Source organism: Equus przewalskii, chromosome 22 (genome assembly GCF_037783145.1).
Source record: "Equus przewalskii isolate Varuska chromosome 22, EquPr2, whole genome shotgun sequence".
Taxonomy (NCBI): Eukaryota; Metazoa; Chordata; class Mammalia; order Perissodactyla; family Equidae; genus Equus; species Equus przewalskii.
This window is the reverse complement of record NC_091852.1, coordinates 24,969,104-25,092,836: the sequence shown is the minus strand read 5'-3', so window position 1 is coordinate 25,092,836 and position 123,733 is coordinate 24,969,104. Positions and strand designations below refer to the sequence as shown.

The following is a 123,733-nucleotide window of genomic DNA, read 5'->3' as shown; positions in this document are numbered from 1 at the left end:
TATGGTCAAATGATTTTTGACAAGCTTGCCAAGACCATTCAATGAGTAAAGGACAGTTTTTTCAACAAAGAGTGCAGGGAATACTGGATATCCACATGCAAAAGAATGAATTTGGACCCTTACCTAACACTATATACAAAAATGAACTCAAAATGGATCAAAGACCTAAATGTAAGAGATAAAACTGTAAAACTGTCAGAAGAAAACATAGGGTAAAAGCTTCACAACTTTGGATTTGGCAGTAATTTCTTGGATATGACACCAAAAGCACAGACAAAAAAAGAAAATATAAACAAATTGGACTTCATGACAATTTAAAAATTTTGTGCATCAAAAGACAATGTCGGGGCCATCCCCATGGCCGAGTGGTTAAGTTCGTGTGCTCTGCTTCAGTGGCCCAGGGTTTCGCTGGTTCACATCCTAGGTGCGGACATGGCACCACTCATTAAGCCATGCTGAGGCAGCATCCCACATGCCACACTAAAAGGACCCACAATTTAAAAACATATATATATATATATATATACAATTATGTGCCGGGGAGTTTTGGGGAGAAAAAGGAAAAATAAAATCTTTTTTTTAAAAAAAAGACAATGCCAACATAGTAAGAAGGCAACCCACAGAATAGGAGAAAATATTTGCAAGTCATATATTCGATAAGGGATTAATATCCAGAACTCCTAAAACTCAACAACAACAAAAACAACCTGACTTAAAAATTGGGCAAAGGACATGAATACACATTTCTCCAAAGAAAATATACAAACGGTCAATAAGCACATGAATAGAGGCTCAGTATCACTAATTGTTGGGAAAATGCAAATCAAAACCACAATGAGATACTATTCATGCCCGTTAGAATGGCTACTATCGAAAAAATAGAAAATAAGTATTGGTGAGGATGTACAGAAACTGAAATCCTTGTGCCTTGTTGGTGGGAATATAAATGGGACAGCTTCTATGGAAAACAATGTAGCAATTTCTCAAAAAATTAAAAATAGAATTACCATATGATCCGGCACTTCTACCTTTGGGTATACACCCAGAAAATAATTGAAAACAGGGTCTCAAAGAGATATTTATACACGCATACTCATAGCAGCATTATTCACAACAGCTACAATTTGGAAGAAACATAAGTGTCCACTGACAGATGAATAGATAAGCAAAATGTGGTATATACATTCAATGCAATATTATTCAACCTTAAAAAGGAAGCAAATTCTGACATGTGCTAAAACATGGATGAACCTTGAGGGCATTATACTCGGTGAAATAAGCCCGTCAAAAAAAGACAAATACTGTATGATTCCATGTATATGAAATATTTAGAGTAGTTAAAATCATAGAGACAGGAAGTAGAATGGTGGTTACTAGGGGCCAGGGGAGATGGGGTCTAGGAATTATTATTTAATGGGTATAGAGTTTTAGTTTGCAAGATGAAAAGAGTTATGGAGATGGATGGTAGTGATGGTTGCACAATTTTATGAATATATTTAATACCACTGAACTGTACACTTAAAAACTGTTAAGATGGCAAGTGTTATGTTATATATATTTTACCACGATAAAAATAAGCAATAGTGTCATGAAAAAAAAAAAGAGATTTCGTGAGTAGGGGGTGTACCCGCAGGTGAGAGTGGGAAGAGCTTGAACTGACGAGTTGGCAAGATATTATCTGCACAGTGGAGAAATAAACCCATTTATTTGTCTTAGTCTAGCAAATTCATGTATTACAGCTTTGAAAAGATTAGAAATACAGCCCTAGAGGATCTTTTGATATTTGAATCATTCTAATGATCTAATTGAACTAATAAATTTACAAAACAGTTTTGCTGCCATAGTAACTTTTGATGATGAGTCAGATATGGAACCCAGACCCTGCCCAATACCCTGCATATAGGTATTGCCCCTACTCCATTACCTGGTCATCTTTGTGGCTTGAATAGGGTGTTGCTTATACCAGTTTAAGGCCCAGTAAGGGGGTTCTTTTTTTTTTCCTTTTCTGCTTTTTCTCCCCAAATCCCCCCAGTACATAGTTGTATATCTTAGTTGTGGGTCCTTCTAGTTATCGCATGTGGGACGCCACCTCAACGTGGCCTGATAAGCAGTGCCATGTCTGTGCCCAGGATCCAAACCAGCGAAACCTTGGGCTGCCAAAGTGGAGGGTGCGAACTTAACCACTTGGACACGGGGCTCACCCCAGTAAGGGGGTTCTTATAAGGCGGAAATTGTTAAACTGCATCCTATGGGCTAAATCTGGTCTACTGCTTGCTTTCGTAAATAAAGTTTTATTGGAACACAGCCACACTCATTTGTTTACATATAAACAAACGTATGGCTGCTTTTGCACTATAATGGTGGAGTTGAGTAGTTGCAACAGAGACCACAGGGCCTACAAAGCCTGAAATATTTACTGTCAGACCCTTTTCAGAAAAAAATTACCCACCTTTGTTATAAGGGATTAGAGAGAGGGAAGGATAAAGGGATAGGTTGGAGGTTCATTGTGGGGATCTTGAATGGGGAGGCCAAGGTGTTCGAACTTTATCCTTCACTCAGAGGGAAAGCCCCATAGCACCAAGTGCTATGATGATAGAAGTATGTTTAAGGAGTATTGTACTGTCTTCATTATAAATGTTGAGAAAATGGGGGCTAAAAACAAGAGGCAGACAGCATGTTTAGGAGGTGGCTGCAATTATTCAAACTGAGGCAGTTAAGGTCTGGAGCAGACACCGTCGGCTATCTACCAACATTCAAACCCGCATCACCCATGGTGACAAGGCCCTGATTTTGTTCACGTATCTTTTCTCCTGTGACCTACAGAAAGATGGTCTCATCCCTGGCTCCCGGTTATATCCTTGCTAACAAATGGTTTGAGGGGTGGGCATGTGACCTGGTTCTGGCCAATGAGACATGAAGTGTGGTCTGCTGGATGTGGAACCTGAAACTACCACAGCTATCTTGCCACAAGCTTGGGTACAGAGTCAACCCTCCAGCAGGGTGGGGCCATGGGGATTTTGGAGAAGCAGACAGAGCCATTCTACCTGTATATTTCTTGTTATATGAGATAATGATCTTCCTTAATATTTCTGCCAATATGAACATCTTGATACAAAGGCTGAGAGAGGACAGTAACAGCAAATTCACAAAAGAAGTAATTGGAACAAGAGATTCTGTGAAAGGGCGTTAGGTCCATACTAAAGCTGAGCCGTGGGGAACAGGGAGGAGTAAAAGATGGTCCTGAAGTTTTAGCTCTGGTTACTGGGAACTTACTAAGCCATTAATAGAAATGGGGAAATGATGGGTACGGCTCACAGTCTCTGTTTTAGTCAAATTATTACCCTGTAAGTGAGCCAGTGTGGCTAAGGGACATCTCAACAGGGATCTGTTTTTCATATTGCTACATGACTCCACTCCAAACATGAATTTGAGATAAAGTTTATTTGATCCTGCAATATTGTAGCTATCGGCAAACATTCTAGGAAGGCACAGTTATACACAATATTCACTTTTTATTATAGATGTTTAAACTATAATAGAAAAGACATATTGTTTTATAGTGGTTGTTAGATTGGAATAAAATCACTTCCTTGTAGAATTCAGATACCCATGTCGTTTTAGGGTGAGAGCAGAAAATCTTTTTCTAAAATCAAAAACCACTGGGGCTGGCCTGGTGGCGCAGCGGTTAAGTGCACACGTTCCGCTTCGGTGGCCCAGGGTTCGCAGGTTCGGATCCGGGAAGGGACATGGCACCACTCAGCAAGCCATGCTGTGGTAGATGTCCCACATATAAAGTAGAGGCGGATAGGCACGGATGTGAGCTCAGGGTCAGTCTTCCTCAACAAAAAAGAGGAGGATTGGCAGCAGATGTTAGCTCAGGGATAATCTTCCTCAAAAAAAAAAAAAAAACACCACTGAATTTATAGGAGAAAAAAAATTCATTGAAAGCCACATAAATAAGTGTAATTTAATTTCTTATTTTCAAAAATATATTAAGTCCTATATTCATCTACTTTTAAAATAATGCACAAGGAAGAGAAAATATCCAAAAAATAAAATAAATGATGAGAGTATGCTTTTATACTTACGCAGAGGCAAACACATTCAGAGAGAAATACAGAGACTGAATAAAGACTTGGGGTGGGGGCTGGCCCTGTGGCCAAGTGGTTAAGTTCACGTGCTCTGTTTTGGGGGCCCAGGGTTTCACCGGTTTGGATCCTTGGCGCAAACATGGCACCTCTCGTCAGGCCATGCTGAGGTGGCGTCCCACATGCCACAACTAGAAGGACCCACAACCAGAATATACGACTATGTACTGGGGGGACTTGGGGAGAAAAAGCAGAAAAAAAAAAAAAAGAAGATTGGCAAAAAAAAAAAAGACGGGGTGAAAGTGGGGAGGAAAAACAGTGGGAGAACAAGATGGGGGTATCTTTTGCATTGCATAAGTACCCACAGGATGGAAGCCTTGGTGGGTACCATGGCATGGCTAGAGCTGCAGATGAAAAATCACAACCATAAGTGTTGTCATAGCCCCAAGAGGCAAATTTCAAACTCATTAATACTGCTTTAACAAAGTTTTCTTGACATAAAAACAAATGAGCTGATCAGTGTAATAGAAACAGTCTATAAATAGACACAGATACAGTCACCTGATTTGTGATAAAGGCCACACTGCAGTACGGTGAAGAAAGGATAGTCTTTTCAGTAAATGGCGTAGGAAGAATTGGTTATCCATGCTAAAAAAATGTACTCTGGGGGCCGGCCCGGTGGCTGGGTGGTTAAGTTTGTGCCCTCTGCATTGGCTGCCCAGGGTTTCGCCAGGTCACATCTTGGGCGCAGACCTAGCGCCGCTTATCAAACCGTATTGGGGTGGAGTCCCACATGCCATAACTAGAAGGACCCACGCCTAAAATATATAGCTATGTACTGGGGAGTTTTGGGGGAGAAGAACAATTAAAAAAACAAAAGTACTTTGACCCCTACCTCACACAATATGCAAAAGAATTAATTCCAGAAGGATTGCAGATCTAAATGTGAAAGATAAAACCACAGAAATTTTAGAAGAAAACATGGAAGAGGTCTTCACGACCTTGAGCAAAGTTTGCTTACAGGGGACACAAAAAAGTACGAGCCATAAAGGAAAAAAATTGGTAAATTGGACTATGTAAAATCAAGGACTTTTGTTCATCAAAAAACCCCATTAAGAGAGGAAATAGACAACCAACAGAGTAGGAGAAGATATTTTCAATTCAGGCATCTGACAAAGGACTTATATCCAGAATCTGTTCAGAATTCCTAAAATCAGTATGATAGACAGAGGCAAATGAACAGAACCCTTGAAAAGACTACTTCATGAAAGTTTATTGCCAAATGGTTGAAAAATATATGAAAAGGTGCTCAACTCCATTAATCATCAGAGCAATGTAAATCAAAATCATAATGTGATACCTCTACAGATCCACTGGAATGCCTAAAATAAAAGAAACAAAATACCAAATGTTGGTGAGAATGTGGAACAACTGGAATTGTCACACACTGATGCTGGGAATGCAAATTGGTACATTTTCCAGCAACTCTATACTATACCCCAGAAACTGCACTCTTATGTATATATCAATGATTCAGCAATTGAACTACCAGGTGTATATTGACTAGAAATGAGTTCAAAGATTCATCAGAGACTCATGCTAGAATATCAATAGCACTGCTAGTCAGATTAGCCCCCACTGCCTGGAAAACCAAAAATATATGGGCAAACAAACATTGGACTGCTTCTGGGGTTGTCCTAACCAGGCAGGTATCAGTATACCATACTGCGCCAATAGTATTGAACTTTGAAAGCTCTTAGTTAACATGGCAATCAATTATTCAGGTGTACTACAGCATAGAATTTAAGAGCATGGGCTCTGAAGCCAAACTATGTTTGCATCCTGAGGCCGTAGCTTACTAGACACGTGACTGTGGTAAAGTTACCTAGGTTTTCTGTCCCTCCATTTCCTCAACTGTCAAGAAGAGATGATAACAGTACTTTCCTTATAGAGTTTTTAGGAACACTAAATTTAATACTAAAGCATTCAGAACATTGCCTAGCACATAGTAAATACTGAAAAAAATCTTAATTAATACTATTCATTAAATCTTTTCCATTTATACTAGTTCTGTGATATGGCATTAGAACAGCTGGAACTACAGAAATACCACATTTGGATTAGAATGAATGAGGCACCAAAATACATGAACTAACTCACAAAGTTTTGATAAAATATGATTCAAGCAGTAGCGAGTGTACAGGTTGAGTTTAAACTGCTTTAATTATTTTCTGGTGATTCAATGGTTTATGTCTGTATTTCTGACAAATACTGTTAATTTTGTCTTTTGTTTTGGGAGGAGGAGGAGCTATGCCCATAATCAATGATAGTATGTTTCAATCTTCGTGAGTTGTTTTTTTTTTAATGTGGGACACTGCCACAGTATGGCTTGATGAGTGGCACTGGGTCTGCTCCTGGAATCCAAATCCGTGAATGTGGGCCACTGAAGTGGAGCATGGGAACTTAACCACTACACCACCAGGCCAGCCCCTCAATCTTCATGTTTTTAGGGGAAGCGTGGATGTCTCTGTATTCTCCATAATGCCTAGTGGATACAGGAGGAGCTTAACAAATGTTTGTTCAATCAAAGAGGATAAGTTCTCATTTATGTTGTGCTCATTTCTGTATAGTTAGAAACCAGCTGGGTCATTGTTTGTTATGTTTTGTTTTCAATTTGACTGAAGAGTAGATAGAAATACTTAACTTGAGGTGTGAAAAGAGGAATTGATTTCCACTAGAAAGTTGTTTGTTCTGAAATTAGCAAAGAAGGAACCATCTTTCTTTAAAAACAAAACAAAAAATGGTTTATCCAAATAAACATTTACTAAATTACCCCTAAAAAAAAAGTATGCTGTCCTATGTAAGTAACTTCTGCTTTACAGAATCTCAACATTTACTCACATGAGGGACACTGATGAATCAAAAAGGAATTGATGTCAGAATTTTAAATGTGCAAATTGAAAAAGAAAAGAAATTCTAGTTAGTTTGAACACTACGAAAAATTCTAAAATTAAGGCTATCAACTCAGCACAACTTTAATTCACAGTTGTTTTAACTCTAAAGATAGAAAAATTAAACACTTTAAATTTTTTTTAATTTTTAAAAACAAATACAAGATTAATTTTAATTAAAAAAATAGTTTCTAAGTCTTTCATGACAATAACAGTTGCATTCTGACACTCCTGTCTTTGTTGCCCTGAAAGGAGGAAAGAAGGCTCCCATGTGAAAGGTGTTCTCACTGCATCCTCATCACCAGAACTAGGAATCCAGGGCTGAGAAGCAGCATAAAGGAGTGTTGCTAATTTACTACCTCAAGCCTAAACTTTGCTTAAATTTCTCACTCTTTACATACCTCAAACCTAAGTTTCTTTGTCCTGTCTGATGTGGATCAAGGCTGCCCCAGGCAGAGAAGCCCAAGGCATCCTGCCCTCCATACTGATCTATGTCACCCTCCAGGAAGTATAATCAGGTCCTGACCTGATTCGTATCCAAAGCTATACGACCACCTGACAACTAGACCCCATCTGCACTGATACCATTTCAATGACTTTTTTACATGATCTTTCATTTATCTTGTAAAGAAATAACTCACGTACCTATGCTTTATAAATTTTGCCCTACCCTCAACCCATTGCAACTCTTCACTGCCCATGGGTCCTGTCCCCATGCTACTCCATGCTATTCTCTGAATAAAGGAGCACTAGTAACAGACCTTGAGAGTCCAAGAAATCTTTCTTTCAATTCCTCAGCTCACTGAGCCCGTATCACTGTCAATTCTTCACAAATTTATTGTTTCTTTGTGTAAAAGATATTTATACTACCTGCTTTGTTCACTCTCCGAGGATCATTTCTTATTTATTTATTTATTTGTGTGGAAGATTAGACCTGAGCTAACATCTGTGCCAATCTTCCTCTTTTTTTTTTTTTTTTTTTTGCTTGAGGAAGATTAGCCCTGAGCTAACATCCATGCCAGTCTTCCTCCACTTTACATGTGAGTTGCCACCACAGCATGGCTTACGAGTAGTGTAGGTCCATGCCTGGGATCCAAACCCATGAACCTTGGTCGCTGAAGTGGAGTGTGCCAAACTTAACCACTACACCATGGGGCTGGCCCTGGATCATTTCTTTATGATCTCCAATACATACATATTATACTAGGTTTTTCTCCTGTTAATCTGGTCTTGTGTCAATTTTATTATTAGTCCAGCCATAAGGACACAAGAAGGGAAGAAAGGGGATTTTCCCCGACTCTGACAAAAGCAATCTCCCACTCTTCCCAAATATGTGTACATTTCTCAATACAGCTAGATTTTTTTTCTTTTCATAGTTACCAGGAAGGAAGCAAATTTTGGAGCAGTAGTACAGATGAAACAGGTGTTTCTTGTTTTCGTCTTTCATGTTGTTTTTGAAGTTTTCTCCTAGATTCCTGAAACATTTTAATCAAGTTTTAAAGTCCCCAAACACCTACAGTGTCCTAGAAAGAGACCATTTTACTTGATCTCATATATATTAGCATTCACAACTGACTCCAAACTTGCTGAGTCATCTCTGCCCAGAAAGGAAGAGAGGTTGTTGACAGATGAAGTCTGCTCTCAGTCACTTGCTGTTGCTGATAATAGGTTTTTTTCATTATTCAGCCTCGATGTGGCATTTCTTTAATTCTCACAACAAAAAAAGGTCTTCTAATCAGTTTCAGTTATGTAAATTTTGTTATCTATTGAGTAACTTCTCCATCATCTTTCTCTTTTCATTGTTCACCACTGCAGAGCATTGAGGTAAAAACAACTTTTTGTGTCTTGTTGAAGGCTAGATGCTTGATCTCAGGGCAGGCATCCAAAGTTTCCCATGGAGAAGCCAAAATGCTGAAAGGGGAAGCCCAGGTTTGGGGGATTTTGATAGTCACAAAGAGCCCCCAAAATGCTGACCCAAAGCTTCACGTCGCTGTCATGCAAAAACTTCAATTGTGTTAAACTTAGTTCTCAGACTGGATAAATGTAAGTTGGGATCATTCTCGTAAGCATCTACATATGGAAGCATATGTCATGTCTATGGTAACATAAACAAGTTTGGGCTATTCATTCATTTATAATAGTATCATGTATCTTCATGCAGATCCAAACTTATAGCTGCTTAATCAGAGGCCATAAATAAACTGGTCATGCTTCCACATACTGGAGGCTGTGCTGGGAGTGAGAACAGTGATAAATAGTGAAAAATTAAATGAAAGAATAATTTGATTTAGTTGGATTCAAGTTCAGACTCAAATCCAGCAGTGGCTGAATTTGGTTGTTCAAACTCCCTTACCTCTGAGGTCTGTATTTGACCTTAAACGTTAATAAGAGTTATCGTTTCCTCCAAAGTACATGGAAGTCCCTGGAAGGCAAATAATTGAGCTCAGACTTTTAAAAATTATGATTTATTTATTTAGAATAGGTAACATGTTCACATGATTCAAAAGTCAAGAGGTTATACTAGTAAATTTCTCCCACTAGGATCCCAATATACCACCCGAAAGGCAACCTGTTTCACCAGTTTCTTACGCATCCCTTCTGATATATATTTTTTGCATATATAAGCAAATATGCATCTACATTTTTTTCCCTTTCAAAAAGTGCAAAATGTATATCTGAAAGAATACATAGTATAAATAATATACAAATTAAGTGTACATAGTTTACACACTAAGTACGTAGTATGCAAAGTAAGCGTTCATGGTATATGATAAGGATCAACCTGATCCGATCTGATTCTTTTCCAAAGTTATAGGACCACCCAATAACCAGACCCCACCTACACTGATACCATTTTAACAACTTTTTTACGTAATCTTTCCTTTGTCTTGTAAAGAAAGAACTCACAAACCTATGCCTTCTAAATTTATCCCTACTCTCAACCCATTGCAGCTCTTCACTGCCCGTGGGTCCTGTCCCCGTGCTACTCCATGCTATTCTCTGAATAAAGGAGCACTACTACCAGACCTTGAGAGTCCGAGGAATCTTTCTTTCCACTCCTCGCCTCACGAATCCCACATCAGTATACATGCTGTATACATAATTAATATAGTGTACAAAGCGTAGCATACTGTACTCTGTTCTATACCTTCCTTTTTCATTTAATATAAATACATCTTGGAAATCTGTTTCATATCAGTACAGAAAGAGCTTCCTTATTTATGTGGCTATCTAACATAGCATTCTATTGTTTTGATGTGCCACCACATTTCTTTAACCAGTTCCCTATTGATGGACATTTGGGTTGTTTCCAGTGTTTTGCTATTATAAATAAAGCTGCAGTGAATATTCTTATACATATCTCATTTTGCATGTATGAGAATAATGTAGGGTATATTTCTATAAGTGGAATTGCTGTGTCATTTTTAATTTTGATAGATATTGCTAAACTATCCTTATCAGAGATTGTACCAACTTACATTTCCACTAGAAATGTAGGGATTACAGATTTTCTTCAATCGTTAAATTTATCCTCTGTGAAAAGAAAAGAAGCTGCTTTCCATACTGCTATGGTCTGAAAGTTTGTCACTATCTCCCACCTTAACAAATTCACATGTTGAAATCCTAACCCCCCAAAATAATGGTATTAGGATGACAGGGTGTTTTGGGAGGTGCTAAGGTCATGAAGGTGGAGTTCTCATGAATGGGTTTAGTCTTCTTATGAAAGAGACCCCACAGAGATCTCTTGCCTCTGCCACCGTGTAAGGACACGATGAGAAGGTGCTGTGAACCAGGAAGAGAGTACTGACCAGAACACAATCATGCTGGCTCCTTGATCTTGGATTTCCCAATCTCCAGAAATGTGAGAAATAAATTTCTGTAATTTGTAAGCCACCTAGTCTGTGGTATTTTGTAATAGCAGCCCAAATGGACTAAGACACACACCATCAAAGGTAGGCATCTTCTCCATTCTCCAGGGTCCAAGTCAAATCTGGCCTCCTTAGGGAGGGCTTCCTGGCGCCTAGGATTTCCTCCATCCTCTACTTCACAACATTTGCCATCCTCTCTTTTCACTGTCTTGAGACACTTTCTTGAAATTTCATATTCTCTAGCACTTGGATTATTACTTAATTCTTCATAAATTTATGTATTGTCTCCTCAAACTATAAGCTCCATGAGAACGTGAACCACATTTAATATTTCTTTAACTCCCCCACAAAGCCCTGTAAATGCTTGGCCTGTAGAAGATGCCCAGTGAACAACTGCGACCCATTCAGATGTTTGTAATGGAATTATGGGAAATGTGAGTGGAATTTCAGGTATTAAAGTGGTGCTTTCTATGTCTCAGCTTTGGCATGCACTGGGGGAGGAAAATTGACTCTCAGGCTACAAAGACGGAGAGCAGAGGTGGAGGGAAATACAAAGAGAAAAATCAGATTAATGTGTTGAGATTTGCCACAATCCCACCACAAAGCTTTCTTTTGGTAGACCCATTTACTTCTTAACTTGATAATTTTCCTCTGCAAAAATGTAGGCACTGGAACACTGCACTGACTCAGTTTCACCACCATTGTAGTCATCCCCAGGGGTCTCAAAGAATGGAATGTGAGAGTGCGTGATCCTTTGGCTGGTCTCCAGCCTAGAGATTATGCAAATTTAGAGACTGGGTGGACCTTCGCCTCCTATTCAACCAGGATGCTGCTGCTTATGTTCTCAGGCTTGTCCTTGCAGTGAGGGTCCCTTCTGCAGGGCCTAGGTCTTAACATTTCTGACTTCCCCTCCCCATCCGGGTCATCTCCTGGTTTGTCACATGGCCTGATTTTGATGAGGGATTAAATCCTGGGATCGTGGGTGAGATTTCACTCTGTACTCCAGGCTGCAGCCCATCTCCCCAGCCTGACTCTCCTGGGTGAGACAGGACTAGCCACTCTCATTTTCTGCAGGAAGAGATCTCCTAGAGAGGTCACACTGACTGGAAGGAGGAGATCAGGAGTCTGTGTTTACAGATAGTGTTTCCTTGAATGGAAATGGATATTCTGAACTTCCTGTCCACCCAATTGCCTTTTTCTACCATAGAATCTGCAATCAGATCAGAAACTGGTAAAAAAATGGAGCTAAAACATAATAGCTTCGCAACAGTTAAGAAACTGAGAAATGCATATTTCAGCCGATATTTGGATACTTACACTCCATTCAAAATTTTTGGGTTTTTTTGAGGAAGATTAGCCCTGAGCTAACTGCTGCCAATCCTCCTCTTTTCACTGAGGAAGACTGGCCCTGAGCTAACATCCGTGCCCATCTTCCTCCACTTTGTATGTGGGACGCCTACCACAGCATGGCTTGCCAAGCAGTGCCATGTCCACACCCAGGATCCCAACCGGTGAACCCTGGGCTGCCGAAGCAGAACATGCACACTTAACCACTGTGCCACCGGGCCAGCCCCTCCATTCAAAATTAATATCATAGTCTTACATACATTATTTTTAAATGGCCATTTTATGTTTTTCTGTTGAGGGCAAAGATGTAAGTAAATAACCAGCAAGAATTGCAACAAGAACTCCTTTTTTAAAGCTTCCTGGTAATATCACTGTAAGTACGCCGTCTTATTTATTTTTGCCTTTTTAATGCTCCAATTGTCCTTAACTTTCCTGATTTGGCAGCCATCCAGGTAAACATGATGCCCTTGTTTGGTCACCTCATTGCCAGCCGATGGCATTAAATGTGATAGTGTATGCAAATCCCAGAGCCTGGCATAGAGTACATGCTCAATGAATGTTAATTATCATGATTATTAATGATAAATCCCAACCACTAACAAATGCTTCAGTTTGGTCAAACTTTAACTTCTTTTAAAATATAAATAATTCTGGAACTATTTAAATTATAATAGGGGTAAGTTGGTTTATTATATTAATTTCCTTGAAACTTTGGGAGCATGGGGTAGGAAAGATTATAAAGATGAAATTTATCTGTCTTCACAAATTTAGCCAGGGATAGTAATAGCGCAAAAGTTAATTTTGAATTCTAAGTTTTAAAATAGTAATAATCTATATATTTTCTAAAATTTTAGATAAAAATATATTTGGTCCACTTGTGACAGATGGTCATATGCTTGTAAAATGGACCGGGGTAAAAGTTTAATGAAAGCTTATGGTTCATTTTCAGGGTAACTTTCCTCTAACACAGACCCCTCCAATGTCACAAAATTCCATCCAGAATCATAACCACCAAAGCCAGCCAGGAAGACTGGTCAGAAAGGTGAGATATACTGATGTCCAGCACTCATTTTTATGGCTTTGATTGCCCAGCAGCTGGCATAAATCTTATATCATCATCATCTCTACAAAGATACTGAAACTGTTCCTTTAAAAAACACCTAGAATCTGCCATATATTCTTAGAAACAGTCATCATCATCTCTTGAGTGTCTGACTCAGAGATGATCAAAAGTCTCCTTAAAGTGAGCTTGATGACTATGTAATTAAGATAAATGACACATTAAAAGTTCTACACTTGGTTGAATGATGTGTTGTCATATTTGTTTTAAAACCACAAATCTTATGGTCCCACCCTTTACTAGGCCTTAATCCTCAAACTGTCTCATTCCAGGTCTCTCACTTCCTTTTCAGAACCTGAAGATTGAAATACATCCAGCGTCACATGCCCTGGCTTGCATATCCATGTTTACTGATCTGAGAAGAGGACTCTCCTAAAGGAAAGTCCCTTTGTTTCCATATATTTCTCTTGAGGACCACTCCTCCTTTCCCACTCTCCTACCTCAGATCTTCAATTTGGATGACACAATTTTTACTCTTTTCTTGGTGTTGTCCTAAAAGACGCTATCGAATGAGAGAGAATTAAAATTTCCAATCCACTCCTTTAAAAAAATAATCCTTTTGATATTTTTCATCACATAGGATTCAAGAGTGTGCTGTGTAAACATAGAAGCTATGAAAAAAGAACTGGGAAAGTGGCTGCAGATATTCCAAGTAAATGTCTCCACTGGGATGTTAAACTGGGAGTGATTTTATAAAACATGTAGAAAACAAGAAAATGGACATGCTGATGCACTGAGGAACAAAATAAATAAGAATATTTTATTAAATTAATGCAGGCATAAACAGTGACAATCAAATGCAGAATTAGATATCTCTGCCTATGTCATTTACAACGAAACACAAGACAAAGGAATAAAGTGCTTTACAAATCCAACGCCACGAGAAGGCATTAAGACTTAGGAATAGAGTAAATAGACTGTATGTCTCACTCAGCCAGAATCCTCATGTGTACTTCATACAAATAAAGGATATTATCACACACACACAGAAACAAGGGATATTGCACAAATGAACATGTACAAAAAGATAACAGAAGGAGTTCTGTTGAAGATTCTGTTTCTTCAGCCTTGACATAGTAAAGCAAAGATTTTCCTTGTTATGGATTCAGGTAAACGGCCAAGAGGGAGGGAATACTTGGGGACCTCCTGAGAGGGCATCTAAATCTCAAAGGCTTTGGAAAGCAACATCTTAGGAGGCATTTGTAGTGATGAGAGCTGGCAGGACTTAAGGGTTCAGGCACAGCTCACGGGCCTTTTCTGGTACAGGTACATAGCGTCTAGGTACTCTACTCAAATTTCCAAAAAGAACATGTGATTTTGTAAGTGCAAATTCAAAGTCAAATTTATACTCAAGAGAAAACAGAAAAAAACACAAGTTCCAGACATGATTCTGTCACAGTTAGTAATAAGGTTGACTCAGTGAACCCCAGAGAACCCATGGGTCTCGCTTTGAGAAACACAAAATAAGTCAAATCCAAACTCACTTATAGAGAAAGTACTCAACAAATGCTGGTTGCCTAAATGGACATGTAGTATGTATTTAGTATGTGTGAAGTCTTATGAAAGATACCACGAGGCTATGGAAAAGATGATCTAGAAACAAACAAGACATCTGGGACCTCTGGGAAATTCAAATTTGTTCCAACTGCTACAGAAGAAATAATACATTAAATTAAAAAAGCAAAGTGCACAGCAGGCACATGACATGTTACCTCTCTGTGAAAAAGAGGAAAAAATAAATATATACTTTCACGTATATTTCCATATACATTCATAAAATATCTGTAGAAGAATACATAAACAAAAGGCAAGAGTGGGTGCTTCTGGAAAGGGAAACTAGGAGGATGGAATAGAGACTTTTTAATGTCTCCTATTGGACCTTTTGAATTCTGAATTATGGAAAGGTATGAATTCAAAATTAAATTGTATTTAAGTAAAAAAGAAAGAACTGCTAAACAATACTAGATATAATATAAGTGAGCATCAGATGACACGGCAAAGGCAAATAAATCAGGGGTAAACAAAATGATAGAAAAAGAATTCAAGAGTTATTTTCCATAGTTTTTAAAAATACTGACTTCTAAACTAAAATAAACTAAAATTGATTTGGTTATTAAAGTGTTTAAGTATTTTCAACTGTCCCGGAACACATTGACTGGCTACCCAGCACGTCCCCTCCTTTTGGCAGCATTTCTAGACTTTCTTCCTCACACCATCATTCTCCTCCAACACCTTATGCTATGACACTGCACTAAATTATAATAATAAATTTTTTTTATCGCTCACCCCATGATACTATGAGCTCCTTGAGGGGCGGTACTTTATTTTGCTCACATGTGTAGACTCACTGCCTGATACAGTGACTGACAGGCACGGGCACTTTCTAAATGTCTGCTGAATGAATGAATTTCTTAAATTAAAACACAGCTGTAAATTGTCTTCTAAGAGGACAGTGAGTCACAGTTGTGGAAATCTGAGGTTCACTATTCACCGGCTTGGGCAATTTAGTTTATCCCTGTGCTCCCTCAGCTGTGAAATAGCTATAATAATAGTGCTTACCACAACACAGTTGTTACAGGGATTAAATGAGATTATGTGTGTAGGAGTCCACACAATTGTAAAGCTATTTAAATGAAACAGATACTGTTTCATGATATTTTATCTTGAGGTCTGAGAATAAGATTATTCAAGTCAACCTAAGTATCAATGGGTTAAACAAGATAATATCCTATACAAACCAATGGTTTGCTCTCTATGCTTCCTATGTACTAACGGTTATGGAGGATACCAAGCACCTTACAGATACTACACGTTTTACTGGACACACAAAAGCCATTAAGCAGTAAGTTTAGTTTGGTGACAAAATTTTAACTTCTACTAAAACATATCTTCAAAAGAAATCATTCACAACCACACTCACATGACAAGACCCTACAGGCTCAAAATAAATAGAAATAACCTACTTAAATATTGTTGTAACACTGGGTCTTTCGACCACACAGAAGACAAATTGAGACACTGAGTGAAGGCAAAGGGCACTTCTGCAGGAACTGACCATTAAATCAGGGAATCTCAACTTGTTTTCCTAGGATGAGCAATGGACAATTGGCATGGAGGCTCATCATTCAGAAGTGTCCTTTCTCCCTTTCATCTGCGTCGATGAGTCGCCAGTCATTTTGAAGTACCAAAGCTTCCTTTCAGGCTACCCTTTCTACTGCATCCTTCTTTGTTCTCCTCCTCTTCTTTCCCAGCTTTCATTTTCAGTGCTTGGGCCTTTTAAGTCCTACATCACCTGCAGCCTGCTGGCCCACTGCATTCTTCTGGTCATACTTAGCTCTGACGAACTCAGACCACAGGCTGAGAATCCCTGCTTTAAGATCAGAAGTTTCAGCGCTGGATTACGTCTCTTCAAATTGTGTATCTGGAGAGTGATAATGAGAAACATAACTTATATTTGCTAGATGATAAAATAAGTTTGCAATAAGAGAAAGAGGCCGATTATATTTATGCCCAATCACCCGTATATGTTAAGGGTGACCAACCATCCTGGTTTGCCAGGACTGTCCTGCTTTTAAAACTGATATTTCCATGTCCTGAGAAATCCCTTAGTCCTAGGCAAATTGGGCCAGTTGGTCACCCGAGGATGGTCCAAACACCATTCACTAATTAGCTCTACAACATATTTGAGTGCTACGGACACATAACGAAACCTGCCTGAGCTGGTCTAAGCTAATTAGACTACTCTAAACTTGGATTCATTGTGAGGTTTGGTTTCTAATCACATTAAATAAAGTTATATAAAAGCCTTTATATAACTTTCTTCTTAGTTCAATCAGCGGGATGAGGTCTTTCTGACCTTTTATAAATGCAGCCACTTTTGGCAAAATGGAATTAAGCAGATAAATTAAGAGTAAGTTTCTACAGTCAAACTAGTAGGCCTTAAAACCTGATTTTTGTCACTTACCAACTATGTGTTCTTGGGCAAGTTACATTATCTTCCTGACCCTTTGTTTTCCCTACTATAAAGTGGAGATAATACCAGTATTTATCTCTATGATTTGGGGGAGGATTAAATGAGGTACTGTACATTAAGCAGTTAACACAGTGCCTGACACACAACTATCTACCTATCCATCTATCTATCTATCTATCTATCCATCCATCCATCCATCCATCCATCCGTCTATCTATCCATCTATCCATCTATCCATCTATCTATCTACCACCCATCCACATAAGTCAGCTTGGTCCCCTGTTGCAGGGAGATGTCAGGATGCAGAGCAATAGAAATCTAGCAGAGAGCAGCTTCCTCCCCCGCCCACACAAAGCTGCTCACACTCTTTACTCTCCAGGGCCACCCTAAATCTCCTCAGACTATGGAGGAGTTCTTACATTAGAGCTGGGAGGCAAAGAGGAGCCAGCAGTTCCAACAGCAAGCATTCTTTAAAAGGAGGCGAGGTTATGGCTGACAGCTTTCTTCCTGTTATGATTTTAACCTTCTGTTTCCTTTTTCTTTAACTTCCCGATCCTGGCTAATATTCTTACCATTTTGTTTCTTTGAGTTCGTATCTCGGGTGATACATTTTTCCACATCCATCATTCTCACTTGAAAGAAAAAAATCACTTTTATTCCCAGATAACACAACTCTATATCCCACACAGTGACTCAAGTTTAAATTCCTACGAAACATTTTTAATTCCCTAGGAAATCTGTAGACTTCCTTATTCCATGGGTCCCAACCCCCGAGGTTGATTCATCAGTTTAGGACACGTGCTTTTTGCTCCTATATTTTCCTTAGGAGCATAGACTTTTATTTTCCATCCTTCCCTCAGAGATGGACCATATTCTGAGGTACTTTATTATTTATTGGTTTTCTAGTCATTCCTAATGCCAACTAACTATTTTTCACAGGGAAATATTCAAAATCCAAGTTGGCAACAGTCACTTTCTTGGACAAACTAACTCCATCTCAGAATCTTCCTGTCATTGAAACTTGATCCTTATATTCTGGCTGTCTCAGTTCTAAGTACTCATTCTCTAGAAACAGCTGACCTCTACTCCCTCAATTACATCACTTTCCCAGATCTGCCCACCCTCTTAAAGGGTTGTGGGGAATTTCTCAGCGACTGCTGGAATTCCCTTCCATTTTCCACTTCCTTATTTGACAGCAGATAACTCTACAGGCAGGTCATCACTGGATCCCTTTGTATACTTCTCAAAGTACTGGGGAAATGTTTAGTCTAAATCATCTTTAAATGGGAGGAAATTATTTGCATAGACTCATTTTCCTGCATTTTAATTGTTCCCATGGGTAAATAGAGAGATAAACATGCAAATTATTTAGAAAACTATCTCACGCTCTCAGTCAGAAATTTTGTAAAACACTCTATGGTAAAAGTTTTACAGCTCTACAGAAGGAACTATTTTTATTACTTAGGTGCCACAAACCAGCTCAATATAACAGCTCAACAAATGCAAGATTCAAATTCATCCAAAAACAACAGGAATTTTAGCTTTTTCTCTCATGTAGTCTATGGTGATTTGCATGATAGGAAGAAAGCGTATGATGCATGGTCTTCTGCCTCCTTCAGACACACCCATTCCCCCACCCTCACACCTGTACACGTGATCTTCACCCAGCAATCCTGCTCAGCTTCACTATAATTGCTGCTAGTGAACAGTGGACTCTCTTTGTGCCATCTTGCAAGGTCAAGTCAGGTTTCCCTGCAGCCATGATCCAACTCTCACCCTCCCGGAAATACAACTACAGTGTTCAGTGCCCCCCTCCAAGACAAGAGATGCCGCAGAACAGCGAAATGAGCAGGACTGAGGAAGAGGTGACGCACAGTTTCACACCGAAGCATAACTAAAACCTACTTTGCATAATTGAAAGTTGGCCCTGGAAGGGGAGGCTAATAGGAAGGCAGCATTTTGCAAATCAGTGTTTCCCTGTAGGGGCACGCTAGCATTTTGGGCAGGACAGTTTCCTGTTATGTGGGACTGTTCTGCACATTACAGGAGATGCAGCATTCCTGATTCTGCCTCCTAAGTGCCATTGTGACAACAGCTCCCCCCACACTTCCCCACATCCCCATTGGAGACCATTGCAATAAAGGAAATACCATGTCTTTTTAGACAGATGATGATTGTCAGGGCTACAAGTAACAACGGGATGACTCCCAGAATTGCCAAGTGAGTTCTCTTATTTGCCGGAACTATAAGTGGTTCTGAAAAACAAAACAAAACAAAAAGAAACTGACTAAGGATAAAATTTTGATGGGAAAGGGTCAGAAAATAACCACCTTTGCAGTTTAATTTAGGTTAGCTTTAGATTAGTTTTCTTAAATACCAAAAGTTTCTGGCCAGCGAGTGGCTGGAATGGTGAGATACCTCTAATACGAATATGGGAACAGCATGGAAAAGTGGAAGAAGCCCAGGCTTTGGACAGATGGACCTAGGGTTAAATTCCGCTGCCACTCACTAGCTTTTGATCTCTGGCAAGTCCTTTAACAAGACTATAAAATGAAAATTATAATAAGTTTTGTGAGGCTAATGTCTGTAAAGTGCCTAACATAGTACCACAGGGAATGGCTCCTCAATACTAAATGGCAGCCTTGATTATTTCACTTCCTCTTGCATTTTTATAGAAGCTAGCAGCCTAGTGAACACGGCAAAGATGGAACATGAAGGCCAACTGGAACTGCCAATGAGCTCCTTCCTCCCCACATCTGTGGTCATGATCAGGGATCAATGTTTGCTTTCTTTTCTTTCTCCACAGTTTGAACATCTTGGGACATCTAGTCACTGGTATCTCTCACTAATCTCTCTGTCTGTGGTCCCACGCAGGAAGAAAAGGGGTCGCAGGCACATGATGCTCAGAGATTGCTAGCATTAGTCATGATCCCTGACAAGCTTTAAAGCCACAACAGCAGCGAGCCTTTGTCTGGTAGCTTACCATTTACAACTCCTGTTCATATGTATTTTATTTGAGCCTCGAGAACTTTGTAAGTCAGGAGTGCCAGGTATGAAAAAAATCCCCAGGTTGCAGAAAAGGAAACAGACTCCAAGAAGTTAGGTGAGTTGCCCTAGGTCTTCCCACAAATAAATTGTCATAAAACAGCTTTTAAATGGCCGGAACCCACTAACGCAGCTCCTACCAAAGTGCCTTATACCCCAGTAAGAGCATCTCCAGAATTTTCTAACTTTTTTTGCTCTTTTTATTCATAGGACCATCCTGGATTGTCTTTTCCTATTGTTTGACTTTTCTACTCTATTTTTCAGTTTTAGTTACTCTGAAGTCCCTGAAGCTTTACTAGCAACATCTAGTGGGGGAGGGGGAGGTAGGAAGGGCTTCTCCGAACACCTCTGGGTTTATGTTAAACATCACGCTCGCCCACCTCACTTTCTTTAAAGGTCTGAGCTTCTAGTCAGACTCTGTATCCTGCCTTACCCACTTCTGCAGGGCAGTGAGACAAAAAATAGTTGATGGAGTGCAGGTAAGAGTCTCAAATCATTTTCATACACCGTAGCTCATTTATCCCTATGATAACCTTGCTCGATAGGTTATAACCATATAGGGAAAGTGGAACATGCAGAAGTGGAGTGGCTTGCTCAGGGACACACGGCCTTATGTCCTGTGCCCCGAGCAGACTGCCTTGAGTTGAAAGGTCACAGACTACCCTGGGGGAGGCAGATGGGGAGGAAGGATCTCTCCCATTTGTAATAAGATAGAACAGTACATTCCACTTGCTTCCTGTCACAGAAACCCCGGAAAGAAAGGAGCAGCTCTGGTGTGCTTGGATTTCGATTCCTGAAACACGGCCTGGGTTGAGGCTTCCTCTCGGGTGCTCCACCAGATCCCCCAGCCATAAGAGCATTTCCTACATAGAACAAGATTGTCTGTCTTCTTGTCTGTTTCCTGGAGAGTGTGAATGGTGTCTTATTCTTCTGTGAGCCCCCAATGCCTGGCACATAGAGCATATTCAATAAATATTTGCTGAATGTTTATTAAATAGCAATATGACTTGGATGAATGGAGGTGAGTAAGCAAGATGCATTTTGTAAATATAGTGTTATTCATTCATTCATTTATTCACTAAACAATGCGTGCCTGTGATGATTAGGCATCACGTTAGGTGCCATGAGACAACACTAGGCATATTTGAATAAGGCATTCAGAATATTACCTGGGATGACCAGCTCAGCTGTACTGTTTTCCTCAAGACCTGATCTCCGAAAAGTGCAGTAGAAAATCTCGTTAGCTGTTGCGTTGATTCTCAGTGTGCTGGTGACATTGAAAAGCTTCTCCTCCCTCTCAGAATTGGTGATGGTGGTTTTGCCACTGTGGACTCGGTGGTCACTGCTTGTCCAGATGACTTCAGCCTCGGGGTAACCCTCAGCCTGACATGTTAGTTCATGTTCAGAGGTGACCGGATCCACAGAAATTCTCTGGTTGATTTTGCGGTATGGGGCTAGGTTACGAGCAAAAAGAAAAATCAGGGCTTTCACTTAGCACGGAACAAGACATGTGGCTTGGTGTTATCCACATTAGAAAGGATATCAGTCCAGGCTGGTTCTCAGAAATAAGCTTAATGTTCAGATGTCCTAGCAGTGGAGAACGCTTGTTAGCTCTGCCTCAATTCTTCTATTCACCTTTGGGCCAAGTTTGGGCTCAAAGGAACAACTATCTTGCTATAAAAATCATATTGCCATTTTCTTTGGGCTCAGAGTAAATATATAGATGAATTTAAAGAGAATTGTCATCTTTAAGCCAGTAGTCTTTCTATCCAAATATACAATATGTCTATCCATTTATTTAAGTATGTACCTTTCTCAGTTAAGTCTTATAGTCACATCAAGACCACGAAAAGTTCACGGTAGTTTTGAAGTCAATATACAATTCAATACACACTCCAGAGGTACAAATACAGGCAGTAAAACCTGGTTGTTAAGGGCAGACTTCAGAGCCGGATTGCTTGAGTTTAGAACCTGGCTTAACAGCTGAGCGAACTTGAGTAAATCACTTAATTCTTTAGATCTCAGTCTTTTCCTCCATACAATGGGAATAACGCCACATTTCATTGAATCTAAGATGCCACCTAGTTAAAGACACACTCAGATTTCAGAGATAGTAAAATGAGAAAAACATGCACCTTGGATATGATAAAGTCCCTACTACATAGAGTCAATTGAGGCTTAAATGAGTTAATACAGGCAAAGCGCTTAGGACAGGTCCTGGCACATAATGATGAGTGTTCATGACTACTACTATTACACTAGAGCTGCTCCTCCTCCTCTTACTCCTACCACTTACGTGCACTCATGTGGTATTCTTTAGAAAGTACTGACAGTTCCTGATGAACTGTCTTGGAAATAAATTTTCACATATCCAAACCTGTTCATGTTTCAAAAGTTTTAGGCTTATCCTATTTGAGGAAATATTTCATGCACTCATTCACTCATTCAACAAATATTTTTGTTTGCTCTTGTTACATTACTACTCTCATATGCCAAGCCCTAGGGATACAGCAATGAATAAAACAGACCAAAATTCCTACCTTTGTGGACTATATATTCTAGAAGGAGGAGAGATACTATAAACAAAATAGATAAGTACATTTATATGATATGTTACATGATATATCAGATGGTGATAAATGCTACAGAGAAAACTTAAACAGGGCTGGCTGGGGGAGAGATGGGGTTGGTGGGGAAAGATAGCATTTAATCCTTGGTTCCCACGAATGAATTAGATTTATCAAGATAACTATGCAACACTTTGTTCTTTTAGTTGCCTAATCCCATTTAAGATCTTGAAAGTATAAATGCGCACTTCATTTTCCCTGCTATTGGGTTCAACGATTAAGGGAAAACAATATTTTTAATGGAAAGTTAGATGTTTGAGAGTCTAATATTTAAACTAACAAACAAGAAAGGTGCAATAACACTCAAAGTGATAATAATAATTGAGTTAACCCAAAACCAACTCTTTCTAATTTCAGTTTTGAAATGCTTCACCTTTAAAATCCCATGGTGAGTAAATTCCCTATGGGGAAGCTGTGTTACCACAAGACTGCAGTGATGGGAAGAGAAGCCTGACAGCATTACTGTAAAATCATTTTCATATGGAGGTGACTCAGGAGTTCTACTTCCCTGAGTTGTAAAGCTCATGTAAGCAGGCCAACAAACTTGTGCTGGTGACACTGCCTTAAGGCAATTGAAGCTTCGTGGCTGGCTTGCTCTCAGTGCAGCTCAACTCAACCTCCAAGATCACTACATGCAAATGACAACAAGATGGATTGGGACTAGGATGCCAATTTAGTAATTTATAATACAAAATGGAATGGTCAAACAAATCAGATCCTCGATCTCACTGGTCATCTGTTTTGCTCCATCAGAGACCCCTCCCTGGAAAAATCATCAGTACCAGAAGGTTTCCTATTGTGTTGAACCAAGCAAAGGAAATAGCAGATCCACAAGGAACATTACAGAGCCCAGATGAACTGGAAGGACACCCTTCCTCACTACAGGGACAGCTGTCCCACTGTCTGCATACTCCTTATAGGCTGATGAGAAACCTTTTCTAGAAGCAAAAACTTATACACTCTATCCTTCCTTCTACCTGTCAGACTTACGCTCTTTCTCCCCACCCCAGATCTGGCAATGTTGGCTGTTGATAGGGCTAAGTCTTGACAATTTGTTTAATCCTTGAAACATAGTAGGTGTTTCATATTTGCTGACGGACTGAAGAAAAGTTGAAAATCCCAACTTGGGATCCCACCAGCTTACTTTCATGAATATCATTGTTCTAAAGAAATATATGGTAAAATAAAATTAAAATTAAATCTACTTCACAAGTGACATTTTCTTGACAACAGTAGCATTAATTGAGCCAGAATCAGAGACCCAATAATGTACCATAAAATAGATGTATTTCTCCTAATTCCTATATAATTTTGATTTTATAGTGATCAGTTATCCATTTCGGATAAATGTTAACTTTTTCTACTTATATTAATTGACCTTCAGATAGATGGTAGTTAGGCCAGGAATGGAAAAACCAAGCGATGATAATTTAATTCTAATCATATAGTAAAAGGTTATTATGCAAACAAAAGAAGCAGGCAGATAATCCGAAAACTATGACTAGAGAACGCAGATTTCAGCTCAATATCAGAAAGTAATTTCAACAGACTATGGAAGACAGGTTCAAATGAGAGGAGTGTCATTGCAGCAAATATGTGAGCAGAAGATCCTTTGGGGGGATTTCTGTTCTTTGGGCATTTGAATTAGCTGCTCTTGCCTGGGATCCTTACAGCTCTCAATTCTATGAATCTTAACAGTGAAAGCAGAGGTGGTCAGCTGAGGTGTTTTCCTTTACGTAGCTGGTGACAACCCAAAACTTTGAACGAAGTGACCTGATGACACATTTGTGGGTCAGTACCCGGGAATCTGACACTCATAGTTCCTCTTCAACACTCCAAGGTAAGATTGGTATAGATTTTTCAAATTGAATGTATGCCCAGTGAGCATAGTTTACGCTGTCTCTGAGGAAGAATAATTACCTGTATACTTGACATGATTATTTTTCGCCTTCAAAGATTGACTTCAAGTCTTTTTGTATGTGAACCTTACAATGGGGTTTGTTTTTAATACATTTATTTGGGTTTGACATAGAGAGGTTCAAAGGAAGGAAAACGCTAGTAGACCTAATAAAATTAAAAAATGATGAATAAAAAAATTCCTATAGGGACACACAAATAGTGGTTACTATCTTTGCATGCCATGGAAGATGGTGGTGAAGGGAGGGGGACACTTTTGTAATTCATTTTACTCCCTTCCATAGTGTCTGAATTATTTGCGAGTACACGTATTACTTTTATAACAAAAAGGTAAAGACTAGGAACTTATTTTTAGGAAAACTGAACATGCTGTGGAACTTGGCTCTGTCAGGTTTGGCTCTGGCTATCCAAGGACGGTCAAATAGGATATGCTCATTGGATGAGTGTGTGAATGAATGAATGAACAGACAGCTGCTGTGGAAAGTAAGCTGGGCTTCCAAGAATGAAAAGTTGTCAACATTGGGATATGGTTTTAATAACGTTTGGGCCTCTTTATCTATAATAATTCTTACCATTGACTTTCAAAGTAATCCGCTTGTAGTCAGCACCACCATAGCTGATCAAGCAGCAGTAAACCCCTGCATCCTGCAATTTCACATCTGTGATCTGAAGTGCGGCCTTTCCCAAGAAGAGCTGGTCCTTCAACAGCCGGGCCCTCTGGCTGTAGCTACTGTGCTGAACCTTCGGGTCTTCCTCCCCATTCACAAATTGAATAATTTTCTTATTCTCCATTTCCCAGTAGACAATTAATGCAGCCAGGTTTAATGGTTCTTCTACTGGGAATTTGCATTCTATTGTCACATTGCTGCCATAGTCTACCACATACAGGTCCTTGGTAACTGTGATAGTAAATGCTGAAAAGAAAGATGACCAATCTTCAGAAGGTGGAAAATTCTTCAAAAAATCTACAGATTAGTGCAGGGACTACAAACAATTTATCTGATCACTCGTGATAATTATGTTTAAGTACTTCTCTAAAATACATATTTTATCCAGTGGGCTTAAAATATGTTTTGGGATACTGTATCTCATCCCTGAATTAGAATAACAAAATTAGCTAAACAAGTCATTGTCCCAAAATTCATAAACATACATTACTGTAGAAATATTATATGGCAATGGGGTACTTATAACCAGGGAAATTTTGTTTCATGTGGACATCCCCAGAATGTCCTTTGACTGGACATCTATTTGCCTTCTACATAGTCTGAATGGTAGATTTCAATAGTCCTCCCTTCTTACTGGCCTAAACTCCTGATCAGTTGTCTGCCCAGCGGTACATGGGTATGGAGATTTAGGAATGGTCTCAGGATGATGCCAGTACTGTGTTACCCTGACACTTTCCATGTACACTGTATTTCTTCCTTAGCATATACTCATTGGGAAAAGCAGGTCACAGAGCAACACCTTCACTCAGAATGATCCTGCCCTTATTTAAAACAAACTAATAAAATTTTCATACAGGCCATTTCCCCAGATAGTTTCAGTAATTATCCCTGGGAAATGGGTAATGGGTAATGGATAAATGGATAATGGGTTACTTTTGTCTCTTTCAGTTTGTCTATATTCCCTATATCTTCGTCCAATGACATGGGTTTATGAAATAAAGAAGGAAAAATAGAATGTCCTCTCTATAAAAAGTTACACCCATTTTTATCACATCCATTTTAACTTATGGTTAAAATATTTAAAATATAGAACCTAATGAAAGGATTTGGTGTCTTACCTTTCAGCAAATGACAGTAGGCCATGAATGTAAAGACACTAACTATCCTCATCTTTCTGGAATGACCTAATTATGGAAAACACAAAAAGAAAACTTCTTTACTCAATAATTGAATACCCAGAGATTACGGGACTTGGTAGTTCTAATTGAAATAGTCTTCTGATAACCAGATAATGACTGATCTGTAAGTGTGGAAATGCAATAGGGAATTTAGGATACTAAGTAATAAGGATTACTAAGTAATACTGTCACTTAATATCCCAGAGCCATATAAAGCCAAATGAAAAAAAGCTACTATGATGAGAATTTTTAAATTTAATTACAAGCCCTGAAAAAATCTTATAGTCTAGACTCAAAAGAAGCCAAGAAGAAAATATTGCACCAAAATGCTCTCAACTACTTTGTGTCTTTTCTGCAGTGTAACATATCTAGAAATCCAAACCTGTCCTGTGCTAAATGTCAAAGCAAAGAGAATATGACTTCCACATCTCCCACCCCTTAATGCTTCTTTTTTCCCCCCAGGAGCTGAATACTTTCATCTTACCCTTTAACTATTCAGGTCTTCCACATCACTACCCCAACCATGCCAGTTCTCCCCCAGGTGCCATCCTTGAAAAATCTACTCTCTGTCCTTCACTTATTCTAAATTATAAATCCTGTTCCCTCAATAAACTGATTCCACTAACAGCAGGGGGAGTGAGAAGGAGAAACAGCTGGATTTGACCAATTCATACTCAGATGTGAATGACTCACAGCCACTCTTTCAGGGGTGTCTGCCTAGATTCTATTCTTCATTTTGTCATCCTGCTTGAAATTCTACCAGTTCTTTCACTCAGCAAACATTGATTGAGCATCTCCTCTGCACCAGGCACTATTTTAGGCGCTGGGGATACAGCAGTGAAGAGGAAAGAAAAATCATTCTCCTCTTGGAGCTTATATTCGAGCAGGGGAGTAAATAAAGAAGGTTCGTACAGTTATTTCAGCCTTTCTGTTTACTTAACAACATTTTCTCTCTTGTGTTATACATACATTTATGTCCTTTGAGAATAAAGTCAATTTTCTCTCTTAGAGTCTCTTTGAGCTCTGTATACATACAAAAACTCACAATTGACCAACTAATCAATGCGACACCTATATAAAGCAGAAGATTAATGCTCCTAATATATAAATAGCTCCCAAAAATCAATAAATCAACAAGGAAACTACACACAACCCAAAAGGAAAACGAGTATAAAGATTCCAACATACAGTTCAGAGAATAAGAAATACAAATGACTTCTAAATATAGGAAAGGATGCTCAATCTCACCGATAAAAAAAGTATAAATTTAAGACAGGAGATACCATTTTTCACCTATTAGCTTGACCAAAATTATAAAGATTCCTAATATTTAGTGTTTTTGAGGATATGAACAAATGGGTTTTCTCATCCACTCATGATAGGAATGTGAAGTTGTATAAACTTTTTGGAGCACAATTTGGTAACCTCTATTAAAAATTTAAATGTGTATGTCATATGAGCTTTCACTTCCTCTCCTAGAAGTATATCCTCCAAAACCAAAAATATATAACACAGTATATGTAGAGGGATGGCATTGGTAATACTAGCCTCAAACTGGGACTACCTAGACAGCTTAAGTAATTAAATAAATTTTGGTATATTCATACAATGTAATACCATTAAGGACAGAATTAAGTACATGTAGATGTATTGATTTTGCCCAGATGTAGAAAGTAAGCTGCAGAACAGCATATGTAGCTGTTTTTAACAAAAGAAATCCACTTTTGCTAAAAACAAACAAAAAAAACCTCAGTGTGTATGTGTGTGTGTTTAAATGTAGAAAATGTCTAGAAAAATCCATACCAAGATGCTGACAGTGATTAACTCTAGCAGTAAAATTAGAGGGAGGATAGGCAGGTATTCACCTCTTTAAAGTTTTTAAAAGGAAGAAAGGAGGGGAGAAAAGGGAAAAAAAGGGAGACGAGATTGTGAATGATTTCTTTGGTGTTTTTCTGTGTCCAAATTTTCAAGTGAATGAATATGTCTTACTTTTATTATTAGAAAAAATAAAAACAAAATTAATGCACCATTTCACCTTGCCAAGCTGCACAGTGTTTGGCAGATAGAGCAGCATAATGGAAAGAACCCCAGAACCTTCTAACTGAGGTAGAATAATGACATTTGTTTATTTTTAACTTTTTCTTCATTATTAGAGTAATATAACCATACTACAGAAAATGAGAAGAGAAGGGGAAAATTGCCCACTATTCTACCACTTTAACCCAGGTAACTCCTGGAAACATTTTTGGTTGTCAAAACGGGCTGAGGGGGAGGAGTGTAAAGGTCGTAAAGGTCAGGGTAGCTGCTAAATATCCTGTGATAGACAGGAAAACCCCACAGCAAAGCCATGTCTGGCCCAAAACATCAAAAGTGCCACGGCTGAGAAACCTTGCAATCACTGTGAGCATTTTAGCATATATTTTTCTTCCAGTCTTTTCCCCTATGAATCTTTGAAAAAGTAATTATAACTTTATCATACATTCAACACTCATTTTTTCATTTAATATAATGACATAGATATTTTCCATATTACTGCATGACATTCATAACTATCTTATTTAGTGGTGCCGTCATGTTCAATTCCTCTATTGTTAAGTATAAGATTGCTTCCAATTTTAAAAATATCAGAAGTATTTGTGCATTCAGCAAATATTTGTTAAGCGTCTACTGTGTGCCAGGCCCCACGCTAGGCCCTAAGGATAGATTCCCAAGTGGAATTATTGATCAAGGAGAAATAACATTTTCCTTATTCTTGACACATGTGGATAATTGGTACCAGTTACATTGTATCTTCACCCAGCACTGGGTGCTGTTTTAAAACTATTCTAATTTGGTTATTGAAAAGTACAACTTGAATTTTTCTCAGGTTTGTTGATTGTTTTAGTTCTTTTGTGAATTATCTGATCAGTTTTCGCCCTATTTATCTTACTGGTTTCTTATCAACCTGTAGAAATCCTTCATGTTCATATACATATACAAAAAGGATAAAATAAAACAAATCATCCTCCTCCTGCTGGTGTGAGGCGCATAATCCTTATTTCTCGCCTTCCTGTCTGCCATGTAGATGGGAACAGGGATGGTATTCAGGCCTGTGAGAACACAAAGCTTGTGGAAATGAGGCTGCCGCAGCAGCTATCCAGCTGTCCTTTCTTTGGGTCAAAGTTGATTATACTACAAGTATAAAATTCTAATGTGATATTATTAACACAAATATACATATTGGGCAGAAGAAAAGTTAAAATACCCCTAACTCCAAGCAAAGAACTGTTCAGTAAAACAGAGAGACGTTAAATCCACTCATGGATTACAACGAATTTTGCCAATGTTTATGGCATATTCTGGTGGAGTTTCTATCTTTAACAAATTTGGATGAAAATTTTAGGAGTAGTAAAGATTTACTGGAAGGTGATGGATTAGATCTGATATTTACCTAACTGTTTATTATACTTCCTCTTCCAAGGCTCCATTCCCTTGGATTGTAACTGTCATCAGCAGAAGACCAAAAGGGGGAAGACAGACCATGTGCATAAACATGGTCTTTGACCTCTAAACCCCACAACAGGACAGCTGGTCTAAGAGAAGAATAATGACATCTTCTTCAGGTAAGAAACTCTGACGGTATAGCTGAATTCCAAGAAAGAACTGAGACATTCAAAGGGCAAGGAAATGTGAACTAGGGAAGAAGTGATGGTTCATTCAGGATGGGGAAGCAGGTTTGTCCCTGGGGGAAACCAGTATAATACTATGAAACTGACACTACTTCTCTACCTCCCAAGGGTAGCATGAAGAAACAGGGGAAATAATTTAAGCTTTGTTTCTCAAAAGTAGGAGCAAGGAGTGTCTTGATATCTGTTGGTTTAGGGTCTCCTTTTATTTTTACCTGATGTACATGAACTACGATTTGATTTTCACACACACACACACAAATTCCAAGAGTTTGACGACGTGTCTCCACGTGAGCTGAAAACCCACCTCGTTAATAGATCAGGAGAGTTGATCTGTTAAACCTCTACTAAACTATCAAACTCTATGAGACTCAACTAAACCCTGTTCCCAAACTCCATTTGGGTGACTTTAGTGACCCCAAGACATGCTTGTACATTTACCAGGTGTGGCTTCAGTTCCCTACAGTATTTCTGTGACCTCCTTTAAGACCACACTCTAACTGCTGTCCTGCAACCTCTGTCTACCCCCTTCACCAAAAAAGGCTAATTTTTTCCTCAGAGTATCATAGTTTTTCTTAAAAACTGCTGGCAATTGTCAATGTGAACTGGTACAGCCTTTCTGGAAAGCAATGTTCAATTTACATCAAAAGGCCTTTAAAATATTCAGACTCTTTGACTAACGAGTTACAATTCCAAGCGTTTACTTGAAGGAAATAATTAGCAATGTCCCAGAGAGTTATATACCATGATGTTCAGTGAATGGCTAAAACAGTAAACCACTATAAATAACCTTTATGCTCAGCATGGGGGTTAATTTTGCTTGGTTACTCTGCATGATGAAATACAGCCATTAAGGAAAAATCACATTTCAGAAGGCTATTTAATCCATAGAAAATGATCCATAGTACATATATTTTTTAGGTGCAAAAAACAAGGCAGAACATCGGTACTTAAAGTATTCCCTGTGTTATAAGGCAAACCCAAACTGAACTTTGACATAGACCAAAGTCAATGTGTCTAAGAAATGTTTTAACATTTTTTTCTTAGGCTCCTCTCCTCCTCTTTCAGGACTCCTTTAGGTCCTCAGAGCAGACAGAGCAAAGAACTCAGGTTCTGGTATCCTGGATCTTACACCAGGAAGGGACCTTAGGAGATGCTGCAGGTGGGATATCTCACCCAGAACAAACTGCTAGTGAGTGGCTGATGGTGGACCAGGACCCAGGTGTCCTGACCTCCAGCCTAAGAATTTCCCTCTAGACTCGGCTACCTACCTCAGGACCATATTCATGAACGCGCAGAAACATATACTTACAAGACTGACATTAAGCAAAACTGAATCTCACCTGGTGAAAGGCCAAACATGTTACCTGTTCTTATTAATCTTGACAGCTCCACTGCCCCCTAAACCATGGCGCTTCCCCTTTCCCTCCTCTTCTCTCCACCCCAAAGAAAGGGTCTATAGACCGTCCGTTTTTAAACGCCGAGCGAGATGGCCAGTGGGCGACCTGCGGGGAAGAAAGCTCCCTACCTGCCGGCGGGGAGACTCGTGGCGAGCGGGGAGACCCGGGACGCTGCACCCAGCTGCGAAGACTGCGGGCGGCGCATCCAGTCCAGAAGGGGTCGCTTTGAGTGGGCGGCAAGAAGGGGTGGAGCGGGAGTGAGGTCCCCGCCCATCTGCAGGGAAAGACTTCTCTGGGTCAGCTCTTCTTCAAAAACAACTAGACTGCCCCGGTAACCCGCTTGTCAGAAGTGGAAGTATCTTTCCCTGCAGCTCTTTTGAGAAGTAAGCGAATCTTGCGTTCTTGGAAGAAAAATGTATATAAACGAAACCAAAAGTGAAACTCACTAGTACGGTTTCCTGTAAATCAGCTTTTTAAAGGAAAATCTTCAAGGATTAAACCAAATCAACATCTGATGTTTTTAAAAAGATTTAAAATAATAATACTTTCAGAATTTAGACGTCTTAAATTCTACTATCAGGTTTCCCCCGTTTCTGATAAATGCTTTTACAAGGTGATGGAACATCTTGACATAACGATATAATTCTACAGCATATAGAAAGTAAAATGACAGGCCCACATGGCTTTGGTTTTTATTCTAGAAAGTAGGTGTGTGTGTAATAGCAAATATATTTTTAAAACGTGGATTTTGTGACTTCCTCAAAAAGTTCCTCGACATAATGAAATGTCAATTGCTTCGTCATTAAAAGAACTTCCCATCACGAGTTACAACTTTTAAGAACAGTTGGATCTCTGCTCTCTCTCTTGCCATCCTTGGGATCCTGGGCGGGGTAGCACATTCTAGGTGAGGGTTAAGAAAACCCTTCTAGTAACACATCAGTGAATGAGCCCAAGCTGAAACGACGCCATTCACACAAGGGTGGTGGCATAATGTATTTAAGCATTCGAATGGACTTCTAGGTGCTTCTCTCTTTCTCTCTCCTTTATTCCTTCTCTCTTTCCCTCCTTCCTTCCTTCCTCCTTTCCTTCCTACTTCTTTTCCCTCTTTCCTTCCTCCTTTCTTTGTAATTTTAAATCGATAATTTGAACTCTTCATTGGTTGCCTTTCTTGCTTATTCATTTCAACTGCAATTCAAAATACTGCCTAATGAGTGACTATTAAGATGTGCATTGGCTATGTTATGGCATTTGCTTCCCAAGTAAGAATTTTCACATTCTCAGAATATCACATATTTTTATTCTTTAACTTGGAAGAATACTGAGGATGATACCTCCTTAAAAATCTGGTGGAGAAATATAGGCAGCACACTCTTTGACATCAGTATCAAAAGGATCTTTTTGGACACCATAACTCCTCAGACAAGGGAAACAGTACAAAGAATAAATAAATGGGACTTCATCAGACTAAAAAGCTCCTTCAAGGCAAGGGGAAACAGGATTGAAACAAAAAAACAACCCACTAGTTGGGAAAAAATATTTACAAGTTATTTATCCGACAAAGGGTTAATCTCCATAATATATAAAGAACTCACACAGCTCAACAACAAAAAATCAAACAACCCAATCAAAAAATGGGCAGGGGACATGAACAGACATTTCTCCAAAGAAGATATATGGGTGGCCAATAGACACATGAAAAGATGCTCATCATCACTAATCATCAGGGAAATGCAAATCAAAACTACACTAAGATATCACCTTATACCTGTTAGAATGGCAAAAATAACCAAAACAAAAAGTGACAAATGTTGGAGAGGGTGTGGAGAAAAAGGAACCCTCATACACTGTTGATGGGAATGCAAACTGGTGCAGCCACTATGGAAAACAGTATGGGGATTTCTCAAAAAATTAAAAATAGAAATACCACATGACCCAGCCATCCCACTACTGGGTATCTATCCAAAGAACTTGAAATCAGCAATTCCAAAAGTCCCATGCACCCTTATGTTCATTGCAGCATTGTTTACAATAGCCAAGATGGGAAGCAACCTAAATGCCCATCAGCTGATGATTGGATAAAGAAGATATGGTATATATATACAATGGAATACTACTCAGCCATAAAAAAGGATAAAATCGTCCCATTCACAACAATATGGGTGGAACTTGAGGGCATTATGTTAAGTGAAATAAGCCAGATAGAGAAAGACAACTCTGTATGACTCCACTCATAGGTGGAAGTTAAACATATAGACAAAGAGAACTGATTGGTGGTTACCAGGGGAAAGGGGTGGCAGGGGGAGGGCACAAAGGGTGAGGTGGTGCACCTACAACATGACTAACAATAATGTACAACTGAAATTTCACAAGGTTGTAAACTATCATAATCTCAATAAAAAGTTAAAAAAAATCTGGTGGAGAGTGTGAAATTCTCTTTAGCTTCAATAAATTTGTAATAGACTTGGAGATTCAGCTCAGATGCTCCCTCTTTCAAATCTCTTTTTGAGGCCACATGCTGGAACACAGCAGTGTCTTCCCAACTTTAGTTCCTGTGATATTTTCTATTCAACCTGTTTCATTTTTCTAAAAATGGTGGTCAAAACCCAGAACATAGATATCATGACCTACTAGTGTGGTCATGACTATTGAGTCAGAAAAAAAACTGGCTCTAGAGTCATCTACCACTAACTAGCTGAGTTGTCTCAGGCAAATAATTTACTGAGTAGGCAGGATGAGCAATATCTTTTTAGATGGTTACCATGATCCATGAGTAATTTTTAAAACTGGGGGAGGGAGTGTGTTTAGTTTTTTGTTTATTTTATTAAAGCAATGTTTAAGGTCTACATAATGATCAACAGAGAAGGCAGGAGGTGAATGGAATTTGTCTTTCTCTAAAGTTCTTGATGAGAATGGAAGGTATTTATTCAGCTTGCTGCTCAGTAATTTACATATTAGTAATCTGAAGATTTGTGATTTAGTTCATCTCACCCACCTGTTTCCACTCTTCAGCCATTCATTGTCCCATACAGTTTACCAAGCTTCTGAAAGATGTTTTTAAAATCTTCTGGAGATAGAAAAACAGGATATGTGTAGAAAAAAGAGATCTTATCACTTAAAAAATATATGAAAATCAAAACAGCTGGGGTGGGGGCAGTTGGCATTAGTTCTGAAACTTTGTGTTGGTTTTGTGATTTGGGGAAAGTGGACAGAGAAGTGCTAAGATAGGAGAAGAGCAGTGGGAAGCCAGAGCTGAAGAACCAGACACTCTTATCCTCTCTAGGATTGCCGTTTCCCATTCATGCCCCTCTTACTCTGTTCATTTTTAGAAGCTACAAACTCATCATGGCCAATGTGCTGTTTCTCAGAGTGATTCTGAGGGTCACTTGCATCACAGTTGAATCTGGTTCTCTGGGAGGTCTTCCTAGGAGCCTGCATTTCAATATCATCCCCAGGTGATTCATGTGCACTCTGAAGTTTGGAAAACTGATGGTATAATGTTTAAGGAAAAAATTGAACCAAGGATTCTTTGCAAGTGCAGTTATAACTCCCCCTCCTCCATTTAATTTGGTTTATTGGTATCGATACCACTCTTTGCTCTACCTCTGCCCATTCCACTTCCACTTCCACTTCTACTCCTAAAATAAGAGAGATGATCCTTGATTGTCCTGATCTTTGAAGGAGGATAGATTCCAGGGTCTTACACCTGGGTGTGAAGTGATGCTAGCAATTTCCTGGTGAAGGAGCAATTTCCAGTAAACTTTCTTGATCATCAAAAACAGGATATGGGGCTGGCCCGGTGGTGCAGCAGTTAAGTTCACACGTTCTGCTTCTCGGCAGCCTGGGGTTCGCTGGTGCAGATCCCAGGTGTGGACATGGCAATGATTGGCAAGCCACGCTGTGGTAGGAGTCCCACATATAACATATAAAGTAGAGGAAGATGGGCATGGATGTTAGCTCAGGGCCAGTCTTCCTCAGCAAAAAGAGGACGATTGGCAGTAGTTAACTCAGGGATAATCCTCTTCAAAAAAAAAACAAAACCAGGATATAATGTAGATAATTAAAAAAAAACTATTGACAAACTGCTTTCTTTGCATTGAATATTTGAAAATGCATTTTATTATTATTTATAAAGACAATATCCAGATTTGTCCCCATTTTCTATTTGTGATTGTGGAGGGTTGTAAACCATTGCCCTATGTTTCTCTCACTCTGTCCATCCACCATCTCCCGCTTTCTGTTGCCTCCACATTTGCCATCTATTTGTACCCCATCGATTGGTGCCAAACAGACTTCATGGAGCAGATGACTTTGTCCTGGTTATACAACTGTTTAAAATACAGGAATAATTAATATATGCGGATGGCCAGGGAGTAGCAGCTGTCATCACTTGACATCTATGCTCAGGTGCTTCTCTCACTTACAGGGTATTTATCTCTTTCCTTCCTGTCCTGAGCTGGGGAAGACCTGGCCAAGTAAAGAGCTCTTGCCTTCAAAGGGCAGCTCCCACTCTGTGGGTACCTTAAACCAAAGGAGAGGCCTCCTACAATGTCCCCTTTCCTCAGGAATTCACAAACCCAGACATAAATAATTATGACTTGGATAAACGCTGCAGGAATTTGGAAACACTTTATGGCAAATAACGTAATTCCAAGGAATCTCAATAAATGAACTGAAGGCCACTAAAAATAGAGTTTACAATTGGGAGATACCCTTTCAGGGGATACTGGGAAATATTTTATTGATTTAATATCCAAGAACTAAATAACCTAAGTGCATGTTGTATAACTGAAATAATCTCCTTGTAAGTCATTTCTCTTGGTTTAAGCACATGGTTTAGTTCAAATGTCTCTTGTGGAACTTCCTTCAGAAGTATTAGTTTATACTCACACTTGGTTTTAAGCCAACAACAGTGTGAGTTCTAAAAGTCTTCAAAACCCCTACTTTGAAGGGAACAACTGATTTTTGTTTCCTGGTATGAGTAAGTGGTTATTCAAAGACCAATTATAGTCACATCCAGGTTAGTGGATCGAGAATCTAATCTGCCATTCATGATTGTAGATTCATCATAAAAGAATGAAAAGTAGTTTTCTCTTTTCCCTTACCTTTTCCTGAAAGGACAGCAAGGCCTTTCTCTTCCAAGAGAGAGCTTCCAAACATAAACTAATAAACAGAAATCAGATACTAGAAAGTCCTATTTAAAAAAAAAGGAAAGAAAGAAAATACGATGGAGGGCCAGCCCTGTGGCCGAGTGGTTAAGTTCTCATGCTCTGCTTCGGCAGCCCAGGGTTTCCCCAGTTCGGATCCTGGGCGTGCACATGGCACTGCTCATCAAGCCATGCTGAGGCGGCATCCCACATGCCACAACTAGAAGGACCCACAACTAAAAATATACAACTATATGCCAGGGGATCTTGGGAAGAAAAAGGAAAAGTAAAATCTTTAAAAGAAAAGAAGATTGGACAATATGGTAGAATGCCTGGAAGTGAGGCTCCTTTAGTTATGGTGGACAGGGAAAGCTTCTCTAAGAGGTAACAGTTCAGAAATGAACTATGAAGACAACCATGAAAAGACCTGTAGGACAAGCATTCCTGGCAGAGGGGTCAATAGGTACAAAGATCATAAGGAGAGAACAAATTTGGCAAGATCTAGGACGGAAAGAAGGTCATTGTGGCTGGAGTGTGGCGGGAAGGGAGGAGTGGTATCAGATCATATCATGAAGGGTCTTGAGGACTAAGAGAAGAAGATTAGCTTCTAATTGCAGTGGAAAGGCACTGGATGATTTAAGCAGGGGAGTAACCTGATGGATGTTTTAAAAATATCACTCTAGCTGTGGTCTGAAGAATGGAGTGTAGAGGGACCAGCATGGAAGCTGGGAGACTTTAGGAGCTGTTGCTGTAGACCACATTCAAAGTATAATTTGGAAGTAGAACTAATGGAGCTTGCTGATGAATATGAGTAGTAAGGGAGAAGAGGGAATCAAGGATAATATATATGTTTTAATACGCTGTTCCAGAGTATTGAGAAGAAATTACTATCTTTTCTGGAAATGGAAAGTTGGCAGCAGTATGCTGGGAGTGGCCCAAAGCCTTGGTCCTACTCCAGGGACTTGCTATTAATCAGGCTGTGAAATGACTGGTCCAGGTCACTTTCTATCAGAAGCTGAAGAAATTCACAGGGAGGACAATGCAAGGGATGACAGAAAAAGGCTCTGATTATGGCTAGAGCATTCCTCTGATAGGGTTGGCGGAGGGAAAGCCTCAGAGGCTAAGAAATGCCATCAGCTAAGGCATCAGCATTAAAGGGTATGCATGTGTGAACTCTGTTCAGGGATGAAGGGTTTTACTCCCTTACAGAATATGGATGGCAGAGTGGGGGGTAAGTAGAAAGCATAGGTTTCAATCATTCCCGTGTATGAACAAGCCAAGTAGAAACATGTGAACTACAGACTAGAGTTATAGACATTTTACAACCCCAAGTGAAGGTCTCTGACCCAGAAATTCTTGCTGATTTTGTGCCAATCAGAGCTGACAAAGTAAAAGAGACCACAGCAGCATTTTATGAGTAAGATAAGATAGTGAGACTCTGGCTTCAAACATTGGGGTAGACTTGGGAAGTCAGAAGCAACATAGGCATGCTTCTACTGAGTGAAGTTCAACTCTCTCAAGGCAAGGGCCCAGAGGGTAGAGATAAGCAGTTTCCCCAACTCCAGTGAGGGCTGGCCTAAGTTTGGGTTGGAAAACATAGTAATAGTTGGCTTCTGATATAGTAGGGCTGGTCTCAAGCAAAATCATTGAGTATTTATCACCCTGTATTTCACAGACTCCAATAGACATGGAAATAACCCTCATTTGCTTGGTAAAGGGGATAATTAATGCCTGCCACAGCAACAAAAAATTTAACCCAGTTGACTCATCATTTTTCTTGTGTTCTTGGAGGGCAAGAGGAAGATGGGAAGTTGGCATAGCGAAGAATAAATTCTAACATTAACATGCTTGTTCCCAGGTTTGCGTGGAAGAAATGTGATGGACGCTGCCAGACCAGGCTGTGCAGCACTTCCAGGGATGCTTGCCGGAGAAGGAGAAGAAGAATGAAGACTGAGGTATAAGTATAGTCTTGTGGTGTCCCTGGGTCACAAACAGATGTTGTGTCCTTCTTGCGAAGAGCTCCAAAGGAGAGGGAATATATGATAAAGTAGATCATTTTATTCATCAGAGTCCAGAGACTGTTTTCAACTAAAAAACAAAAAACAGCATTCAGGGTAGGAGACCAGGCTGAATTTCTCAGGGGTACAGGAGCCTGAGAGCCCCGGGTTGAGAACAGGGTCATGTGAGTTGCATGGGCTGTAGGAGGAGGAAGTTAATAGGGGTTTGGTTTAGTGATATGGAAACCTCGTGGTCAAGAAGGAGGAGAAATATAAGCACCTACTGTAAGCAGAAAAAATTTGGAAAGAGAAATATCTAGAGAAGCGATTAGGAGGCTGTTCAATATGCTGCGCAGAGCATTTGCAGGGACTGCTTTAAAAAGTTTCAGTATTTTTCTTCAGGCTTCAGCAGTCAGTTTATGTTTTCTTAGAATGCTATTACATGCTTGGCCTGAACCATGTGAAGCCTGTTTTCCTCAGGTTACACTCTGAAATATAATCACTTCCTGCTCAGAAAAGCTTTCCTTGACTTTGCTGCCCCTTTAAATTATTGTCATCTCTGATTACTCCATTTCAATGGCAAACCTCAACCAACTATATCATCACTTTTTTCAACTACCAAATTAACAAAACAAAATGCAATAATTATAATAAAGATCAAAAATTGCAGAAATAGTAAAACATATCGCATTTTTTATATGTCAGACACTGTCTTGGTGATTTACATATATTAGCTCATTTAAATTTTGCAACAATCCTATGAGGAATGTATTATATATATATATATATATATATGGGTTTTTTGGGGTTTTTTTGCTGAGGCAGATTCACCCTAAGCTAACATCTGTGCCAGTCTTCCTCTACTTTGTATATGGTTCGCCACCACAGCATGCCCACTGACAAGTGGTGTACATCTGTGCCGAGGATCCAAACCTGCAAAACTGGGCGGCTGAAGTGGAGCAGCCACTAGGCCATGGGGCTGGCCTCGTGGAAGGTAGTATTATTGCCCCTATTTCAGAGTTGTCGATACTGAGGCACAGAGCTTAAGTAACTTGTCTAAGCTTATGCAGTTAGGAAGTAGCACAGCCAAGATTTGAAACCAGGCATTCTGGTTCCAGTGTCTATGCTCCTAACTACCATAAAAGTGTGCAATGAAATTAGTATCCTTATTCACTGCTGGTGGCATTGTGAATTTGTTCAGCCTCACAAAGTTAAACATGAGGGCCCAGCCCAATGGCTAAGTCATTAAGTTTGCACACTCCACATCAGTGGCCCAGGTTTCGCTGATTGGGATCCTGGGCCTGGACATGGACCACTCATCAAGCCATGCTGAGGTGGCACCCCACATAGCAGAACCAGAGGCACTCACAACTGGAATATGCAACTATGTACTGGGGGGCTTTGGGGAGGAGAAGAAAAAAAAAGGAAGATTGGCAATAGATGTTAGCTCAGGTGCCAATCTTAAAAAAAAAAAAACAACGTTAAATATGGAGTTACCATATGACCCAGTAATTCCATTCCTACATATATACCCAAGAAAACTGAAAACATATATACGAAAACGTGTACATGAACATTCATAGCAGCATTACTCATTACAGCAAAAAAGTTGGAATAATATAAATGTCCATTAATTTTGAATGGATAAACAAAATGTAGTATACCCAAGCATGGGGATATTTTTCAGCCATAAAAAGGAATGAAGTACTGATACATGCTACAACTTGGATGAACCCTGAAAAGCTTATGCTAACTGAAAGAAGCCAGATACAAAAGACCGTATATTGTATGACTCCGCTTATATGGAATGTCTAGAATAGGCAAATCTATTGAGACAAAAAGCAGATTGGGGTTGCTGGGGGCTGAGGGAAGGGAGTAAATGGAGAGTGATGGCTATTGCATATGGGGTTTCTTTTTGGGGTGATGAAAATATTAGAGAATTAGATAGTGGTGATGGTTGCACAACTCTCTGAATATCCTAAAAGCCACCAAATCGCATACTTTAAAGCAGTGGATTTTATGGTATGTGAAGTATATCTCAATTTAAAAATCTCTAGGTAGGGAGAGAACTGCGTGAGTCTACCACTGCCATTATATTACACTGCCACATGGTGTCACTGTTGAGGAATGGACAAAGTCCAAACAAGGTTTGTACAAAGCTCAGAGATGCTCTGGTTCAGATTGTGCCCAGGCTACAGGCGTGCTCCATGATTGAGGTGTAAGGTTAAAATTCAGAACGTGTTCCTCAGAGCATGGGCAATACCATTCCAGAACAGCTTAATACTGAAGAAATTCTAGCCTCAGCCCCAGACGGTACAACTACTTGCTCCCTTTCACAGACAGAGGTTCTTGGCTAAACCGGGTTCCCAGATTAACAGAGAAATTCACACATCTTGTGAAAGTATTTCTGTTAAAAGGAAATACTATTAAATACATCTTGAGCTTTCAAAAACTTTGTTTTTGAAAAACTACTTTAGGGGCTGGCCCCGTGGCCAGATGGTTAAGTTTGTGTTCTCTGCTTCGGTGGCCCAGGGTTTCACAGGTTCGATTCTGGGCATGGACATGGCACCGCTCATCAGGCCACGCTGAGGCAGCGTCCCACATAGCACAGCCAGAAGGACTTGCAACTAGAATATACAACTATGTACTAGGGGGCTTTGGGGAGAAGAAGAAGAAGAAAAAAAAGGAAGATTGGCAACAGATGTTAGCTCATGTGCCAATCTTTAAGAAAAAACAAATTACTTTAAAGTGTATGGGGAAATATTGAGGAATTTTACTCTCCCGGGATAGGGGACTTTCAGTGAGTTGAGGGTTTTACACCAATTCTAAAATATTTATACTATTTAACCCAGTATTTCCAATCAACATATTAAAAAACTATATATATGAAGTTGGTCTTCATGATGTTATTGACAGTGGCAAAAAAATTGTACACAAACTTGTGGAAAATCATATACCTATTAAAAATGGTATATGTGAGGGGGCTGGCCCCGTGGCCGAGTGGTTAAGTTTGCGCGCTCCGCTGCAGGCGGCGCAGTGTTTCGTTGGTTCGAATCCTGGGTGCGGACTTGGCACTGCTCATCAAGCCACGCTGAGGCAGCATCCCACATGCCACAACTAGCAGGACCCACAATGAAGAATATACAACTATGTACCGGGGGGCTTTGGGGAGAAAAAGGAAAAAATAAAATCTTTAAAAAATAAATAAAAAATGGTATATGTGAATGCTATGTAACAACATGAAATCCTTATGCTATAATGAAAAATGAGAACAAGCACCTATTTATATGTTTGTGTGAAAACATATACACATACATTTACAAATTCATACAATTAGACATAACGCACATACCAGTTAAAGTTATATGTTATTTGATATCGAAATAAATTTCCTTCAATCCTCTTACCTCACATTCTATAAAATGTATTCAATATTGATACCAAATTTCTCTCAATTCCCAGGGTATATATTCCCATGGTCATTTTTTTCACTTACATTTTAAAATTGTGAGCAATATCATACATACAGGAGTATTTATAATGTATGTGTACGGTTTAAAGTGTAGCCATTGGGTTTCCATCAGGAATCGGAATTCTACTCAGTTGATTCCACTTAAGAGATATCAATGAAGACACTGTTTAAAGGAGTGTCGATGGGGTAAGAAGACCATCGAGTTGAGAGTCTAGCAATAGTGGGAAGCCCATACCACCTCTCAGCTAACAAGCAAGGGAAGAAAGTGTTTTCAGAGCTCCATGAGCTGGAGCCACGGAGGAGAGGCCACTGTTCAAGACCTGCAGTTGTGGAAGGACATAACCACCATCAGATCCTCACCCTCAAACAGAGAAAGAATGGAGAAAACATACCCTACCTCTCTTTCCTCCTGCCTCTGGTGTCCTGTGGATGACCCCCACTGTGCAAACCCAAATGGAAACTAGCTGAGGAGAGCTCAGGTGAAGCTTTCCAAACAGGTCAGCTTCTGGGGGATAGGACAGGGCAGGGAAGGGAGGAGAATGGATATGAGGGAAGGTAAGCATAAAACCCATATATAGTCTATCTGTTTTGCCACTCAGCATTTATTCTTGCCCTTTGCTCAGATGAAGAGAAGCTCATCTCCTACATGTAAGAATCACAGAATCCCACCAACCACCATATTGCTTTGAGGTGATATCAATCCAGGTATACTCTGACCTAGAAACTAAATTGTAATATTTGTCTCCACCAGTACTCTTCATACAAGGTAACAAGAAAAGAGGGGCAGGGAAAAAAAGGATTAACATTTTATATGCAGAGCCACAACAGTCCTTGCTTCTACAGCTTGTTGTAAGGCTAAAATTGATAATCATAGCTTCCTACTTCATTCATTTATATTTCCCTTGTCCTGTGCAGTATCTTGGAGATCAGGATTTTTTACTCGGTGTGGTGATGCAACACTTTACTTTCCTCATGGTCTGAAATTGAAGTGGTCTGACTTTATCAGGTTACTGCAGTTATCTGATCATTTTTCTTGCACGTGGAGTATTAAGACGTGCCCAGTGAATTTCTAGGCATCATGCACAGTTCTCCTCGCCCTCACTGTAGAGCTGCAACCCAATTTCCCCTTGGTAACTGGGATCAGTTACCCAATTCCATCACTATGAGGAACCACAATGATCAAGGCGCAGTTTCAGCTTCCAATTCAACAGAACCATGGCTGGGTCCTCTAGTGAGGGCATTTCTTCATTTTGAACTAGGACTTCTAACCACGATAAACCCAATGTTGTAGAAATGGTGTGCTGTATATTTTCCATTTGTCCCTCCAGTCTTTATGTATAAGAGGCTGACCTCTATAGACTGCATCAACCTGACTCCCTCATCTTCTGGTGTCCTGTAGATCCAGCCAATATAATTCCTCAGCAGGATACCAGAGCATGGGGTACAGAGAGATGGGTCTTTCTTCTCCATTTTGTCCCCACTTTGAGCTGAGGTCCTAGCAGTGGCTACAACCATAGGATCTCATCCTACTGGGCCAAAGATCAGCATTGACTGCTTTCTGCTACTGAACAACATAGCTCCCATTGGGTTGCCCTCTCCTACAGCCACAGTATGGCTCTTGCCTGGTTTTAGTAACTGCTCCCTCCCCTTCATCCCTTCTGACCTAGAGTTAGTAACAGCTCCCTATGGTTGCTGGTTACTACGGTTTAGTGAATGCTAACTATGTGCCAGACACTGTGCTAAGTGCCTAAATATATTTTCTCATTTAGTCTTCACAATCTCATAAGTTAGATGGCTTGAGTCTATGGTAGAGACGATAAAACTAAGTTTTGGAGAGGATAAAGAGTGACAGTGACAGAGCTGTACATTGAATCTACTTGTGGTACTTTTAGAGTCTGTGTACCCAAATGCTATTCCCCACTTCTTTTATCAGTTGTTATCCTCCCTTAAAGAGTCAAAACTCCACATGGCTTTGCTCCTTGGGAACATATCCACTCCAAAAACTGGAAACAGAGATGCTAGTGAGATGTCCCCACCCAGCCATTCAACAAATAGTGTCTGGAATGTGGGACCCAAGCTCTAGAGTACTGAGGGCCGGTGCTGAGAGCATCAAGGCAAGCCTAGGAGGTCGGTGTGGTGTTCACCCACAGGCTGAGCCTGGGGAAGGTTAGTTGCCTCCACTGACATGGTGATCAGCCAGGGCTAAGAGCAGAGACCTTCCTCATGGACCTTCCTCAAGGCCAGAGCCTGGTGAAGTCCCTGCTATTCTTCTAAGCCATCTAGCAGCAAAGAACACAGTGCCAACAGTTCCTCAAATGCTCTCTCAAAGAGGCTGGGAGAGAGGCTTGGCTTACTCAAGATAGAAATTGCTGGTGGGGGTGAGAAGAAATGGACATCTCTCAGAACAGCAGGGGAGACAGATGGCTCTGTCCAAAAATAAAGAATTAGTAACTTTGGTCAAGTCTGCTCTTTTTCATTTCCTGTCTTAACCTTTTTGCCATTTTAATAGAGGCAATTTAACAGATGAGGAGACTGAGGCTCTAATAGATTAAATAAACTGTGTTGAGATTCAAATGGAGAGAGAAAAAAGTCCACCCTCAACATTAAACCTATTCTGCAAATAGAAAAGCCCTTAAAAATGTTTATAACTGTGGATATAAGGGACAACCCTTCATGAGACGCATTCTCTTCTCAGAAACTGACTCAACAGGGGTCGTTGGCGCTACTTCTGGAGAATAACAGGGAGATAGCTCATTATCCAGGGCTATTGAAGCTTAGCTCAGCGCTGGAGCATGGATTCCTCATATACGCGGGTAACTGAAAACCGCACTGAGGCCTTTGAGATTTCCATTCTGTTTCCTCTGCCTCCCCTCAAAATCTGACAGCTGAGTGGCTGCAGCTTTGAATTTGCCTCCTTGACCTGCCCCTCTAGGGGCCTGGCCAGAAAGCGAGGCCTCGGGTCAGGCATGCGGGCCCTTTAAGGAAGCCAAGGGCTGCGCTGATTGGCTGAGGCTCGGAATCTACTATCATGCCAGCCAATCCCGAGGCTCTTCGGGGCGAGGCCGGGTCACTGCTGAGGTATAGGGGACCCCGGGCTGCTAGGCCTCTGCTGCTATCCCGGTGTCCCCGCGCCTCCGCCGCCCGCTGCCCAGTGAGTGAGCGCCGGCCGTGCGGGACCGGCCGGCCGCAGGTGGGTGGGAGGGTGGGTCCGTGCGGCCGCGTCTGCAGCGCTGAGCTCCGGGGCCCCGGGCTTGCCCAGCCGGGCTAGGCGCCCCCAACCCCCTTAGCGCCCGCCCTTGGCTCTCCTCCAGCCCCTAGTGCTGACCGCTAGAGCCACCCCCCTCTCAGAAGAGTCTCTTGCCGTCGCGAGGACTTCTGGCCTCTCCTGTAATGTAATCGAGCTGGGGAAAGAAAGCAGAGCATTATCACGGAAATCAGCACACCACTGCAGGAAGTTCCCAAGTGACAGTAATTGGGTCCAGGGAGCGCGGGTGGAGTTAAATTAGGGGAAACCTCCTGGAAGCTGTAGGTTCGGTGCTGGAATTTGCAGGCGAAGAGGTCTAGTTTGAATGGAACATAAAGACTTGTTGAAAATGATTGTAATTATGCAACCAGTCATAAATGTAGATAATGTGTCATTTGATCAGGAAATGAGTCAGTGCGGAAATTTGAATGACAGAGGTCACGATGGGTCATGGAATTATCGTTTTTTTTTTAGTAAGTAAAATCAAATCCAGGTCCCCAGGGGTGACTGGAAGAAGGCTGCCTGGAACTTGCAGTCCCAACAGTCCTCAGAAATACCCCTTCCATTGTAATCTACAGCACTGCTGAGGCAGGGCTGGGGCATGAAAGAGCCCTTTCTAAGGTCTAAGGAGTAATCAAAGGCAAAATGAAGGCAAAAGGGAACCAAATCAGCATTCTCAGCCCTCTGAGACACACTGGCGTCTAAGCTGTAAGTAGCAAGACATTTGTCACCAATGATAAAGTCTTGGAATTTTGGAAAGACTTATGCAATTGACTGAATTCAAAGTTATCTCTATTGCAAGGTCACTCTTGCTTCTTTTTTCCCCCCAGTTTTATTGAGAAATAATTGACATACATCACTGTATAAGTTTAAGGCGTACAGCATGATGGTTTGATAGGGTGGGGAAGGAGAGGAAGGTTGAAAATACTGAACTCCAGGGCATAGTTGACAAGGTGTGGTGCAATCATTTACAGGTTTGGTCTCCGCAGAGGACGTGGGTAAGCTCTTCTACCTGCTTGGCTTCCAGCTTTAACTCTGAGGAGTGTCATTAACATAAAACATCCAGACTACAAGAAAGCAAAGCCCAGAAAGAGGTAAGCCTAGGTCCTAACTTTCCAAGTAGTTTCTCTTCCTTAGATGGCTGACATGAGGACTGTCCCTGCATTTCAGGGGGAATCCTACCCTCTATAAATAGGGGCACTGTCAGAGACACAGCTCTGTGACATGCAGGGTGTGTGTAGGAACGGGATTAAAGGACAGTTGTTCTCTTTATAAATGTTTGCAGGATATGTAAAAACTCAATCATCTACTTCCATGTGCAGAGGACAAATAGAAATGGCAAGTGGCCTGAGCCATGCTTTCTCTTGTATCACTCATGCTTTCTGCAAACATTTATGGGAAAGAGACACCATGGAGACTGCCAAGATGGGTAATATATTGCTCCTGCCTTCAAGCAAGCTCTGCTGTAGGAGACAATTGACATGTGCCTGTCAGAGTTTGGAGAAAAGGAGAGAACTTCTGCTAGATCCTCCCACCCTTGGTAGCCTCTAACTCTGGTCATAGGATGCAGTGGGGCAGTGGCAGAGAGGGAGAGAAACCTCATGACCTCCCAGGCCTGTTCAGGGCTGCACCCCTTCTCTCTGGTGAGTGGTTGCCTGTGCCCAGCATTGAAGCTGACTCTGGCTCAGAGGCCCCTGTAATTACAGGGTGCATCTTTGGCCAGAATACAGGGAAGCCACTGAAGTCTGGCTTGTGGTTCCCACTCACCTGGAGCCCCATTAGCAGGGATAACCCATTCCACGTGGCATGAAATGCCCTCCCTCTCCCCTGCCTTCTCCCCAGTTAGTCAGAACCCAGGGTTTCCTGACAAGGATATGGAAAATAGGAGCTCTTCTGGACTTCCTGCAGAATTCTGTGAATCCTGGATAGAAAGCATTATGACTTGCCACTCTGACCTGAGGTTCACAAGCCTGCTCTACAGCCTGTCAAAGAGAATCAGCAACATTGTTGAGGAAGGTAGAACAGTTGTAACTTCCCTGAGTTTTGCAGTCTTCTGAAAGTAAAATCAACAACTAACTGAAGGTCTTCTGTACTTACCCAAGTGGATTAAGAACAAAAAATTTGAGTTCTGGTTCACCTAGAAGTGACAGCCTACTTAACTTCTTAAGTAAATAAATAAGATAGACAATACTAAGTATTCTTTTAAAAATTGGGTTTCCCACGACATTTAAGTCTCCTGTTTTTCCCCTTTTGAGAACTTCAGTAATAGCTTAAAGAGAACAAAGGTGAAGCTAGAGGAGGATGGCCAACGGATGTCAGCAATGGGTGCATGGAAATAGGGAGTGTGTAGGATAGGGGCAGGGATTACAGGAAGAGTATTGGTCCAGTGACCTTGAGACACCTAAAACTTCCTGAAACACAAATGCAAGGAGCACAGAGAAACTCGCCCCCAAGGGGCACAAAGCATCTTCTGAATCACCGCTCCTCAGAAGCAAAAGTTCTCTCATGAGACTGCATAGAAGTAAAAGGATGGATGGTATCCACCCTGTCCCTCACAAAAAGAGAGGGTTTTTTTGGGTTGGTTTGTTTTAAACTATTCAGTTCTTCAAGATTTACAGTAGGAAGCAAAATCAGGAAACATGGAGCCATATACTTTAGAGCAGGAGAAGATTTTAGAATCATCTAGTTCAATCAGCTGGTCTTAGGTAAATAAATGATGGCCAGGCTGGTTAAGTTTGCCTAAGGCCAGAGAGCTAGTTAGGAGCAAAGACTAGAATCCACACGGTTTTCCCAGGTCAGAAATTTTGTGTGTGTGTTGTTATATGCTCATGGTAGCTCAAAGCAGAGCATATGAGGATGCATGTAGAATATATTGTTTTAAGCGTCTTTGCTTTTTTACATTTTAGGTCAAGATGGGGTTTATATTTTCAAAATCTATGAATGAAAACATGAAAAACCAACAGGAGTTCATGCTTATGAATGCTCGACTTCAGGTACATTTTCAAATGATTAAGCTTTTATGTTGTTACAGTGGTTCAAGCTTCTACCACATGTGTTCCAGCAGTATGTTCTCTTTGACCCAAAAGGTTAATGCTCTGGGAGCTCTGTCCTCACAGCGAAGATGAAATGGATTATTATTTATCTGGTGAATGGGCTTGTTTAAATCTCCAATCCTGGTATTTGTGTAAAAATGTCTATACTGCGGGAAGAAATAACTGCTTAGAGTCCAGGGTCGGCAGAATTGCGGCCCCTCCCCAAAGATGTCTCCATCCTGATCCCCCCTGAATATGTTACCACGGCAAAAGAGACTGCAATGTGATTAAGTTGAGGAGTTTGAGATGGGGAAGATCCTGGATTATCTGGATAGACCCAGTGTAATCACAGGGATCCTTATAAGGGAAAGAGGGAGGCAAGAGGGTAAACATCAGAGAGAGAGATTTGAAGATGCTACGCTGCTGGCTTTGAAGATGGAGTAAAAGGCCATGAGCCAAGGAATTCAGGCAGCCTCTAGAAGCTGGAAATGCAAGGATATGGATTCTCCCCCTAGAGTCTCCAGAGGGAACACAGTCCCACCAGCCCATTTGGAACTTCGACCTCCAGAACTATGAGATGATAAATTTGTCCTATTGTTTTAAGCCACTAAGTTTGATAATTTGTTATAACAGCAATAGGAAATTAATACAGAGTGTGAAAACTTGACACTGGGTTTATACATAGGCTGGATAGAAAAGATCAGAGCAAAGTAGAAGACTGTCTAATTGCCTAATATAAGTTGTCAAAAAGTATTTTAAAATGTCATATGTCAAAATGAAGTGTTAAAAGTTTGACCAGAATTGTTTTCCTAAGATTTCAGACAAAGATCTCTAGGCCTCTGTGGTTCATTCTGGCCCTGGGAGGAGACGGTCCTACTGTGAGACCATAGTGAGTGGTTCAAAGTGAGGACTAAAGCCAGACTGCCTGGGTTTGAATCCCACCTCTGCCCCTGACCAACTATGACTTGTGCCTTAGTCTCCTAATCTGTAAACTGGAGGTGACAGTATCCCCTTCAAGTGTTGTTTTCAGGAGTAAAGATGATAGTTTACAGAGAGTATACAGAACAAAGACTCAAGTCTTTAGGACAACGACTCTCACTCTATAAGTATTAGTTGTTGCTGTTGTTGTTATTGCTAATAAAAAGTGATCAGGGATGGGCCCCATGGCCCAGTGGTTAAGTTCACATGCTCCGCTTCGGTGGCCCAGGGGTTCATTGGTTCAGATCCTGGATGTGGACCTAGCACTGTTCATCAAGCCACACTGAAGCAGCCTCCCACATAGCACAACCAGAAGCACTTACAACTAGAATATACAACTACGTACTGGGGGCTTTGGAGAGAAGAAGAAGAAAAAAAAAAAAAGATTGGCAACAGATGTTAACTCAAGTGCCAATCTTTAAAAAAAAAAAGTGATCAGAGTGTCTTGTGCAGTGTAAAAACTTCTTTTTGAGGAATGGAATAATTGAAAGAATGGGCAACTGAATTATTGTTACAGAGCAAAGTCACCTAAGGGAGACCAAACGTTAGGTGTCTGAACCAGTTAAATATGTCACATGCTCAGAGAGTCCTTGTCCAAGCCCTCCGGAAACTATAGGGCTTTTACTCTTATGTCAGTCCTCATGAAGTCAGGGTGTGTGAAGGGTTTGGGATTTTACCCTACTTGCAAGCTGACACATTAGCCTGATACTATCTCATGGATGCTGCAGAACACAGGAGACACCTACGTCAGAGAGAGGGGACTTTATTACTCATAGCACAGCAAGCAGCATGAGCATGAGGTTGGTGTCAATCCCCCATGCCCCTCAAGCCTCACAGAGGTGATAAACTTGGGCCTAAGTAGGTGTAGTGCACTCAGTGGGTTTGTGGCACATTTGAGGAACCCTGGGTTTGGGGAATCTGCTGCTTTTATAGTGAGTGGGGAGCTGGTGGAGTTGGTGGAAGGGGTTACCTCATTCCTCAAGGTTGTTCACTACAAACACAGCCCAGAGAAACAGCCTGAACAAAGAGCAGTCTGAGCCTTGCATTCTTGGCCTACCCAGCAAGAATGTGCTGGGACATTCAGGGCTCATGGCTTATTGCCGCTCTCAACTACCTGCCCCTCAGCCCGACCGACCAGAGCTTTGAGAACAGCCTTGACTTCTGTCCACTGATCCCATCGACCACTATAACTGGCGCTGAGGTCAAACTGGCAGAAACACTGTTGGCACCATAAGTTTTCAGCTTAGTTGAACCAAAGATGAACAAGGCCTGGGCATTTAGGAGAATCTCTGTGAATCCAAGGGCCCTACTGAGCCAGTAGCGTTGCTTCAGGCGGCAGAGTGGGGAATAAAGTTTTTCCCAAAGGGGTAGCTATTACTCCTCTATACAAAACTGAGATGACAATAGGGCCAAGCCAGCCATACCCTCAAGTATATTTTCATTTTACCAGCAAATGGGCCCTTTCCTTGTGGTTGTCGGGTGCTTGTTGACCCCCTCCAAAATCGAGATGTCAGGCCTGAGAGTCATAAGGCCCCCTTGGGTCAGGTGTTCATCCTTAACAAAAGCTCGGTAGTAAGCCAACAGCTGCCTCCCCTTTTTGAAAGGGGATGTTATGGGGTGAATTTTGTCTACCCTAAATTCATATGTTAAAGCCCTAACTCCCACTACCTCAGAATGTGACCTTACCTGGGGACAGAGTCTTCACAGAGTTAATCAAGTTAAAATGAGGTCACTAGGGTGGGCCCTAATCCAATATGATTGATGTCCTTATAAAAAGGGGAAATTTGGTCCCAGAGACATGCATACAGGGAGAGTGCCATGTGAATATGATGTTGGCCGTTTACAAGCCAAGGAGAGAAGCCTGGAACAGATCCTTCCCTCACAGCCCTGTTAAGAAACCAGCCCTACTGACACGTTAATTTCGGACTTCCAGCCTCCAGAACTGAGACAATAAGTTTCTGTTGCATAAGCCACCCACTTTGCAGTACTTCCTGATGGCAGCACCAAGAAACTAATACAGGATGTATTTGGTGCCAGTGTTCGGCAGGTGGCGCTGCTATACTGGGAAATGGCCTTCCTGGAGATGGGCTGTAGTTTTTTTCTTTTTCCCCCTGGGATTCTATATTGCTTCTGTTAGGCCATCTGGAATCAGGGTCAGGGAATCCCTGAATGGCAGAATGTCCTTTCATCACTATGAATATTTACAATATAAGCAAGTAACATATCGATTTCATTATACATTTATATGTGGGAGACACAACTGGGCTATCTTGAATCAGCTCAAAGGTTGCTTTAATTTTCCTTCCTTCCTCACTGCAAACTTTGCTCAAATTCTGTCAGTTGAATTCCAGTGCTTTTTTTCCCTGTGGGAACACAGACCAAAGAATTTAACATAGGTACTTCAGAGGTTATCTTAATAGTTTCAGGAGATTATGCTCTCTCTCAGCTGGAAGAGACTGGGGAGCACAAAGGAGCAAGGACCACTTTTTGCCCTTCACCTCCTCAACCCAGAATTGGTACTGCTTCCTCCCCTGTGCACCCCTGGCATCCGGAGAGCACTGGGGTTCAGGGGCATCATTCTTTCAGCCTCAGCTGGAGCCATTGCTCTGTCCTGCAATGGACTGGAATTGACCTTCTGTCCTAGAGCCCCTAGGACTGAGCAGGACTGTAAATGGAAGCAATGGGACACTGGGGTAGAAGAGGACATGTCTTTGAAAGTTTTTCAAAGGGAAATTTTTTTTTTAAAAGATTTTGTTCTTCCCTTTTCTCCCCAAGCACCCCTGGTACATAGTTGTATATTTTTAATTGTGCATCCTTCTAGTTGTAGCATCTGGGATGCCGCCTCAGCATGGCCTGATGAGCGGTGCCATGTCTGCGCCCAGGATCCGAACTGGAGAAACTCTGGGCCACCGAAGTGGAGCACGCGAACTTAAACCACTCGGCCACGGGGCTGGCCCCTCAAAGGGGAAAGTTTTAAAAATCCTGATTGAAACACCACACCCACTAATATCTTTAGCCTGTGATGGCATATCTTTTGGTTTTTTTCCTATTTAATGGCATCTTGATAAAAAGAGTAAATAGGAGAAATAAAGCAAAACTTTTATTAAAGAAAAGCCTATTAACTAGAGTCCTTTTCCCAGTAGGTTTTTGTTAGTTCTACTTTTTTTTTTTGGTGAAAAAAAAGAGATAAATCGTAACTCAATAATTCCATATTATTGTTTGTTTCTTTCAGAGGAAAGGACCAGAATTAGAGATTCAGCTACATCTTATACCAGTGACAAGGTTCTCAACTCTGGCTGTACATTCGATTCACCCAGGGGCTTTCAGATGTTTAGGTTCCACCCAGATCAATCGGATCTCTTCGTGGCTGGCAGGTGTTGATTTAAGCTCTCGGAGGGACTGTAATGCACAGCCTGGGTTGAAAACCTTTGCTCTTTCCTTTTCAATGATGTTACATAAGTGTAAGGGATGACCACCAGTGATTAAATATAATGTATATTGGAGATGGAACCAAATAAGTTTTCAATTTAGGTAAGTTCATCATGAAATTAAATCAATCACTGGAGTCTGGTTAATAGAAATTTATAAAAGGCTTCAAATAAAAAAGTTTCCTTTTTTTTAATTAACAATTTTGGTTCAAGTTGAGCTGGAGGGGATTCACACTACTAGTTATAATGATGTTTTCAGATCATCAGCAACCTTCAGTTTCCCACTGCTTTGTCCGGCCTCTGTTACTGAGGCTGGTGGATGGGTGTCTACGCTCAGCAAAGTATCACTGAGGCGAAAATGAGTACTTCCCTAAAATGCCACTAGATGGCACACCTAAACTAATTTTATATCACCTGAGTGGCTGGAAAAGCATTTTGATGTTACACAATAGGGTGGAAACTGGAAGCAGAAAGCAGAAAGAATGAGGGAAGAAAAGATTCCATAGGTCCTTGCTGTGCTATCATACTATGTGGGCAAGGCACTTATGGTCCATATAAAGATTAGTCAAGCAGTTTATTTGTTCTTTACTGTGTGCAGGCAACAAACTAAAGGTTAAAAAAACAAAACATAATACGAGAGTCAGCCTTTGACCTTTATGTATATTGTTAGAGTTTGGTGTTAAACAAATGACATATAGTTATAAATTTAAAAATATAGTATTAATATATATAAAATAATGTGCTAAATGCTAAGCAGGATTCAGAAATGTGTAAAGTATAAGGCTCTATATTCAAGGAAGTTCTCATCTAATTTGGTGGGTAGATGGTGATGTATGGTGCAAATAACCAGATGTTTGTGTGTATGTATGTGGTAGGTAGAACACTGGCCTCCTAAAGATGTCCACACCCTAATATTCATTGGTGGGATCTTACATGCAACAGTTATTACTGTGGTGTTTGCCTAATGATGATTTGTGTCTCCTTCATTCCTTCTATATATGTTCATTGGAAAAGCTGTCCCCTTCTCCATGTATTTATTTACTCAATTATTTATATCAATATGTTCTCATGGACATTTTATCATATAGGTTATCATCTAGTACCATCCTTATTTATTTTGTGCCTTAAGTTTGTTCCAGCTTTGGCTATTGGGAACTCCTTCCAGTTGGCTCCTATGTCCTTTTGGCATATTCCATCCTTTTTTGACTACTTGCTTATTTTCTGTAATGATAAGATATTCCATATAGATTGCCCCTGCCACAGGCCTGGAACTAATCACTTATTCAAGAAGTCCTAGTTCCTTTTATTAGAGAATGGTATTTAGAAGTCAAGATCTTGGCTCTAGCTATGCTTATTGCTATGGCCATTGTTCTTAGATCTTCTCAGCAAAGACGCGCACATATACAAACCATGCATATACACACACTTATACTATTTCCATGTCTACCTGTAAGTATATATATTCTAAACTATGAATTCATGCTGATACCTCTGATTCCAATCCAGTATGATGTTTCATTCTAGGCTTTCCCCTTTCTTTATTTGTAAGTTTTTTCTCAGACAATGAGAAACCCAGCTGTCATTTTCTACAATATGTTCACTCCAAATCAGTTCACAGAGATATTCCTCATTTTGTTGACAGTTGCATAGTACTCCATTGTGTGGATATATATTAATTTATTCAAATTATGTTTACTAGGGCACTATACTAGTTTCCTATTGCTGTGACAAATTATCACAAACTTAGTGACTTAAAACAACACAAATTAATTATCCTACAGTTTTGGAGGCCAGAAGTTTGAAATGAGTCTCACTGGATGAAAACCGAGGTGTCAGCAGGGCCGCATTTCCTTCTGGAGAGTCTAGGGAAGAATCCCTGTCCTCGCCTTTTCCAGTTTCTAGAGGCCACCTGAATTCCTTGGCTCATGTCCCCTTCTTCCTTCTTTAAGCCAGCGGGGTAGCATCTTCATCTCTCTCTAACTCTGACTCTCTTGCCTCCATCCCTCACTTATTACATTGGGGCCACCTGGATAATTCAGGATAATATCCTCATCACAAAACCCTTAATATAGTCACATCTGCAAAGTTCCTTTTTTACCATGTAAGGTAACATATTCTCAGGTCCTGGGGATTAGGACTTGGACTTCTTTGGGGGGCCATTATTCTGCCTACCACAGGTACTTAGGTTATTTCCAATATTTTGTTATTACAAACAGTGCTGCAATAAATAACTCTGTGCTTTCATATTTTTTACTGTTGGAGGTATGTCTGCAGGATAGATTTCTAGAAGTGGGATTGTTGGGTCAAAGGCAGGTGCCTATGTAGTTTTGTTGGGTATTGCCATATTTCCTTTCAGAAGGGTTGTACCAATTTGAAAGTGCCTGTTTTCCCAAAGTCCCACCAAAAAAGACTTTTAAAATGTTTTTTTTTTAATTTTTAAAAAAGTTTTTGCTTTTTAATTTTTGCCAGTCTGATAGATAAGAAATGATATCTCAGTCTTGTTTTAATTTGCATTTCTTTAATTATGAGTGAACTTGAACATTTTCTCACATGTTTGAGAGAAATCATATATCTTGATTTTGTGAATTGTCTGTTCATTGGGTTTTTGTCCTCTGTCCCTCAGTTTCTAAGGGTTCTTTATCCTTTAGGGATATTGACCTCTTGTCTGTGGAATACATTGCAAATATCTTCTCTGAGATTATCATTTGTCTTTGACTTTGTTTAGGGAGGGGTTTTTGCCATGAAAAAAATGTTTTTAATTTTATTAACTCAAATTAACAATCCTTATTATTTTTTAATTTTTTTTTTTTTTTTTGGTGAGGAAGATTTGCCCTGAGCTAGCATCTGTGCCAATCTTCTTCCATTTTTTGTATGTGGAATACCTCCACAGCATGGCTGATGAGTGAAGTAGGTCCGCACCCAGGATCCTCAGCTGCAAATCTGGGCCGCTGAAGCGGAGTGTGCGGAACTCTAACCACTTGGCCATGGGCCCGGCCTCAACAATCCATTATTTTATTGCCTCTGCATTTTGAATCTCTATTTAGAAAGCCTTTCCCAAGGTTAAAGAGTTAGTCACCCTTGTTTCCCTGTGGTACTTGAATAGCTTCATTTATTTATATTTGGATCCCTAATCCGTTTGGAGTTTGCTCTCACATATGGTGTGAGATATAGATGCAATTTTATCTGTTCCCAAATGACTGCTTAGTAGTACCTACAACATTTATTAAAAAGTCCATCTTTATCCCCAGTGATTTAAGATGTCGCCTTTACTAAGCTTCTATATGACTTGTGTCTGTCTCTAGATACGCTGTTCCACTGGCCAATTTGTCTATTCATGTGCCAGTACCACACTATTGTCGTTGTGGCTGCTTTATAGTATGTTTTAGCACCTAGTTAAGCTAGTACACCTTGTAGTTTATCTTTTCAATATTTGTTACATTTGCTTTTTCATAGAAACTTTAGTATCAACTTGTCCAAATCTATGAAATAGTTTGTTGACTTTTTTAACTGTGATTGCATGTATTTATACATTTGTTTAGGAAGAACTGTTGAGTCATCCTAGCCAAGAACAGGGAATATTTTTCCATTTCTTTGAGTCTATTTTTATGTCTTCTGGGAGTTTATAAATGAATTATAGATTAAAGATTTTTTTGTGAAAAAAGGAAATATTTCAGTTATATTAAAAATTTTCCTGGGGCTGGCCCCGTGGCCGAGTGGTTAAGTTCGCGCGCTCCGCTGCAGGCGTCCCAGTGTTTCATTGGTTCGAATCCTGGGCGCGGACATGGCACTGCTCGTCAGACCACGCTGAGGCAGCGTCCCACATACCACAACTAGAAGAACCCACAACGAGAAATATACAACTACGTACTGGGGGGCTTTGGGGAGAAAAAGGAAAAAATAAAATCTTTAAAAAAAAAAAAATTTTCCTGTAAATGATTATAAAAATATTCTTGCAGGGGCTGGCCCTGTGGCTGAGTGTTTAAGTTTGCGCACTGCGCTGCAGCAGCCCACGGTTTCACTGGTTCGGATCCTGGGCGCAGACATGGCACTGCTCGTCAGGCCACGTTGAGGCGGCGTCCCACGTGCCATAACTAGAAGAACCCACAACTAAAATGTACAACTATGTACTGGGGGGATTTGGGGAGAAAAAGAAGAAAAGAAAATTCTTGCAGTTGAATTCCTTGCCTATTTGGCAAGGGACAATGTTGGCAGTGCATTTGATGGAGGGACATTCTTACTCTGAAATGTGTGAGACTGAAGAGTAGCAAGAGAGAGAATGACACAGCTTCCAGGCAGGTTGGGGTGGCACATGGGAAATCTAGAAAGGAAAACTGGGCCCCAGAATGCTGCCTTCTGTATTTAAGGCCAGGATCTGACAACTAAGGACTGTGGATTTACTCTTCTTTGTGCAATGGGAAGTTCACGGCATTGGAGTGAGACATACCTGGGGCCAACCCTGGCTTCATCACTTACCAGTTGTATGACCTTGGATAAATGACGTAGGCTCTCTGAGCCTCAGCTTCATCACTAAGATGGGGAGGATACCCACGTACTAGCTTTTATGGCAGATAAGATGCTCAATAAATGTTCCCTTCTTTCCCATTTATCTACTTTCCTCTCTTATTTGCTCATAGTCACAACTTCATTCTTTTCTTACATCTCTAATTTCATTATTCATTTTTCATTCTGTCATTTTTTATCTTTCCTCGTCTCTATAGCTTCAATTCTGTGGCCAGCCATGTGCTTTTCTTTCCCCGCTGACTTGCAGGGTGTTTAGCACTTTAAATAATCAACCCTGGTAATGGAGCCAGTCAGCCACGCTGCCTCTCATAGGCACTCCCAATTCCACTGGGCATGACACACTGAGAGACATTTGCAAGTGTCCCCTCTAGAGCCATGGCAGAACCTAAGTCATTCTGAAAAGTTCCTGCAACCTGACCCAGAGGACAGAGATGTGTTCCTCTGTGCCCACCTTGGTACAAAAATTGAAAATATTAAACTCAGCTCTTATGGTGGAATTGATTTTTATTATAATACATGCCAAAAAACACTTTTACCAAAAGCCTGTGGATAGATTAGCAGATGCTAATGTTAAGGGATGAGGTCTACAGCTGCAACTCTCATTCTACTTTTTGTTTATTTGTTTGCACTTTACAGAAAAATTTTTCAAGAAAGGAAAATCACCCATATGACTTAAGCTTTAAAGTCCTCATGTTCAAACTTTCCTCAAAACAAATATGGCTTGAAATTAATATTTTTAGCACATATCATCTGTTTCTAAGTAAAAAGTCAGATTAATTTTGAGGGACCATATTAAATTATAGAAGAAACTGCCTTGTGGAGTAGGGTTATGAAAAAGTGGTTAGAATTATTTATACTTGCCTTGTTGAAATTTTACAGCAACATTACTTAAGTGTTAGAGCTATTTTTTTTTAAACTCACACCCTTCACAGTAACTATACTAAAAATCAACAGGAGGTATAAAAAATACACAGAAGTCTTTTTTTAATTTATTTCATATTATTATGAGATGTTCATTGTTCAAACCAGCTATTTCTTGTTATTGGATAGATGGTAGGAGAAAAATAAAGGATATTGTACTCCCCTAACCCCACCAAGAGGGAAAATGAAAATGGCAGAGTGAGGTCTCTTTAATATAATGTTGCAGATAGTTTTTTAAATTCATAATTTATTTTAATAAAGAAACATCACTAATAATAATAGCTAATTTTTACTAAGTGCTTTTTAAATGCCAGCCACTATTCTGAGCATTTTATGTAGTCTCTTATTTTATGATAACCTAATAAGGAGATCCTATTATTCCCATTTCATAGATGAGGAAACTGAAGCCCAGAAAAGTTAAATAGCTTGCCTAAAGTCACACAGCTAGTATGTAGTAGAGCCAAGATTCAAACCAGGGAGTCTGACTACAGAATTTTCACTTTTACATAATACTTTTCTCTTTCTGCTTAAAATGTTTATTCATAAAATATATACAAAAGCCAGGGCATTAACTAATATGAGAATGTGAGTTAATCTTAAACAGCTTGGCTTATGAATATATATGTAATAATCTCACAGTAATGATACAGTGAATAGGAAATGTGAGTAGGAGTTTTAAGATAAAACTTAGGATAAGTTGTGGAAATAAGAAATACATCCTTGGGACTTATTGTCAGTGGCAGTTAATTTATATGAGTATATAAACCCTAAGAGATTAATCAGAATTATGATAGTGTCTTTATTGTCAGCATCTATAACAATTTGACAAGTATCACTTAATTTATCCTAAGAGCCCCTTCCTGGAGTAGTCCTAAGGAAAGCAGATTATATAACTGTTATTATGATGTCTAGAATATAAACTGAGAAAAACCACAGGCATAGAACAATCAAGAGATTTGTTCCAAAGTGGTCAGCCTACATCTCGTTTGATTAAACCCTAGTTCCCCAGCATGGCTGTTCAAGAGATTTGCTGCCTTTTCCCCTCTGGATCCCATAGTACAAATGTCAGAGTTTTAGGAGGTGAGTTCAGTGCTGCCCAGGCCAGGCCAATTTCTCATATCTGTGCATGTGCATCCTTGCAGCTGAGGAGATTGGTCTGGGATTGTCCAGTTGAGGGGAACATGCCCCCACCCCCCTACATCATGGTAGCAGTGGGAGAGGGGCAGGTGCATCCAAATTACCTATAAGGCTTTTCCAACCAACTTTCCTTCCCCAATTCTATACTGAACCTAATAAGTCACCAGCTTCAGTGTGTCTTGACTTAATAAAAGCTTGAGGACAACTGAGCTGGAAAAGCACGAAAACAAGTAAACATTCCAGGACACCTGTGGGCCTGCTTGCTTTGTTTTGTGATTTAACACAGTTAAGGGCCAACCTTACCCTTGCTTCAGGGCCACAGACCCTGCCTTTGACTCTGGAGGACAGTCTTAGAAATGTCTGCCACTGATCACAAGGTGATGCAAAAAAGACGGAGCTGAATCAGTACCAGTTTATCACTCCTTCTGACCAAAGACCCTAAGGAATGGCCAGTGTGGCATTATCTTTGGACCCAACAGCACAGCTCATTACATGTGACGAACTACTTTGGTAGAATTTTCCAACATGAAAAAGTGTGCTAAAGTGTGCTACCCTCATAAAAAACATTGCAACAATCTAGATAAAATTGGTAATGCAGTCAGTTACGATTTATGTTATCTTAGCCGTTTTCTCCCAGGCAATGTTCCTGAACATCTTGGCTGTTTTCTATTCCACCTTGAGTGACCAAATGTCATAAGCTGCGATCGTTTCAAAGATAAGTAATCTTATTTTGATCTAGCACAAAACAAAACTACGTTGCATCATTCAAAGTTGCCTCAAATCAATGATTTTAGATAAACTTGATGATTTAAGCACACACAAACATTTAAGCATTGGAGCCAAATTTTAAGACCTTTTGTGGCTAATATCAATTCAGCAAAGTATTTTTCTGGCTATTGGGGTGGGCTGCATATCCTTCAATTTTTGTCCTTAGAAAGTCCTGCTACTTTGATATTTAGGATGAGGAGACCCTAGCAGTGCAAAAGAACAAAGTCTTCTTTGTTACAATTTTCTGACAGTTGAACATTGTTAGTCAACAGAGCTTTTTTTTTTTTGAGATTTAGTCATTTTTTTAATTCCAAAGACATTTAAAAAATTTTTCCCCCAAATGTTCCCACATGATGTGAAATGTGGAAGGCAGCATAGATGTAGGTTTGACTGTCCATCACCATCCTTTGTTTTCTACATCCTGGGCTTGCCTTTTTACAATTATCATCTCTAAATCTCACAATAGCTTTGCAAGGTAGGTGTTACTGGCTGCATTTTATACGTTGAGGAAACTGCAGTGTAGAGTTCCGTGTTTGAGATCAGACAGCTAATACCCACAGGAGACTGAGTTGAAAGTCTGGATCTCTCTGACTCCAAAGCCACAAACCCCAACTTAATTTGGTGAGTTATGGAATGCCACAAAGAATAAACATTGTAGAGGAAAGATGAGAATGATGTAAGAGTATTTGCATTCTGCCCTTGGACGCTGTGGCGACAGAGCCTAGGAGGGAGAGTCTCCAGGCCCCACAGCTTGCCTCTTTGACCCTCTCTGCTTAAAGCTGCTGTTTGGCCTCTCCTGCATCTTTCGGATTCTGAAATTGGTCCAGCATCAGGCTGCCTTGATCAATTCTGTCAACACATCCAGATCTCCCCTCAGCAGTCTCATGGTTTTGCTGGATAATTTTACAAAATATTTTTACAATTTAAAAATTTTTTTGTCAATTTTGTAAATAATTTTGTAAAACAAAATTACAAAAAATTTTACAAAATAGGGACCAAGGCAAACAAAATATAAACAAGGACTTAACTAGGTACAGAGTGGGCAATTGCTAGAATTCCAAACAAAAAAAACTCATCTTCCTAGCCCTGAGGCAGACAAGGGCTGGCACCAGGGTTTTGGAACCTTCTAGAGAGCCTGCATTGGTTCCCTCTGATTCCACTGAGTTCCTCAGTGAATATCTGACCCAAAAGATACCTTCCTAGTGCTTCTGGCCACACTACACCAACATTCCTGGGTGTTTTACATTTCAGCCCCCAGGAGTGCTCCTCACACCTCCTTGGTAGTTCTCTTTGGCAGTTCAGTTTTCCTAATGTACATTCTGGCTGGGAGCTCCCATGGGCCTTGTCCTTCAGGGAAGGTCAATTTCACCTACTGTGAAGTTTCTCCACTTCAGCTTCGTAATGGCTTTAGGTCACCAAGGAGAATGACATTTTATCCTGGAGTCCATGCCAAGATCTCTACCCTCCAAGAACCAGAAGCAAACTCTTGTCACTTCCTATTTCCTCTCTGGAAATCCACTAAATTTCTATCCCTTTCTGACAGCTTCCAGAGAGTGGATCATCTGCAAAGAAGAGATGATGGGCATACCTAGGACTAAGCAATCAGACTTTTCCTAGATCAGTTTACCCTCTCTGCCCACCTCCCCAGGTCCTCCTTGATGATTCATTACTCAGATGTTGTCAGAGGAAACTGTGAAAGTCTCCCCAGAGTCTTTTAATCACCCCCTTAAAGTACATGGCATTTTATACAGACTGAGAAATAACAACGCACCCCTGAAAGCTAGGACCTGGCACTATCAGCTGGGCCACAGTGTTCTCCTGTGGAACATAAGCAATTTCACAGATCACCACCATGAGACAAGACCACTCTGTAATCATGTCAGAAAACAGACAAAGACGTGAACATTGTTCAAACTACAGAAGTGACCAAGTCTCCCCACATGCTGACTAATTATGAGTGCTGCAGCATCTTTACTATATACCACTTACACCTGCTTGGTTCCTTCTACCTTCTAGATAAGAAGACTTAAAAGATCCAATCATGGAATTACTCCCACTTCCTGACAGCACCGAGTCCAGATGGTCTTTAAATCTTCCCCTAAATCACCTAGCACAAGTCCATACCTTGTAAGTCGTTTCTAATACCATTACTGAGATGCCCCACGGTTCCCCATGGTGTGTGTCTTCTTCGCTGCACTACGTTAATAAACCCTACTTTTTTGATGATAGGTGTGCTCCTGGTGGTCTTTAGATGGAGCACATTCATATCACTACGATAAAATAACAAACATCTTATGCTTATTTAGCACTTACCATGTGCCAAGTACCATCCTAAGCTCTTTGTATATATTAACAGCTTAATCCTCATTACATACTATGGGATTGGCACTATTATCATTCCCATTTTGTAGATGAGGAAATTGAAGCACAGGGAGGTTGAATAAGTGGCGGTCCTATTTCCCCAGAAAGAAACAGTTCATCGCAAGTTTGGGCAGTCTTTATAAACTATAGAACAGGCCAAGAAAACACTTCATTTCTCTGATCTTTAGGGCCAGGAGTGACTGAAAGCTAGGCTAGTTGCCTAGGGCTGTCCAAATGTGGAGAAGATTCTCTATACCTGCTTATTTTAATCCCAAACCTCAAAAGTCGGGGGAAAGAGTGGAAGAGTGAGCTACTTTCTGAAGAACTTTTATTTGCTTCACTGCAAAGATATGATCTCTTGCCAAGAACAATGAATTTACTGTAGGTTTTAATGTATATTCTCCATGATATTCTTCATATAGCCTATGATATTTGAGTGCTTACTATGTGACGGGCACAGTTTCAGATATTTACTAATCAATGTCTAATCAATATCAAGGTCTTCATCTCACTCAACTTCTCAACAACTCTCAACTTAGTTGATCACTGATCACTCCCTTCTTGAAATACAATCCTTAGTTGCTTTCTGGGAAACCACACTTCTTTGTTCTCCTCCTACTTGCCTGACCACACCATCTCAGTCTCCTTTGCCTCCTCTTCTCCCTGACTCCTACATATTCCTGGAGTGGCCCTAGCTCAGATCACAGTTGTCTTCTCTTCTCCATCCATACCCATCCTAGAGGATCTTGTCCAGTCTCATAATTTCAAATACCACCTGTATAACTGATGACTTCAAATTTATATTTCTAGCCCAGACTACAGTCATAACTATAGACTGATATATCAAACTGCCTACTTAACATATTCACCTGGATGTCCATAAACATCTCAAACTAACATGTCCAAATCACCATTTCTCATTCTCATCCCATCTGATCCCATTCTCATCCATCAAATCTGCTCATCCTGCAGATTTCCCCAACTCTGTAAATGGCACCACCATGCTGTGCTCAGGCTACAAACCTGAGATCACCTCTTACTCTTTTCTTTTTCTCTTACCCCTTTATACAGTCCATCAGAAAATCATTTTCAGCTCTAAATTCCAGACATATTCAGAATCCAACCACTTCTTACCACTTCCACTGCTATTACTCTGCTCCAAACTGCCATCTTCTGCCTGGATTAGTGCTACAATCTCCTAACTGCTCCCCCTGTTTTCACCCTTGCTCCCTACAACTTTTTCTTTTCTTCTTATGTTGAAGTATATCATGGACATAGTGAGGTGCACAAATCTTCCATGTATAGCTCTCTGAATTTCTATGTATGTTTTCCCTGTATAACTACAACCCAGATCAGTATATAGAATGTTTCCAGTCCCCAGGAGTCTTGCTCCTGCCTCTCCCACTGCTAAAGGCAACCACTATCCAGACTTCTATCCTTGTAAGTTAGTTTTGCCCATTTTAATGCTTCATGTATAAAGGATCATGAGCATGTACTCTTTTGTGTCTTTTTTTTCATTCAATATTATGTCTGTGAGATTTATGTATTTTGTTGCTTGTAGCATTCTTTTTCCATGGTTTTTTGTATTACTCTATATGAATATACCATAATTTGTTTATCCATTCTAGTGTTGGTGGATATTTGGGTTAGTTCCAGTTTGGGACTATTACGAATAACACTGCTATGAGTGGTAAACAAATATGCTCATCTCTCTTGAGTACATGATATTCTTAAAAGTCAGACTGATTCGTTGAAATGTCAAATCACACAACGTCTTGCTCAGAATCCTCCAGCAGTTTTCCCATCTTCCTTAGAGTAAAAGCTAAAGTTCCAGCAAGGGCCTACAAGACCCTATACTCTTGTGCTCAAATGTGGTCCATTTTCTGAAAACACTGACATTGGAGCTCTTTGAAATACAGGATCATGTGTCCTCCCAGTCCTGTTGAATCAAAACCTACTTTTAACAAATCCCCCAGGTGATTCCCATGCACATTAAAGTTTGAGAAGCACTGTCCTTGGCGATCTGTCCCTTCCCATCACCTCTCTGACCTCGTCTTCTACCCCCTTCTCCCTTGCTCACTCCTCATGCCACTCTGGCCACACCAGTCATTTTGCTGTTCCTTAGACATCCGAGACATGCTCACAACTGAGAGGCTGTGTAGCCAGGACCTGGTCAGCAGTTTCTTCTCCTGACTTTATATATATATATGTATATATATATATGTGATAGGCTGAGAGAAAGTGTTTGTAGGTATTTATATGCATATACACACACAGATATATATATCTCCACATGTGGCTATTGAGCACGTAAAATGTGACTAGTGCATCTGAGAAACTGAATTTTTAATTTTATTTAATTTTAATTAACTTCAACTTAAATATGCACATATTGCTAGAGTCTATCATAATGTACAGTACACCTCTGTAGTAACTTTGGATGTCTGGCAGGTAAGACAGTTTTCAAAATTGTCTTTTCTGGCATATGTTTCCTCTAAGTAAATTTTACAATGCGTTTGTCAAGTTCACTAAAGTAATTCCTGATAGGATTCTGATTGGGATTTATTCCTAGGTATTGTATAGTATTTATAATACTGTGAATAATTTTTAATGGTTTCTGACATATAGAAAATTTTAAATTTTTGTATATTGATCTTATATGATCTTATATTTGGCCATCCTGCTAAATTATCTTGTCGATTCTAGCAGTTTTTCAATTTATTTTCCTGAATTCTTATAGATAGACAATCATTATCCACATGTTTTAATTTCTACTTTTACTGCACCGTAGTAAAAAAATATATAGTCTATGTGATTTCTGCCTAGGGGAATTTATTGAGATATTTTATTGTAGTATAATACAATGTTCCCTGAATATTTATATAAATAATATTTTTCTATGTTTATTGGGTATACACATATACACATAATTAAGCTTGTTAATTTAATTGCTCAAATCTTCAATATTCCTACATTTTCTCCTGTTAGAGCTATCAATTTCTGAAAGAAGTGGTTAAATCCTACCATTATTATTTACAATTTGTAAAATTTTCCTTGTTTTTGCAATATTTTTGTTTATACATTCTAATGATATATTGTCTAATGTATAAAAGGTTCTTAACTGTTATGGCTTCTTGATTCATTGTATATAGCTTTTATCAATGTTAAAGTGTACAGCTCAATTAATTTTCACAGACTGACCATACCTCTTAAGCCACATTCCAACCCCTTGCTGTCACTTCCCCCCATTTGAGGATAGTCACTATCCTGACTCCCAACAGCGCAGAATAGTTTTGTGTTTGATTTTGATCTTAACATCACTGGACTCCTATGGTTTGTACTCTTCTGTATCTGGCTCCTTTTGCTCAACACTATAATTGTGAGATTGATTGGTGTTGTATGCAATGTCATCACCCTCTCTGAGAGCTACCCCAATGGAATCTAAAACAGTAAGCCAGCTAGAGAAACCATGGAGGCAGTTTCTCTTCAGAGACACATCCAGGAATAGAGAAAGAAGTTCTAATCATGTGGACTACTTTGTTTTCTTCTGTCCCATATTATCTCTTTTATCTCCCATCCAGGTGTTCTCTTTATGCACCTTGATCCTTCTCTGTTGGTTGTCCTCAAATGTCTGGTAGCCCTTGGGTGCCTGTTCATACATGTGATGAAGAAGTACGTTGATTAATCTAAGTAGTTGGCATAGATTTCCTCTGCAGTCTGTGGGCTTTCTGGAATGGGCAAAGTGCCAACAGAAAAGCTTCGCTTTAGGGTGGATGAGCAAGAAGCAGGCTTAAGACTGCCAAAGGACACAGATTTACTTTGGGGTGAATCATGGTGTCATATTCAGACCTAAGTAAACCTACCTTCTCTTTTTTCTTTCCTCCTTGTCTGTCTGTTATTGAAGTCCAGAATTGCCTCAGTATTACCTCTTCTCTCTGATTCTATCCCCTAGCAAAGGAGTTTCCTCCAAGAGATTTTCCTCTTGGGAGAAAATTTGACTAGGGACAAACACTGCCACCTCTCTCTGTGTGTTGGAGGGGAGGGGTACCACTATAATTACAGAGGTAGTTATTTAATTATTTCCCCAAGCTTAGAGCTTCTCCAGCATCCTTATAGGCGGAGAGATCCTCCCCTGAGTCTGTTTTATTTATTTATTTATTTTTAAGGAAGATTAACCCTGAGCTAACATCCATGCCCATCTTCCTCTACTTTATATGTGGGATGCTGCCACAGCATGGCTTGATGAGTGGTGGTAGCTCTCCACCTGGGATCCAAAGTGGTGAATGCTAGGCTGCTGAAGTGGAGTGCATAAACTTAACTGCTGTGGCACCGGGCTGGCCCTAAATTTTTCATTTTTAATGTATAAAATCTGTTCATCTTTTCCTTCATGTTTCCTGTCTTCCTTGAAAAGATCTTTGCCTCCCTAAGGTTACACAAGGCATCTCCAAATTTTACTTATAATATATTTATCATTTCATTTGGTACATTTAGAGCTTTGGTTCACCTGGAATTCATTTTCTGTTTGATTTGAGGTAGGGAATGCTAACTGTCTTCTTCCAGACTGAGAGTCAATGATGCCAGTATCATTCATGAAAGAGCATGTCTTTCCCTTTCCACCATGCTATATTTTCTGTGCTCCCCACCACCACCCACGAGGTCAATACTGAGCCACTATTGTTTTTAATGCTTCATATCTTGGCTTTCTTGTCGGTACTATCAAATTAGGCTTTAGTTTTCAGCAAAAGGAAAAAAAAAAATCAGTGTAAATAAACAGCCCTTAATAAAAAAATGTACCTCTTTCTTACTAAGAAAAAACATTCAGGAGGATTATAAAAGGAAATTTTATGACATAAAACTCTAATTGCACTTATGTTTATGTTTCTTATTTTGACCTATCCCTTTCTGTGCCTAGTTTGGGTTTTTATTGAGCATTATTGTATTGAAGAAGGAATGAGTTGTCCCTACAGGGATTAAACAGCAGTAAATCTAAGATTTATTGGTTATGGCTGGGTCAGGCTCACCTTTCTGTAGCACTCTTAGACTCATAAAAATCAGAACAGGACAGAATGTAAAAATAACTATTTTTTTTCCTTTTTAGGAATTAATGGTTATTTTCTTATAATAGTGAAATGATATTTTATTTTTGAAATTACATGTGAACATGAATATCAGAAGTATTATTTCCCAGAAATGGATAACTAAATAATGAATTCTCTCCAGAATCTACTTTTGTTTTTATATTGAAATCAGTTTTAAATAAGAAATTTCTAATTTAAAGTCCTGCCTAAAATTAATTAGAATTAGATGACCCACCCCATGAATTCTTCCTATTAGCAATTATCATATGACTAGATTAACTTTATAGTCTTGACTCGATTCTGATTTTAGCTACTGTAGAAATGTATTTTCTTCTAAATAAAAAAATCTCCAGATTAACAACCATCAAACCTGAGCTCCCAAAATACTTTGCAAAAACTGGTGATGGGCTGACATTTGAGCAATGTTTTAAAGGAAGACAGATCAGTTTAACCACTCTCTTGACCAAAAATTCACTGTGGTATAGATTTCATCTCTTTAGAGAAAGTAAGCTCTAATACCTAGGGAGAGTGATATTAGTATCAGGGATAAGAAAGCTTGAAGAGAAGAATAGAAACATTTACAGAAAAAAAATCCAATATCTTCCCCATCTCCTACCCCTGCAAGAAAAATTTTGGTGGTGTGTTTTAGTATGAGAATCGAAAAAGTATGGACTATGAAGCTTAAAAGTAATTATTTATAAAAAGGAATACATACAGTAATGCTAAACAGTCTTTCCTTCCCTCTTCGATCAATATAAAGATGGAATGTTTTATTATAAAATTATTTATAAAGTCTGAATAGAATTATTCCTTAGCAAGTGGTCTGGATGTTTTTGAACAATTATTAAGAGTGGAACATCAAAGACTTTGTTAAGACCCAGGAATAACTGTGTGGCCAGACAAATATGTCACCACAAATCTTCCTTACTTTTTATAATGATTTAAAATAAACACATGCTGTTACTTACCTATCATTAAGGATGCCAAAAGGGTACCCTGTTCCACTTCTATTTTTCTAAACACCTTTGTTGAGGTACAATTTACATAGTATAAAATTCCACCCATTTTAAGGGTACAAGTCAATGATTTTTGGTACATTTATAGGGTTATACAACCATCACCATAATCCAGTTTTAGAACATTTCCATCATCCTCAAAAATTCCTTTGTGCTCATTTACAGTAAATCTTTGATCCCCACCTCATACTCAGGAAATCACTAATGTACTTTCTGTCTCCATAGATTTGCCTTTTCTTGACATTTTACATAAATGGAATCATACAATATGTGGTCTTTTGTGTCTGGCTTCTTTCACTTAGCATAATATTTTTGACGTGCATCCATGTTGAAGCATATTTTCTCCTCAAAGGAAATTTTAGAATCAGCTTGTCAAGCAAAGTTTTAAAAAATTTCCTTCAACCAGGTGGGAGGGCCTTTGCTCAACATAGCCTTTTAAACCCTCTTACTTGATTCCTTTATCTTCTGAAGCATTTTTGGAGAATTATTTTATATTTAGAACATTTCTGAATGTAATAAAACCACATGAAAGTACAAAAGTACTTTTTTGGATAAAAACGTTTATTTTTCAGGATTCCATGAAGATATTGAAATGTAGGATCAGAAGCACAACTCATTGAGAAGACAGAAGGGAAACTAATCAAAGAACATTCTACATGATCATAGTTGTATTCAGTGGGGTTTAGTTTTGTCTTTTTGTTTTCTTTTGTTTTACTTCTCTTTTGCCTTAGCTTGTATTCTGAAAATAAGTACTTTACACATTTTCTGGCTATTATTATAAGAGGTATAAACAATATTTTATTTTGACTATAATGACAGCTCTTTGGACCAAAGTGATATCTGGAACGTGATGAGGAAGCAAGAAGAAATACTTAAAGACAAAAGAATCAAGTAATTATGACAAGGCCATGTTCTGAAAGTCATGCAACATACTCATAGGAAGCCCCTGACTTTCAGGTCCTCATTAGGAACTTATGTGTTTTTATTTTATACAAGGTTCTAACAAACTTTGTTCTCTTACTGCCACTAGACAATTAAAAGCACTAGATCATCGAGAGAGAATGAGAGGGAGAGTGAGAAGAAAGGGAAGTCAGGGGAGTTTGTTGCTTAGAAGAGGATTTACTGCTAAAAGTGAAACATAACAGCTTGATAGAGGAGGAGACAGAAAGTGGACAGAGGCCTGGGACCACCTGGTGAACTCTGACAGCACTGCTGCATTACAGCACAGGAGAGCTAATGATGACTCTATGTCTTTATGAAAAGAAGTTTCCTCCAAAGAAGGATATATAACAACAAACTAAATTCATAAATAAATAAGCAATCAAGCAACATCGATTTGCTATATTCAATTATGAAGGCAGCAGTATATTATAGCTTTTAGACAAGTGTCTATTAAAATAGTAGAATTCTTTTGTAAGTTTTCTTGCTTAAAGGAGTATATTTCAGTTCTCTGGAAAATGCACTTAAATATGAACAGCTGATTCCTCAATATTGCTGAAAATGTAGTGTTTCTGGTTTTTAGTTGTTGTTTTTATTTTTTGGCCTATTCTCATCAACTGACAAAAATTAAAGTGCTAGACTAATTTTTGGTAGATTGTAGCTCTATTTGTAACCAGGTATTATAACATTTAAAGTACATTCTGTGAGGAAGTTATTGACTATTGTTGGAATAAGTTACATTTGTAATAAACTAAACGTGTTATATAAAACATATTTTTCTATCACTAAATAAACAACATGACTTTTTATCTGAAAATAAATATTAAGGAAGATTGGTTTTATTGAGAGAACACTGGATTAGCAGTCCAGAGAAGGAAATTCAGTTCTAGTCCTGCCAACAACTCATTCTACAAACTTGCATGTACCTCATAACCTTTTTGGGCTACAGTTTCTTCATCTAAGAGGTAAAGGAAATACCAAGTACATACTAGAACTACAGGCAGTGGCAAGTTACCTAACCATTCTTACCACCAGTTTCCTCATCTGGAAAACTGGGGATATTAGGTAATACCTGCCAAACAGACTGTTATAAGAAGCAAATGACTCAATAACCAGTAAGGGTAGCTTTTAGGAATACTATATTAATGTCTGTAGAAATCTTGTCTTTTTCTCTTGAAACATATTTTTACCTTTCTAGGCTTCAAGATTTATAGAAATGTATTTCTGATTGACACTATGTAGAACTGCTGCTACTCTTCCCATATAAGCATCTTCTCCCCCAACAACCACAGGCATGTTAGGAAGATGCTCTATATACATAAGTTCTTTTTAGTCTCATAAAAAATATAAACCCATGATGTAGGTACTGTTCTTATCCCCATTTTACAGATGGGAAAATGGAAACTTAAGACATGCTGTAACTTGTCTGAGGTCACAGGGCTGGGAAGAGACAGATGGAGCCACATCTGGAAAACAGCAGGAGGCCAGGCTGACCAAAGCTGGGAAGGGCCACAACAGAAAATGAGGTTGTCCTGGGGCATGGAGCTGATACGGAGGGCCTGGAAAGCTGAGCAGAGCGTTTATACTTGGTGTGGCAGAAAACAGAAGCATTGGATGTTTTCGAGCAGGGGAGCAATAGGAGCAGGATTGACATTTTAAAATAACCAATCTTACAGTTTTATGTCTATTTTCTAGGCAAATAATAGTAACTAACTTTTTTTGAACCTTTATTAAAGCTCTGCCCTAAGACCTTTGCATGTATTTGTTCATTTAATCCTTACAAAAATCCTTTAAGGTGAGTACTGTCATTTGCCTCATTTTACTGCTAAGAAAACTGAGGCACAGAGAGATACAAGAATTCACCAAAAGCCACACAGCTTGTGAGTGGTGGAACCAGGCTTCAAATGCAGACAGTCTGGCCCCAGTGTCTACAGTATTAACTTCTGGGCCATAATGCTTTTGTTAATAGACATATATCACAGGCTAGATATATAAGGCTAGCATTGGACTATTGCAGTAGCCAAGGTCTGAGGTGATAAGGACTTGGATTTCAGGGGAGGCAGCAAGAATAGAGAAAAGGGTGTATTTCGAAAGAAAAGTTGGTGGAATTTCTGAACTAACTAGGTACTTGGAGGATTAAGAAGAGGAGTAAGTTGAAGATGAAACCAAAGTTTTCATTCCTCTGGGAGAATCATGGAGCCTCTGAGGAATACAAGGAATAGGCGGGGCGCTGGTTTAGAGGAAATGATCGCAGTGTAGGGCGTGTTGAATTCAGGGTAGTGCCAGGAATGCAAGTCAGCTCTCTGCAGCTGGCATTGCTCCAGTGAGTAGATGGGGCTTTAGATAGAGAGGTGGAGATCTTCAGCAAGGAGAAATTTTGAAGTCAGGAAAACAGGTGAACTCTCCAAGAAAGAGAGAGGGAAGAAAGTGAAGGAAAAAGGCTCTAAGTCTAGGTAACCCCTGGGGATAGGAGACAAGAAGGAAAAGCAAGACAAAGGGGATAATACATACCAATGCCTGCAGTACATCAGTCCCTTGCAAATATGCCATCTTATTTAGCAGAACAACCCTGTAGGCTAGCTATGTTGCTCCTAGAGATAGAGAAATTGAAGTCAAGAGATTTAGAGGATTTGCCCACAATCACATAGCAAGTAAGTGACAGAATTGGAATTTGAACCCAGCCTATGTGACTCCAAACTCTGTCTCTTTCCATAAGCCAAAAGATGTGGAAAGGTGAACATGCCTGGCCTGGTTGAGGACTGGGGTGGCTGGGGTCTTGGGGAAGACTGGCAGGACGTGAACCCTAAGAGGTAAATTGGAATAGGGTTTTTAAAGGCCATGTCACGTCTGGGAGTTAAAGAACCAACGAAAGTTTTTAAGCAGGAAAGTACCATGAGGTCACTTTTGAGACAGGAATCTAAGTATAAAGAGAGCAGTATAAAAAACGGATTGAAGGAGAAGAAACTAGGAAGAGAGAACACAGATTGGCAGTAATGCAGTGCTTTTGTTGATGGATAGTGATGATCTGAGCTGGAGCTGGAGCAGGGACAGCAGGAAGGAGACTGGATTCAACAGATATGCAGAGAGATTTTGGTAAGACTTGGCGATCCTTCTTCCAGTGGAGATGCCTAGAATACAGCTGGAAATATGATCTACCACTGAGTAGAGCTCCAGGATGGAACTTTAGAGCTCTGATGTCATCAGCAAGAGGTTGTAGTTGAAGCCTGGAAAGTGATGATATCACCAGGATCTAAGACCAAGAGGAGATGGCTTAAAAGGAAATTCTGGGAAAAGTAAACAAAGATAGGACTTGAAGGACCTTCTCTGGAACAGGCTCTAGTGCTCTTCTGTTCTTAGGAGTTGCCTTTTCCCTTTGTTTCTCATTGTGGAAGGGGAGCAGGTCTTGACCTTTCAGAACTTGCTTAGCTTTCTGTTCTGCTCCCACCTTGAGAACAGATATTAGTTTCCTTATAGAGCCATAGGCTAGCTCTCTTTTCTCCCAGGGCCATTGGCCTAGAGCCCCAAACCCACATTTGTGCAAGAGGGTAGGGGAGTCCACATCTCAAGAAATGTTTAGAAAGTTGTCTGAAGGCCATGGTCATTGTTTGGATGTGGTGGTTGTTCCCAGTTCTCTGAGGAATTAGATATGGCAATGAGGAAGAGGTCACAGGGGCCTTGGGAAGCTCACAATCAGAGAGCAGTGGTCACTGAAATCGCTATAGGGATGGGGGCATGAAATGCTGGTGAGAAATTGGAGACAGTGAGTGTAGAGGCTCTTTCAAAGAGATTTAAACAGAATAATTCAGGTCAATCTGTAGCCCAGGTCAATTTAGAGTTCATTATGCAGTGTCATTCTAAGATTCTTGCATTAATTATACAGAAAGGTAAAGACTTTTCAGATGGTAATCACATACCCTGTCCACTTCATCCCTACTTTCCATGTTGACTTGATTACTGCAAGTGTTCTTAGACTGCAAGTTTGGGTTTTGGAACAGGCAACCCTGGGTCTGAATCCCAGATCTGCAATTTAATAACTGTGACCACAGGGAAAAATTGCTCAAATTCTGATCCTTAGTTTACTTAACTGTAAACTGAGATAAAACCTTCTGTGGCAGGTATTATTACTGGATTGCTCAACTTCCATTCCAATCCCTTATAGTGTGCTTGCCTGTAAACAGAGGCTGGAAAGCCAAAGGCAAATTTCCCAGATTCCCTTGCAGCTGGGTTTCACATCTGACCTACTTCTGCCAACCAGGCATGTTTGAAGGAGACTTGAGAGGTAAACATGAGCAGTGTAAAGCTTCAGGAAGACATTGGGTCTTCTTGTAACCACTGTAGTGAAAGTGACTGGTATTTTAGGAGTGGTGGAGGTGGAGTTTCAGTATTTGGTCCTGAGCATCCGTGGTAGAAGGCAGTGGCTGTGGGGTACACCTAAAAGAGTCCCATGTTCTGGCTGAGCATTTCTCTTAGCTATGTTGCTCCTGATAGGGTAGAATTCAAATTAACTTTCATGGCTCTCCCAGAAAATCTTAAGCTGCCAAATACCCTGCAATAATTCTTTTTCTGTTTAAACTACTTAGTTGGGGGGCCGGCCCCGTGACCAAGGGGTTAAGTTCGCGTGCTCAGCTTCAGTGGCCCTGGGTTTCACCAGTTTGGATCCTGGGCGTGGACATGGCACTGCTCATCAAGCCACGCTGAGGTGGCATCCCACAGGCCACAACTAGAAGGACCCACAACTAAAAATATACACCAGGGGGCTTCGTACCAGCGGGGTGGGGAGAAAAAGGAAAAATAAAATCTTTAAACTACTAGTCAGAGTGGCTTCCATTGTCTTCAACTCATAGACCAACCTCATAGGATTTGGGGAGAAAGCCAACATGTGTAAAATAGTACTGCACTTAGAACATGGTGGGCCACATTATTACTATTATTAGTGTGTCAGCTGCCACAATAAAGTGAGAAACAAGCATCTTGCAATTTCTTAAGAATTTTCTGATTTTATTTTTTGAAGCATATCTTGGTTCTAAGATTCTCGGGTGTAAGTGTTGTAGAATAGCGGCCTTAGCTTTGTGCACAGTTAAGATTGACATAGTAGAATATAACTATCAAACTAAGAAATAAGTACTCTTTAAAATGAGAAAATCCAGGATAAAAGAAAATACCCTTATTGTTTCTATTAAAGTTCTGAAATTGTCTTCAACTTCAGTTAATAGTGCTTATAATATACCAGACACTGTTAGAAGCTGTGTCTTTAAGGAATTTTAGATAATAGTTGAGAAGGTCATTGGTCTTTTGTTCTTTCCCAGGCTCTGTTCATCTTGTTGGCATCTTCTGCTCTTCTTGGGGAAAGTCCATATATTTTGGAATCCATAACTTAATATAAAGGGTTTTTGCCAAACCAGAATTCTTATTTTTTCCTTAGGGTGATCTTATTGTTTACATACATCTGAGAGTAAGAATGGATTTAATTGTGTTATAATCTTTATTGGAAGATATGTAAAAAGATGCTATAACCAAAGCTTTTAATCTTCTGAATAATACTATAATTTTGTTTACATTAAATTATTTTCATGTCACTGATTTAAAAAAAATGGGCTTTTTTTTTCAGCTTCAATTTACTACTCATTTCTCCTTCTAGATTCTTCCCAAACTACTTAACGGATGTTGAGCACTTAAAATACCTATAGAGCAAGTTAAAGTTAAATGCCACTTGTCACAGCTTTCATTATGGTTGCTTTATTTTAACGATCTCAGTTTATGTTTTGTTTACCTGAAATTCTGATTTTGTTTTTAGTTTAAGGTATCAATAATATCTCTGTTAATTTAACAAAGCCATAGACAAATATAAAATATTCTCATTTCTGATAAAAACAAAACTCTTTTGTGGCAGGACACATAGAATAACTTTTTGGCATTGCACAATTAAGCAAATGAAAAGATAACTTTTCTATTGCATGTGAATATATTATGAATAAATTAAAAGACTGTTGGAAACCAAAAACACAGAAGTAAACTGGTTTTTTCTCAAAGTTGGCCTAATTATTTCTCAAAAATAGGAAAGTCTCCAAATAAAAACATTGCCTTCTTTGTTCTCTGAAAATATTTTATATGTTCAAGTGAAATTTAATCATTTTATTATTGTATTAAGGGGAAACTTGTATTAAGTGGTCTGTGGGCCTTTACAAAATTGTGCTCCCTGAAACTCAAGAGATTGACAAATTACTGAGATCAGTAATTTTGTGGCTACCCTTAATATTTTTTAAATAAGGAAATTGAAGAATTAAAATACACAGGAAAGGGCAGATGTAACAGCTTTATGAATGTGATTTCTCCTACTATGTACAATTATTTTTAGTAAGCTGGCTTCCTTTTATTATATTCTCCAAAATAAATTGTGGTTCTGTAATTGTTAAACTAGTATCAGATACGCCTATAAGATCATCAGAGTCTGAACTCATAATCAGGAACGTTTTAATTTCAAATTGTTCTGTAAAGCAATATCAAAAGTAACAGAGATAGGAAAATTATTATTGTAAAAAGGTCTAAAGTTCTTTTAAAATAGGACAAAATTTTATATTTATGATTTGGGTTAAAGACTGTTAAGGAAACTGTACATGTTCTCTTGTGCTCTTATTTGTTATTAGTGTCAATATTTGGGAAAGAAGTGTAAAACTGAATGTACATTTAGTTAAATAATGCCTATTATTGGCAAATTAATAATTATATTCATATAATTATCACTTCATGGCTATTGAAAAAGTTTGGTAATAAAATTTATTAATTAATTTGAACTTTAAAATGTATTTGGCTCTAGACCTCTGACTTTAAACACAATTTTATGAAGTATGGGGTAATTAATAATTTTAATTGATAATTAACATTACAGCACAATGCTGTCCTTCGTCAGGAGTTTTTGGCCTTCGAGACAGTCTGCAGAGATCTTTTTTTTTTAACTCTAGACTCAGAGTTTATTGCAGATACTCAATCTGGCTGATTTTTACAATTTATCTGTGATATATGGAGATGATTGCTTCTATTCTAATCAATAGGAGAGTAGAGAGCCAGAATATAAGATTTGTTCATAATCATTTCTTAAAATAAACTTAAATTTTAGAATAGTTTTAGATTTATGGAAAACAAGTACAGAGTTCCTGAATACCCTACGCTTAGCATACTCTGCAGTTAATATCTTACATTACCATAGTACAGTTGCCACAACTAAGAAACAAACATTGGTATATTACTATTAAATAAAATTCATATTCAAATTTCATTAGTTTTCCCCTAATTATTCTGTCCCAGAATTCCATCTAGGATGCCACATTACATTTAGTCTTCTTGTCTCCTTTGCTTGCTATGGAATGTGACAGTTTCTCAGAAGTTCCATGTTTTTGATGACCTTGAGAGTTTTGAGGAATACTGGTCAGGTATTTTGTAAATTGTCCCTCAGTTTGGGTTTGTCTCCTGGTTAGATTGGGTTTATGGGTTTTGGGGTGGAAGAACACAGCAGCGAAGTTCCCTTCTCATCACATTATATCAAGGGTACATGCTATCAACATGTCTCATCACTGATGATGTTAACCTTGCTCACTTAGTCAAGGTAGTGTTTGCCAGGTTTCTCCACTGTAATGTTCCTTCCCCCTCCCTCCCCTTACCCTCTCATACTCTACTCCTTGGAAGCAAGTAACTAAGTAAAGCCCACCATTAAGGGGTGAGAATTAAACCCTACCTCCTTGAAGGTGGCAGGGGAGTATCTACACAAATGATTTTGAATTCTTTACAGGATATTTGTCTCCTCCATTTATATCAGTATGGACTCATGGATATTTATTTTACACTTTGGGTTGCAATCCAATACTGTATTGTATATTTTGCTGCTCAAATTGTCCCAAATTTGGCCATTGGGAGCTCTTTTGGGTTGGCTCCTGTGTCCCTTTGACATACTCCATCATTTTTTTTTTTTTTTTTGAGCATTTCTTTCTGGCACTACAAGATATTCTAGCTCATTTCCTGTCCCAGTCTTAGGTCAGCCATTTCTCCAAGGACTCTGAATCCTTTCATTGGAGAGTAGAAGTAGAAACCAAAATCTGGGTGCTGAGTGTGCTCATTGCTACAAGGGTGTCATCACCTCTATGCCCTCTCAGTGGACAGAGCTAGGAAATATAGGTACTTACACTAACCCATGTATACATCCATATCTATAATTTTATCTTTGTCCACCTGTATCTGTAATAAGCTAAACACAATTCCATACTGATGTCACTGACTCTAATCCAATACAACATGGTTCATTCTAGTCTTTTCCCCTTGCTTTTTTGTAATCTCCCTCTCTAATAGTAAGAAGCCTGACTCCAACCATCTGCCATCTATTTATTTGTTTGTTCATCTCCAGTTTACATGTAAATCAGTTTCAGAATTGTTAACGTGTACCCCGTTAGAAATAACTTTACCAATCCTTTTGTCTTTAGTTTTATAGTTTCCAGTCAAAATATCATTTTCCAAAGTTAGATCAGTTCCTTTTCCTCCACTTCCTTCAGTGAAGTTATGTCATACATTTATAGATTATTTTGTCACAGTCCACATTCCATCCTATGGATCCCCTGACCTTCTGGCTGATTTGTAAAATTTGCGTACAGTAAGGTTCACTTTTTGTGCTGTAAAGTTTTAAAGGTTTATACAAATGCAGAATGTCATGTACCCACCACGATAGTACCAACAGATTAGTTCTACCACCCTTAGAAAACCTCCTGTTCACAATCTTTTGAGAGTTCCCAGAAGATCAGTTTTCAGACTTATATTTCAGCTTGGTCCTTGTTGGGAAAGAACCTAGGTGGTGAGTTCTTTCATCTCAGGCAGTGGTTCTCAATCCTAGCCGCACACCAGAATTACCTGGCAACCTTTAAAAAATACTGATGACTGGTCCCACCTCCAGATCCTGGTTCCATCATCCCTCCTGGTTCAATTAGTCTAAGGTATAGGCCTGGGCATTGGGACTTTGAAAAACTCCCCAGATGCTCATAATGTTCTGCTAAGTTTCAGAACTACTGATCTTGGGTTCATCTGTGTCATGATTGGATTAGATGGCTTTTGATAACAACACACATAATTAATTGATGCATCTACATTACTTTGGGGGGATACTATGAACTGTCATGTAAGTTTTTTGAGTAAGTAATATGGCAAGGATGAATTTCACATGCTAAATGATCATGTATGCAAAAACACTATTTTTTATTCTCTAACTGAACTCAAAATGAATTTTAATTGCTACTGCTGAGGGCAAATTTAATTTTGACAAGTCAAAGTGACTCAATTACTTCTAGTTTAAAACTTACTTCTTTGTGGATAGAGTTAAATTCAGCTTGACTTCCTCCCTTTCTCTGTCCATTTTTTCCTGGACCAGTCTAGGTTTGGGTCCAGGTGATCTCAGATGGCATAGGCATCGAGGAGTATCTGGTTGGAGGAGGTTTTTCTGCCATTGTTTTCTGTTTCATCACCCTGGATAATGTCAGGTGATTTGCTCTGAGGGCCTTTGACAATGTTTCAGGCTGGCTTGACCATTACTTCTGTGCTCTGGGGTGCTGCTGATCCTCTGAGATCTAGCCACCTTCCTCACCCAGCCCTTGGCTGATAGTCTCTACCCAAGTGTCTGTTATGAGGACACCAGGCCCTAGGCTTTGGTGACTCTCTGGTAAGCCACCTGCTTTAAATTCTCAGCTACCTTCTTTGCCCCTCTCCAGGTTGACATGGGAACCTTGCAGACTTTCTCCACACCCCTTGGCAGCTGAGAGAGACTGGGTTGGCCTCTCTCAAGCCTGCTCTAAGCCTGGATCTGCCCTGCAACCATTTGTGCTCTACTTTAGCTGCCTCTCCTAGAAGTGCTTTCTGTCTGGGGATCTCTAAATCCCAAGACCACCACATCCCCTGGGGCTTCAACCCCCAAGAGGGACCAAGGAGCCAAACCCCATATTTATATCTAAAATCTCACATTCCTCTCCCAGTTCCTTCCCACAGCAGAAAGAAGGCATGTAGAGAAAACTGAGTCACACTTTTACTCATTCTTCCACATCCTATGGTTTGCATCATTCATTCTATACTTGCTATCCTCTATGCTTTGCTAATGATACACAGTGCCAAGATTTTAGAATTTAAAAAACAACAACTTTTCTTTCTCAAGAATCTGACTTTCTCAAAATAATGGGCTTGGGCTTTCAGACTATTGCTTCTGTTGTGTGTTTTCTAAAAATCCATTCAAACATCCAGTCTCCTTCTTTGTTCTGGGCTGTATCTGCTTTCTGCTCCAAAGCAGTGAAAGGCACTGATTAAAGTGGTGAAGGACTTGAGCCAACAAGAAAATTGTAGGGAAAAAAAAAAAATCTCTATTAATGTTTCAAAATAATACCCCTCTACCATCATATCATGGTATGATATGGACCTGATACTCCAAATTAATTTCAACTTGGAGTTGAATGGATTTGGAGGGAAAAATGATTAGAATACAAGTTGTGAAAAAGGCCAATAACATGTACCTGCATTTAAAGGCACATAGGTCTTGCGTCATATATGATATAATAGACTGGACATATAATTTAGGTTTGGATAAAAGCTCCAAACCAGGTGCATTCAAGAACTCAGGATGCAGAAAAAGAATATTGCATGTATTCTGTACATATTCTAGGAAAATTTCACCGCCAAAGTGGCAGTTGGGGATAGCTGTCCAGAGAGACTTTAGTCAAAGTCTGTTGAAATTAAAAAAAAAAAAAAAAGATGAATCAAAGTGATTGAAGATGAAAATCCACTGGAAAAGCAGAATATCAGCTGTGCTCAGATGCACAGGTGAGTAACCACACTTTTCATTTGTTTTGTCCTCAGCTGGAAAGGCAGCTAACAATGCAGAATGAAATGAGGGAAAGACAAATGGCCATGCAGATTGCTTGGTCCCGGGAATTTCTCAAATATTTTGGAACATTTTTTGGCATTGCAGCCATCTCTTTAACAGCTGGGTATGTTTGCTATTTACTTTGAAATTTTCTCAAATAATTTATTTCTTTCTGTCTTTGCCATTATCACATTAAGTTGATCAAGATAGGACTTCATCCAACTAGAGTATATGTAAACAAAGTAACCTCATAGCTTAGTCCTTGGAGGTAACTCCGTAGAACCAAGGTAGTAGTAGTTAATTCTGCCCTTTTTTTCCTGTTTTGATATTTGCTCTCCATCTTTAAAAAACTGAAGTATAATTGACATGCAGTATTATATTTGTTTCAGGTGTACAGTGATTCGGTATTTTTATACGTTAAAGATGACCATCATGATATGTCTGGTTACTATCTGTCACCACACAAAGTTATTACAATATTGTTGCTATATTCTCTATGCTGTACATTACATCTCTGTGACTTATTTATTTTATAACTGGCATTTTGTACCTCTTAATCCCCTTCACCTATTTAGCTCACCCCCTACACCCCTCCCCTCTGGCAAACACCAGATTGTTCTCTGTATCTATGAGTCTGTTTCTGTTTTATTTTGTTTGTTCGTTTTATTTTTTACCCATCACATATAAGTGAAATCATATGGTTAATTCTGCCTTTAGTTTCTTAGATTTCTTCTGTCCTTTTCTCCATTTTTATAAGTTGAGAGGACTGACTTGACAAGATAGAAGGAAGCCTCTACAAATTTATCTCCACAATCCCTAAGGGGTAGATATCAATACTTAACCATTTTTAAAATGAGTAATCTGAGCCTCAACATCAAATAAACATGAGCAAGTCAAAGATCATGCCCTTGAAAATTGCAGAATCTGGTGAGGGGTTATGGCTAAGGAGATTCTATTTCCAGATAAAACTCAAATGAATTATGTAACTTCTGAAATGGAGGACATTCTTCCAAAAAGGAAGTAAATTTTTTTTCATCAAGTGTGGAGATTTGTATTTATAGGTTATTCTTGATATTCATTCTTTTTTGTTCTTGAACCAGAGCACTAAAAAGGAAGAAGCCAGCCTTTCTCTTCCCTATTGTTCCATTAGGCTTTGTCCTTACCTACCAGTATGATTTGGGCTATGGAACTCTTCTACAAAGAATGAAAGGTAAGTCTTTGATAAACCAGAGTCTCTATTTCTGATTCATTTTCTGGTTTAAGGATCCCTTCCATATGACCCCTTGACTTATGAAGATTCTGACAAGACCTTCTCCCTGAGCCTCCAATGACCGACATTTCTGCTCCCTCTCACACAGTGGTATGTTTGAGCCAGCTCATACCAGCTCACAACAACTGATTGTCAAATTTTCAGGAATTTTGTAAGCTGGCTATTAAATGCAGTCCTTATTAAAAATTAAATTATATAAACTTACAATTAAATTACAAAAAATAAATAACATTAAATTATATTTTAAAAAACTTGTAATAAATACTCAGAACTTATTAGTTTCTAATTATTTTACTATTATCTATATGCTTAAGTTATCTATCTTTATATTCTTAAGTATATCTATTGTATTTGTAGGGTAGAAATGTGGGTATAATATACAGACACAATAAAATACAGATACAACTTTGACTTCAGTCACATCCCATTGGTAGCTTGACGTTGGTCATGGTGGGAGTATTTACACCTATGGAATCCCCAAATGCCAAATCAAGGCTTGACTTACTATTTTGTTGATTGTCTAGACCATGGTTTGGCAAACTAAGCCCTGTGGATTGGCCATATGTTTTTGGAAATAAATTTTTATTGGAACACAGACATGCCCATTCATTTATGAATTGTCTATTTTCCCATTACCATGACAGAGCCAAGTCATTGCAACAGAGACATAAGACCCCACAAGCTTAAAATATTTACTGTCTGGCCCTTTAAGAAAATTTGCCAACGCATAGTCTAGACTTAAGGAAGTGCTAAAGAAAATGTTAATAATGCAAATTATGCTTAAAAGTTTGTTGTGTCTGTAGCCATTACATTGTGAATAACATAAAAAAATGAGGAAATATTCTTCCAACATTTAAAAATTATCTGATTCAGCAAAGTTATTCACACCATTCTCAAACAAGTTAAAGTTCCAACATATGTCATTGTTTCACTTTTGTCCTACTCACTAATGTAAATGAAAACACCAACCATCATTCATGTTGGAATTATATTCTCTCATCAGCTGCAGCTATAGATTGGCTCTGGACAAGAGTTCAGCAAAAATCAATGAAAACATTCTGTGAGAATCAATTTGCTATATGGAATTTATGATAAAGTATATTTATAAATTGTGTGTACATATATTTTATATAAGTAAAATTTATAATAAACTTAGGTACATAATAAACTTACATACTTTTTTGTTTCCGAAGAGCTAGTTGTTAAATATTTATCAGCACCATGCTGCTCTCATAGAACTCTGGCTCTTATTGCCCTAGAAAATAGCGCAGCTGCCACTCAAGCTATTCCTGTCCCAGGAAGATAAATTTTTCCATTAGTCTAGGATACCCATGTCCTCCAAATTCCCACCACTTCTCTGGGAGCTACACTCTCATGAGGATCCCTGTGTCCCTACTTCTCAAGCCTTCAACCCAGAGCATATTGCAAACAGTACTTTCCCAAGCCTTTTTTTTTTTGCCATCCTGATCTCTCCTGGGCAGTGGGCCCATCACTATCCCTAAAGCTCTGTTTGTTATGGGAAAGGAGGAGGTGCAGTCTCCTCTGCAGGTATTGGGAAGTAGGAAGTAGAACATCTCATTCCCAGGCCTAGGGAGATGAAGGGTTATATATTCTTAAAAGTTCTCGTTTGAAAATGGAAACACACTTTCCACATAGAAACTATGCTAAAATGTCCTTTGGAGTCAGGCATTATTGATATCATAGTTCAGCTATATTGCAGGCTAAACAGTTTTTTGTTGATGGCCTAGAAACTGATGTATAGCATTATTACTATGGGAAAGTGTATTCTAAATTCAAAAACCCTGTTCTACAAGTTAACTGTTGGAGTACAATCTCACTTTAAGCTGTAAACTAACTGTACACAACTGATTTACTAATGTTAAAACTCATTTCAATAACCTGCTCAGTTTCACATTACTCATCTGCTTAAGAACTCATTAATCTTAGCTCACCTATGTCTCGTTGTTTATCTGGACATTAGAATTCAGTGCGCCCCATAAAAGTTAATATGTAGTATTAAGAAATTTCAACTCTATTATATAGCATTCACTTGAACATATTACTAATGGAGAGCAAATTTATTTTCTAGGAGCATTTTGATTGTATATTTCTGAAGTAGTTTTATTACAGGTCCATCAGAGTTTACAGAATATAAAATTTTAAACTTTCAAGCACCTTGTGGGAATTTCCTGTTAAAAAAATACAACTTTAGAATACACCAGGAAACTTGCCATATTAGAAAGTTTAGGTTATAACACTGAGCCCTGTTAACTAGTGATAACCCCAAAATACAATCCTTGTTTGACTGAATTTATCATGAGGCATTCTGTAAACACATACAGAGAATTTGCCATGTGCGAGGCATCCTCACATTGAAACATGTGGTCTGTCATCAAAGGCCTGCCTAATTATATATAATTTATAATGATTTTTATTACTATTTAAGACTGAGGCCAAAAAAAGACATTTGCAGATGGTTGAAACGTTCTTATAATTTGAAAATTGTAGCCTGTCCTGTTGCGTTTGGAGTACAAATTAATTATGTGCCAAAAGAGCAGTACTTAAGGAAAACTTTTGCCTTCATTCCCAAGGAAGTCTTATGGAATGTTAACAATGTGTATTATAATTTTTAAAAAGTCTATTAATCAGTCTTTAACAATAAAAGTTGGCAAATGTCACTGGGCCATAAAATTACTAACTGTTATTTGAAAGAGGAATTGTTTATAAAAATGTGTATATGTATGTATGTGTATGTATACAGACTAAAGAACATTTAATATTATTTTGGGTATTTATAAGTGGTTTCAGGTCAAAGATTCGCTTTCCTGAAAAATTAGAATTTTTAATAAACTTTATTTTCTCTCGTGTCATTTGTGACATATTAAGGGGCAATAGGAAGGACTATATGTGGTTTCTCCACACCAAACCCCTCCAAACACAACTAATATTTATCATCCTGACTTTCCTTCAGGGAAAAAAGTATTACTTGGTATTCTTTCTCTTCTACATTTTAAAATGCTGTCTTCTTCAAATAAAATCTATGGCATCTGATGTATCCCTCTTTGAATATTCAGAATTCCTTTCCTCGCAAAGGAAAGAATGACCTTGAGGACAAGGAGTGAAATATTTTACTGTGAGATTTAGGGACATGCCTCTACACAGTGTTACAGCCTATCCCTGTAATTAGGCCTTCTCACAAAACACCAAAGACCCCTTTTTCACCTTGCATATTTCTGTACTTTATTTAAGGTGAAGCTGAGAACATACTGGAAACAGAAAAGAGTAAGTTGCAGCTGCCAAAAGGAATGATCACTTTTGAAAGCCTTGAAAAAGCCAGAAGAGAACAGAGTAAATTCTTCATAGACAAATGAAATCATGTTTACCCACGAAATATCAAAACAAAGAATTGTTGACTTGAATCATGGCTTTTACAATTTTTTAAATACTCAAGACTTTGATATAATGGGTTTTATTTTAAAAAATTAAAATGCAAGATGAGTTTTGTTAAACTATTTTAAAATAAAATTTATAACATTCAACACAAAATCATGGAGGTACTCTAAATAACTATCAGATTTCCTACATGTGTGTGTTACAAATATCTAAATGTAAAATTAATAAACTGTATTGTTTTGAATTCCTGGAAGCAAATGTCCTGCTGCTCTCATTTCTCTGTCAAACATGCTTTCCCCATTACATTCATCTTCCACAGTTACTCCTTCTATTTTTGCTTTGTCGATTGTGTCCTGTCTCCACATGATAGAAAACAACTAATATTAATGACTAACATATATATTGCACTTACTTTGGCCAGGCACTGTTCTGAGTGTTTTGCATATATTCTTGTAATCATCCCAACAATCCCATGAGGCAGGCACCAATTTAGGAATGTGGAAACTGAGGCACAGAGAGGTTGAATTACTTGCCTAAGGTCACATATGGACAGAACTGGGACTTGAACCTAGATAGTTTGGCTCCAGTGTCTATGGTCTAAAAGGCCTTGAAAAAGTTAGGCCTTAACACATTCTTGACAAATAAAGACAGCTGTGAAAGACAAAACGTAAAAATATTCAAATAATGACTCAGGGCATAGTTGCTAAAGAGATGGGAAGGAGGGGGAGGTTGATTAGCATGCTCACCTTTTTATCTCCACTCGTCAGGAGACCTATACTCATAAAATAATCCTATTTATACCCATTCTTAGAATTACAAATCCTACATATAATACACTAATCCCAAAGACATTGATTGATACCTACTACGTGTCAAGAACTGTTGTAAGCACTAGGACTACATGAATGAATGTAGACAAGGACACTGCATGCCGGGCAGAGGAATATGTTCTAGTGAGGAATGAGAGAACAGGGGAGAGGAACAAATAAACACAGAGATAAACAAGATCATTTCTGATGGTGACAAATACTTCAGTAGAAATGAAACAGGATAATAAGAGAATGTTTGGAAGGTTGTTGGGAGGGGGACTACTTTAGATCTGGGACAGTAGAGACTGCCTCTCTGCAGAGGTGACATTTGAGCTGAGACCTGAATGATGAATGAGCCACTTCTGAGAACAGTAAGTATGGGGACAGGGAAGGGATTTCCAGGCAAAGGGAGTAGCCAGAGGAAAAGCTCGGAGACTTCACATAGCTGAAGAACAGAAAGAAGACCAGATAGAGGATTAGGAGATGAAATCTGAAGAGGGGAAATAAACATGAATACCTTGGCTGCTACCCTCAAGTAGCTGAGGACGTATCAACAAATGGTTTTGATACAATTATAGTTGTAGAGAAACTTGGGCCACGTCTTGAAGGATGCACTGAAGTTCTCCATGAAGACGAGGAGGTGAAGAGGAAAGGCATCCTGAGCAGAAGAAGGAGATTGATTAAATGCCAGACCATGCGTGCCCAGTCCAGGGGATTTGCTGCTGGTCATTCAGTTTGCCTGGGGCAAGGAGTTCCTCTCCTGGGAGACTTGTTAAGAAATTATCCTGGAGGGACAGCTCTACTCCTGGAGGGCATTGGGTGTAATACCAAGGAGTTTGCATTCTATCCTGAGGGTGATGAGTGTGAAACAATCTGCACTGGGATTTTACAGGGATTACTCCCTTAGAGGGCGAAGATCCCAGACCCCAGTCAATGAAGAACTGCACTGGTCCACCTGAGTATTGATCAGGGCCTGAACTAAGGCTCTGGCCTTGGGGATGGATTCAGGAAAATGAAAAGAAAGAAGAGCAAGACTGGGAAACCAGTTTGAGGTTAATGGAGGGAGGAGAAGGTGATTTCCCTTCATGTAATCCGCATGGATTTTCTGGAGTCCTTGCAAAACATGGGAAAGAAGTGATTGGGAAGCACACTGGGGTCTAGTGGATGCCTAAGATCTAGCACTGACTCATAGACCATCCAGAAACTAGAATTCTAAGTATTTCTTTCCCCTTAAATTCAATCAGGCTGTCCAAACCTTCCTGACATAGTCTAGCCGGAGCTTACCAAGAATGGGTTTGAGCCCCCTGCAAGAGTTGACTGGCTAAAGACCTTATGTGGGATGTGTGTTGCTATGCAACATAGCAGGCTCTGAGGTCCCTCTGGATCACCAGGCCATTCAGCTGTATTGGCTTCTCGGCCTGGCGTTGGCTCTGAGTTCATTAATAATTGTTACTCAATAGAGCCTCTGCTAAACACACACATGCTCACATTTTTGTTTGTACCCAATTCTGAGGCAAAAAATCAAAGCAGAGCTCTTAAATAATGGCTTTGCAACTCAACTGTATTAAAATATATCCCAATTCTCTTTGGTATTACTGATTATCCAAAGCTTTTCCTTTTATTTATTATTACAGTACCTTATAATTGAAAGGACAAACATTTCTGCTCTGACACTTTTTGAGCTAGTTCTTGGCCATTTGTGTTAATTAATACTTGCATTAATTATTATTATATTTATTATTATTAAGCCCTGATTACCAACGAGACATCTGACATTTCCAAATACTGGACCTGACATGGTGTTTGTTCAGTTGGCTTATAACCACAGATTTTTGTGATATAACAAGAAGAACGAGGAAATCATTGTAAGAAAGTGTATTAAGAAAAGGATAAGAAACTAAGTCTGATTATGAACAAAGATTTAGAGATTAAAATAGTGGTAATCTCACTCAGTGTGTTTGTCAGTGATTAGAAACAAAGTAGGGGGGGAACCTCATCCACACTCCAAGTGGCTGTCCATCTCTCCCAAGACACTGCTGGCCCAACCAAAACAATGCAAAGACTCTCTTAGGTTATGTGGAGGTTAAGTTGTGGTTGGAAGGAAATAAATATGGGCCCAGAAATTCTCTGCAGCACAACAACCCTTCTTGGAAATCATTTTGTAAGAGTAAAATAGTATTCTAATAGTAGAAATGCAGTTATGACATCGCAGCATCTAAGCATTGTGAATGTTTCAAATTCATACTTAAATGAAATAACTTGAGGCTAAAATTACAGGAACTAAAATTACAAGTAAATCAAGTTTCTATGGTGTTCTAGCCGACTTAGTTTATGTTTGTGGGTAACGTTGAAGGGTGCTTTATGATGTAGTACTTAACTACACTGTAAAAGATGATAGCAGTGCCCCAAATCTACTCAAAACAGCTTTAATAGCAAATACTGAAATTATGGTCAAGATGTTAAAGAGAGAAGGGAGACCTTTAGAAATCGTCTGGTCTAAGCTCCCATTTTATACTAGAGAAACTGGAGGCCCTTAGTGCTTTACCTAAAGTTCCACATCTGGGAATGGTAGTTTGTACTAAAATCTTGGTGTTTGGTATCCATGGATTCTTTCCAATGCAACATGCTACCTTACTCTGAAAGGACAGTGACAATCAAAGTCAAAATCAGAGATCATTTTTGAAGACTATCACATATGTTTAGCCTCAGAGCCTTAGAAAGTAGTCTGAGGTGGGGTTAGAAGGGCACGGGTTAGAAGAGGATGGAGAGGGAGCAGACTCAGATTGTAAAAGTACTCTACAACCAATGTAATCCAAATATGAGCAATGTGAAATTGATAATCTATTTTATAGATTTCAACAGTTTTAATATACACATGTTCAAATGTGATATTCCAGAGACAATAGCCAAAAGCTAGATAGTTTTTCTGCTCCACTCTTTTGAAAGGAACAAATTCTTGCTGGGAAAATATTTTTAAATAAAGCCCATTGCTCAGGTGCTGTGGTGTCTCTTGGCCTTGGAGAGTGTCTGTTCTTCTGTTCTACAAGAGGCATGGAAATGCTGCCTCAGGTTTGGCCTTGTGGATGTGCTCAGGAGATTTCAGGAATACCCTGCATACTATCAACTATCTAACGTGCAGAAATTAGTTTCTAATATTCGGAGCTATTTAGGATCTTTGCTGATTTTTCTACTAGTAACTTTGGGTCAGTCTTGAAGGTTATGAAGATTGGAACAGTACTTGGGCTGCCCGTGCACCAGAAAGCCCAGACTGGCTGGGGGAAGGGGAGGAGGAGTGAGGAGGCCTAGAAAATAAGAAGAGGGGCAAGGAAGAGAGGGATGGAGCTGAGTCAAATGCCTTTCACAGCAAACAGCCAAGAATGGCTGCCAGAGTTCAGTTACTGGCTTAGGTGGAGGAGCTGAGCCCCCAGGGACCAAAGTCACCCATGGGATCCCCTCACACGCCAGTCTATTCAGCTATACTAACTCGTTTCTCAGACTACTTGGATGACACTAAGAAGTATGGCTGGGGCAGTACCAATTCATCATGACTACTGATAAAAGCAACTGGAAATCCACATCTCACTGATTAAAGACTCATAGGCCTCACTGAGACTGAGGTTTGGATGACATTTCTGGTTCACAATTTGTCAGTCCACAAGTGTCACGAGGCTGAATGATGGAGCACTAACCTCAGTTGATTTATTTTTTTCTTGGGGGACTTCATCTGTGGTCAGCAGCAGTCTATGAATGTCTTCTGCTCTGCCTGAACATGATGGACAGGCAGACCCTGAATGTGAGTTGGTTTACACGTTTCATTTCATAGGAGGACAGAGTTCAGGATGTGTCCACATCAAGTCATGTCCTAGATTGGCAATCTGGGATTCCAGCTTGGTGAACATTTCAAAAACCTGTAAGAGAACAGCTCTTGATTGTATGTGAAAGTCAATGGATTAGAGATATTAGTAGACCCTGAAATGTGATAAGGGAGGTCTGTGAAAAACTGTCAGGATGTCAGGCTTTCAGGAATAGAGGTAACAGTTTTTCCGTCTCTTCCCACCAACCCAACACCATGAATTTACTGCTGATAAAGATAGGACTTGAGTAGAAGGCAACACCAACTCTACCCAACAAGGTAATTTTGGGAAAAAAAGCAACAGAAGAGAGAGCGCTAGGAACTCAATATGGGTTCTGAGGTACTTGACAATTCCACGTCTTGTTAAAATACTGCAGAGAAAAAAACGTGGCCGCTGGAATACTTTTCTTTTCGTCCTTAAGGAACTAAGAATTTTGAAAAGAGTCCAACTAATGCTCCCTATTTCAAACTAGTAATAATAAAAAGACACGTAGGGTTTGAATACGGTCTGTGCCTATCGATAGTTACTTCCCTGACTCAATAGTGCTTGGAAACACAGGGTACTGGACTGGCCTTCCAGCCAGTTCCCTTGTCTGAACTGAAGGCTTAGGACAAGCCCGCCACCTCTGAAACAGCCTGAAAGTCGAACGAGGCAGGCAAAGGGGGTTCTGTTCAGCTTCTTTTACAAGTTCCCCTGAGCAATTCAAGGAGAGACATCAATTTCCTACTAGACTAACAGTGTTTTAGGAAAAGGAAAAATTCAGATAGGCTCATGGGTCATAGTTAAGACATTCCGTTCTCCTTTTGCTCAGAGATATTCACTTCTATCTCTTTTAGCTGTCTCCATGTAGGATCTCCCTGAAGCAGACTTTGCAATAATGACTTTAGCAAGTTATTGATTTGAAAGGTGATCCCAGAAATGCTAGTGGGGAAGTAGGATAGGACAGAGAAGGAAGCTAGTAAATGAAGTGTGACCCAGGAAGTTACCTCTGTGGGTAATTGGTGCTTAATCCTGCTGGGGACTCCGGGAAATGGTTTGGAAGACGCCCTGCCTTTCACCCCAGAGTTATGGCACCCAAGGAGTGAAAGAGCTGGGGTTTTATAACCCACTCTTGAGTTCATCAGTGGAGGGCTGCTCCTGGTGCATTTTCCCCCAGCACTTACGGAGTTCAGGCAAAGTGGGCTCTGGAGGCTGGAGAAAACCCTCAGGCCAAAGATGCAGGTGTTAGAAACTGGAAGTCAGATTAGCTCAAACCAAAATTGTAAGGGCCAATGGGAAGTAGTTGAAAGCAACTCATATTTTAGTTACTGACAGTGTTACTTTGTTTAACTTTACATCTCTAAGTAACATTCCAGTGTAGCTACTTCTTAATATTTCAACTTTTTAAAATATATTCTTTTTGACATACCATATAGACCATGAAGAATTAGCTCTCTTAACTCTCACACCCCACCACGTCCGGCACAACTCCCACTCACTTGCATCCTTCCCATTCCCCCATCCTACCAGTACTGTTATGTGATCATTTTGGTTGGATCAGTGTTCAGTGTTTACATTACACTGATGAGAACACTTTTCACAACTGTGCCATGTAGTAAAGTACAATTGCTTTCCCTTTCTTGCTCAGCTTCCTGCTTTCTCTGGAATTAGTAAGTCTGACTGTTGTTTTATGTGCTTAATGTTCTATATAAATATCACTCCCTTAACCTCAAACTCTTTGTTGGTTTCTAAATCTCCTCGGAAGACATCCAGTCACATCCATTTTTCAATCAATATCTTCTTGAAGAATGTGGGGACTTCTGACCTGCTCTCCCCTGGACTGTTGTCCCTCTACATCTGGTACTCAGCTTTCCTCCTGAGTTGTCCCTTCACCACGATGGTGCGGGTTCCCTTCTCGTGTTCCTGTGTTGTGTCTTTTGTTTCCTATATTCTACGTTGTGCTCCCTCATTTGCTGGAACTCAGCCTCCTGTAGCTTTCTGAGAAAGAGTGAATGGAGGAAAAATGTTGAGACCTTACATATCAAAAAGGTCCTGATGGATTGGCTGGGTACAGAAGTCCTGATTATTAATAATTTTCCATCAGGATTTCTAAGGCATGATCTGATTTTCTTTTTGTATTTTTCAGCCTGCTTGGGTGTCAGCACCCTGTGCCGGGAAGCCCTCCTACCCAGATCCCCCTCCTCACCCTGCCTGAGCTCCAACCACTCATGCTGGGCCACCCATCACATAGATAGATGTGCTCCTCATTCCACTCAAATGCCAACACCACTAGCCTGCTCCACTGTGCAGAAGCCCTCCTTAACAAGTTGAGGCCCTCATACCTGGACCACTTTCCCTCTTCCCTGTCCCTAGTGTGGATGCCCTCCTCACTCTTCTCAGCTTCCAATACTCTCCTCTGAGCCACCACAGTCTTCTCTTACCCCTGCCAGCGTGGACACTTCCTCTGTTTTGTCCCTCCTATAGCTTTAGTGTGGAATTATTCAGAAAGCGAAGGGAAGAAGAAGAGGGAAAGAACTGAATTGTAACATTTCTCATCTAATATATATTTAGAATTTTTGAAACAAAAGTACTTTAAATTATATGTTAATGGTATTGATTTTATTGGTCAGATCATTTGATTTAGAATTTGAATATAGTTTTCACTAAAGAGTATTCATGCTGATTGGAGAAAAGTTCTCCAGTGAGTCATTCTGGCAATGCCAGCGAGCAGAAAGCAGGATTTCAAGGCCAAAGCAACCATGGAACAAAGGCCCTGGTAACCAAGAACCTCCTCCTCAGCAGAAGAGGACTGAGTCCTGAGCCACTGACTAGTTTCTGTATGGGATACAGATACTCTCAAGAAGTGTGTGGGCCCTTCAAATATTTGAATATCCTCACTCGACCACTGAGAATTTGACTTTAAATACCAGCTTTAAAGCAACATATTTTAGAACTCACCAAAATACACTATTATACTCAGTATCCCAGACCAGTAGCCTAATGGTCTGTAATTACTGAAATAATTCTAATAGTGTATAATTTTAATAGTGTAAATGAAACTATTCTGTTGCTTTAATCGAGGATTTCTCAGCCTCAGCACTTTTGGGGCCAGATAAGTCTTTGTGGTGGGGGGCTGTGCAATGCATTGTAGGATGTTTAGCAGCATTCCTGGGCTCCACCCACTAGATGACGATAGCAACCCCTCTCGACCCCCGTTGGACAATCGGAGATGACTCCAAGTTATCTGCAGCTGAGAACCACTGCTTTGAATTTATAGTTCAATCATTTAGACTCTCTTCTGTCTTTGGTCAAAGTGTATGTTTTTTTCTCAAGAGTGATGAACAACCATTACTATTTAGCTTACCAGCCGCACAAAATTAACAGATGATTATTGAAAGATTGCTTGTGGTGCCAGCAACATAAGACGCTAATTTAAAATCTGCTGAGCTAATGCTACAACATTTCCGCTATTATCTACTCTTCAAGCTCCAAGACTTCCTATTGCATCCATTTTCAAGTAACTATATTCAAAGATGACTGAAAGCAAAAACAGAGCAATGCAAAAGTATTGGATTTTAAAAATACATCCCAGGGAGAAAGTTTATCTGTCAAACTAAAACTTGTCAGCACTTTACAAAATGAATCATTTAACTTTAAAACTATTTCACTAGAGCTCCAGTTCTGTATTAACTTACTTAGTTTGGAGTTACATGAAAGATACTAATCTAAAAATCATGTTGAAAAAAAAAAACAATTCCACTTTTCAATGGTGTTGTCAATGTTCTTGACCCATATGTGAAATGTACCAAAATCTGATTGGTATTTTGCTATATACTAAGTTAGAATATCATTTCTGCTATGATTTAAAAATAACAGTATAGATATTTTTCTTTATGATTTATCCTTTTTATTAGCTCATTTCTCAAGCCTCAAATTTTCAAAAGGTAAAGAGGAAGCGCCCACATCCCTCCACAGGGATCTTAAGTAGGGCAGGACTTTAGAACTGGTATTTTAAACTTGTTGACGTGCTTTAAGTGGGTGAAGGAATTAAAGGGTTGGAGAATGTGTCTTTGATCCTCAAAGGATGAAGGTGTGTGTTACATATGTGCATATGCTAATTCTAAAAATCCAAACTGTAGTTAATTTTCAAAATCAAATCAATATGTCTTGGCCGTGTTGACTACCCGGTCGGCACTAAGGGGAGACAAAATTTTGGTGTGGTAGAAAAGGTACTGAATTCAACATGAAAAGTCTTTGCTTGAGTCCCGCCAGAGACTCTCACTAATTGCGTGATCTCTGGCAAAGCACTTCCAAGTCCTACCCGTAAAATGGGGTAAATACCTACATAACATGATTATTGTGTGGGCAAAATGAAACCATGTTTGTAAAATTTCTCTGGAAAACTGTGGTCGATCTCCAGTGTTAAGAGCTCAAGCTCTGCAGACAGACACTCTCCGTTTGAACCATCACTCTACCGCTCACCAGACCTGACTGTGTGACTGAATCTCCGTTCCTCCATCACCTCACTCGTAGTTTGGTGATACTAATATTACTCAGTTCAGAGGGCTTCTGAGAGGGATGAAAAATCAGATGACGCAGATAAAGTGTTTGCCCAATAATAAGCACTCGACATTTCCTAATGTAATTCATCTATGTTTATTGACATTCTCCGAAGCATGTTCCCTGTCTGTTACTGTTTTCATTCTACCCTATAACTTGCTGAGTTCTATTTTACAAAGAAGAAAATGATAACTGAAACTGCTGGCATTTTCTCAGAAAGTGACTACTCATTTTCCATGACACAATGGAGAGATTTGAGAACTAAAACTAGAGGAAGTGATGTGGTAAGTGGTCACATTTGATTGGTGCATTTAGATGACATTTCACACAAAAAGGTATAAATTCAACTAATGCAACCATGTATTAAACAAATGATAGTTTCTGAAAAGAATAAAACTGAAATCAGGGCTGTCCAGGAAAAGACAGAGTGTCAGGTCTCTGGGCCTGTAGACAAGAAACCTGAAAGCAGGGAAATAGAGTGTTCAGAAAAAAATTGTGCCTATTAGGGAAGTGGTCCTAGGCATTCAAAACAGCTGGTTATTGAGTCTAATAGACTCAATCTCAGGAAACTAGTGAGAAGAAGGTCTCTTCACTCATTGTGATGAAAAGAGCAGATATTCTACACACACCAAACTGCAGAAAGGGGACTCTCATCAAAACTTAATACATCACTTGTTAGAAACCACTAAATCGGAGATGAAGAGAGCTCATAATCATACAGAGGCACACAACTTGCCCTAGAGTCTTAATCAATTTTCTTCTCCACTAGTCAGCTTAGTTTAGAATGCTTCCCTTTGTCAAATGCTTTTGGGTATCTCCCTCGCTTTTTAAACAAGGAGTATACCCAATCACAACTATCAATCGAAGTTGACAAATACAGAAGAATTAAACTTCATTTATGAGAAGTGCTATTTACAGTTCTGTTCAAACTTGCTGCTATGAAAACAATACTTCTTGCATATCAACAGAATTATATGCTTTTCCACAGCTTTACTACATCATCTGTGGCATGATAGGAAGTTCTTGAGAATTGCTTCAGAACAGTTAGTAAGGGATATTCTGAGATCTTTCAAGGTTGGTATATTGAGACAGGTACAAGTAAATATAAAATATAACTTAATTTCTCCAAATATATGCATATTTAAGTGACATTTGATGTCCTTGCAAAATAAAAGGTTAATTTTGAAATTCAAGTAGGAAGGAATAAAGTAGGATTCTTCAGGTTCTATATTCATGACTGAACATCTTTGTACTAATTTTTCACATGCGTTCCATTGTTACAAGATTGCAGTAGAGTGATTAATATGTCTCTATAAAACATTGGCTAGAACCTTAGACAAGTAACAAAATATATATCCCTTTTCATTCATACACATTTGTTTTTCACCATATGAATTAGAATATCCTCATATTACTGATGTTAGCTCTTTACAATACAATTTAAAGTATTTCATAACCCATTTATGCTGAAGACTGGTGTATTTAGGAATTTTAACTTTATCAATTTCTTCAGGATTGGACAAGCAACAAATTCAATGGAATTATTCCCAAAATCATTCAACAGAGTCTTTGGGCAGTGGCTGCGAGGTAGTTTACCAACTATTCGGTACACATCAGAAAACTAGGAACCTTTAAAACTACTGATGCCTGGTCCCTGCACCAAGACACACTGATTTCATTGTTTTGGCATGCAACGTTAAGAGGGTTTCTCAAGCTTCCCAGATGGTTCTACCGTGCCACAATGTTGGGGAAACTTTGAGCTGGGGTAAAGGCCCAGGTTGGGAGTGGGAGACATGGATCATTGGCTAACCTGAAGCATCAGTCATCCTTCTGAAGAAAAGATTCTAGATTACGGGGCATGGGAATAAGGAGGGTCCTGGGGCAACTCTTACACAATCGCCTAAGAGTTGTGAAATGTAAAGATGGAGCCAATTATTGGCCGGGGCATCCAATGCTGATAACTACATGAAATTAGGCAACTGTGCTGTCCTTCATCAGGGACATTCCAGTTAAGGGATGGAAAGCTGCAATATTCCACTGAATGTTGCTTCATCATGTATACAGTGATGATACTATCCATAAAGTGTACCAACTCCCATTATTGTTCACTCAGTGGATCCAAGGGACTCTCCAGGAGCCAAGGGGTCTGCAAGAGGGGTACCCTCCTCCAGCATCATGTCATCTAGTAAGGGTCTGAGGACAGGGGAGGTTGCCTCCTCCTTCAGGTCCAGGTTTGGCTCCATTCTGCAGCAAGGAGGCCTTGGTAGCCATGCTGAGCTTGAAGGGTGCTACTTCCATGACCCAGGACATAGTGGACAGCTAGGTATGCAGGGTCACAGGCTCAGGGTCTCTCAGAGCCTCTATTTGCAGGAGAGGCCTGTATGTGGCCAGCAATTGCTGTTCTGATGGTATATGGTGCAGGGCCTAGGAGGACAGTTTCTTGCATCAGAAGCCCATGGACAATTTATGGCCATCATAGGTGGTCCAGAGACTCCAGGAGGCATGAAGGGAGGCTACTAAAGCCTCTACAATGAAGGTGTCTTGGAGGGCATTAACAAGAGTGCCCTCTGATTTCAAATTGGATAAATTCTAGAGCCTTTTGTTGGAGGGAACCCCATTTCAGGTGGGCCAACTTGTAAGTTACAGCCTCAGCGAGATTAAGTGAAAGTTGGAAATAAGGAATATGTTGACTCCACAACCCAACAAGGGCCAAAAGATGTCAGACTTGTATCAACATTGTGGGTGCTAAGAGGGTCAATAGCTGTTTCTTGACAGTATCGAGGATGGATCAGCCCTCAGTTTACCAAATAAATTTTAGAAATTTATGGGAGGTGGTGGGGCCTTACACTATGTGTGGGGCAATGGCTCATTCCTTTTTTGTGAGCTCCTTTGTGAATATTTGTATGGTCTTAATGAGTATATGAAATAAATCTCCTCAGAGGAGGATATCATCCAGGTCATCTCATGTCTGTGCTCCTGGAGAAAGGTGGACACAGTGAGACTTTGCCTGCAAAGACTGGCAAGGCTGCTGAGGTATCCCATAGGTACATGTGTATTGTGTCCCTTCAGAAGTGAAAGCAAATTGCAGCTGAGAGGCTATTGATATAGGCACTGAATAGAACTTAGTAGCCCAATCTATAATAGCAAAATATTGACCATTGCTAATTGGAGGGAACTGATCATTTCAAAACTATTGGGTACTGGCTCTTGGTACTTGGCCTTAATGGATGGGGACTATAGCATTAAGGTTAAGATAATCCACCTCCAGGCGCCATTCATTCATTCTGGGTTTAATTTAGAGGCCAAATGGGGCTGTTAAAGTGAGGAGCAGTGAGGATAATCACCCTTTAGTCACTAGGTCTTATAAATTGCCATCCTTGAAGACCCTGTTTTAATTTACCTTGGGCCATATTAGCTATTTTAACTCAGGGGGAAGGGAGTCTATTGGGTCCCATTTTGTTAGGCTGATATGTAAGTGCCAAAGACTTAACTTTAAAGCATCACCCATTGGGTCAGAACATCTATGCTTACTGTGGTCTATTTTAGGGCAATGCGTGCAATGGGGAATTTAGGCAAGACCACAGTTCTAACGGTTAAGGTGAGGCAAAACTATTTTTTCTCTATTTTATATGTCATAGCTCCCCTAGGATTATAGGGATTACCATGTTAATAATTACTGGGATCTCCATGTATAACTGTAATTTGAGCTCCGGTATTGATTCCGTCCATGAAAGTTTGCCAATTTGCATTTCAGCAGATGTTAAAGTTAATTCGAAATCTATGTTGTAGAGGTTCCAGAGCCAATCAGCACACTTTTATCTCTTTGTTGTATACATTGTTTGAGTACATTTTGGATTTCCAATTGGGTCAAATTTGGGACCTTTGCTTCCTTTTTTTTCCTTCCCCTGTAACCAGGTTCCTTCCTTCATTTTCTCTTTCTCCCCCTTCCTCTTTTGGTTGATCACTGGATATAATTTATTTTGGTGGGGGGTGGGAGGTGGGAGGGGAGCTTCTTCTCTACCCTACTCTTACGGATAAATTTCTTCTTCCAAAGTCTCAAATCAGTGTCATCAGGCTTAGGGGCTACCCTCATGGCAATGGTTGCATTATAGGGTTTAAAGACTCTGGGCTTAAGCCAGGTTTCAATTAACTCCTGTGCTGTGACACAGGGATGCCATGGGGGTTTTCCCCTATAACCCTGAGGATCAGCATGTGTGTTGTGACAGAAGCATAGGCAGCAGCAGCAGAAGAGGTATTTAAGGCATTTAAGGTAGCACTGCTATCTGCATTTAGGTATGTGAACCACAGCATGACACCTATTGGCTTTCATTTCTCTCTCTCTCTCTCTTCTCTCTGCACAGTCGCTCTCAGAATATTTTGTATTTCTAGCTGCAAAAAGTCGTGGCTTTCAGTTTCTGTCTCAGTCCGGTCACCCATTGTGCGCACCTTTTGGGTGGTTATGTGAAAAGTTCAGGAGCTCAGCAGCTGGCTTTGTAGGTAGCCACCTCCTCCTCCAGGAAATGCCAGTCAATCTCCCTAGGGTCAGGGTTCACATCCAATAAGATCATTTTGTCGAGGGCCTGTGTGGGGGCCTTCAAGCTTTGTGACTGTCAGATTAGCCCTTTGGTATACTAGTGATTAGCAACACTAAGCAAAGCCTAGATCCATTGGATAGCAATTTTCTATTGGGAGAGCAGTTGAATTACCTCCTCTGACGTTTTCGGAGGGACTGGTACCAAATGCTCCTTTCCCTTTCCTTTTCTCATCAGCATCTGACCACAGGCCTTCATGGATATGCACCTTGATACACAGGGGTTCAAGAGAATGCCTGCAAGAGCAGAAGGGGAAGCAACAGCACGGGAGATGAGCAAGGTCACTAACTTTGCCTAAGCAACAATTCTTCTTGAGCAATCAGGGTGCCATACTTCAGTCTCCCCAGGTTGGTGGTCTCCTTCCTTTCCACACACCTCACACGAGGCCATCCCTGAGCCTGTCCCAGGGGTGCACAATCACAGATAATATCCATATGGCTGCCTTCCAGCTGCCAGTGATGGTCACCAGGCTCGATGCAGCGACTAGATTGTTCTAGCTGGACCCTTGGTAAATGAAACTCAAGAGTCAAGCAGTTAAGGTTAGCTGTCCCTGCCTTTATAGGTGGAAGCTTAAAACTCTCATGAGAAACTGATAAATGTAAGCTTCATTTATTTCTCATATAAAACATCGACTCCACTTATACATATGTATCAATCAAGATTGTGTTCTCTGTAAATAACAGGAAATCCTACAACAGTGGCTTTCAATGAGCCTAGGGAGTAGGCCTCCAACCCTTTTTAGCATCTGAATGATGCCAGCAGGCACCTCCTACCTTTTCAGTCAGTTGTGCTCTGCACATAGCCCTTCCTCCTACGCTCCCCACCTCAAGGTCCCAAGATGGCTCCTGCACCTCTGGCTCTCAGTGTACGTGTTTCAAGCAGGAAAAGAAGGAGACAGAAGAAGGCTTAGTGCCTAGATCAGAAAAGCAAGGGCTTTGCCAGAAACCTGCACATGTGTGTTTATGTTGCATTGGCCAGAACCGTGTCACGTGGACACTGCTGCCTGCAGGAGACGTTGGGAAATCATTTCTAGGACTTGCAGCCTAGAGAGCTGAGGTAGGCAAAGGAGAAGGGTCTAGAAAGGAGATTGAGGTATCTGACCTATAGGTTCGCTTACTGCTTTGTACATACAGTGACTGTTTTAAAGACGTTAATAATTATCTATTGTTGATGCAAATAATCCACAATCAATCTATATCAAAATTGGGGTGAGTTTCTTATATGAGTCAGGTCAGGGGGCTATAGCCCAGGGAATTCCTTCTCCAAGGAAGGAAGCACTCTGAAGAAGTGGGGTGCACAGAGTGGTTATATACCATCTTGGAACAAAGAATATACATCATGTATAACAGGAATATCTCTTTTCCTATAGTCAGGAGATGCCTTGCTAGCATAGCAGTTCAGTGGTCACAAGGTGAAGACAGCAAGTTGATGGTCAGCAGGTCAGTGGTCACGAGATGAGGTAAAGCAAGTCAGTAACTAATCCTTAGCTGCTGGGAAGAAATGCTATCCTTAAAGAAATGCTGATATCCTGGAGGCAACATCCTTATCTTTAAGGGCAGCATTCTTGGCTTTGGGACACTATAAATGTTTATAGCAGATGTACAATGCATGCTCAACAGGCCACGTCAGGCCTTTCTGGAAAAACAAGGTCAGGCCGAATTAGTTTTAAACCAAATAACTTCCTCATATAATCCAATATATCCTATTGCTTTCTATTTATTCATCACTATTAACCTTCACTATGCAGATTAATTTCAACTGGAGCTGGATCCAAGGGATACAGTGAAATCAAAGAAAGGGGGCTTTGGAATCCAGTAGACATAGGTAGCAATCCCAGCTCCTACACTTTCCAGACGTGTGCATGGCACACAATTGGTTGTTGCCTTTAAATACGTGTTTTTGCTTTTTTGTTTGTTTTAAGAACATGAAATGCCTTTGACTTGTGCCTGTAAAGACTTGTGCCCGTGAATCCTCCCTTTGCCTGTTACCCTTACTAGTAGGGTAAGCCCACATTTTGCACTCACGCTACACAAAGCTGCACAAGTTACTTGACCACCTTCCCCTGCTTCCTCTCTCTGTAAAATAGGAGAATGGCCCCTTCCACTGCACAGCTGTGAGGACTCTGTAACACCACCTAGGCAAGGGGTTACAAAATTAAACCCTCCTTGGGAAATTTACGTTTTCAACAAGCAATTACTTTGGAGGACAGCCTTGCAAATGGATTATTTTTTGCAAGGACTGTCAACCACAGAAATGCCGTGAAACCTCAGTTTTGAGAAGCCTCTCCCAAACTGCTTGTCTTAGCAGCATTCAGTGTGAATGACTACACATGTGCCACCTTGGGATGCAGTTAGGCCATCTAAGGCCATTCTGTTTTGAAGGACCCCCTTGCTCATTAAAGACATTCCCTCTGACCATCTCAGAGCTTTGGTCAGATTTCTTTTGAAGACGTACATGATGCTTAGCATTTGACGAATGCAGTGGGCCCTGTTGAAATTAGCAGCAATCTAGAAATTACAATTATTCCATCCTGTAGCTTTGTTTATGACTAAGATTTTGTTGAGTTATTACTTTAATTCTAGCTACCCTAACTTCCTGCAAGGCTCTAGTTTACCTGGTGGAGCTGAGGTAATCTGAGAACATTATGAACACAAGCAAATACGATCCACCTATTTATACTTATAAGTTACTGTCCTAGAAAGATTGTTTAATGAGCATATCATCTCAAACTGCCTTGAATCTTTTTAAAAGTTAAATTAGGTGTTAAAAATTACCTCGACAGGGGCTGGCCCCGTGGCCGAGTGGTTGGGTTCGCGCGCTCTGCTGCAGGCGGCCCAGTGTTTCGTTGGTTCGGATCCTGGGCGCGGACATGGCACTGCTCGTCAGACCACGCTGAGGCGGCGTCCCACATGCCACAATTAGAAGGACCCACAACGAAGAATATACAATTATGTACCGGGGGGCTTTGGGGAGAAAAAGGAAAAAAATAAAATCTTTAAAAAAAAAATTACCTCGACAAATAAGCAAACATAGAATACAGTAAAAAGAGAAAAAAACATATGATTTTTGTGTTGTAACATGTGTTACCAAAATATTCTTTCTGAAACTGTAAGATTCCATACTTATTTTCTTTTTCTTTCGGTTTGTTTCTGTGTGTGTGTTCTCCAGTCTCTAGAGATATAGAATACTATCTCCAAGTAACATATTCAGGTAACTGGTTATAATCAAACTATCTCCCAGAGGGCTCGAAGGAAAGTGCACTGTAAACTTAACATATTGTACAAGCCTGAAGTGATGCTTTGAGAGTTTTATCGTTTTTACCATGATTTAGATAAAAAGTCATCAGTTCTCCGCTCTTGTCAACAACGTAGTCATTCATTAATTGTATTTTTATAGATTGATACGCCAGACACTATACTAATTAATCTAACATATTTAGATTCTAAGTTTATGCAGCAAATGTTCACGCTGGAAAACTCTGGGTGGTGAGAATATGGGTAACTTCAATTTCATTGTTGTTGATGCAATTTAATGTAGTAGCCACGCCTAGCTTTACCATACAGGAAAGACTTCAAATACTGACTAACTTTACGTAAGGACACAAAATGGTTTGAAGGTAAGAAAAGAGAAAAATAGAACCGTAAAAGGGCCAAGAACAAAAAGATGGGCAACTGGAGGAAAGGTGGGAAGGGTGAGCAAGAGCTGCGGGCAGGGAGTGGGGGATTCCAAGGAGGTGGGTGGAAAATGGGGCGGAGCTTGGACGACTAACTCAAGGTCTAAGGGGTAGCCCCAAGGGCTATAAAAGCTTGGTGGAGCCAAGCAGGAAAGGCAGCCTAAAGTCTAGGCACATACGCAGAGGCCGGTAGGCGACAGCAGCTGCAGTGTCTAGACAAAGGCAGAAACGTCCAGAGCAGCCGAGATCAGGTCCAGGATGCGGCGCCTGTTCTTGTCTCACGTGCTAGGGGCCTGGCTGCTACTGAGCCAACTTCCTAGAGAACTCTCAGGCCAGAAGCCCGACGACGTTATTAAGGCATGCGGACGCGAATTAGCACGCCTGCGGATCGAGATCTGCGGCTCCCTCTCCTGGAAGAAAACGGTTCTGAGGCTGGAGGAGCCTGGGCTGGAAGCCGGACAACCCGTAGGTAAGAGCTCCCGCCCCCGGCCGCTCCGCACTTCCCATTGGATGCTGTCGGAGTGCAGACCATCCAGAACCGCCAGGCTCCGACCCTCATTAGCGGCGCGCGCTCAGCCCCGAGTGCTGCTGGTGCCTTCAACGGCTTTTTGCGCGGAACTGGCGTTTCTAGTAAGAGTCTCACCGGGGAGCTCAGCAGAGGGAGGGAAAGCAGCGGGAACAGCAAACGGCCGCACCTGAAAGGCACTTGGTGCCCTTCATCTCCTGGCACCCAGGGTGAAGGGGTGGGGAGAAGGGGGAAGCCACAGACGAGGTAAGGCTGCCCAAAGATCCGCAGGAGGTGGGGCGCCCTCGGCCCTGACCCCAGAGTCCAGGTCCGTGGGCTGGATAACGGGCGTGCTGGCGGTTGGGGCAACTGCACAGGACATCTCGACTTGAGACGACTGCGGGCATAATTCCTGTAGAATATTAATAGAAGAGTACCACAGATTTCAGGGATTTACTGTTCAAAGGACGGAAGACCAGATTGCATTGCGTTTGCTTTGTAAATTCACTTTTTCTGAACAAACAAGTAATATAGTCATATTAATAACTGAAAAATATACATAAATACAATAAGAAAAATGAAAAGCACTTATAGATATTAAAGACTTTGCAAATATGTTAATTTATTGAGAAAATGAAAATATCTATGTTAAATGAGGAACAGGAAAGCATGTTAACATTTGCAGATTTGTATGTATATCTCCAGCCTTTTCACTTAACATATTGTGAGCGGTTTCTCACATTGTAATTCTCCAAAAAGATAATTTAAAATTTCTTTGTAGTATTCCATGTCATAAGTCTACCATATATATTGAACCATTCCTAGCGGATCTTTAGGTTGCTTCCAAATTGTTGCCTGAAAATGGTTTCCCGAGCACATTTATATACAGCTATTTGGCCAAATTTCTATTTCTACAGAAGTTACTTGTGATTTTAGAGTATTTTTAGAGAACCATCTTTAATGATACCCTGTTACATAATTTAACCAGAAATAACCTAACTAAATATTGCCTGTAAGTGAAGATCAAGAGAAATGTTTACATTACTAGTTAGAAACGTTTGGGAAGTTCATGTCAATAATTTGAAAGTCATCTAGTTTTAAAATCTCTATTGTTAGTTTCTATTTGTTTTTACATTGTAAAGTTGTTAGCTAACCATTTTTCCCACAAGTTGAGGGAAATACTCACTGTACCCCTTTTAAAAATAAGATAGACATTTTGAATTAGAAGAGATCTATGTTAGTGAGATGTTAGTCCAAAATCTAGTGATTAAGAGGTGTTTGAATTCAGGTCTATTAGAATATTATCTTTTAGTTAGACTCCAGAAGCTGAAGTTGTAGATTGCAAAACGTTTCAAAACAAGTTTAAAAAATAATTTTAATAAAAGAGTACAACACAGACAACAAAAGAAAAATTAGACAAGTGGGACTACGACACACTAAAAGGCTTCTGCACAACAAAGGAAATGATCAACAGAGTGAAAAGGCAACCTAGAGAATCAGAGAAAATATTTGCAAACTGTCTATCTGATAAGAGGTTAATTTCCAAAATCTATAAAGAACCCCTACAACTCCGTAGCGAGAAAACTAATACCCCAATCTAAAAATGGACTAGACACTAGAATAGACATTTCTCCAAAGAAGACATACAAATGGGCAACAGGTATAAGAAAAGATGCTCCACCTCACTAATCATCAGGGAAATAGAAATCAAAACCACAGCGAGATATCACCTCACACCTGTCAGGATGGCTATTGCAAAATAACAAAAGACAAGTGTTGTTGAGGATGTGGAGAAATTAGAACCCTTATATACTGTTGGTGGGAAAGGAAAATGGGGCAGCCACTATGAAAAACAGTGTGGAGCTTCCTCAAAACAAAACAAAACAAAAAAACTCTAATTACCTTATGATCCAGCAATCTCCCACTTCTGGGTATTTAGCCAAAAGAACTGAAAGCAGGATCTTGAAGAGAGATTACCACTCCCATGTTCCTTGTAGCACTATTCACAATAGCCAAGATGTGGAAACAACTTAAATGTCCATCCGCAGATGAATGAAGAAAGAAACTGTCGTATAAATATTTACAAGGGAATGTTATTCAGCCTGAAAAAGAAAAGGGGGAAATCCTGCAATATACAACAACACGGATGAACCTGGAGGACATGATGCTATGGGAAAAAGACCTGCCACAGAAGGACAAATACTGCATGACTCCACTTACAAGGATCCAAAATAGTCAAACTCACAGAAGCAAAGAATAGAATGGTGGTTGCCAGGGTCTGGGAAGAGAGGGAAATGGGAAGCTGCAGAGCAACATGTATAAGATTTCAGTTATGCAAGATGAATTGGTTCTAGAAATCTGATGTAATAACATTGGACCTATAGATAACAGTGCTGTGTTGCACACTTAAAATTCTGTTAAAAGGGTAGATCTCATGTTAAATGTTCTTACCACAATTTTAAAAAAAGAGATATATGGGAACTCTGTCATATTTTTGTGAATTTTCTGTAACTTTAAAAGTATTTCAGAATAAAAGTTTATAAATTATAAAAACAAAAAAAAGACTGCCCCAAAACACAGCCTATGAATAAACATCATAGAAACTACAATTGTTTTGCCTGATTGGTCAACTGCCTTTAAGTATTTGGAAAGTTACTATCAGCCTTTCTCTGCATTCAGTAAGGTCCCAACTAGAGAAAGTTTAAGTTAGAGCAAGGAGAGGGTTTTTTTGGAGGTGAGTAGGTTGAATTAAACTTAGGATGTCTTCCTGAAGGAAAATGCCAAAACTTCTGACTACTAAAAAATGATATAAATTCTCATGTGTCGGTGCCAGTTTAGAACTTGAAGGAGAGAGAGCACTAGGAGGAAAGATGAAATGCTGAAGTACGTTTTCTTTCCACTGAAAACTCCAGCTGTTCAAATTTCTTTTTGGCTGAAAGGAGAGCAACTGAGACTCTTGCTACAGAATTCATAGGAGGTGGACCAGCCCCGGACCATTCCTGCCTGGATGAGGGGCATGGTTTTCTCTGATCAGTAGGCATCGCTGGTTACCCAGGAATCTACCCTCCATGCTGTGATTTATATCTCTTGGCCACATTGTTTCCACTATTTCAAGAGTACTGCCTTAACACTAAGCTGAGAAGGACAGTCTTGCTCTCCATGAGGAAGAACAGCAAGAACTGATCCAGGTTTACACTCTAATTTAAACTTCATCTGTGTTTCTAATTTGTTTTGGTGCTAAAACTCTCAAAATTGTGTAATCAGGATAATTAAGGTTAGAAGAGAGTTTACATGACTGGAAGTTTTTTGAGTCAAAAGTGCTATGAGGAAAGCATGAAGGGGACATGAGAGACGACAGAGGGTCAAGTGGAGTAAAGCTGAACCTTGGTAATGTTGTAGAACTTTAAGCTGTCCGACGATAAGAAGCTAAGTTGTTTAGATACCAGGATACTTACTGATTCTGTTTTAATGTTTAATTTACTTGAGACAATGCTTTCCTTTTTGTCTATGCAAAATTTTATAATTTTCCTGACGTTCTTTGACATGAATATTTTTTTCTCCTCTCCCTTTTTTTTAAATTTAGAAATTGTGTCATCCTCCATCAGCAAAGATGCAGAAGCTTTAAATACGAAGTTGGGACTCAATTCTAATTTGCCAAAAGAGCAGAAAGCAACACTGTCTGAGAGGCAGCCATCATGGAGGGAGCTGCTACAACAACCTGCATTAAAGGATTCAAATCTTAACTTGGAAGAATTTGAGGAAACCATTCTGAAGACACAAAGTGAAGTAGAAGATGACAGTCTTTCAGAATTAAAGAACCTAGGCTTAGATAAACATTCTCGTAAAAAGAGAATGATTCAACTGAGTCATAAGTGTTGCTACTGGGGTTGTACCAGAAAAGAACTCGCCAGACAATGCTGAGATGAAGCTAATGATGCATTTCATATAGATGTTCATGTGTGTTCTCAATGACACACTCACTGATGCCTCTGTCAACTGCGCTAATTATTAGAATATGAGAAATCATTATTAGTGTTTAGATTTTTCATTTGTTGTCTAAGAAAATATTCCTTCAGTTATTGCAGTGTCTGCTAATAAAACTCTTTATGCAAAAAAGTACTTTTGTCTTTTTTGTTAATCATATAATTGTCATTTTTTCAATACTGTTAACCCAAAATGACAATAACATCTTTATCACTTTAACCACACACAACAACTCAAAAAAAAATTTAAAAATAGATAGCTTAGGGGCTGGTCGGGTGGCATAGTGGTTAAGTTCACGTGCTCCACTTGGGCCGCCCGGGGTTTTCCGGTTCGGATCCTGGGTGCAGACCTACACTCTGCTTGTGGAGTCATGCTTTGGCAGGCGTCCCACATATAGAATAGAGGAAGATGGGCAGATGTTAGCTGAGAGCCAATCTTCCTCAGCAAAAGAGGAAGATTGGTGATGCATGTTAGCTCAGGGCTAGTCTTCCTCAAAAACAAAAAGTAAAAATAGATAGCTTAGTAAGACGCTATGTCTTGCATTAGAGAGAATGGATAAGTCTACTTTTGAAATTTGTATTTGATAAATTATAATCTGTCATCCACTCTTTTTCCTCCAGATCTAATGCCCAAATGTTTTTTCCCTACTTAATATTCAATAAACTATTAAATACCAAAGAAAAAGCACAAACTCATCTTACACAATGCCTAACACCAGGTACACAAAGTGGACCAAAATGTTTTTTATTAATATTAACTCTTAGACTGGATATACAAAGAATCATGAAACTTGGACATTTCTGGTAGATTTTAAAAGATTTCTGTGTCTTATTGAACTATTAATTGCAAACAATCAGAATGGACACTAAATCAATTTAACTTAGTTGGGGTCATATAAACTCAAGTATTTTTCAAACTATGGTTCTTCTCTTAGTTCTACTGTCTAAGACACTAAAAAGTAAATTATGTTTTCTTAAGGAGAAAAATGAATAGACATATATATAGAAGAGAATAAACAACGTAGTATGTGTAGAAGAACTGGTTTAGCAAGGGAAAACACTTTATGGTCACTATTTTAGAATTTGCAAACCATTTCTGTGACAAAACAACTGTGAAGCAATATAAAAACTTGTTCAGATAGTAAATTAATATAGTTATCATCTTAGTATTTAGCCAGTACCTTCAAGTTAAACATACCTCCATTTTTAGACTGCATTTAGAGGAAAATGCACTTCAGTAGCAAGTTAATCTCCATCAAATATCTATTAGGAGAATTTAAAGAGATTAAAACAGCAACTCCCATATTTCTAATCCCCACACATCATTAATCATAACCAGGCTTCTCGTTCATTAAGTCTTCACCAAGGCCGCCTTGTAAAACTTTGTAAGTGGCTGCAGAACCTCAGAGACCAGAAGCCACCTTGGACAAAGCCAGGAAGAGTGCTATCTGAAATAGAAATTTCAACCTAGGAGAATGAGGGCAGTGTCCAGGAAACTTACAGCCTGGACAGGACAAACAGGCATCTCCCCAGATCCTGCCCTGGCTGGGGTCCTTCATCTGCTCTTCCACAAAAGGCCTGGAGACAGTGCTCCTAGTCCCAGAATCTGCATTTGCTACCTCTGATAATTGGACCACTTTTTAAGTGGTACAAAGACAATCTGTAGCTAACCATCTACTATAAACACTCAAGTAACCAATTATGACCTTTAAGATGTCTAATTCTCATGCTACTAAAGTCCTCCTAAAACTCTCAGCAGAAACTGATGAGTGTCTGCTTATTTTATTTCCTGTTTAAAGTATTTAGTCTGTTTATATATATATGTATCAGTTACAATTGTATTCTTTGTAAATAACCGCAAAATCTGTAACAGTGACTTCAAAGAAGACTGTGGAATAAGCATCCAACCCTGTTTAGCATCTGAGTGATGCCAGCAGGCACCTCCCACCTTTCAGTCAGCTGTGCTTTGCATATAGGCCTTCCTACTATGCTCCCCACCTCATGGTCCCAAGATGGCTCCTGCACCTCTGGGTCTCATTGTGCATGTTTCAGGCAGAAAATAAGGAGACAGAAGAAGGCTTAGTGCCTCAATCGGAAAAGCAAAGGCTTTGCCAGAAACCTCCACATGTGTGTTTATGTTGCATCAGTCAGAACCATGTCACATGGATGCTGCTATGTGCAAGAAACATTGGGAAATCATTTCTACGACTTAGAGGCTAGTGAATTGAGATAGGCAAGGGAGAAGGGTCTAGAAAGGAGATTGGGTCAGTCAACCTATAGCTTAACTCATGCTCGCTGCTCTTGTACCTACAATGAGTATTTCAAAAACATTAATCTTTATTTATTAGCCCTTCACCATTAAGATTAATTCCAACTGGAGTTGTATCCGAGGGATATCATGGGAAAAAGAAAGAAGTCTTTGGAATCCAGTAGACACGGGTAGGAACTGCAGCTCCAGCACGTACCAGCTGTCTGCATGGGTACGTTTATTTTTTCTCTTTAAAAAGATGTCTTTGTGGGGCTGGCCCTGTGGCTGAGTGGTTAAGTCCGCGCGCTCTGCTGCAGGCGGTCCAGTGTTTCGTTGGTTTGAATCCTGGGTGCGGACATGGCACTGCTCATTGAACCACGCTGAGGCAGCGTCCCGCATGCCACGGCTAGAAGGACCCACAGCTAAGAGTATACAACTATGTACTGGGGGGCTTTGGGGAGAAAAAGGAAAAAAATAAAATCTTAAAAAAAAAAAGATGTCTTTGTTTCTTTTGTCTTCACTGAAAACATTTATTTTTATTTTTAAATTAGTAGTTGTTATTTTTTAAAGTAGTTTTCAGTTTACAGAAAAAATATAGGGGAAAGTACAGAGAGTTCCCATCTGCCTCCTCACCCACACAGTTTTCCCTATTATTAACATCTTGCAATAGTGTGGTATGTTTGTGTCAATTGATGAACTGATATTGATATATTATTATTATAATTATTATTAATTAAAGTCTATAGTTTACATTAAGGCTCATTCTTTGTGTTGTATATTTTATTTTTTTTTAATTAATTGACTTATTTTTAGATGAGTTTTAGGTTCACAGCAAACTGGAGTGGAAAGTGCAGAAAGTTCCCACCCACTACCTTCCCCCCTACCCCAACCTCCCCTACCATTTGCACTTTTGTTACATGTGGTACATTGGGTACAACTGATGGGCCAACATTGACATAACATTATCAACCAAAGCCCATAGTTCACATTATGGTTCACACTTGGTATTGTATATTCTACAGGTTTTGACAAATGTATAATCACATGTACACAGCCTTATAGGATCATACAGAACAGTTTCATTGCCATAAAAGTCCCCTATGCTCCACTTATTCATCCCTTTCCCCCCACAAATCCTTGGCAACCACCAATCTTTTACTATCTCCATAGCTGTGCCTTTCCAGAAACTCATAAAGTTATTACACAGTAAATAACCTTTTCAGATTGGCTTCTTTCATTTAGTAATATGCCTTTAAGATTCCTCCATGTCTTTTCAAGGCTTGGTAACTCATTTCTTGATAGTGCTGAGTAACATTCCATTGTACAGATATACCACAGTTTGCTTATCCATTCACCTATTGAAGGACACCTTGGTTGACAAATCCAACATCACTTAGATTTTCTCTTATGTTGTCTTCTAGGAGTTTTATAGTTTTGCATTCTTTTATTGTGGTAAAATACACATACCATAAAATTTACTATTTTAACCATTTTTTTTTTTATAATTAATTTGGTGGCTGCTTTTTTGTTTTTTTTAAAGATTTTATTTTTTCCTTTTTCTCCCCAAAGCCCCCCTGGTACATAGTTGTATATTCTTGGTTGTGGGTCCTTCTAGTTGTGGTATGTGGGACGCCGCCTCAGCGTGGTTTGATGAGCAGCGTCATGTCCGCGCCCAGGATTCGAACCAATGAAACACTGGGCCGCCTGCAGCAGAGCGCGCGAACTTAACCACTCGGCCACGGAGCCAGCCCCATATTTTAACCATTTTTAAATGTACAGTGTACTGGCATTAAGTACATTCACATTGTTGTGCAATCATCACTACTATCTATGTCCAGAACTTTTTCATTATCTACACTGAATCTCTGTACCCTTTAAAAGGAACTCCCCTATTCTACCACCACAAGCCCCTGGTAACCACTACAGGTTTTCCTCAACTTACGATGGTGTTATATCCTGATAAACCCATTGTAAGTTGAAAATATCACAAGTTGAAAATGCATTTAATACGCCAAACCTACTGAACATCATAGCTTAATCTAGCCTACCTTAATCATGCTCAGAACACTTACATTAGCCTACAGTTGAGTGAAATCATTTAACACAAAGCCTATTGTATAATAAAGTGTTGACTGTCTCATGTAGTTTATTGAATACTGTACTGAAAGCAAAAAACAGAATGGTTGTACGGGTACAGAATGGTTGTAAGTGTATCGGATATTTACCCTCATGATTGCCTAGCTGATTGGGACCTGCAGCTTGCTGCCACTGCCCAGTGTCGTGAGACAGTATTGTATTGTTAGCCTGCGAAAAGATGAAAAAAATTTAAAGTATGGTTACATTGTTTTTGCAACCATTATAAAGTCAAAAAGTCGTATGTCAAACCATCATAAGCTGGGGACTGCTGTATTCGATTATCTGTCTCCATGACATTGACTTTTCTAGATACCTCATATAATATAAGGAACCATATAATATTTGTCCTTTTGTGTCTGGCTTATTTCACTTAGTAAAATGTTTTTAAGTTTCATCCATATTGTAGCATGTATCAGAAATTCATTCCTTTTTATGGCAGAATAATGTTTTATTGCATGTATACACTGCATTTTGCTTATCTATTCATCCATTGATGGACATTTGGATTGTTTCCACCTTTTGGCTTTTGTAAATACTGCTGCTATGAACATAAGTGTACAAATATCTGTTTGAGTCCCTGCTTTCAATTCTCTTGTGTATATACTTAGGAGTGGAATTGCTGGGTCATATGGCCATTCTATTTTTAACTTTTTGAGGAACCATCATTCTTTCCACAGAGGGTGTACCATTTTACATTCTCACTAGCAGTGCACAAGGGTTCCAGTTTCTCCACATCCTTGTCAACACTTGTTATCTTCCTTTTGGGACAATAGCCATCCTAATGGATGTGAAGTGGCATCTCATTGTGCTTCTAATTTGCTTTTTCCTAATGACTAGTGATATTGAGCATCTTTTCATGTGCTTATTGGCCATCTTCTTTGGAGAAATGTCTATTCAAGTCCTTTGCCTATTTTAATAGGGTTTTTTTTTTAATTGAGTTGTAGGAGTTCTTTATATATGCTAGATCTTAATACCTTGTCTGATGTGTAATTTTAAAATATTCTTTTCCATTCAGTGAGTTGCCTTTTCATGCTGTTGATAGTCTTTTTTGGGGGGGCAGGGGGTAAGGAAGATTTGCCCTGAGATAGCATCTGTTGCCAAGCTTCCTCTTTTTTTCACTTGAGGAAGATTAGCCCTGAACTAACGTCTGTGGAAATCTTCCTGTATTTTGTATGCGGGTGGCACCACAGCATGGCTGATGAGTGGCATAGGTCCATGTCTGGGATCCAAACCTATGAACCTGGGTCGCCATAGTGGAGTGCACTAAAGTCAACCACTATACCACAGGGACGGCCTCTGCTGATAGTCTTTTCAAGCATAAAAGATTTTAACTTTGATGTATTCAAATTTACCTATTTTTTCTTTGTTTCCTATGCTTTTGGTGTCACATCCAAGAAAAGATTCCAAAATCTGATGTCATGAAGTTTTCCCCTGTGTTTTCTGCTAAGAGACTTACAGTTTTAACTCTTACATTTAGGTCACTGATCCATTTGAGTTAATTTTTGTATATAGTGTAAGGTAAAGACTCAAACTTTATCCATTGGCATGTGGATATCCAGTTTTCCTGGACTATGTGTTGAAAAAAACATCATTTCCTCACTGAATGGTCTTGGTACTTTGTCAGAAATAATTTGAACATATATGAGCATTTATTTCTGGGCTCTGTATTCTATTCCTTTGGTCTATCTGTCTTTCCTAATGCCACTATCACACTGTTTTGATTACTGTAGCTTTATACTGTTTTGAAAGCAGGAAGTATAATACCTCCAATTCTGTTCTTTTTTCAAGATTGTTTCAGCTCTTTGGGGTCCCTTCAGATCTCTTATGAATTTTGGGATGTGGTTTTCTATTTCTGCAAAAAACATCACTGGGATTTTAATTGGGATTGCAATGAATCTACAGATTGCTTTAGATAGTGTTGACATCTTAACAATATTGTCTTTCAACCTATGAATATGAGATGTCTTTCCACTTAGTTATGTCTTCTTCTTTGTTTTTTGCTGAGGAAGATTTGCCCTGAGCTTACATCCATTGCCAATCTTCCTCCCCTTGCTTAAGGAAGATTTGCCCTGAGCTAACATCTGTGCCAATCTTCCACTATTTTGTATGTGGGTTGCTGCCACAGCATGGCCGCCAGCAAGTGGTGTAGGTCTGCACCCAGGAACCTAATCCAGGCCACTAAGGTGGAGTGTGCCAAACTTAACCATTAGGCCACGGGACCAGTCCCAGTTATGTCTTCTTTAATTTCTTTCAGCAATGTTTTCTAGTTTTTAGTGCATGAATATTTTGCATCCTTGATTATGTTTATTCCTAAATATCATATTCTTTTTGATGTATTTTAAATAGAATTATTTTCTTAATATCCTTTTCAGATTAGTGAAGAGAAATTTGATTGATTTTTCTGTGTTGATTTTGTATACTGCAACTTTTCTGAATTCATTTATTAGTCCTAACAGTTGTTTGTGTGTATATGTGTGTGTGCAAGTGCGTGTGTGTAATCTTTAGGGTTTTCTACATCATGTCGTCTGTAAACAGAGAAAATTTTTACTCTCCCTTCCAGTTTGGATGACTTTATTTCTTTTTTTGCAAAATTGCTCTGGATAGAACTTCCAATACTTGTTGAAAAGAAGTGGCAAAAGTGGGTAGCCTTGTCTTGTTCCTGATCTTAGAGGAAAAGCTTTCACTGTTTCACCATTGAGAATGATGTTAGCTGTGGGTTTTTCACATATTGCCTTTATTATGTTGTGGTATTCCTTCTATTCCTAGTTTTTTGAGTGTTTTTGTCATGAAAAGGTGTTGAATTTTGTCAAATCTTTTTTTCCATCAATTGAGATGATCATGTGGATTTTTTTTCTGTCATTTCTGTTTATGTGGTATGTTACATTCATTGATTTTCAATATTTAACTATTCTAGTATTCCAAGAATAAATCCCTCTTGGTACTGGTGCATGATCTTTTGAATATGCTGCTCAATTTTGTTTGTTAATATTTTGTTGAGAACTTTTGCATCAATATTCATAAGTAGTTTTGGTCCATAGTTTTTTCTTGTAGTGTCTTTGGCTTTAGTATCAGGGTAATGCTGGCTTCATACAGTGAGTTAGGAAGATTTGCCTTCCTCTTCCATTTCTCAGAGGAGTGTCAGAAGGATTGATGTTAATTTTTCCTTAAATGTTACGTAGAATTAACAAATGAAACGAACTGACCTAGGGCTTCTCTTTGTTAGAAGGTCTTTGATGACCAATGCAATCTCTTTACTAGTTATAAGCCTATTCAGATTTTCTATGTCTTCATTATTCAGTCTTGGGAGGTTTTGTGTTTCTAGGAATTTGTCCATTTCCTCTAGGTTATGCAATTTGTTGGTATACAATTGTTCATAGCACTCTAATATAATTCTTTTTATTTCTGTAAAATCAGTAGTAATGTCTCCACTTTCTTTTCTGATTTTAGTAACTTGTCTTCTCTCTTTTTTTTCATTGTTAATACAGCTAACATTTTGTCAGTTTTGTTGATCTTTAAAAGATTCACCTTGGGCTGGCCCCGTGGCCGAGTGGTTAAGTTTGCGCACTCCGCTGCAGGCAGCCCAGTGTTTCGTTGGTTTGAATCCTGGGCGCGGACATGGCGCTGCTCATCATACCACGCTGAGGCAGCATCCCACATGCCACAACTAGAAGGACCCACAACTAAAGAATATACAACTATGTACTGGGAGGATTTGGGGGAGAAAAAGCAGAAAAAAAAGAATGTGTTCTTTAATTTCCACAAATTTGTGAATTTTCCAGTTTACCTTTCTCTGTTGATTACTAGTTGCATACCATTGTGATCACAAAAGATACTTTGCATGATTTCAATCTGAAAACGTATTAATACCTGTTTGTTGGTCTACCTTGTGATCTGTCCAGGAGAATGTCCCAGATCTACCTGAGAACAACATCTATTTTATTGTCGTTGGGTGAAGTGTTCTGTATATATCTGTTAGATCCAACTATTTATTGCGTTGTTCCAGTCTCTGTTTATTATTGATCTTCTGTCTGGTAGTTCTATCCATTATTCAAAGTGGAGTACGAAAGTCTTCAAATATTATTGTAGAGCTGTTTATTTTTCTCTTTATTGCTGTCAATGTTTGCTTCATAGATTTTGGAGTTCATATGTTTGCTGTGTATAAGTTTATAATTGTTATGTCTTCTTGGTGAATTGACCCTTTTATTAATATATAATGTGGTTCTTTGTCTCTTATAACACTTTTTGACTAAAACCTATTTTGTCTGATATTAGTATAGTAACCCCAGGTCTCTTCTGTTAACTATTTGCATGGAATATTTTTTTCCATCCCTTCACTTTCAACCTATGTACATCTTTAGATGTGAAGAGAGGATATAGTCAGATCATGGTTTTTGGGTGTTTTTATTCTGTTCTACCACTGTATGCCTTTTGTTTGGAGAATTTAATCCATTTGCATTTAAAGTAATTTCTGATAAAGACTTACTTTTGCTGTCTTGTTATTTATTTTCTGAATGTCATGTATATTTATCCCTCAAATCCTCCATTACTACTTTCTTTGTGTTTAGTTGATATTTTTGTAGTGGCATGTTTTGATTCATTCTTATTTCCTTTTGTATATTCTACAGATTTTTTTTGTGGTTACCATGGAGATTACATACAACATCCTAAAGTTATCATCTTCTATTTTGTCTTGCTACTAACTTAACTCCAATCACAATACAAACATATTATATACCCATTGATGTAGATTTATAATTTTTTAATATATTTGTATTTTAAATCTTGTAGAAAATAAAAAGTGAGATTATAAACAAAAATTACAGTAATATTGGCTTTTATATTTGCCCATGTATTTACCTTTACTTCAGATCCTTAGATCTTCATATGGCTTTAAGTTACTGTCTAATGTCTTTTCAGTTCAACCTTAAGGACTCCTTTTAGCCTTTCTTGTAGGGCAAATATAGTGGTAATGAACTTCCTCAGCTTTTGTTTATCTGGGCCTGTCTTAATTTCTTCCTCGTTTTTTTTTTTTTTAAAGTGAGACTTTTTTTTTTAAGGATTTTATTTTTCCTTTTTCTCCCCAAAGCCCCCCAGTACATAGTTGTATATTCTTCGTTGTGGGTCCTTCTAGTTGTGGCATGTGGGACGCTGCCTCAGCGTGGTTTGATGAGCAGTGCCATGTCCGCGCCCAGGATTCGAACCAATGAAACACTGGGCCGCCTGCAGCGGAGCGTACGAACTTAACCACTCGGCCACGGGGCCAGCCCCAATTTCTTCCTCGTTTTTAAGGGCAGTTTGGTCAGATAAGAATTCTTGGGTAACAGTTTTTTTCTTTCAGCACTTTAAATATATCATCCCAGTGCCTGAGGACTTGCCAAAATTTCTCCTGAGAAATTGGCTGATAATCTTATTGAGTATTCCTTTAGTATCTTTTTAATGTCCCCTGTCTGTGATGAGCCGCTTTTCTCTCACTGCTTTAAATGTTTCCTCTTCGTCTTTGGCTTTTGACAGTTGGATTATAATGTGTCCTATTGTGGGTCTTTGTGTTTATCCTCATCGGACTGGTTGAGCTTCCTGATTTGTGGATTCATGCTTCTCGAATTTGAGATGTTTTTAGCCATTATTTCTTCAAATACTCTCTCTGCCCCTTTCTCTCTCTTCTGCTTTTGGGACCTCCCATAATGCATATATTTGTCTGTTTGATGATATCCCACAAATCCTTAGGCTCTGTTCAATTTTATTCCTTCTCTATTCTTTCTGCTCTTCAAATGAGATCATTTTACACGTCCTATCTTCAATTTTTCTGATTCATTTGTACCTTCTCCAGTTTTCCTTGAATCTTCTAGTGAAATTTTCAATTTGGTTGTTATATTTTTCAGCTTCAGTATTTCTGTTTTGTTCCTTTTTATAATTTGATATTGTCTTTCTGCTTATATGTCATCTTCCTGATTTCTTTTAATTCTCTGTCCATGTGTTCCTTTAGTTCTTTGAGTATATTTCAGACAGTTGTTTAAAAATCTTTGTGTAGTAAGTCTGATATCTAGTCTTTCTCAGGGATAGTTTTAGTCAATTTACTTTCTCACTTTGGATGGGTCATGTTTTACTGTTTGTTTTTTTCTTTGTATGCCTTGCAACTTTTTGTTAAAAATTAGGCATTTGCAAAACAGCCACCTCTCCCAGTCTTTGCAGACAGGCTTTGTGTCAAAGAAATTCTTCACTAATCAGTTGGACATGTTCTGAGCCTTGGGATTAGCCCAAGGAGACAGCTTAAGGTCCTCTCAGGTCTTGTCTGAGCATATATCTTACCAAGGTCTTTATGTGGCTTTTATTTACACTTCCATATACACATTGCTTTGAAATGTCTTAATTTCCCAAAGAGTCTCACCTAGCTTCTCCTTAGGGCCTTGGATAATCTATTGAGTGTTTTCACCAATAATCTCTTGCCCCACACATCTGCGGCTCTTAGTATCTCCGCCGCTTTCCCAGCAATGCTCACTGTTTCTCCCTGCCTGACATCTGAGTTAGACAAAACAGAGACCAGTCCTTCAAGCAGCCCTGAGATAGCTTAGAACACTGCATATATAGTCTGTTCTGCTTCGTCCAGTTTGAGGAAAATAATTGGATACTAGGATGCTACCTTACCCAGACCAAGACCAAAACACACCAGCAAGCAGATGGGGCAAGGGCAAGCAAAAGTACAAAATTTCCTACTAAACAGAATATAAGTTTTCCTTGATTGGTCATTCATTTGATTGCTGTAGGCCTTTGACTCTTTCCCAGAGCTCCTATAAGGTTATTTTATCCCATTTTTCATTGTTTTTTTTATGTTCCCATAGAGAAAGAAGAACTTGGAGCTTCCTAGCCAGCTATTTTGCTGGTGTCACTCCTATAGTTTGGTGTTTTATATATAGGACTATGATGCATTTTGAGTTAACTCTTGTGAAAGGTGTAAGGTCTGCATCTATATTCTTTTTTCTTTTTTCTTTTTTTTTTTTTTGCATGTGGATGTCCAGTTGTTCCAGTATCATCTGTTTAAACTAAAATCTTTTCTCCATTGAACTGCCTTTGCACCTTGGTCAAAGATCAGTTGAATATATTTGAGTTGAGCTATTTCTAGGCTCTCCATTCTGTTTCATTTATTCTATTTACATATTCTTTTGCCAACACCATACAGTCTTCATTATTGTAGCTTCACAGTAAGTCTTGAATTTGGGTGGGATCAGTCCTCTGACTTTATTCTTCTTTTTCATTATGTGTCTGCTATTCCATTTGTCTTTTGAGTTTCCACGTAAACTTTACAATTAATTTGTCAATGTCCACAAGCTAACGTATTGGGGTTTTGAATGGGATTGCATTGAATCTATAGGTAAAGTTGGGAAGAATCTACATCTTAACATTGAGTCTTCCTATCCATGAAAATGGAAAATCTCTTCATTTACTTACCTAGTCTTTGATTTCCTTCATCAGAGGTTTGTAGTTTTCTTCACAGTGATCTTGTACATATTTTGTTAGATTTAAACCTAAATATTTCATTTTTTTGGTGCTAATGTAAATAGTTTTGTGGTTTTAATTTCAAATTCCAATTGTTCTTTGCTGGTACATAAGAAAGCAATTGAATTTATATATTAACCTCATATTCTGCAGCCTAGATGTATTTGCTTATTAGTTCTAGGAGGTTTTTTTTTATTGTTGTTAATATTATAGGATTTTCTACATAAACAATTATGTCATCTGCAAAGACAGTTTTATATCTTCCTTCCCACTTTGTGTCACTTTTATTTCCCTTTCTAGTCTTAGTGCATTACCTAGGACTTCCAGTATGATATTGAAAATGACTGGTGAGAGGGGACATCCTTGCCTTGGTGGGAAAACCTTTAGTTTCTCACCATTAAGTCGCATGTTAGCTGTAGGTTTTTTATAGATATTCTTTGTCAAGTTGAGGATGTTCCCTTCTATTCTTAGTTTGCTGAAAGTTTTTTTTACCACGAATGAGTGTTGGAATTTGTCAAATGCTCATTCAGCATCTACTGATACAACCATATGATTTTTCTTTTTTAGTCTGTTGATATGATGGATTACATTAATTGATTTTCAAGTATTGAACCAGCCTTCCATATCTGTGATAAATACTGCTTGGTCATGGTATATTATTCTTTTTAAACATTGTTGGATTTGATTTGATAATATTTTGTTAAGGATTTTTGCATCTTTGTTCATGAGATATAAGTCTTTAGTTTTTTCTTTTCATGCAATGTCTTTATCTGGTTTTGGTATTACAGTAATGCTGGCCTTATAAAATGAGTTAGGATATATTCTCTATTTCTACTTCTGAAAGAGATTACAGAGAATTGTTATAATTTCTTCCTTAAATGTGTGGTAGAATTCATCAGTGAATACATCTGGGCCTAGTGCTTTCTCTTTTGGAAGGTTATTAATTATTGATTCAATTTCTTTAATAGATATAGGTATATTTAGATGATCTGTTTATTCTTGTGTGAGTTTTGATAGATTGTGTCTTTCAAGAAGTTAGTCCATTTCATCTAGGTTATCAAATTTGCGGGCATAGAGTTGCTCACAGTATTCCTTTAGTATCTTTTTAATGTCCTTAGGATCTGTAGTGATGGACCCTCTTTCATTTTTGATATTTGTAATTTGTGTATACTCTCTTTTTCTCTTGGTTAGCCTGGATAGAGGTTTATCATTTCATTGATCTTTTCAATAAACTATCTTTTGATTTCATTGGTTTTTCTCTATTGATTTCTCATTTTCAATTTCATTGATTTTGGGCCTAATTTTTATTATTTCTTTTCTCTGCTTACTTTGTATTTAATGTGCTCTTATTTTTCTAGTCTCCTAAGGTAGAAGATTAAATGGTTGATGTTGGATATTTCTTCTTTTCTAATATATGCATTCAATACTATAAGTTCCCCTCTGTGCACTGCTTTTGCTACATCCTACAAACTTTACAACATTGTACTTTCATTTTCATTGTTAAACATATTTTAAAAGTCTGTTGACATTTTTTACCTGATTCATTTTATTTATAAGTATTGTTATTTAATCCATGTGTTATTTAGAAGTTGTTCAATCTCTATGAATTTTTGGACTTTCCAGCTGTTTATAAGTTATTGCTACCTAGTTTAATTCCACTGTGGCCTGAGTGCATACTTTGTATGATTTTTATTTCCTTAAATTTGGTGTGTTTTATGGCCCAGATTGGCATCTATCTTGATAACTCTCCTATCTCAGAAGGAAGGAAGAGAAAGAAAGGTGCCAGGGTAACTAAATGAGAAATTAAAGGGAACCAGAGTCCAGGGAAATTCGTCCTTCAGAAAACTATAGCTGAAAATCTGATTGATGCACTCAAGCATTTGGAAGTTTCCATGGATTTTCTTTAAAAGTGAGATTTCATGGAGCCAGCCCTGTGGCATAGTGGTTAAGTTCAGCATGCTCTGCTTCGGCAGCCTGGGTTCATGGGTTCCAATCCTGGGCACGGACCATCAGCCATGCTGTGGTGGCTACCCACATATAAAGTGGAGGAAGATTGGCACAGATGTTTGCTCAGGGCTAATCTTCCTCAGCAAAAAAATAAAAGATTTGGGAATCTAGGAAAGTTCAATTCTGGAATGAGTTTAAAACTTTTTAAAGTCATATGATATTTATAAAGATAAATTGCAAGCTAAGTTAAAACTAGCAAGGGCAACTTTCAACTATGGTAATCAGTCTAATAGGTCATATTGAATTCTGAAAAGCCAAGATAACCTACCAATCATTATTTTATATTTAATGTAGGTGGCATAGTTTTCACATATGCAATGTATGATAAACAGAGCTACGTTTTATAAGCTTTATGCATATCCTACATATAAGTGACCCTTATGTAAAGTCATTGTGCACAGTAAATATATTTACTTTCATTTTATGGATTTAAGTAGGAGTATAAAGTTATTTACCTTTCCTACATTCTGGGTCAGAGTTTTGCAAGTTTTTACATATTCTAATATAAAATAAGGGAAGAGGACCAAGGAATATAACAAATTTTCTCACTCAAACTAGGGAAAAGCAGATTGTAGTCCATTTTGGTTTTTTATCATTGTTTTTCTTAGAAAATAAGTAACAATGGTGATGTTTAAGTCTTTGAAAAATATACCTCAATTTAATGAGAAAAACAAAAAATACTCACGGATAACCAATGTTAAACATCTTGCATATATATCCAAATATATATACACAAATATATAAATGCAAAAATGGTGTTCACATGTAAGTTCTACCACACACATGCCTGCTTCTGAACTTTCCCTTAGCAACCCACTCCATACATGAGTCTGTTATTTTAGTAAAATAAGATGTAAGGAAACAGTATAAGAGAGAATGCTCAAAAATGTTATCTGGTGTTTCTCATAAATCCGTTAGCCAAAAAATATCCAAAGATTTCTTTCCAGAAGAACTTTTAGAAGATGTGACTTTCCCTTATTCTTTGTTTAATTATTCTTTATAAATAGTATGACAACCTGAAGTGAAAGCAGGACAGGCATCTAGAGTGGTTCTAAGACCCCTGTATTATTAGCCTAGGGCTGCTATAACAAAGTACCCAAACTGGTTGCTTCAGGCAAGAAAAATTCATTGATTCCAGTTCTAGAATCTACAAGTTGAGACATGGGTGTTGACAGGGTTCTGATCTTGCTGAAACCTAGGGGATTATCCTTGCTGGCACATCTTAGCTTCTGGTGGTTTGCCAGCATTCTTTGGCATTCCTTGGATTGCAGCTGCAGCACACTAGTCTATGCCTGCATCCTCACATGGTATTCTCTCCTCTTGTATGTTATATCATCTTCTTAGAAAGACACCAGTCATATTGGATTAAGGGTCCACCCAGCTCCAGTATGAACTTACCTTAACTAATTATTTATGCAACGACCATATTTCTAAATAAAGGTACATTCTAAGTGTTTAGGACTACAATATGTCTTTTAGAGAACATAATTGAACCCATAAGAGACCCCCAGGAGAATCTGAGACAGGATGGCACAGTTGCTTGAAAGAATACCTCTCCCTCTATTTTATCTCTCTCCCTCCCTCCACACTTAAAAATAAAAATAAACCGTTCTGCAGAGAACATGAACCACACAAAGATTTCTCTTGGGAATATAAAATGGTACACTCAATCTGGAAAACCATCTGACAGTTTCCTAAAAAGCACACACACAACTTAATATGTACCTATCTTACAACCCAGAAATCACACTCCTAGACATTAACCAACATTTGAAAATTTATATCCACACAAAATACTTTATACGAATGTTCATAGCAGGTTTGTCATTCTTAGTAACCAAACCCTGGAACCCCTACAAATGCCCTTCACATGTGAAAGTTAAACAAACCCTAGAACATCTATATCATGGAATACTACTCATCATTAAAAATGAACCAAGCACTGATTTTTGCAACAACCTGAACTAATCTCTAGAGAATTAGGCTGAGTTAAAAAAGCCAATCCCCAAATGTAATATATGATTCCTTTCATAAAATAATAACAAAATTATAAAAATGGAGAATCAGTTTTTCAAGGTTAAGGCCAGTGGTTGGGCATGGGAGGGAAGTGAATGAGACTATAAGGCTTCCTTGTGGTGCTGGAATAGATGTATACGATGACTGTATCAAGGTCAATATCCTGGTTGTTATATGGCACCATAGTTTTGCAAGATGTTACAATTGGGGACAACTTGGTAAAGTGTAGTCAAGATCACTCTGTACTATTTCTTACATTCATATGTGCAACTCTATAATGATCACAAAATTAAAAATTTAGGAACAACAAGAAGACAAATAATCTGATTCAAAAATAGGGAAAAGGCTTGAATAGACATTTTGCCAAAGAAGATATACAAATGGCCTATAAGCACATGAAAAGATGTTCAACATCACTAATCATTAGAGAAGCGCAAAACAAAACCACAATGAC

General features: G+C 39.2%; 3 protein-coding genes and 2 long non-coding RNA genes across 15 annotated transcripts; 3 read left to right on the top strand and 2 right to left on the bottom strand.

Annotated features, from left to right (window-relative positions):
• Positions 1-14,104: 14,104 nt before the first annotated feature.
• CD274 (CD274 molecule) lies at positions 14,105-32,279 on the bottom strand. 3 transcript variants are annotated; one of them, XR_011531460.1, is made up of 7 exons: positions 31,977-32,178; positions 26,724-26,789; positions 25,510-25,851; positions 21,563-21,847; positions 19,499-19,603; positions 17,768-17,980; positions 14,105-16,796 (listed from the first exon to the last, which is right to left on the bottom strand). XR_011531460.1 is itself a non-coding variant. In XM_008525239.2 (7 exons), exons 2-7 carry the CDS (start codon positions 26,773-26,775, stop codon positions 16,774-16,776), a joined length of 867 nt encoding a protein of 288 aa, XP_008523461.1. In that variant the 5' UTR covers positions 26,776-26,789; positions 31,977-32,279; the 3' UTR covers positions 14,105-16,773. The 3 variants fall into 3 exon arrangements, 2 of the variants coding, with proteins under 2 accessions (XP_008523461.1, XP_070446104.1); XM_008525239.2 differs by having other exon boundaries at positions 17,921-17,980; positions 31,977-32,279; XM_070590003.1 differs by lacking the exon at positions 19,499-19,603 and having other exon boundaries at positions 17,921-17,980.
• LOC139078491 (uncharacterized) lies at positions 20,635-40,413 on the top strand. The gene is made up of 4 exons (XR_011531466.1): positions 20,635-24,860; positions 27,592-27,687; positions 30,244-30,385; positions 38,851-40,413. It is a non-coding gene; the product is annotated as an uncharacterized lncRNA (long non-coding RNA).
• Positions 40,414-45,465: 5,052 nt separating this feature from the next.
• PLGRKT (plasminogen receptor with a C-terminal lysine) lies at positions 45,466-85,684 on the top strand. Of its 9 annotated transcripts, XM_070590002.1 has the most exons (8): positions 45,547-45,651; positions 46,180-46,413; positions 46,680-46,799; positions 48,612-48,698; positions 62,507-62,617; positions 80,757-80,887; positions 81,864-81,973; positions 85,283-85,684. In XM_070590002.1, the coding sequence occupies exons 5-8, from the start codon at positions 62,570-62,572 to the stop codon at positions 85,402-85,404; spliced, it is 411 nt and encodes a 136-aa protein (XP_070446103.1). In that variant the 5' UTR covers positions 45,547-45,651; positions 46,180-46,413; positions 46,680-46,799; positions 48,612-48,698; positions 62,507-62,569; the 3' UTR covers positions 85,405-85,684. The 9 variants fall into 9 exon arrangements, with proteins under 9 accessions (XP_070446095.1, XP_070446101.1, XP_070446102.1 ...); XM_070590000.1 differs by lacking the exon at positions 46,180-46,413 and having other exon boundaries at positions 45,482-45,612; XM_070590001.1 differs by lacking the exon at positions 46,180-46,413 and having other exon boundaries at positions 45,482-45,612; positions 60,360-62,617.
• Positions 84,871-103,088, bottom strand: LOC139078489 (uncharacterized). The gene is made up of 5 exons (XR_011531458.1): positions 101,995-103,088; positions 99,335-99,456; positions 89,925-90,143; positions 86,753-86,893; positions 84,871-86,077 (listed from the first exon to the last, which is right to left on the bottom strand). It is a non-coding gene; the product is annotated as an uncharacterized lncRNA (long non-coding RNA).
• On the top strand, positions 103,047-107,424 carry LOC103554266 (prorelaxin). Its single transcript, XM_008525242.2, has 2 exons — positions 103,047-103,362; positions 106,982-107,424. The coding sequence occupies exons 1-2, from the start codon at positions 103,152-103,154 to the stop codon at positions 107,317-107,319; spliced, it is 549 nt and encodes a 182-aa protein (XP_008523464.1). The 5' UTR covers positions 103,047-103,151; the 3' UTR covers positions 107,320-107,424.
• Positions 107,425-123,733: the final 16,309 nt, after the last annotated feature.

Bases quoted from the DNA above. Each gene is read 5' to 3' on its own strand.
- CD274 (XM_008525239.2), bottom strand. From the start codon at position 26,775: ATGAGGATAGTTAGTGTCTTTACATTCATGGCCTACTGTCATTTGCTG. The intron at 19,604-21,562 runs GTAATATTCTGA...TTTGTTTTTCAG, and splicing joins AGCTGAGCTGGTCATCCCAG to AACCACTTATAGTTCCGGCA. The intron at 16,797-17,920 runs GTAAGAATATTA...ATCACTCTCCAG, and splicing joins GAACTCAAAGAAACAAAATG to ATACACAATTTGAAGAGACG.
- PLGRKT (XM_070589994.1), top strand. From the start codon at position 48,618: ATGGGGTTTATATTTTCAAAATCTATGAATGAAAACATGAAAAACCAA. The intron at 80,888-81,863 runs GTATGTTTGCTA...TTCTTGAACCAG, and splicing joins GCCATCTCTTTAACAGCTGG to AGCACTAAAAAGGAAGAAGC. The intron at 81,974-85,282 runs GTAAGTCTTTGA...ACTTTATTTAAG, and splicing joins TCTTCTACAAAGAATGAAAG to GTGAAGCTGAGAACATACTG.
- LOC103554266 (XM_008525242.2), top strand. From the start codon at position 103,152: ATGCGGCGCCTGTTCTTGTCTCACGTGCTAGGGGCCTGGCTGCTACTG. The intron at 103,363-106,981 runs GTAAGAGCTCCC...TTTTAAATTTAG, and splicing joins GGAAGCCGGACAACCCGTAG to AAATTGTGTCATCCTCCATC.